Source organism: Uranotaenia lowii, chromosome 1, assembly GCF_029784155.1.
Source record: "Uranotaenia lowii strain MFRU-FL chromosome 1, ASM2978415v1, whole genome shotgun sequence".
Classification (NCBI taxonomy): Eukaryota; Metazoa; Arthropoda; class Insecta; order Diptera; family Culicidae; genus Uranotaenia; species Uranotaenia lowii.
Genome location: NC_073691.1, coordinates 85,163,952 through 85,308,130, shown reverse-complemented (window position 1 = coordinate 85,308,130; position 144,179 = coordinate 85,163,952). Strand labels below are relative to the sequence as shown.

The following is a 144,179-nucleotide window of genomic DNA, read 5'->3' as shown; positions in this document are numbered from 1 at the left end:
TTCAAACTTGAATATTTTTAAGAAGTTTACAATAAATTTCATAAAACATACAATTTGAAACAAAGACTAATCCTAAAAAGGATCATACAAAAGTGATGAAGATCTGATGGAACATCAGATAGAAATTTGTACGGTGATGGACTACGCGGGAGTAAGACGAACAAGACGTACAGAAATTGACAACATAAGTAAACAATACATATTATCCTAAGGATAAACTGTCCCTCCTTCTTTAAAAGATGCGTATGGGGTGGAGGAAGGACCCAAATGGGCCTGTGGGACCATCACGAAAAAAAAAAAGAATTTCCAGACACTTTTAGAGCTTCAATAACTCCAAATAGAGCAAGTCGAAAAATTTATCGTCGATTGCATTTCAAAGTTCATGTTATAATTTTTACAATATCAAAATACTGCACACAAAACTTTCGAGGCTCCACTTAGCAAAAATTCGCTGTTACTTTCCGTTAGCAAAAATATTTTTTTACTTTCGAGATAGCAAAAAGCAAAATTTACTTAATTTCAGTAATAAGAAATTTATTCATGCTTGATTTTAGTAAAAGTAAGGTTTTCTAGCCGCTTTGTTTATATGGATAACAGCCGCCGCCAGTTGGGAGGAAAACAACATCGAAGTGATCCAGTGCGGTTCCGGTAATTCGATGTTTGCGGTTCGTTTGGTGGCTAGTTCAAGGTAAAAATGGTTGTCAAATAGACACCGGATGCGTACATGTAAGGGCCGATCTTGAAGTGCACAGATTTTTCGATTTTAAAATTTTAAATTGTTTGTATTTCCTACCAGGTTGCAACTGCCGGCAAATACGACGGGTTTTTTTTTGCAACAGTTTGAAAAAAAGAGGGACCACAGTTGCGTGTCAGACGCCGTGCGGTTAAGTTCGTTTTTTTCTTCGCGCCGGGTGTGGTTCGTTTTTCTTTAAGCAACAAAAAGTTATCCCAAAAGTATGTCCGAAACGCTTGTCTTCTAGCAGTGATTATTAAAAGGGAATATGATTATTTCAGTGATTTAAGAAAAAAAAAGTCAGCATAAATGATTGGTGTTTATTTTTAAGAAGAATAGTGTTCGATAAGATTGGGCAAAATTGATTTGTTTTGTTCAAGTGGAGGAATGGAATTTATCTTGCTTGTGAGAAGAACTGGAGATAACAACCAATTTCAAAGTGTAATGGGGAATTTACTAAGTTTCGTTGTTATCATCTCGAGTAATCTGATGCTAAAAGTGGAAAACATTGTATCATCTTCCAGCGGCCAAGACATGTTCGAACATGTACATATATGTACCTCCCATCAGCAACAAGCGCTGTTGTACGTGTGCATTTCCAAAAGCATATTTATGGATCGAAGCAAGCGTTGCTTTTTGCGCACGGGAGATGACAAGTTTATGTGAAGGCTTGGTTTATGCGCGACTGAGATGGAGATAAAGTTTGCGACAGATTTTCAAAAAAAAAATCTATGGGTCGATAAAATGTTGGTGTTGGATAAATGGTTGGTGGTCAATCTTAGGGAAATATTTTCCTAAATAGTGGAATCAGTTCCGCCGGGGATGTGATTGGAATCTTTAAATATTCTCTCGAAAGTATGTGAAAGTGAATGCGTTGTAAATCGGAAGTGACAAGAATAAAAAAAGCCTTTTGAAGTCGGAGTAGGAAATGAAAAAAGGGTGACACACAGTGGTAAGAAGGTCATTGAATGGATGTGGAGATAGTCAGAGTGTAAAGTTCGAGACAATTTGGTAGGTTGTAGATTTAAATCCCAGTTATGATGGGTAGGTAAGATGTTATAATTGTTGTTAAATAACTGCATAATAACGAACGTTCAATCAGTTGCCAATCAGCCAGGTATATACACGGATGCCGGAATACCTGTAGTAAATGAATAACACTAAAAATGTTATCCATTTTCAACTGGTTGTGTACCTGATAGATTCGTTCACCCAAAATATACTAACAGAGACACGTAATACATTCACTACAGAACAGCTCACACGAAGCCATGGTACCGGGTATGATGCTCGTGACATTGGAGATTTGTCGAACTTTAATATCCAAAAAAATGTTAATGAGCACATACTTAGGCAAAACTGCGGTGAATCCGTGCACCCATGGTGGATTTGCAACATACAACATACAACATACAGTTTGAAAAAAAGAGGGACCACAACTGGCATGTCAACGCGCTGCATCCGCCACAACCCAGGTCGGCCCTTGGAATTTCGCTCGCCTGAAGGTGCGTTCCCAGGAACGGAACAAATTACTTCCAATTCAACGAAAAGTGGTAAATAAATTTCCAAAAAAAAAATGTGAAAAATAAATGAAAAGTGAAGTTATTCGTGTATTCTATTTAATGATCAAGCATTCCCTTCGAATTAGCAAAGAAAAAACAATAAATTTTGAAATTTCAGATGCGGGGCTCTTTTCTACCGGTTTTTGCTAAAAAGTGAGCAAAAATTGCGGCGGCTAAATTTTTCTATCGTTTGCTAAAATTTTAGTTCGAAAAATTTGCTAAATTGATTGCTAAGTTTCTAGCTGGTCAAATTTGAGCAAAACTTTGCTAATTTCTGGCCTCGAAAATTTTGTGTGTGGAGATATGTTCTTTTGATTAATGCGTTTAATCGTTGTATGAAATTTACTAAAAAATCGTCAAAATCTCTATACAAATAGAGAGAATTAGTACATTTGTTCTTAAAGAACTCAGAAACTACTGGACCGATTGATGTGAAATTCGGCATGGAGTAGTTTTTTCAATAAAAAAGGCTATCTGTGAAGTTTTGAGTCGGTCGCACTCAAGAGAGAGAGAACATCCATACAAAATTATCGTAAAATACGATAAAAAGCGGTAAAATTCAATCTATTGACAAGTGAATCTCAGCAGATGTTGTGAAAATGCTGACATTTACATTTTCAGATAAATTTTAGTACACAAAGGTCCCTCCTGCCAAAGAAAAGGAGGGTTCCCATCCAGTATAAAGAAAACACGAAACAATCACTATCAGAAAAAACACAGGGTGATTTGAATCGAGTAACAAACAAACAATATGCGAATATTTATAACAGGTTATGGTCCCTTCCACTGTATAAAATGGGGCTGTGCTTCACAAAACATTTTTTGTCAAAATTAATAAATTATTCCATTTAAAACCCAACGTTTTTCTTGATGATATTTTATCGTGTTTTTTTAAACTGGATGGGGATCCAGGGCATCCCCGGAAAAAGGATCAGATTTTCCGACTTCCGGGAACATAAAATGGCCTTGTAATGAACACCTGAAGCCGTGCTTACTAGCTTGAGGATCTTACTAACAATTAATTCATTAGCCATTCGAACCCCTAATCTTCTGTTAATTCTTAGATCTGCGTAGAAGCGTTTAATATCCAAACTGAGTACTTTTCTGAAGTTACCGCAGAATAAATTTGCACCAATCCTCTTTGAGTTACCCTATTTTTTCAACTTTTAAAATAAGGAAAAAATAAACAATACGTTGTGAATAATACAGTGAGCTAAATAAGAATAGCACCACTAAGTGTTTTGCTTGTTTAAATATGAATGATTGAAAATAACGAAAATTTTCTTCCACAGTTTGTTCTGAATTGCTTAACGGATAAATCAAGCATAAGTTTACTTTTTTTGGACGTAGCATTTGGCGTTGAGGACCAAAAATGTGAAAAAAGGTGCGAAAAAAGAATAGCACCACTTCAGTTTTTCAACAAAAACAAGATTATTTTTCAAAATTTACTGTGTAAAAGTGAATAATAATGCTTCTACGAATTATTTGAATAGATAACTGCATTTTAGGAGTTTTCCAGAATTCCAAAGGTTTTCAAAGGTTTTAAAAGGGGGTTTTAAGAGATGCTCCTCTAGCGTTAAGGAATTTGATATATGAGCCTCAAAACTTTATCAAACTGCTTGATTTCTTCATTCTTCATATGTTTGAATCCAAAAAGCAGATTGGAATTAAAAAATACAAAAATAGTCAAATACAATTTTTCGAGTTTTAAGTCATAGATGGCAGCACTATCTTGGCATTTAACCAAATTCATGCCCATTTTCGAATATCCGGGATTAATTAGGGAGTGCTGGATTATTTTGGTCAAGAAATAAATACCGTGTGAACGCTTTGGAAATTCTAAGATCACTAAATCCAAACGAAATTAGAATTGCATCAAGGTCGCTGAAAGTGAACTTTTTGGACCAATTATCAGAATAAAGTTATACTTTGCGATGGAGCTTGATGGAGCAGACGGAGAATTGAAAGTTTAGATAAGCAGGAATTTTTTCGGTTGTACATTTTTGTGCTGGTGATTCTTTTGCAAATCCGGAAAAGCTTTCTGCAGCGTGAACTTCCACTAAACTGTGATATGAAAATACCTCAAAATGATGAATATGGGCCTAAATAAACCTGGAAAATGAATATTGAGACTAAATTTGGTTTTAACTGCAAGATAGTGCTGCCATCTACGACTTGAAACTGGAAAAATGTGGTTTACTGAACAAAATCAAAGTTTTCGATTTCCAACCTATTTTTTCTGATTCAAAATTAATCCCGAATGTTTGTTTCATCATTTCACGTCGTTTTTATGAAGAAAGTAAGTAGTTTGATAAAGAATTACAGCTCAAATATCAAATTCCTTAACGCTAGAGGAGCATCTCTTAAAACCCCCTTTTAAAACCTTTGAAAACCTTTGGAATTCTGGAAAACTCCTTAAAATGCAGTTATCCATTCAAATTATTCGTAGAAGCATTATTATTCACTTTTACACAGTAAATTTTGAAAAATAATCTTGTTTTGACGTAGAATTACGTCTTACGGCAACACTATAGGGGGGCAAATTGAAATTCGCGAACCGATCTCGCGTCACGAAAAACGCCTCTTTCAAAGACATCTCTCTTAAAAGACATACCAAGCCTGCTCAACGTTGATTGGCTATTCGAAAATGGAAAAAAAATTAGACGCCCCGCCCCTTCATGAGTTTTGTTATTTCCAGCCTACGAAAGGTATAAAACAAGGGGTCAACTGACGGTTTGGTTCATTGTATCAGAGAAATTGAAACTAGTGACACGGGCAGTAGCAGAGCTGACTAACAGCGGCGGAAGCAAGTTGTGTGTGACAGCTCAGAACCTCACAAACCCATCACACACACACACACACACACACACACACACACACACACACACACACACACACACACACACACACACACACACACACACACACACACACACACACACACACACACACACACACACACACACACACACACACACAGCCGCAACCCCCTTACCACCTTCTCCCACCACACTCCCCATCCCCGCCCTTCGCTTAACACCTACCATCGCACACCACCCGCACGTAACATACCACCCGCCCATCAAATACCACCACCACCCACCCATCGCACACCACCCACCCATCACACACCACCCACCCATCACGCACCATCAACACAACGCACTCGGCATCCCATCCATCACACATCACAGACCCATCACACATCACCAACCAATCACACAACACCCACCCATCACGCACCACCACCACCCATCGCACACCACAGCTTATCACACACCAACCACCCATCACACACCACCCACCCATCACACACCACCCACCCATCACACACCACCCACCCATCACACACCACCCACCAATCACACACCACCCACCCATCACGCACCACCCACCCATCACACACCACCCACCCATCACGCACCACCAACACAACGCACTCGTCATCCACCTATAATAAAAGAAAAGTCAAGCGCAACTCTCTTTGAGATTTTGGCCCTGAAAAGGGCCTTTTGCCTTTCTTACAGAAAGGTATAGTTATCGGTCGATTTGGGAGATCCTTAATTTTGGGTCTTAGATATACCTTTATAGGTACCTATCGAATCAGCTCGACGAGTTCTGTCGATGTCAGTGTATTTGTATGTATTGGTGTGATTTTTTTATAAACTTTGTCACTACGTTTTTGCGAAACTGGGAAGTACAATAAAAATGATTTTTGTCTTAAAAAATTTGTTTTTTTTTCCTCTTCAATGTATAAAAGAAAGAAAAAAAAACAAAATAGTTTGAAAAATAAATTTTCATAGTAATTATCATCAAATCATCACTCCAAAAAACGTGTCAATTTGGCTGGCTAGCCACAACCAGCAATCACTAAAATCAAGATTATCGTATAAATGACGTCAAATTATAGATGACGTCATAGACACGATGGGCGCGCTCACTACCTTACACAAACGATGAAGTCAGGAACGACACCTTTCCCTCCCACTCAGAATTGCTGACTTATAAGCAACTGAGTGGGAGGAAAACAATGCTTTTGGAAGCCCAAATAATTTTATAAATTGTTTATGGTTCAGCTTTACGCCGAACCATTCCAAAAAATTTGGAGCCAAGCCCCAAATACTTAAATTTAATTATGGTTTTCACCAAGGGGTACAACCCCGAATTAAGAAGAATCAGTCATGAGTACTTGTGGCCAACATCGCTTGGTACGAAAGCGATTGTTACTTCGATGTTTCGCTAAACGCTATACTCGCAAGCAAAGGTTGCTCTGTGAAGGAGATAACGACGAAGGGACGCGTGCGGGCGGACGAAGCAAACCATCTCAATTTCTCTCACACGCTTACTTTCAATTAACCATTTTATAGCAATATTGTCAATTTTGATTTTTTTTTATTTAATATAATAAAAAAAATCAAATAATGAGATTTTGCATTGTTCTTTCAGTTCCAGTAACCGGTACAAAACATTGTTGTTGATTGCACCACGCATCATATTCATCATAAAATTATGATTATCTGCGGTAACTCAACATACTTAAGTAGTTTTCTTAGAAATACATTTTTCTTCTCTCCCTAGAATGAGCAATTTGCTCAAATTTTTATATATACCGTGCATATCGAGCTTTATTCGAGACGATTATTGAAACATTTTTTCTTACTAAATTTTATTTTCATGTTTTTTTTTTCGAACGCATTAAGACCGGAACAAAATTGAAATTCTTTATCTGTCACCCCCTTCAGTTTTCCCGAAAATCCCGAAGAGGGGAATAAATAAAGTGAATCGTATTGGAGTGAAAAAATTGAAAAATTCTTCGAAAATTAAAACAGTTGAAAGAGAGCAAGTCAAACTGTAGAAGATGAGAATTGTATCCCCTTGGGTAATGGAGATATTTTTTCAAATTTACAATCCCAAATAACCTAATTTTTAAATTTGGATCAATATAGATGGTACGCAAATACATGCAAGCTGTTGTTCAATTTATTCCTATTTGTTAACTTTTTGATTTTTCTTAATTATCTCCCCTAGTAAATATGTTTCAACTCCAAGTGACAACAACAGGATTTCAAATTTGTTTCTGCCTAATTGGACTAAAATTTCGCTTCAAATATACACGGACAAAACCAAACTACCCACTGAACTACGCACTACTGGGTTGAAGCCATTTAAGTCCCAAGTACGTAGTTTTTGGTGGGTAGTTTTGATCTACTTGGAGGTTTTTAGCAAAGTACCCAGTGGGTGGGTTCTATATTTTTTCCAGTGTCCGACATTTTTTTCTCAACTTAGCAGACGCGTGTGTTCATTTGCTGCAAACTCTCGGGCACAGCTTACCGGATGTTAAAAATATTTAGTCCTTGCACAGGAAGAAACCACTAGACAGAGCTTCCGGTAAGTTTACTTTAACTTTTTTGCACTAAACAGAAAACACCGGATTTGCCTCCTAATTGATTGCGTTTGCAGGTTCTGGTTCAAAGTTCCAGCAATCACCTGAAAAAAGCGGAAAACATTCCAGTATCTGTCGGATCTTGTGATAAGACGGGAAACGAACGCTTCGGATGCTTTGGTAAGCTATTTTTGTTAATAACAGAGTGATGGTTTACCATCAATTGTTTTCTAGAAATTGGTTTTCTAAAATTTAGAGGATAACTCAGAATTTTTTCACTGAGCGAACCACTAAAAATTGTTTTTTTTTTTCATTTACAGAAACAGACAAACTTCCAGAATTGCTTCGAAGGGCTTTGGCAGCTCGGTACATAATTATCTCACTGCTCTGGTCTAAGAAGAACTGCGTTCTGGTCTTTCCGGTGGTCATGAGCCAACATTATCGGGCAGTTTCATTTTTGACTACATTAAAAATTCTTCCTGAAGACTTCTTCCTGAAATCCTATGAGGATTTAAGAAATCTACTTGGTTAGTATTTCTTTAAAAAAATCTTTTGGTTTGATATGCATAGTTTCTAGTTTAATTAATATTCCGATTTTATCAATTTTCAGCACCAATAATTATGGCATTCTGCATAGCAAGCTGCCTGACGAATTGGTTTATGATTCAACATTACGGAAGTTTCCTACGTTTCCTCGATCAACGAGTAGAAAACTGTATCCGACATGTGAACTACATTCAATCAGCATCCTAAAAACACCCTCGGACGGACCTCAGCGACTTCAACATGCTAGAGGATAACATTTTGATCCTATGAATCATCTATATAGCTTTAGTTGTAGTACATTCTGAAATTTAGAGTTTTGAAATGCTTGTCTATCAGAAAGACATAAAAACACTCAATTGCCAACTCCGCTGGCTTAACATATTTTGATTTTTTTCATGATTAATCAGAAGGCAATTTAACCATCAAATAGTAGTAAAATTTAGATATGATTTTTCATCTTATCTCGTGTTTTGTATCAAAGTATTTAGTATAGGGTATAATGTATAGGGTTCATTCACGTTTTTGATGAAGAATGATTGATTTGTAAAGTATAGTTTTGATTAGAGCCATTGCAGAAGTTAAAATCAGAAGATTTTTCTTTGGAGAATGATAAGATATGTCATCATTATAATTTTAAAGCATGCATTCTGATAATGAATAAATTAACCATTATAATAAAATTTTATATTCATGTTCTTAATAGATTTTGAAGATATATTTTAACGATCATTGGACTCTATGTTAGAATCAATGATACTCTATTCTCGCTGTCTTCACTCCAACGTTTGGTCCCAGAGCAAACGTTGAATTATTTGAAACACATGGTTGGAGACCTTTTTTGCCTTTCTTACAGAAAGGTATAGTTATCGGTCGATTTGGGAGATCCTTAATTATGGGTCTTAGATATACCTTTATAGGTACCTATCGAATCAGCTCGACGAGTTCAGACGATGTCAGTGTATTTGTGTGTGCTGGTGTGATTTTTTGTTAACATTGTCCACACGTTTTTGCGAAACTGGGAAGTACAATAAAAATGATTTTTGTCTTAAAAAATTTGATTTTTTTCCCTCTTCAATGTATAAAAGAAAGAAAAAAAAACAAAATAGTTTGAAAAAAAAAATTTCATAGCAATTATCATCAAATCATCACTCCAAAAACGTGTCAATTTGGCTGGCTAGCCACAACCAGCAATCACTAAAATCAAGATTATCGTATATATGACGTCATATTTTACATGACGTCATTTACACGATGGGCGCGCTCACTACCTTACCCAATCGATGCGTTCAAGTGAGGAACGACACCTTTCACTCCCACTCAGAATTGCTACCTTCAAAATAACCTTGTAGAAGGAAGAAACCCTTTAGGAAGTCATTTTATTTTATATATAGTTTCTGGTTCAGCTTTACGCCGAACCATTTCAAAACATTTGAAGTCAAGCTCCAAATAATTATATTTGTCTATGGTTTTACCAAGGGGTACAATCCCGAATTAATAAGAATCAGTCATGAGTACTTCTGGCCAACATCGCATGGTACGAAAGCGATTGTTGGCCATCGATGTTTCGCTCAACGCTATATTCGCAAGCAAAGGTTGCTCTGTGAAGAAGATAACGACGAAGGGACGCGTGCGGGCGGACGAAGCAAACCATCTCAATTTCTCTCACACGCTTATTTTTTATTAACCATTTTATATGCTTTTTTAATTTATAATCTAAAATGTTTTGATATGGTTACTTTTGAACGATTTTTTCTCGTATAAATTTCAACCATGATGGTTATTCTCATGTTAAAATTTAAAAAAAAAGTTTAATATTGTATTCTTTTAATTTATATTCATGTTCTGATTGATTTTGGTCGGTATGTTTTTTTAAAGATCAATAATTAAGAAAGTGTACAGACCAGCCAGATATACCACCACAACATAGTATTGGGTAGGAAGAGTGAAATTCACTGCATCAATTTTACATCAAATTTATTACCTTTCCGCAGAAAACAGCCATTTTTGAAAATAATTGTAACCTTTTAAATAAAAACTTTCAAGAATAAATTTCATGTAACTATATAGTCAGTTTATTAGAAGATAAATTTAAGTTTTCTAAGTTAGTGGCACCATATTGAAAAGCATAAGCTTGGTTACCTTATGCCAGTCCACCAATATTTGTAAAAATAACGTCTTGAATTATATAAAAATGTAATTCCATGAGAACTATAACATATTTGATTCTGTCATTTTGACTATTTGAAAGTTTCCAACTAGTTCCACATGTAGGGTGAATTGGTGAACGATGGCTCTTTAGAGGTTACACAAAGCAAACGTTGAATTATTATTAACACATTGTTGGAGACCTTTGAGATATTCAAGCTTTGTTTCACGCGCAAAAATGCATTGTAATTATAACCAAATTTTGACCAACAACAAACCAAATTTTGGCTTATGAAAGACAACAAAATGTTTGGATGATTTGCACAAGTATTATTTTTATTTTCACATATCGGTTTAGTTCATCAAATTAAGTTAATTCATCAAACACCCATTTTTAAATGAATCGTAGTTGTTAGAATTTGGGTAAGATTAAATTATCAAAATTTGGTTCAAAATAAGAAAATGATTGTGGTTATAACGAGTTCGTAATGATATGATGGGTAATGATATATATGCCTTGAACGTCAGTATGATAGTGAATACCAGAAAGACCAACAGATTGATCCACATTTCAAACTGCGTTATTCAGATCTATCTGACCACAACGACCAGCTTGAAGGAGGTCTTAATTTCTTCATTATCGGACATTTTGCGTCTGCTGTTAGCCAACTTGTTAGCCCCCTCAATCGGGCTACTGCTACTGGTCACTTCATTTTAAAGGCCTTCCTGCTCGATGATCGTATCCGACATCCGTTCATTTGCTTCCGTTTTCCTAAAGTCTTCGACATCTTTGGTTGGAGATCGTCTGGAAAAGGGGTATCAAATGTTTTTCGACTAATTTCAAGCAAAAAAGTTTCAAACTTCTTACCGCTAACTGTTATGGTAAAAGTGTTTCGAATTCTAACGCACCCAGGTATTCCGCCTCTACCATGGTCGTCTGTTAACATCGTCGTCTGTCATTTTGTCGCTCAGAGAAAAAATGAACCTCTGTGACTTGCAAGTACATCTGGAAAGTCACTTCAGGTTTGGCTCCCACCTGTCATGCTGGGATTTCTTTCCGGTACAATATTCAAACTTTAGTAGTATCAAAAACTTAAGAAATTCTTGCTGAAAAAATAATTATCATACATGGTGCTGGTTGTGGATGAAATAGCCTACCAACATTTTTCTACCGGATTCAAATCAGTCGTCCCCGTTTGGTAATCTGCATTGGGCTGTTTTGTATATTCTGCCAACTGCTTAATAGGTTTTAGTTTTTACTTGGCTTTTGACGATACTTTTCTAGCCACAGAAATAAGCTCTTTGCTTTTTTTATTTGCGTGCTCACAAATTTGCGTTGTTGCCAAAAAATTTTATACTGCCAATCGTGTTACTCGTTCATTGTTAACTTTTTTTGATCGTGCATATTCGAGAGTAACGTTTAGCATTAATTTGTTTATTTTTAATGTTCACTTGGCTGAGCGTGCATATTCGAGAGTAACGCATGTAACGTGTTTACGTTTTGAAGAAAACATCAAAGTCCTGCATCACTAAACAGATTCATCTTTCGTCAAAATTGTCCGCGTTTGCCACAACAACCAGCAACCGGGAGAGCCACAGGAACAACTGAACTGAATGCCGACAAGATACTTGAAACTTTTGGGACAACGATCAATCAGAAGGCCCCCAACGAGCCCTGCAAAGCACTCACCGATCTATGGTTCCAGCAGCTCAGCAACTTCTGCCGTTAACGATCCAGTGGTCCTTCCCCTTGTGGGCGCAATAACAATCAACCGTGCATCACACTGGACTGCCGCTCCTCGCTCACACAGCACCTCAGGCATGTCACACACAGCGCGGAGTATGTCCAGTTTCTCCACAAAATCAGCAGACCTCTGTTCATCTGTACGCCAAACAACCACAAGGCGGCTGCACCGCACCTGTGCGAAGTATGACCAGGAAACTGAACTCAGCTGCACCACAATGTTTTTCCAATACGCAACCACTGTCGGTTCGTTCAGTATCCACATATTGGCATGCCCCAATCCAACAAAAAAACTTAACGGTCCCTGTAGTAAATTCCCAAGCACTCAACCCTCCAAGTTTACAACATCATTCCGTGCAGCACTGGATCACAAGGAGGCATGATAAACCAAGGTTCCCCCTGCTATTCCTGAATCGAAAAGGAATGCTCAATTCTGCGCTCGAAGGACTCGGCTGTAACAACTCTTCGAACTGCGCCATTCCGTGATGACAAGTGTAACAAACCCAGTTCTGCTATACACTTAACCTTCAACAGAACCAGATCAAGCTGCACTTGACTCCCAGTCATACCATGAAATTACAATGACATTTTTGGACAAAAGATACCACTGGTCAAATGATGAGTTCGAACTATCTATTCTTGAGTTAATTAATTGATGTTTTTATATTGTAATCTTTAATTTTATACTCATGTTCCTAATTGATTTTTAAAATATATTTTACTGATCATTGGACTCTATGCTAGAATTATTGATACTCTATTCTCGCTGTCTTCACTCCAACGTTTGTTCCCAGAGCAAACGTAAAATTATTTGAAACACATGGTTGGAGACCTTTTTTATACTGTAATCTTTAATAAAAAATTCATGTTTCTAATTGATTTTGAAAATATACAATATACGGCTGGGGCTGAGTAAATGGCCTGAGCTTTGTACAAACAGCACCATACACCATGCCGCAGAGGGTGGTTTGCACAAAATATTTCGATCTGGACGATTTTACTCAAACCGTTTGCGCGCTCATTCAAGCAGTGCCATACCTCCTGCTAGTCAGTTAATGGTCCTAGTAAATCATTTGCAGTGTTTCATGGTAAATTTATTTGTTCAAAAACGTTTTTGAGTATGTTGACACTAATCACCAAGCAACGAGTAATTTCAAGTAAACATATTTAGTTTCAATTACTCATACCAATACATTCGATTACCATTCGAATTTTGATTTCTCCAATTGTTCGCTTAATTTAACATTGTGAAACGAATTCAAATCCATACGCAGAATACAAATTCAATTTACATTTTATAATTCATAATTTGGATTCAAAAACCAGCATCTAAATAGAATTCAAATTTGAATGCAGACTCACAATTCAGAATCACAGTTCAATTTAAAAAAATCATCATTCAGTTCAAAATAATATTAATATAATAATATCAGATTCAAATCTGTATTTGGAATTGTAATTCACAGTTGTGAATTCAAGTTCTGGTTTAGGATTCAAATTGTACATATTTCTGATAAAAAATAGAATAATTGAGGCCCTCAGGATCAGAGGGGTGCAAGTGCCAAAAAAATCAGTTTTGAGTTGAGTATACCTAACGATTCCTTATGTTGCAATGTCCATCCGGTGCAAAACTCAGATTTTTTATAATTTTTTTAACACTTGTTTGATTGAATTAAAACTGCTCGAATTCGAAAAATATATGAAAACTCGAGCAACTTCACAACTTTGAAGCGCGTTTTCTCGAAACTTTCATTTAGGCACTTGTACCCCTCTGATCCCAAGCGCCTTAATTTGAATTTAGAATTTACCTCTACATATTATAATATCATGGGGCTAATTCATGAGATTTTATGATTTTATATTAAAATGAACGGGTTTCAAATTACATTTTCTGTTTTTAGAATTATATATTTGATTCCTATCTTTTCATGTTGTAGCTGCAGAAACAGATTCAAATGATTTTTAAATTGTGTAATCTAATCGAATCCGTTGATAATTTCAAAAGATCACTTGTTTTAATTTTGTGTCAATATCAGTTGCCCGACCTATAACGGGTTTCGACGAACGGAGCTTTAAGCTCGCGAGAATAAAGAGGCTACTTTGTACGTCCCGCAAGTCCAAATCAAGCTTTTCAGTCCGGATTTATAATGTTTCGGACAGATATCACATACTCGCGTATGTCGGCAAAGTTGCGGGCAGTAAACTGACACTGTACAGCTATCACTTATGCAACATGTTGTCATATTGTCTGTACATCTGTAAATCTCATGTCTCGTCGGGGTGAATGATGCTCGTTTGCCCCTGGTCCGCTGTATGGCCGTAAATTGCCACTGCTACCCCTTTCCCTGGTCAATATTTACTAGGCTTCGGGTGGCTGGTGGCAATGGTAGTTACAGTTGAGGCTCATTTTTGGTGCGGCTGACGACTGCGCAGTCAGAACAGGTGTGTCTGACTGTGTTGTTGTGGCTTGCTAATAACTCCTAACGGAGGCAAAATTAGAAAGAATTAGAATATTGTAACTGAATGAAGTTCTGGTGAATGCTCAATGGTGCCGTGAAGACGATTGATGGGTGATCACGTTGCCAGGGATCCTCAGGTTAATGAAAGTTCAGGATGCCGCGTCACGATTTGGCGTGGCTAGGCTGTCTGCTGGCAGTAAAGAAACGACTACATCTCTGATGAAATGCTGGACGACCAGTGTGTGGCGGGAGTTTGATATCATATCATGAGAGAATTATTCTCTAACATTATTACAACAAAAACAACTTTCTAAAAGCGCAATTTCAATTCAAAGTAACATTTCCATTAGTCGTTGAAATCGTATGTTTTTATAAACTGTTTTATATTTACATATACTTTAAAAATTTCTGTGTAGATTTCATACATCATAGAATTGGAAATTCAAAACCGTTTTGTTTATATAACCTTTCGAATTTTTTTCTGCGTGAACATAATTTTTTATCGGCAGTATGATAAGAGGGTTTGTAATCAGGAACAAAGATTCAGGTTCAAAATTTAAATTCAGATAACAGATTCAGGATTCAGATTTAGAATTCATGTTCAGAATCTAGATTCAGAATAAAATCGAACTTGGTTCCTGCAACTGTTTGCTTCTTACTCTGTTAAAGAATTTAATTCATATTTACAATTTAGAATCGGGATACAAAATTCAGAATTACCATTAGATGCAGACGCATAATTCAGAGTCACAGTCAAAATTCAAAAATCATCATCAATCCCGAATTTATATAAAAATGCATGAATTGAAATCCAAATGCATTTTAGTCATTTAGCATCAAAACTAAAATTTCGATTATCCAAATTTCCCCCCTATGGTAATATTTAAAATTTTAAAGTCGATTTTTGACAAAAACAGTTTTCGAAACAACATCACTTTGGTTGAATTTCATGAGCAAAAAGTGGTTTCTCGTATTTCTCGTTTCGAATCAACTACTAGATTTGCCATTTGGAAATGTTACGCGAGATTTGCAAACATATCAATCGCCCACTCTTTCAAGCAAAAGCATGAATACACGCTAGAGCGAAAGCTATTTTATTATCGGAAGCAAGAAGGAGAGAACACCGAAACAAACCAAGTTATAGAAAATCGTATCGACTTTGAGAAAACGAAGTCTGGCGTGCGGAAAGGAAAATAAAAACAACGAAACAAATCTGGTTAAGTTGGCAGCTTCACCTGCATAACCTAATTAAACAGTTGGTATTTTCTAGCCGTGCTCCACCGATTGGCCACCAGCAACGAGCTGTTCGAAATTGGAAAAAACATCAAAAAAGGGGTTGAAACCGTGAGTATTTATTGGAACCAAATTTATATTTATTCCTGAACGGAAACTCTTTCTCTGACAGGACCCCTTCTTTTGATCGGTCTATTTTGAGCTCTCGAGATTCACCTTGTGCACTTTCGGTTCCGATATCCAAGAGGGCAACTCGCCACTTCCCTGTTGACTGAAAGCACATTCAGACGCCGCTACCAAGGAAAGCAAGTTTCGGCGCCCTCTTCCGGAGCACCCATAGATCGGAACGCCAGCAGGACCCTGGTGCTTACATGTTTGTGCCGATCTAAAGGAGTGAGCCATTCGAAAACCTTCCAAGTCACCGGCCACCGCCTTTCATTCGCTGAGGGCACAACTGCCGGTTTTTTCGTATCTACTGGTGGTGGAACACGTTTTTTGAAGTCCCGTTTGTGGGATTAGCCAACTGCAGGAGGACAGTTTCGTTTCCCTAGGATCGATGCGGTGGTTCGAAGTACGAGAAGGGGTCACCGGTGCGGAAATACCCTCTCAATCGCTTGGCCAACAGATGACAAGGGAATGGAACACCAGAGATAGTCCACAGAATGGACAGGAACATCGAACGTCCTTCGGGCGCGCTGAAGTGCGCGGTATTGCAGCTGTTGTCAGCTGTATCACGCGTGCTAAAAGTGAATTGTGGTGTCCAATGTCAATGCCTGAAAGCAGTGTGGAGGACTGGATAGATCTGTCGTACTCAACGGCGGAAGTAACAGCCCACCCGATGTGGGGAGATGATACGGTGCGGCGAAGGGATTGGGCGAGACTCAAACAAGGTCTGCCAGCGCCTAATAAACGCCTGGAAGGTATGCAACCGGAGAACCGAAGCATCTAAGCAGAACCAACCGTAAGTCGTCGTAACTTTTATCAATATTTGGGGAAGAAATGAATGGGTTTGTTTCGCAGTTCGGAACCTATCGATTGAAGTTAATCAACACTTCTGCTCGCAAAAGTTTGTAGATATTTTTCTGTGGCACCGACCAAACCAACCGTTGTTACACATCATTTCTAATTTTTTCAACGTGAACATATATTTATGTCAGCAGTAAAATAAGATGATTTAAAATCGGAAGAAAAACATGAACTTAACATTTCATGTAATATTTAATTTGATGTAACACTCGGTATGATACATTGTAAAAGAATTTAGATTTGGGTTGTTAATAACATGAAACCATTTAACATTACATTACCATAACATCTTACCATAATGGCTTAAAATGGGTAATCACAAGAATTGTACACCGCATTCAATTTATTATTTATAAAAACAAAAATGTTCTGAATCTGTAAGAAAGGCTCTAATCCACTGTTAAGTGTATTAAATCGGGTTTTTTTGTTATTTGTAGATATGAAAACATGGTCAATCTAACGCTTCCTCGGGAATCTCGTGTTTAAGCAACAGTTTAAGCTAGTGATTGCTATGTGATCTTAAGGGAAATGAAAACATGATACTGATTCCAATCCAACGAGACGCATGAGACTAAAAACAGTTTGAGAGCTTTTGCCCTGAGTCAAGCGTTTAGATCAAAGCAGTCATTGTAGGCTTTTCTCGCAAGCGTTTGATACAAAGCTCATGTGTTTATCACATTATTTGCATAACTGCCGGGCGCATAATTTCGACGACATCGGCCTTGTTTCTGCTTATACTTATATTTAATTCGCCTTTTGTTATGCAGTTGAAAAAGCTGCATACTATCTTTATGGGTCGATTTAGACCATTAATAGTTATTAAAACGACAATTTATGGAAGAATGATTTTTTTCGAAGTTAAGTTCCTTTAAAAAATTCGACATACTTTATTCTAGAATGCTTATTTGAAACGAAAAACACATTGACTCGGGATAGGCTGTAGTAATTCTACGTGAACTTCTCGGTCGTTTCATATATACAACCACTGTAACTTTTTGTTGAAAAACTGAAGTGGTGCTATTCTTATTTCGCACCCTTTTTTCACATTTTTGGCCATCAACGCCAATTGCTACGTCCAAAAAAAGTAAACTTATGCTTGATTTATCCGTTAAGCAATTCAGAACAAACTGTGGAAGAAAATTTTCGTATTTTTCAAGCATTGAAATTTTAACAAGCAAAACACATAGTGGTGCTATTCTTATTTCGCTCTCTGTATATTTACGGCTAACTTTACGCAAATTTGAAGAAAGAATACCTGATGAGTAATTTTTCTGCAGCGTTTACAAAGTAATGCAAATTGGTGTGGGACACGCTTTATTAAAGTAATGTCCGAAATTACTAATATTAAAATAATTTTCACAATTTTCATTGATATTACAAGGGATAGTAAAGCACACCGGTTCAATCTCATTTTGAAATTCTAATTTCGAAAAATATTTCATTTATATATCTTTAAAATAAAACGACATTTCCGAACTGCAGCGCCATCTCTCGTGTGCGGCACAGTCTATTGCACACGGTATGCAAATACTATAAACCCAAAGCATGTACCAAGGTAACTTCCCAATACGAAAGCGCGCGGTGTTCTTTGGCTTCATTGTTGTTGACTGTGAATGTTGTCTGCCGTATTCCTGACGAAGACGGCGACGACCGAGCACGTGTAATCGCATGGAAAGAATTCCTGTCATGCACCGTGCCGTTTTATTCACGATAAGCTCGATGGGCTGGATGGCTGCATCAACTTCAATATGGTGGATGGTGAAACTTAAACTGGAGCTTGTGTACAAACCGCATTCTGACAACCAGTCCACTGGCAAGTCTTAAATACATCATTTGTCCTTATGACACATTTTAAATTGAAAGCGTACCAACTGAAATTCACTTTCGCTTCAAGATTGAAGTAGAGAAAAATTATCAGCCGCGCGCCGGTGGCTTCCATACGAGGCGGACATTGTGGCTCGGAGACGGGTTGTAACCGATAATGACTTGCTTCTTCTTCTTCTTCTTCTTCTTGCATCAACATGGCCAAAACATGTAGGCATCCTGGAAAATGGGAGACTTGCGTCTATCATTTTTCTTTTCAGCGTATTACCTGTTACATATTCCTATGCATTGCAGATATTACTACGGCCAGGCCAACCATGTGATGAAAACCGCGAAAGATACAGGATACAGGGGCGGAATGAAGCGTGGAGATCCCTACCAAACGCTTCATATAATATTTTGAATATGGAAAGACCTAAATATGAATTTATGTCATTTGGGAAAGTGTATATGGAATAATGATACATTAAATGCTGTTAAGGAATTATGAACTTACGATACTTACCAACATTATACTCACCGCAATAATAGTTAGAATATCAAATTTTAGTTTGGACTGTTCACACATATCTTATCAAAATTATCTCAAAATCTCAATGCATAGTTTTTGAAGCAACTTAAATGCTTATTTTAATTTTAATTATTTAAATCTCAATGCATAGTTTTTGAAGCAACTTAAATGCTTATTTTATAACTGCTAGATGACTGTTGCTCATTAACGCATTGATTTACTAAGAATAACAGCAATCAATACAGTGACCATACTCATGCGCACGCAGCCCTCACAAAAGAAATTAAAATGAAAAATTTTATATTTAAAAAAAAAGTGGTGTGAAATTATGATAAGCTCTAAAATACTTAACTATGTATGTATTTCGGATTTCTGCATCGAGTATTTTTAAGATCAAAGCAATCGATGGCTGTTACGACCACCTGCTGGAAAAAAAATCATTCAAAATTCCTCGATCGTGGAAACCGAACTTCTGACACATCTTGAATAAATTCATTCACCACAGAAAAAAAACAGTTACTTATCTTATTGTTCCGAATCAGTCCAGAGTTTCTGGGTGTCTTCTAAGAATGGTCCAGGACCGGTCCGGAAAGCGTAGTACCAGCCACTTTGATTCGGCCACTTTCAACAACTGGGATGTAACCGATAATGACTTGCATCGATTTATTCGGCGTCTGTCGTCCGTCTCTCGCTTCGGTGCCGTTTCGCTTGACGTGTGGACTGGTTTGGGCTTGGCCGGATCCTGCCTGATACCGAAAACAATCATCATGTGTTTGCTTGCTTACTAACATGATGGGCGAAGCAGAAAGGTATCAAGTTCGTCGCTTGTGATCCCAGCAGTAAATATGTTAGTGGCAGAACCCTGTAAGAGATCGGCATGTGTGAGCTGCCCCCAAACCTTACCAACCTTTCCGTTTCCTTGAGCAATCATTGGACGACGTGGTTGATTTGATTCGAGAGAGGACAGCAAAAAAGTCACCAGAGTATGAAATAAAATTCGGCGACCTTGAAATTTTCATTAACGAGCTGAACCATGAAACTGGATATTCAGTTCACAAATCGGGGAGGAGGCAAAAACTGATTCGCTTGCGTAAAACTACCTGTTCAAGAACTTATTTATCAGCAAGGATACCAACACAATGACTGTGATGGCTGGCACGCAAATGTCGAACCCCCTCAATGACATGAAACTTTGAGCATTTTTATGTCCAGTCAGATAACAACATTCCTTTTATAACCACCATGTGTCATAAATTGTTGCTCCATAAAATGAGGGTTTTCGATCGGTTAAATATCAACCTTTTTTTTCAATGGAAAGTTCATTCAGCCTTTTGTTTGAGGATTTTGGATTGAAAGCTATTTTCAGTTATAGCCACTCAACCTTTGCGGTGATGTATTAAACATTTCACTTTATTGCTAAAAGCCACGTTTAAAAAAGACAATTCAAGAATGTCTTCTAACAAAGTATTCGACATCTCAAGGGAAACTCACACGGCATATTTCAAGCACTTGCGTCCTGGGAGTCGGAATTTTCAAATAACTAATACTGCAAAAACTTTCCGGATTTTTGAAGAGGATAATCAAACGCGTGTGAAAAAGTATTGTTTTTACATTCAATGATTCATATAACCTATGAATTACGTGTCAAAAAATTGCAAAGCTCCTTTATTAACTGTACATTTTCCGTAAATAAACTTAAAACGACGTAAATTTCAAAATTTCAAATCAAATTCATAATTTTTCAATGTAGTTTTGTAGGTTATTGAACATACGAAAAAGTTGTCAAATATTGTATATAACAAATTTTTGACCCGATAAAGGAGCACGCTTTTTACGTCACGAAAAAAATACATTTGTTTAGCTATCTCTTAACTTACAGTTTGAAAAACTGCCAAACTTTGTGATCATCTAGATCAAGTATCAATTTTTGAAAAACGGTTCAGCGGTTCATGAGAAGCACTTGCACAAAGTTCCGTTGTCACGCTTTCCAAAAAATCAGTTCCGCAAAACGGAGTTACATTGATCACTGTAGAAGCTTTGTTCAACATGAAATTTGTCCACATAATCATCAATAACTAAGTTTAAAGTTAAAATATCTTAAAACTTCTTTCTACGATTAAAACCTACATGTTGAGTTTCAAATTGGGAAGAACTTGGTTTGTTTTTGAAAATTTCAAATGTATGTAAAATTGTAGGGGAGAGTGGGAAAACGTGGGCCACTTCAAATATCTCAGCTGTATGTTGAGATAAAAATCCCAATCCAACTGCCATCGTCGTCGCTTTGCGTAAGCATGTTTTTCTATATGTTGTTGACTTATGTACGTATCACATGCTTCTTTTATGAAAATAGCCTAGAAAAATGTAGGGGAGAGTGGGGTATCGTGGGCCATGGGGAAACGTGGGCCACTTTTAATATCTCAGATGTGTGTTGAGATAAAAATCTCAAACCAACTGCAATCGTCGTCGCTTTGCGTGAGCATATATTTCTATATGTTGTTAACTGAAATACACATCATATGCTTCTTTTATTTAACAAGCTAAAAAAAGTTAGGAAAATTTACTTACATAATTAAAAAAACACCCGCTTATTTCATCGATGGGGAACCTAAAGTGCATAACAAAAATATGCTCATACGCTTATGATCTTAGTTTTGTCATGATCTTTCACGTGAAAAAGGAATTTTTGATGAAACATCAATAAGTCACTCAAACGCAACCAATTTGCAAATCATAGCTTGTGGGGAATCGTGGGCCACACATCTTGAGCCACCTATATTTTTATATTTTTATACACATTCAGAACTTAAAAAACGTTTTACCTATCTGCAAAGTTTTCTTATGCCAAATGAAGAGTTATGAAAAATATTTCGTCAGTCCTACATAAGAAATTTTGCCAAAACGTTCGCGAGCCAGGTTTTCGAATCTATGCGGTCATACACAGCTCTCTTTTTTATTTCATCATCTTAAATTGCTTTAAAATAACGAAATGAATTAGGAAATCACAGTTTTGGGTCAACTCATTAACTTTGCATGTTATTTGGTCAATTTGGATCTGCTGGCCCACGATTCCCCACCATTTTTCAAAATCCAAAAAATATTGCTTTTTTAAACAGTCAGAATTTGGAGAAAAAAAAATTTATTAAAAATTATAAAAAAATACCTTATGATACCTTGAAAATGTAAAAAACCATACCATTTTTTATTTTAATTTTAACTTTTATAACAAAGAAGTTATGGAACAACGAAAAAAAGTGGCCCATGATTCCCCACTCTCCCATACTTATATAATTAAACCAGCACCCGCAAAATTGCATCCGTGCGAGACCTCAAGTACAAAACAAAAATATGCTCATACGCTTATGATCTTGGTTTTGTCATGTTCTTTCACGTGGAAAAGGAATTTTTGATAAAACATAAATAAGTCACACAAACGCAACCAATTTCCGAATCATTGCTTGTGAGGAATCGTGAGCCACATTTTGGGGGGTATCTCGGGCCACCTTTATTTTGGTGTTTTTATACACGTTCAGAACTTTAAATACGCTATTACTATTTGTAAAGTTTTCTTTTGCCAAATGAAGAATTATGAAAAATGTTTTGTCCACATTTTCTAATGTGATAGAGACGAACAAAAATCCTTTATATGGAATTTTGCCGAAGAGTTCGCGAGCCAGGTTTTAGGATCTATTCGATCATACACCACTTTCTTTTTAGTTTCCTCATCTGAAAACGCTTTAAAATAACTAAATGAATAATGAAATTTCAGTTTTGGGTCAACTCATAAACTTTACATGTTATCTAGTCAATTTGGATTTGGTAGCCCACGTTTCCCCACAGTTTTTCAAAATCCAAAAAAAAAATTACTTTTTTGAAAACGGTCAAAACTCGGGAAATTGATATATTTAAAAAATAACAAAAAATGCCTAATGATACCTAAAAAATGTAGAAATCATTTCCATTTATTTTTTTTAATTTTATCTTTTCTATTTAAGAAGTTATGAAACTAATTAAAAAGAAGTCCATGATACCCATCTCTCCCCTACTTTAAAAATCTTGTAATATTTATTTTTTCGAGGGCTCGCAAAAAACACCTTTCCTGATGAAATCAAAGCGTTTAGAAGCAGCAGGTTGATTTATGTGAGAGTTCAACTTTTTTCCTTGGTAAATGCATAGTTTTGGTCTAGTTTTTGTTGTATTTTTAGGTAATTTTTTTATATTTAAAAAATAGGGATGTTTTCCAAGAGTAAGCCAGTCTATGACAAAAGGCTAAAAACCCTTATCAAATGGTAAAGCTAGAAAGAAAAAATAAAGGGAAATAGTGTGAGGTCCTAGAGAATTGAATGAAGGCAAAATTTCTTTTTTTTTTTGTAGTTAAAATTGTATATGCATTGTTGAAAAATTTAGCCCCTTAATTTATGCAGCATCATTGTCCATCTTAAGATTTTAATTGTTGTTCGGCCTCAACACACGAACTGCCTTAGTTTATCAATTACTAGCTTTTATAAATATTATATAGGTGTTTTGTATTCTTCATTATCAAGAAAACTCGTTGAAAGCGTCAAAATAGAGACTGATCAATGTTATCCCAAAGCATCAATTTCTCAACAGAGACGAAATCGATTTTTTATTCAAATTTCAAGTAGTATAATAAATTTCTTCAACCATGTTTAATGTTCAAAGGTGTCCAAAACTGGTTTTAAAAATCTGCCACATTCCCTATAACAGAAAAAATAATCGAGAAATATTGTAAAAATTGACCAATCTTACCCTGTTTTACGGTATTTGTTCTTGTTATGGTTAATTGGCATTATTTACAAATAACGATTCTGTTTTGCCTTTGTGCCAAATTTTCGAAACAATTGAACGAAATAAATAGTGCAAGACTCATGAATTAAGATTTTGGTTCAAGCATCGTGGGTGGTTATCTTTCATGTACACATCTGAATAAGAATGGTATTGGCGTCCATGTAGGTAGATCTAATAAAATATGATTTTTGTCTCAATAATAAGATGTAACTGATCAAGCAAAATACTAATTTCCAATGTATCTGATCCAATAACAATAACCAATCATCATTAAAATCCTCCTACATGAGTACACTCGGAGAATAAAAAATTCCAAAGTTGATTGCCTTCATAAAAATATTTGTGAATAAAAAAATAATCATACTAGGTAGATTCATTCCCAGTCCGATTTTTTTTCTGTTCTTTTGCCGTACCTCTTGAAGGCATATCTCATACTTGCCGCATTTTAAGTTCCGTTTTAAAAATCAAGTTAAAATTTAAGGAACTTTAAAATTATTCAACTGCATAGCTAATCACACAACAATAGCAATTTAAATAATTCTTATCTTATATTTCCTCCGTTGCATATTCGGATATCTTACAAACGAAATCGATTTCACATCAAAACTTTTTCGTACTAATTTGTCGTAAAACAAAACTTTAAATTCACTGAGTATAATTTTACAAGGACGGGTTGTGATATGGCTCAGTTGGCAAGTCAGTTGCTTCCAGAGCAGATCTCCGTGATTTTGAGCCCAAGAGAAAACATCGATCACAGTTGTACCGGATAAGTATTTAATAACTGTCCGCCAACTGCATCGTTGATATAAGTCGCTAATGACATAAAGATGTTAAAGCGACTACAATCGAAAAAAAGAGTATAATTTTATATATTTTTTTGTGTGTACCCAATTGTGTATTATTTCTGTTACTCTTACATAAATAACCCAAATTTTTAAGTTCCAATGTAAAATTGAATTCTTCAAATCTGAAAAGAAATGCTACTGTTATTTTGAAGATAATTTAAAAAAATGCTAAGAACTGGATAAACATGGATTTCTGTCTGTTCCCTATAGCCACGGAAACTATTTAGCCTATTTACTCAAAACTTGGCAGGTGGGTGCTTTCGAAGCCTGGGCAGGTTCCTATTAAGGTTTGAGACCCCTCCCTCTCACTGGAAGGGGAAAGGGGGTCTCTCAAAGAAAAGACAAATGTTTGCATAGCTCGAGAACTGATCAAACAAATAAAACCAATTTTAGTATGGGAGGGTATTTTGGTACGTGGAATATTTCAAAGAATTATTTGTACCCCTTCTTCCCATAACTTTAGAACTATTCGAGAAAACGGAGCCAAATTTCCTCAAAAAGTATTTGGGTACGAAAAATGGTTCTATGAATGTTTGGTTCCATTGGAAAAATGAAAGAGGGAGGAGGCTCCTTTTCAATTTTTATCATAACAGGAAAACTAATCAAGCAAATGGAACCAAATTTGGTATGGGAAGGTATCTGAATACGAGAAATGTTATTATTATATTATGAGAACCCTCTGCTCTTCAAGTGGGCTGATTGTAAGGGGAGAGGATGCTCCCATACAATTTTTTATACTACTCGAGAACTTATCCAGTAAGTGGAACCAAATTTAGCTTGGGAAGGTATTGTAGTACGAGGAATGATTCTTTGAATTTTAAGTTCTATTGCTTCCTCCAGTGGGGTATTGGTAGGATTGGTGCATTGGTAGGAGGAATGGGTGGAGAATCCATAACAGTAAAACATACATTTTGGCATAGTTTAAGAATCAATATGAAGTGTATAAAAGCAGAGCGAAAATTGCAAATCTTTGAAAACTCATTTTGAGATCAAGTTTCAGTAAATAAGATTTAATCATATTTATAGTAAAATTCGAAACTTCTAGAAAACTTCGAAATTTGAAAAGTTGAATTATGTTGAAATTTGATTTAAAATGATTTCAACAAAAATTTCATGTATTTTTGGAAAGTCTAGCAACGCACACCGAGTCAGAGTATAAAAGTCAAAGATAAAAACCGTGGTACAAAATGAAGACAACAAATTTCACCAATACCAACAAAAAATATTGTAAAAATGTTTTTCCGGACAATCACCGTAATTTTTTTTATGTAGGCAAACATTTTTATAATTCAGTTACCAGTCTAGGCTAATTCACCTTTTAAATTAAAATTAAAACGGAGTCACGTGCACATCACATTTGTAAATTCTCTGGCTGGAGAAGTTGATAACAGTCTTCAGTCTAATCCAACTGCTATTAAAATGTTAATAAATACAAAAAAAACTCGTTTCCATATGCTGGAATATGAATATTTCGGATCACGCGATTGTAAATTTTAAAATTTCATTCATCCGAAAATTATTTTTGATGATTTCAGCTAGTAAACTTTTTTGTAGTATTTTTTACCCCTAAATGTATGCAGCATACTTATGCTTTTTCTTTAAAGACATTTTTGACATTCGATCATTCGAACAAAACCAAAAATTAGAGCAACATGTGCTTTATGCGTTATGATATCACAATTATATCAAAATATTGTTTTTTTTCATTTGATTTTTCATAGATGAATCAAAGTTTGTTACAACTCACCCTTTTTTAATAGGATGAAAATTGCATATTTATTTAAATTTGAAAAATTAACTGGTATAATCAATAATTCTTCTGACTACGTCAATTTGATGTGCCTTGAATCTTAATATGCAACAAACTCTTAAATATTTTTAATATTTGTAGGTCCCTTATCAAATTGTCGTTTTGAGAATATTTTGGAATATGCCAATTTTAGAAAATTAAATAATTTTTAAATTTGTTATTTTAATTGAATACTATTTTTACATTTTTTTTTCTCCCAAATAAAGTTTATAAGGTGCCGTAAAAACCTTTAATTTTTCACAAACATACCAATTACACAATTACAAAAAAAAGCATATTCTCTTTTAATATCGCACACATACTCAAAATGAGTAGGTATCTTATGAAAATTCTCTTAGTTAATTATAATCTCTTGAATAATTATTTGTTAGTTAAGGTTTTTAGCAGCTTGTATTTCAGCACTCGACGTAATTATCCAACTCGACAAGTCTCGTGGATCAATTCACGACTCGACCTGAATAAATGCACTCATTGCAACTTGATGCTAAACAGAATATTTAAAAATAAAATTGGTTTAAACGATACGATTCCGCAAACTTCTTTCTAAACATTGTTCATTAGGTGCAGGAAGATGTGATTGGTTAAGACTAATATTTTTTTTAGAATTTCCAAATTAAAAAAATAATAGCAATTTTAGAAAACTAGTTAGGGGTCGTTCACTAATTAATCTATTCAAAGACGTGAAAAGATAAATAACATAACATCAAAATAGCCCAAAAATAGGTGGTGAGTAGAAAAAAAAACCTGAGTAATATGGTTTCGTATGGCTGTGGTGAATTTTAAATGTAACATTTCTTACGTAAGATTTTCAGAAACCCCCCCTACCCCCCTAGTAAGAGATCGTAAGCAAATGTGAAACCCCCCCCCCCCCCTTGCCCCCTATGTCCTTACGTAATAAGTGAACGGCCCCTTAAAATCGAGAAATAGTAAATTCAATTTAAGTTATTTTTGCATACTTTCTCTAATATCTCACACATACATTTAATTAAAGTAATAAAAGTTATTATAAGTAATTTTTTTTCAACCACCTAAATGTTTTTCGTGAATATATAATTAAAAATATACACGCGTTTTGGAAATATTTAGACTTTAATAAGTGTAGTTTTCAACAACACTACGCATTAAAGGGTTAACTTAACTTCCTCTTTATTTGTGAAACTAAATTATGCTCTCATTGTCGATCGTTAGATCTAAAAATTATAAATAAAAACTTTTTGAAACCAACTAATTATGAGCACCCCTGGTTCTACACTTACCTAGATATGACTGAGGCTGTGCGCTTGAAAGCTTGAATAGGAGGGAAGCTTAAAGCGCTTGCCTTGACACCTGGTGGATAGTAGAGCAATCAGTATTAAAAGTGCCCACAGCAACTTTCAGGAAACTCGCACCCACTGGATGTTTTCGTGATACCTACCCACTAAATGAATGAGAAGAATCAAATCGTTTTTCGCTTTTCACCTGATAGCGTGAATGAGTTTAAACTCGATGAACATAGGGGAAAGGTTTCCTAAATGGGCCTATCGGGTTAAATGAACTTACGGCTGTTTGGCGAAATGGCTGACTAGACAGCTTATCTGACCAATGCATTTTGAGGGTGATACGCTTAGAACATAAGGCAAGAAAGAATTTTATGAATTTATAAACTCAAAAAAATGTAAAAAATCATACAAGGTTTTGATACATTTTGATGTAATATTTCGACTTTTAAAAATTATACGTAAAGAAGTTTAAAACAAAAACTAGGATGGTATTTGTTTCTTACTCAAATGAACTTAAGAAATTAAACATATTTCAGCTTTTGTGGACGTTTAATAATGATTATTTAGTGGAATAATAGAGTGTTTTTGTATGCCCTCATCATGTTTGTAAAATGCCTCCATCCTAAAATAAATAGGTTAAATAGAAGAAATAAATGATTTTTATCACTGAACCTTCAAATCTAAGCTCTGAATGACATCTTAAGAATGAATTGAAGATCTAAAGACAGATTTGATAAAGTTTTTCTCATGAATGAACTGCCTCCATAGTATGGCAACCCTAACTTTTGTTTTTTTCCACAAAATTATAATATATGTACATAGATTTTTATAAAACTTCAGCTTTGTCGTACGGAAATTATTACTTTCTAGCAGTTTCAATGAAATTATACGGAAATATTGCCCAAAAAACAGAAATTTTGTTCAAAACATAAATAGGCATTTTAGACAACACTTACAATAAAATCGTTTTCTTGGAAACAGAAGAAAATTTTAACATAAAAATTACTCCATTGTATAGAAAACAGATGCCTGCACACGTGTATATAGTTTTTGTACACATATTCGACGTGATATTTGATTAAATCAGTTTTCTGCTTAATAGGCGCATATAGCCCGCTCCTCCCCTACTGATGTTCTATTAAACAAAATACAACACTTTTAGAACCATTCAAATACAAATATGTAGTTTTTGGATTTGTTATTGCCAGTGTAGATGTTTATGTTGAGCACATCCTGCACATTAGTTTCCTTATTAGATCGTTTTGGATTTCTTTGCCGTTCTTAATGTGTTATTAAATAGATTGTTGTAGTGGTTGAACCAGTAGTTCCTACTCATTTTATAAATGTTTTTAATGTGTTTTTTCATTATTTTATTATTATTATTATAAATGCCTTTTATCTTAAATCTTTTTTTTAGCAATTATTTCGCTTATCAGAAAATATGCGTTTTTTAACGACTTTCTTTGTTTCAACCCTTGGCTGGTTCGTCTGACGTATTTATGACAGCCCAATTGAACATATTTATGACTAATGGACATTTTATATTGTAAGGATTAGACTTGTCTGTCTAGAGGATATTTCTATTGAAACCCGAATTCTGTTGACGGTTTGGATGTTCTGAAGCGCTATCTATCTGTAATGAAATTTTCAGCACTGATAGAGGAAACATTCCATAACAAAGTACTGTCAAAACATTGAAGATCCTTTAACTACACAGCTAGAAAAATTCGTGTAATTTAAGATTGAAAACGATGCACGAAAACGGAAACAAAAATGATGCACGAAAACGGAACAGCTTATTGTCGCGTAAAAATAAACAGCGATGTAAAATTTCATATTTTTAATTCAGGTTATTTGCAATTTTTATGAAAGATTCAAATATTATGAGTACAGACCCTGTTCGATTTTGGCAACAAGTACATTTTGTGTTGCCAAAATCGAACGGTTTTTTTCAGTTATTTTTACAAAATAACTATTATGATTATAAAAAAAACGTTATTTTTAATCAATTTCCGACCATTTGTAATCATTTTTAATTTTTTTCAGCATGCTTTTGTTGCTTTTTGCACTTTTTTTTGTTTTGCTTATAATGTTTGATTTCTTTTGTCATATTTGCTGTTTTTGTCATTCTTCATCATTTTTAGTTGTTTTTTTGTCATTTTAAGTCTTTTGTTTGAATTAGTTTTTTAACTTTTTTAATTTTTCATCTTTTTTTCATTTTTGAGTACTTTATAATTTTTTTTCAAAATTTTTGTTTTTATTGTTTCATTCTATCACCATTTCAGGACATAAAAACGTATTTATGGTGTTTGTCTAAATTAAATTGGCCCTGCCCTGTTAGAACAGAAACTAAAAGGTAATGTTTTTTTTTTTCTAAAAACCGTTTTCTAAAAACACATGTGCCAAAATCGGATGTTGCCAAAATCGAATAATGCCATAAACGAACGGGATCTGTATTATGAAAAGAAAAATACACGGTTTACAATAATTTGACATTTATTTTCAAAGGACTCCCTGATATTTTAACCAGTCTGCGTCACTGGGAGTTTCCAAAGGGAATTCCGCTCCGGATCCACAGGAGACTGCCGGGTCAGGATGGGTTTTTACTCACTCAGATTGTTCAGGCAAAATTCTCTCCAGGCAATCACATTCCGGATCCCTGCCACTGCAAAATCTTCGGTCGCTGTAATTGAGAAAGAACTGATAAATTTCAATAACATCATTCGTTTGGTTTTCACTTGAGAAACCTACCACTTTTAGGAAACTATAGAGATGCAGGAGCTGCGTCTTGAAACGAAGATACTCGGTTTTCACACAATGATTCCACTGGAAAATGGCACAGCCAAACAATGTCATTCAGTTTTAAATCAAACAGATACAATTTTACACTGTTTGTGATAGAAATTTCATTGACTGCTTAATTTTTAAATCACGGAATAAAAAATAATAGCAAAACAATTTATTTCTATTCGCTTTTTTCTAAAAGATTAAAATTACATCAAAACAAGTGGAAAGTACTTGCTGTGTAGGAGCGCTCGCTGTGGTATAATAAACAGTGTGTCAAGAATTAAGATGATCCATGCCTTATACCTCTATCGGCCGTCTTAATTTGACGTAAATCTGTGCTGTAATTTAAATCTACACTCGAAAAGTAATGTTCCAATTGAATGCTCCAAATCTTATCAATATTGTACAGGAAAAAAATCAAATCCAGATTTTAAAAGATGACCCTTTCAGCAGATGTCGAAAAGTTATCTTCAAGGAAATTTGTTCTTGATCTCTTCTCTTTGCTTTAGCGTATATTGCATAATCCACTAAAGTTTGAGGAGTTTGACGTGTCCTGGATAAATCTTTATGCAATGTACATGGGCATGTTCATACTCATCCTATGCATTGCTTTAGATATGCAATGCTGAAGAGATACTTCATATACACGAATAGCTTTAGATAAGCCCCTAAAAGCTTCACCCATCAGTTGAACGATTTGCAGTAGACAAGATTGAAGACTTAGACTAGCTATCGGCTTCATTAATCTCAAACTGGTAGAGGTGTTGAGTGATAATTTAAGACCGATCGGAATCGTCCTTCTACGCCCTCTCCGAGGGGCCGTTCTTGAAGAACGTACGTTATATTTGAGTTTAATCGAATGAATGTGGAAACTAAACCATAATTCATGAGCTTCTGGATGTAAAATCAGGGGAAGGTAAGATCGAAATCAATACGGTTCGTATGGAAGTTCCCTCCAGGAAAAATACCTCAAAGCTGTTCGCGAGAGTGCAATAAGCGGTACTTGTTGGTAAAAATTGCTACGCGAATCGTACACGCGAATCCCATGAAAGGGTCCGGATTTGTTTCTTCTACGAGCAACCTTGAACTTGTTGATTGGACCACTATTGGAGGATATAAAGTTTCGACCTGTTGAAGATCCACCGGAAAGGAAAAGATAGGATCAATATTGAAAGGATTCCTGTATGATGGCGTGCCTTGCATCTGCGAAGAATAAAATGATCACACACAATGGTACATTTCCTCAAGTGCCCATAATACATGGGGGATAATAAATTACTCCCAGCAATAATTAATAAAAGTGTCAAAATAAATTGAAGAAGGCGTCATTTATTGTCGTAAGTCAAACTCCAGCACAGAGCAGCATAGTAATATCATCATAAGCCAACGTCGTGAGGCGCCAGGCGTTGTTGGTTGGATCGAGCTTCAACTTTCGACCGGTTTTCCTACCAACTGCTGGACTGGACCTTTCAACTCTGATGGGCGGCCGACCTGGCGATCTGCTCATCGTCGATCGGGCGGTTCCTCGAGAAGTTGTAGTAAGGTTCCTCAGTCGATGATTGGCCGGAGCTAAAAATATAACAAGTTTACACAGTTGCTTTATCAATCATCGCTGCTAGTTTTGTGAGATCGCATCAACTGCGTTAAGATATAGCTCGAGGCGGTGGTTCGCGTTGTTGTTTTTAACAGTTCTCAGTTTGATGTGACATCATCGAGCTAATCGAGAAAACTCTAAAATTTGGCATACGAATGTTGAACATTAAAAAGCATTTGCTACTGTATATTTGTTCACAAAAATTTGGTCGTTAAAAAAATGAGGGCTCGGCATGGATAGTTAAGAGCAATGGATATGCTAGAGAGTTTGAGTCATGGTTTTGTATGAGTCATCTAAAATATTGCACCCAATTTTTAACTAATCTTACGGGTTTTTTTTCTCAAGTAGAGGAAGCATAGCTTACAGCAGCATAGCAGCACAGCAGCACAGCTCATTCTCCCCTAGGGAAGGATGAGGATACTTGATCCCTGGGGATCCTTAGCTTATCTCGAAACTGGAATGTCTTACAAAGATCAAATGTTCTAAAAAAATGTGCCAAATGGAGCAAAACAACAATACTTAAAGCTCGAAAAATTACAAAATAATTGTTTGAGTTATTGAAAAATTTCTTAAAATTTCTTCACTTTAAAATGCTCCTTACATGGAAAAATTATAACAAAACTATTTATTCCAATACATCAATCGTTTGATTGTGATATGAACTTCATAATACTATATTTTCAAAGCATTGGAAAACTCTAAACTTTTTTCAGGAAAAGTTTTCTGAAATGTTAATTATGGATACAATTGATCCCTAGGGTTCAAAACAGTATATTCTTATTCTGAATGGATTGTGATCATTGCTGATGACGAGATTTCTAATATTTATCCAATAACTATTATTTATTTAACAATTGTCTGAGGAAAAAGGCCAAAATAATTAATTTTCTCACAGTTATAGAAAATAGCGCCTTTAAGTATGCAATGTCATGAGGGTTAAGACAAAGTTATAGAATTTTCTTCTTCTGACACCTACCTGATCTACCTGATCCCATACGAACTCCGTTTCGCTTTCAACTTGGAATATGTCATGAACAGTTTGTATGAAAGTCAATTGCCAAGCATTTTCCAGATCTATTGTTAAGTAAAACTTGCAAAAATATTGGACGATCACTTCGTCTGTTGTCTGCTACTAAATATGAAATCAGGAATCAAAAACCACGTGTATAAATTTTGACTAAATCATTGCATAACAACGCAATTATTGCCAAAAAGCTAAACCCCTTTCGGGGGCTCTTATATAAACTTTGATATCTGGAATCGATTGCCCTTCCCTTTAAACTCCCGTGTGCAAATTTTCAAAGCCATCCATTGTATAATATCGTCAATATTGCTTAAAATAGTAAAAAATAATTTATATGGACGACCTCTTTCGTCGACCCCTGGCAAAATATTTGAAATCTAAGATCGATTGTCCGTCCCTGAAAACTACCGTGTGGAAATTTTCATCCCAATCCGATGTATAATAACGTCGATATTGCAATAATATTGAAAGGTTCATATGGACGACTCCCTTTGCCGGCCCCTTAAACTGAATTTAATACCTGAAATCCATTGCTCATCTCTCAAATCCCTCGTGTTCCAATTTTCGTCTGAATCCGATGTATAATAACGACAATATTGCATCAACAGTGAATAGTTAACATGGACGACCCCTTTTTCCGACCCCTGATTTTAGTTTGGATAAGTGGAATCAGTTATTTATCCCTAATAACTCCTATGTGCAAATTTTCATTCCAATCCGATGTATAAAAACGACAATATCACTAAGATACTGAAAATTTAATATGGACGACCCCTTTTGCCGGCCCTTCCACTAAATTGGATACCTCAAATCGATTGCACATCACTCAAAACTATCGTGTACCAATTTTCATCTGAATACAATTTATAATAACGTCAATATCGCAAGAACAGCGAACAGTTAATATGGACGACCCCTTTGGCTGTCCCCTTACACAAAATTTGACATCCGAAATCGATTGCTCGTCTTTCAACACACTCATGTGCAAATTTTCAACACAATCCGACGGAAAATAACGTCAATATCGTGAAAACAATATTTGTCTTGTATGGACGACCCCCTTCAGAAGGGGTCATCCAAAAATCTGAGAACATTTTTCATCCTTCCTGGTCCTAATGAGTATCCATGTCAAATTTCAGCTCTCTAGTTCTTAAAACGGCTGAGTCTATAGAGGACATACAAACAAACAAACATACAGAAATTGCTTTTTATATATAGGGGAGAATGAGGATACTTGATCCCTGGGGATACTTGATTCCTTAGCTATATCTCGAAACTGGAATGTCTTACAAAGATCAAATGTTCTAGAAAAATGTGCCAAAATGAGCAAAATAACAATGCTTGTAGTTTAAATTTTTTTAACAAAATAATTGTTTGAGTAATTGAACTTTGTTTGAAAAATTTCACAAAATGTAACTTGAAGATCTTTTTTCATCACTTTAAAATGTTCCTTACATGGGAAAATTATGAAAAAAATATTTGTTCCAATGTATCAATCGTTCGAGCGTAAAATGAACTTCATAATGCCATATTTTCAAAGCAATGGAAAACTCTCAACTTTTTTCAGAAAAAGTTTTCTAAAATGTTGATTATGGGTACAATTGATCCCCTAGAGTTGGGTACAATTGATCCCCTAGAGTTGGGTACAATTGATCCCCCTTCCAAACGGCATATTCTTCTTCTGAATTGATCATTATGATTGCTGATTACGAAATTAATAATATTTATCCAAAAACTAATATTTATCAAACAATTGTCTGAAGAAAAGAGCAAAAATAATTAATTTCTCTTAATTATAAAAAATAGCGCCTTTAAGTATGCAATGTTATTAGCGTTGAGACAAGGTTATAAAAATTTCTTCATATGTCTGCTATAAATTGTGAAAAGAGAACAAACATGACCAAAATAGTCAATTAACATTCTATCTTGGGGTTTTGTTTGATTTTTATACAAGGATTTGGGCTTCTTGAATAAAAGATAAAGTCTTCTTCAATAGGGGATCAAGTCTCCCTTAACTTCAGAAAAATCGCAATTTTTTTTACTCCCACGAGAATGCTTCTAGTTCATCAACGGGTTCAAGTATCGTTCTAAGTTTTGGAGCATAGAAACTTGAAGTTACAAGCTGTCAGAAAATGTCGAAGACGGCGAGTTGCTGAATTTTTCCAAAAAGATATGGTGAAAATAAGAAAAGGGGATCAAGTATCCTCACTCTCCCCGGAGAATGAGGATACTTGATCCCTGGGGATACTTGATTCCTTAGCTATATCTCGAAACTGGAATGTCTTACAAAGATCAAATGTTCTAGAAAAATGTGCCAAAATGAGCAAAATAACAATGTTTGTAGTTTAAATTTTTAACAAAATAATTGTTTGAGTAATTGAACTTTGTTTGAAAAATTTCACAAAATGTAAATTGAAGATCTTTTTTCATCACTTTAAAATGTTCCTTACTTGAAAAATTATGAAATAAATATTTGTTCCAATGTATCAATCACTCGAGCTTAAAATGAACTTCATAACGCCATATTTTCAAAGCAATGGAAAACTCTCAACTTTTTTCAGAAAAAGTTTTCTAAAATGTTGATTATGGGTACAATTGATCCCCTAGAGTTGGGTACAATTGATCCCCCTTCCAAACGGCATATTATTCTTCTGAATTTATCGTTATGATTGCTGATTACGAAATTACTAATATGTATCCAAAAACTAATATTTATCGAACAATTGTCTGAAGAAAAGAGTAAAAATATTTAATTTTCTCTTAATTATATAAAGTAGCGCCTTTAAGTATGCAATGTAATAAGCGTTGAGACCAAGTCAAAGAATTTTCTTCTTATGTCTGCTATAAATTCTGAAATGAGAACAAACATGACCAAAATAGTCAATTAACATTCCATCTTGGGGTTTTGTTTGATTTTTATACAAGGATTAGGGCTTCCTGAATAAAAGATCAAGTCTCCTTCAATAGGGGATCAAGTCTCCCCTAACTTCAAAAATTCGCAATTTTTTTACTCCCACGAAAATGCTTCTAGTTCTTCAACGGGTTCAAGTATCTTTCTAAGTTTTGGAGCATAGAAACTTGAAAATACAAGCTGTAAGAAAATGTCATAGACGGCGAGTTGCTAAATTTTTCCAAAAAGATATGGTGAAAATAAGAAAAGGGGATCAAGTATCCCCACTCTCCCCTATAGGTATAAAGTTTTACAATTTTTTAAAGCTTAAAATAAATATTTTCTAAACTTATTGAAGCATCGCAATGTTTAAAGGAACTTATTGGTTCTTGAAACAAACAATAAATAAATAATGCAACATGAAATGAGCTGCAAAATGTTGTTTCGCAGAATATTTTTTTATGCAGACGGTACTTTTAAACAATTTTCAAAAGCTTAGTTACGATTTAACGTGTAGAAGGTTACTGCACAAAAATTAAGCCTTAATCGTTCTACCCCTTTCATGTAAAGTAATGTTTTAAAATTACAATAAATTTAATCGAATTGTGTAGAAAAGTCGTGGTTATTTTTGAGTTGTACCCAGAGCTTAAAACTGTCGACAGCCTTGCGTGAATGTGAAATTTCTCTCCATTCAGAGTCTTCCGTTTTCGTTTCCTTCATTGCCTTCTCTCACTCAAAAAGCTCTCTCTGACTGACAGCGTTTACAATTTTCTTTCGCTCGTCTTCCCATTCGTTTTCTCCTACGATCACAGTCACTTCGAGGACATGACTGTGAGCTTCAATGCAAATTCAGTCATTTCGATTTTGAATGAATGGAATCCGTTTGAGAAAAGTTGAACTTACGCGTTGTTCCCGGCGCAAAGCTATCAAATTAATAGCGGCTAAACGGTAAACGATAGAATCTTGATGTCTTTGAGAGAATTTATAAACGCAACAAGATCTTTCAAGATTCTATTTAAAAATAAATAATTGATTCACATAGAAGGGAGATAAAAAATATTTTAAAAAATACTTCGTGTATACACCTGATTCATTTAATAGATCTGTAGATCGTGCAATAGAAAAAAATTGTCGATTACATCACAGAAATTGAATGAAAAAACAGAAAAAGTTACAAGCAATTTAAAAAATAAAATGAGAATTTTTCAGTTTTTGTTAACCCTCTAGAACCCAATTATTTTTTTTCTGAAAAATTCACAAAAGCCTTGTTTTATGATTACAAACAAGGTTGATTCTACGAAAAACTTTTAAGATGAGACAAAATTTTGACAATTGCATAGGAGCTGAAGAAATTCACTTTCAGTACTTTTTCGATTGTAGTTTCTAAAAATTCAACCAATTTCTCCTTAATTTTGAAATATATAAATCCTGACCAATAGTTAGATTCTAAAGTAATTTTTGTTGGAATTTTTCCACAAATAACTGAGATATATCAACTTATTCTAAAAGTAAATATTGTACATATTTTTCGAATTGTTGTCATACTTTTCCAACCCCACCTTTAAACGGGGTTCATCTCTCCTACCTAACTGTTTCATCTCTCCTACCTAACTTAGGAATTTGTCTTCTAAAAAAATCAATCCTCATTGACCAAGGATTTCTGAGGCTACCAAATTGTTCAATTTTCGAAAAATAGGTCATTTTTTTGTTTTCTCTTTTTTAAACTTTTCTTAGCTGTTGCTTTTAACAACTGCTTGTCAAACCATTTGCATTAGTATGGTTTGTTAGCTTACCATATTTAGAAAGATTCTGCGAAAAAAGTAATTGAAATTATTGTAGTAAAAAAAATGGTTTTATGGCGATTTAAGTAGACCCCGTCTAAAGGCGGGTTTGGCACTAGAGGGTTAAATAGTTTTTTTTTTTTTGAACAAGTTTCAGAAAATCAGTGTATTTATCAATACACATCAATATTCAAATTGCTAAAACACCCAACTTTGTTGAACATTATAGAGACAAGAAGAATTTATACCAATTCAATGCCCCCAATTATTACTTCAAGAGTATTTTTTTATTATTTGATTCAATTATTCAAGTTATCAGCTTTTCAATGATGTTAAAACGAAACATTAGATTGCATTAGTTTATTTGTATACATTCAATCACTATTGAGCTATTGCTGTTGTTGTGATTTATCATTCATTTATTGACTTTTTCTAGGTGAAAACGCCTCAGTTTGCAATTCATCTAATGAAAATCATTGTTTCGTGCGCTTACATCGTCCGAAAGCTAATAACTTTGAAAAATGAATTCATTAATAAAAATGTACGAACTCAGCCAAACTCTTATAAGTTGATTGAAAATAGGCATTTTTCCCTTCTAGATGATTTTTTATGATGTTTTTCCATAGAATACGAGAGTTTTTGTTGCGTAGATAAATTGTCTCGAAGACATCAAGTGTCTATCGTTTACCGTTTAGCCGCTATTAATTTTGATCACTTTTTTCGGTACATGCAAAGTAGCACAGGCGAATATGATTGGATCACACATTCAAAGAGGATCCAATTGAATGATTCTTGAATGTTTGATCCTGTCACGACTTTGTGAAACGAATGAGTGTGAAACGAATGGTGAAACAAAAGAGAAGACATTCACAGTCAACAAGAAGCTCACTCTCTCCAAACGGAGATTATTTCATCGACTGCCGGAGAAGATGAAAGGGAGAGCTTTTTCTCTCACATTCAACCCGTTTTCTGTCAATGAAGGTGACTGTTTCGAGCACTGGCCGTACCTATCTATACAAAAAAAAATTTACAGATTGAAAGCAATGGTATTTTGATAACTGTTCTTTTAGTTTTGTCTGAGATATAAGAGAATATACAGTCATAATTGTATAGAAATTGAAAACACGCGACCTGTCATTTCGACTTTGAACTTCCATAACTTTTAACTCTGATGATATTTTTTTATCATTTTTTTTTTTTGCGAAAGATAGATTAACTATCAAACTATTATATCACAAAATTTGAGCTTTCTAAAATCTCTGTGGCCAGAGAAACAGTTATTTTTTGAAAATCGGATTTTTTGGACTTCTATCATTTAAATCGCAATATCTGTATAAAAATACAGAAAATTTGGCAAATTCGTTTTTTAACAAAATAGTTTATGGTAAATTGCAGTTGTTTCAACAGCTTTAAAAAATCCCAAGAATTTTTTTAGTCTCAACCAATCAGAAACATTTCTCTGCATTTAATAAACAATGATTAAAAGAAATTTACCAAAAAGTATTGAAATGAATCAACACTTTCAAGAATGATTCTTCAATTTTCAAGAGCTTAAACTTTCATTAGACTCAAAATAAAGGCTTCAAACCTAGAATTTTTTTTATGATTCCTTTTCAACTTTCGGCACATGATTGTTTATATAAAAAATGTGATGGTATCAGTGAGTACGAGATCTTTATCTGTCAAATCAGATTTTCGCAAAAGTCTTAAAATTCATGCAATTGACAATCTTATTATTACCAACTATAACTATACAAAACTATACAAGAATTTTTAATTTCTTGTCAAGACACTAGTCCACCTAAAAGTGCTGCTCCAGAACCAGTTAGTTGGTGTAAATTCATTTGGAAAACGCGAAAATATCGGAATAAATCAAGCGCGGCTTGTTTCTATATCTTTTTTGTGATCGCCTACGTTCTTCTTGATCGCTATCATCCAATGGCTTTACCAACACAACCGTTCTCGAAAAAACATCGCAAAGGAAATGCTGAAACCGTTCCGGTACTACAGGCTGATGGGATCCGAAAAATTGTGTTGGAAGTTGTCAAGGAATCCATGGTAGTCGTAACCGATTTTACGATGTCCATCCAAAATGCTATGAAAGAGCTTCACCAAGACCTGATCCAGCTTAAAGAGTTCCAAACCGTTTTCGCAAATCAAATATCTAATTTGAAGAATCACACAAAAAGCATACATGAAAATGTTGAGAAGAACACTGTCAACGTGAATGAACTTCTCGAAACAAGTTCCAATTTGGAAGATCGTTTTTCTGCCGTCTCGCGCAAGTTCAATCGACTCGAGCAAATGAACATAGATCGCGATATCATCATCTCGAATATCGAAAATTCTAGTGGACAAGAGAACACTTTAACTTTGATCGAGGAGCTTGCTGAAAAGTATCATCTGCCGCTTGATGTTGCAAATATCTCACTTTGCACTCGGATGAGAGGTAAAAACACTAATGGAATTGCTCCCATATTGGTCCGCTTTAACGATACAACGAAGAAGGAAACTTTCATCGCTGCCGCACGGAGAACGAAGATGATCAACGAGCGGGCTTGTGACAATCACCGCCGGAGGATTTTTGTTAATCACCGTTGGACTGCTACATATCAGGAAATTCATCGTAGACTGAGGAAGTTTTCCACCGCTTATTATTCCTGGTATAGAAGAGGAAGTTTTTTTCTTAAAAGCCGCAATGAAACGACACCAATTGAGATCCAGGCATTGGGTGATATACCTTACTCGCTACAATAGTCGAACTTATTGTGAAACACTTATTCTCACTTCTCACATACTCATTACTCGCACCACCGACTACTACTCAACAAACAGAAAACCCAAAACAAAATCTCCAAAAATACCCTCTTTCCCTTTCCTCCTCAACCCTGTTTCCCCAAACCTAAACGCTACTATTCTTGCAGACACCAATGCTGTTGGTGTTGTTGTTGCTGCTGTTGCTGCTGTCGCTCTTGCTGCTGTTGCTCCTGCTGCCGTATGTTACATAACAAATTTCATTGTTAACCCTTTTCCATCACAACTAGAACGCAATAATTATGGTTGATCCAGAAAAAATAGCCAACGGAATCGTAACATACGGAAATAGCGTGAGTAATATCGTACCAAATGCTCTTAATATCATATATATGAACATTCGAAGCTGTCGACACAAACTGGACAACTTCGAATGTTTTTTGGTTTCTTTACATAAAAAGATCGATATAATTGTCTTTGTTGAGACATGGTTATACCAGAATGAGCTCTTTGATATAACAGGCTATAATTCATACCATTGCACCAGACCTGGAACTTGAGGTGGTGGTGTTTCAATCTTTATCAATGAAAATTTGTCCTCTCATGTACTTAACAATGCGCACATGGATGAATCGGACTTTCTGATTATAGCTTTACCAGAGTACTCTTTTAATATTTTTGCCGTCTACAATCCAGGAAGAAATTACCTACCATTCTTAGCTAGTTTTGAAACCCTTTTATCAAATTATCCAAAAACTATAGTTTTCGGAGATTTTAATATAAACCTCCTGAATAAGAAAGACAGTCTCACGGTAACATATCGGAGTACTGTTGAAGGAAATGGTTATGTTATTTTGAATCGCATTAATGCTGATTATGCCACTAGGCTCTCTAATAGCATAGCGACTCTAATTGACCATGTGATAACCGATCTGAATGAACAGACTTTTAATTTCACGCTGTTAGATAGTGATTCAGATTTATCTGATCACAGAACTATCGTATTATCAGTGAAAACTAACTCGAGAACATCTTCTAAACAAGTTCCAAAAACAGTTTTACGATATGATCAGATTCATGACAGTAGTCTTAATGTCAATCATGTTACAAACTTTGATCAATTTGTAGCCCACTACAAAGAAGTCGTTCTGCGAAACACAACAGTTTTACCAATTCGAAAAACACACAAAATAAGAAAACCTTAGGGGAAAGGTTTCCTAAATGGGCCTATCGGGTTAAATGACCCTACGGCTGTTTGATGAAACGGCTGACTAGACAGCTTATCCGACCAATGCATTTTGAGGGTGATACGCTTAGAACATAGGGCAAGAAAGAATTTTATGAATTTACAAACTCATAAAAATTTAAAAAATCATACAAGGTTTTGATACATTTTGATGTAATATTTCGACTTTTAAAAATTATACGTAACGAAGCTTAAAACAAAAACTAGGATGGTTTTTGTTTCTTACTCGAATTAACTTAAGAAATTAAACATATTTCAGCTTTTGTGGAGTTTTAATAATGATTATATAGTGGAATAATAGAGTGTTTTTGTATGCCCCCATCATGTTTCTAAAATGCCTCCATCCAAAAATAACAGGTTAAATACAATAAAAAAATGATTTTTATCATTGAACCTTCAAATCTAAGCTCTGAATAACATCTTAAGAGAGAATTGGAGATCTAAAAACAGATTTGATAAAGTTTTTCTCATGGATGAACTGCCTCCATAGTATGGCAACCCTAACTTTTGTTTTATTCCATAAAATTATAATACACATAGATTTTTATAAAACTTCAGCTTTGTCGTACGTAAATTATTACTTTCTAGCAGTTTCAATGAAATTATACGGAAATATTGCCCAAAAAACAGAAATTTTTTCAAAACATAAATAGGCGCATTTAGCCCGCACGGTTTGAGGTTCGGCATTTTAGACAACACTTACAATAAAATCGTTTTCTTGGAAACAGAAGAAAATTTTAACATAAAAATTACTCCATTGTATAGAAAACAGATGCCCGCACACGTGTATATAGTTTTTGTACACATATTCGATGTGATATTTGATTAAATCAGTGTTCAGCTTAATAGGCGCATATAGCCCGCTCCTCCCCTACATTACCTCGGAAATACTAAATCTTATAACTAAAAAAAGAAAATTGTACCACGCGTCAAGACAGGATGCTAAGTATGACTCGGAATACAAAAAAGTTAGAAATGAGATTAGAAATAAATCGAAACTGATGAAAAAGCAGTATTTCGACAATTTGATTACTAACAGCTTGCATAATCCTAAGAATTTGTGGAATAATATCAATGAAATTGTGTTCAACAAGCAATCATCTTATGATTCCTCTTTGGCTTTAAATATAAATGGTGTCATATCGAGTGACGAAATGACAATCGCTGAAATTTTTAACAATTTTTTTATCAACGTAAGTGGATCAATTATCACTAATTGGTTGGAGCCCGAAACTGATTTCGAAGTTCCTGATTTTGAGTTCTCTTTCACTGCCGCTTCAGAAGACTATTTGTCCGACAAAATTGACAGTCTTAATAATAAAAGTGCAACTGGAATTGATGGTATATCAACTAAGTTCTTGAAAAAATACAAAAACAAGTATATTCATAAATAGGGTAAATGTACCCGAACTTGGCCCCTAAGGCATGGTTGACTATATTTCCCATGATTGTAGTCTTCCTGTAATATGTACCTTCAAAAGTCCTTCGACAAATATGATTGCTTACTAGCCTGAAATGTAGTAAAAATATGTCCTTGCTTTAAAGCGGTGGATAATTTGATATAAACCTGATCAAACTATTGATTGAAATGCTCCTTATTGTGGCCCCCGTTCCGAATTGTGGCCCTTTATGAGTTCCTTAAATTGGCCGCCTCTAGAAGAAATTTGCCTCACTAAAGCCTAGTCCACACTAGGAGACGATTCGTCTCGAGACGGTCTCAGCGTCTCCCATTTTCTTCGGGAGACACTGAGACCGTCTCATGTTTCCAACAACAACAACAGACAACAAAGTTTGTCTCACAACAAAAATCGCAGTTCATGTTGCCTAGTGTGGACTAGGCTTAATACAACAACAGCCCCCACGAATTCGTAGATAATATCCTGGAAGGAAGCACAACAATGTTCTGTGTTGTTTTCAAAAAGTCGAAAGTACGAAATGTCAACCAATTTATAAAATTGATATTTGTGTGCTGAATTATAATCTTACGTAAAAAAGTTTCATTTGTTTGTTTCAGTTTTTGGTGTGTTTAAAATTTCTATTATCAGAATGACAATATAGAAAATAGGTTCCAAAATATTACATTGGTTAACATAAATATGTTTATTAACCGAGCAAACAAATCGTTTGTCAAATTTTTTTAAATGAAATCATGATAGATCTGTTTCCATTGAAGTTAACATACGATAGTGAATGTTCATATTTTTTTATTCCACTCCCATAGAAGGAGGAGAGTCATTTTAAAAACCATTATGACCGAGGCAAGAAGCAAGCTAAAGCTAAAACTCAATTAAGCGAACGATTCTTTGAATCATACATATTTAAAATGTCGCCCTTAGGAATTTTCTAGCAACCGTTTGCGTACACCCGGATAGCAAAACAAAACAAACTATCGCTCACTCCAGCCAGCCTGATAGAAATAGATTGCATCTCACTCGTTCGTTTGGGGACTATGGGCGATGGGCGCGCTCGCAACTCGGGTATACGATTTCTCGTGTGTTAGACAGAGAAAGCAATAGCCTCCACTCCAATTTCACTCCGATTAGCTGTCATTCTTATGGAAATCCGTGTAAGAGTAAAGAGCAAGCTTTATTCTTTTTAGCAGGCCCAATCCCAATAGCCAATGGAAGCGAACAACAAATTTACAAGCTGGGTGAAATTCAAGCTGCATCCCACTCGCACTCATGCAAAATCATCATCCAAACTCGGCAGCGCTTCCTTCGCATATGGGCGATGGGCGCGCTCGCGGTCCCGGTATACGATTTCTCGTGTGCTAAACAGAGAGAGAAATAGCCTTCACTCCAATTTCACTCCGATTAGCTGTCATTCTTATGGAAATCTGTGTAAGAGTAAAGAGCAGGCTTTATTCTTTTTAGCAGGCCCAATCCCAATTCCTTTCCTACGGAAAACAAACGTCGTCACCTCATGCACAGTGATCCATAATATAAAACAAACTTGGTCAAAACATTATTTTTGATTTCATATGAAATTGAAAACAATAAAATTTAGCTCTTTATAACATAATTTTTCAACATTGTAACCCAACTACTTTTTTTTAATAAACATAATATTTAGAATGTCATAATTTGAACTTTGTAACCAATCCTTTCAAAGCGACACATAAACAGCAAATGTTCAGCTCCAGCACAAATAAAATGAAATCAAAATACGTTGGACCTTATTTCCATTTGTAGATTTCTTTTTTGGGTATGGATAAAGTTACTTCAACGTTGAGATCCAAGATATCGATTCGGATCCGAATCCTGTTGATTTTGTGCTCAGAAGTTGATAATTTACCAAAAAAAAAGGCAGCTAAACTTTTAGTATTATAATTCCAACTAAGATGCCAAATACGCTTGAGAGATAAATAAATTGATTATAGTCCAAAATACATTTATGGTATTTTTAAGTTATTTCAATTCAATCATTCTTTTTACTTTCGACCGGTTTTAAATTTCCAGACCACTGTGCACTAACGGCCGACGATTCGGCTGCCGGCTACCGGCTACCGTCTGCCTGCTGATTTCGTTCTCACACATACATACAAACCTCAATTAGTGGAATTTCATGCCAAGATTAGGCGAAAAAAATTTTTATAATTTCTTCAATTTTAGATCAAATATGTACGTTGTTTGGAGTAGGTTATAATTTTATATTTTTTGCCACGTTTTACTGTGACCAACGGTATTTTTTAGTGATTTTTTCATAGGGAAGTGTGTTTTTTAAATCGATCCAAAGGTGGCAGATGCACTAGCAAGGTAGGTTCATTTCAGATTTTTCCCGAAAATCGTAATTTTACTTCCAGTTCGTCATGTGAAAAAAAATTATTACGCAGTTATTTGGACTCAATTGCGAACAAATGCTATGCAGAATGTAGACAAATGCGATTTTCTTTTATGTTTGATTTATTTTATATTTTTAGGCACATGTTTGACATACAAATTACCAAAATGCATTTTGGCATGCCAAGATAAGGAGCATGCCAAGTTAAGGCTCACCTACCCTACACGGATCTTGTTAATGAAAGCATAAATTCGAACTCGTTTCCAGATGTTCTTAAACGTGCAAAAGTTATTCCTGTCTTTAAAAGTGGCGATAAAACAAATAAAACTAATTATAGGCCGATTTCCGTTCTGAATGCTCTCTCTAAACCCTTTGAAAGATTGTTATTTGACCAAATAGAACAGCACTGTACGCAACATGAATTAATACATGCCAATCAATTTGGTTTCGTCCCCAAATCAAACACACTAAGTGCTTGTGCTAATCTTATAAGTACAATTGCAGAAAGCTTGGATGAGAGAAAAACTGTTGCATGTGTTTTTATAGATATTCGCAAAGCTTTTGACTGTGTTCATCACAAGATCTTAGTTAAAAAATTGAAATCTTTCGGTTTCTCCGAAAATGCCAGGCAGCTTATGGATTCTTATCTATCTAACAGACAACAAATTGTGAGAATTAACTCCAGCGATAGTCAAACTTTACCTATCAAATGTGGTATACCTCAAGGTTCCATCTTGGGGCCTTTGTTGTTCATCATGTATATAAATGATATTTTTACTCTTCCTCTGAAAGGTAAATTGCAGCTTTTTGCAGATGATGCAACTCTATTATACTTAGTGGAAAACCTCGACATGCTTAAAGAACATGACACAAATATTCTTATAACATTTTTCAATCAAAATCATATGGCATTGAACCTCCAAAAAACAAATTTTATCATTTTTAACTTGCAAAGACAATCAGAAAAAGTTCCGATTTTTGTGAACGGTATAGAAATTGAGCAGGTCTCTAAAGTTAAATACCTTGGACTCCTAATTGATGAAAATTTGCGATGGAATGAACATATACTCCGAGTAAGCTCTAAAGTCACCTCATATATTTTTGCATTGAAAAAAGTACGATGTTTTGTTTCCGAAAAAATTGCTTGGAAAGTTTATTACGCTTACATACACCCGCACTTTGCTTACATGAACAGTATATGGGGATGTGCTGCTTCTGTACATCTAAAACCTCTTTTAACACTACAAAAAAGAGCTTTGAAAATTGTTAAAAGTCTGCCAATTTTGTTTCCCACCGATCAACTTTACTCTGCAAATGTGCTTTCTCTACATACTTTGAATAAGTTTGAAAATTGTGTATTGATCTATAGGATCTTAAACAACTTAATAAAAACAAACTTTACCCCCACTTTTATTTCGGAAATCCATTCATACAACACTAGAGGCAATGTAAACTCGAATTTTTACATAAATAGAAGAAGAACAACAATGGTTTCTAATAGTTTTCTGAACAAAGGCTTAAATCTTTTTAATACATTACCTTCTAACATAAAAAATATTAGAAGTCTGACGCTTTTCAAGTCCACCCTTAAAAGATATCTTTTTAATGAAACTCAGCCTAGTAGCACCCGCCCACCTTGACGAAACCATACTGTACATAGCTGGTATGACTAGTCGGGGGGTGGAGCGTTACTAGGCTTCGCCAAAAACCAATGCAAACTTATAACGCCTAGCCCTCCCAAGAAATTCGTCATCCACCGAAGCAACGCGAATGCAAGCGCGGTAAATCTTGCGATAATATGGACTCTTAGGAGATTTGGAAACAGGAAATGGTTTCCTTGCTACGCACAACCTGGTGTGGGAATTATCTGAAATCCCTTCCCCTCCTCTCCCTATCCCATATTCCCATTTCCACATTTTCTATCCTTTATATCCTTTCCCTCATATCCTTTAAATGAGTAGTAGTAGTAGTCACTAAGCTTAGTTTTAAGATATACCTAGGACCTAAGCACTCTTGCACACACACTTCCTACTGAATACACAACTTAGAGACCGACAACAGTTTTCGAACTTATACGGTTTATGTTCACTTAATAAAGAAAAAAAAAAAAAACTAGTGTTAAAGTTTTTCTTCGGGGCTCCTCCGGATTTTTTTTTTTAATATTTCTTTATTTTTATCAATTCATCATTACATTTATATTACATTATTACATTAAATTAGGTGTTCAGCTCAATAATGAACTGTTCAGAGCCCTATATAGTTAACTAGATATTAAAAATGTATTTATAAGTATTAAATTTGCTTAGCGCAATTAAGTATTTAATGTAACATCCTGTAATGGCAAAAATATTTTAAACTTAAAACTAAACACTATCCTAAAATAAAACTAATTATAAAGAGAACGAATCTCTGCGATAGAAGACTGCATCGATTTTCCTCTGAAGTTGGAGATTATTTTGTTGGCCATCTCTTCGATCGATTCAATGCCCGCAATTCGATGAAGATCTTCGGTGCTGTGCCAAGGTGGAAGCCGCAAAATCATTTTCAGAACCTTGTTCTGAATCCTCTGGATGGCTTTCTTCCTCGTCGCGCAGCAGCTAGACCAAATCGGAACTGCATACATTATCGCTGGTCGCAATACCTGTTTGTAGATTAACATCTTATTTCGCAGACACAACCTGGATTTCCTGTTGATGAGAGAATAAAGAGATTAAGTATATTTATTACACTTAGATTGAATATCTTCAATGTGATTTTTAAAAGTAAGATTCCGATCAAGTGTGAGTCCCAAGTACTTAACGTGATCAGACCATTCTAATGAAGCCCCATTAAAAGTTATGGAATGATTTTCATTAGGTTTTAAAAATTGAGCTCCTGGCTTATGGGGAAATAAAATAAGTTGAATTTTGGAAGCGTTAGGAGAAATTTTCCACATTTTCAAGTAATTCAAAAAGGAATTTAAATTTTGTTGCAATCTACTGCGTACCACCCGTAAATTTCGACCTTTGGCTGAAAGCAAAGTATCATCAGCAAATAATCTTCTACCCCTTCCTTCTGGTACATCAGGAAGATCAGAAGTAAAAGTATTGTATAAAATTGGCCCAAGTATACTGCCCTGAGGGACCACAGCTCTAATGGGAGTCCTTTCAGAGCATGAATTTTGATAGCTTACTTGTAAGGTTCGGCTAGTCAAATAATTTTGAATAATTTTGGTGAGATATACAGGAAAATCAAATCGAGCTAATTTAGCTACTAAACCTTTGTGCCAAACACTGTCAAAAGCTTTTTCAATATCAAGAAGAGCAACACCAGTTGAACAACCTTCAGATTTGTTAGCGTTAATCATAATAGTTACACTCAAAAGTTGATGTGTAGTAGAATGTCCATGACGAAAACCAAATTGTTCATCAGGGAAAATAGAATTCTGATTAATGTGAATCATCATTCTATTCAAAATAACTCTCTCAAATAGTTTACTTAAACATGGAAGCAAACTAATTGGTCGATAACTTGAAGGCTCTGAAGCACTTTTTCCAGGTTTCAAAATTGGAGTTACTTTGGCATTTTTCCATTTATTTGGAAAATAAGCCAAGTGAAAACATTTATTGAAGATTTTAACTAAACTATTTAAAGTGCTTTCAGGCAACTTTTTAATAAGAATATAGAAAATCCCATCTTCCCCCGGGGCTTTCATATTTTTAAATTTTTTGAAAATCAATTTAAGTTCATCAATATTTGTCTCACAAGAACTTTCAAATACATTTTGATTAGAAAGAATATCATCAAATTCAAGGGAAATTGGAGCATCAATTGGACTTACAACGTTTAAATTAAAATCACGAGCAGACTCAAATTGTTAGGCTAATTTTTGAGCTTTTTCTGCATTAGTTAAAAGAAGTTTATACCCATCTTTCAAAGTAGGAATTGGCTTCTGGAGCTTTTTCAGAATTTTAGTTAATTTCCAAAATGGCTTTGAGTAGGGTTTCATGTCCTCTACTGCTTTTGCAAAATTTTCATTACGAATAAAGTTCAAACGACGTTTGATTTCATTTTGATGGTCGCAATAAATAAATTTCAAATAAGGATCCCTAGTCCGTTGATATTGGCGTCGACGAATGTTTTTCAGTCGTATCAAAAACTGAAGATCATCATCGATCAAAGGTTGATTAAATTTATGTTTAACTTTAGGTATTGAAGCGGCTTTAGCATTGACTATTGAAGTTGTCAAATTTTCTACAGCCAAATCAATATCTTCTATTGAATTCAGTGGAACGTTTACATCTAAATTACGTTCAATAAAATTCCTATATCGCTCTCAGTCAGCTTTTTGAAAGTTAAAAGTTGATTTTAAAGGGTTTTCAATGGGACTTTTTTTTTTTTTTTTTTTTTTTTTTTTTTTTTTTTTTTTTTTCATTAACAATACTTTTATTAATAAATCATTTAGACCAAGCCCACCGGGCGTTGCTATTTCGGTCGGTATTTTAGATGGTTTGATTGGTTGCGTTTTTATCTATTTACTGATTTTCGCACTCATTGTTGCCATCCAGGTTGATATTTGCGTTTGTTTATTTTTTGAAGGCGACGACCGGCTGCGTTGCTACCGGGTTGCTATATAAACGCATCCTGTAACAACCTACTGCTCGAATGCTATTTCTCGAATCAAGTTAGCGACTGTTGGTGCGATGATGGGTTGATAGATATGTTGCTGAATGTACTCGATTCGAGGTTTAGCAACCATTGGTGGGCTTGGTCTTACAACAAGATAACAAATTTTACATTTAAAACATTGCTTTGCACTATTTAATTCTTATTTCCATTTGTTCACTCGTTTCCTGACTGTAGCATCTCGTATATAGTGACAGAATTATTGATTTGTGAAATCAAAACAATATCTTCACTACTACGTACTGAAACGTTAGAATTCTAACCTGAGATTCACAAGTCATACATTTTCCTAACCTCAATTTTAAACACGTGATTTCTAAGCTTGTAAACTTGTTAACGTTTTCTTCATTGTCAACGAGCGCGATCGTCTCTCTTGCAGCCTTATTAAAGATGTAGTTTCCGGCACCACCATGGATTTTTTTTGCTTTTCCTTCTTCCGAGCTTTCTGATTCGGTTTTAGCCACTCGATTTCGTTTTGGTTTACCTGTCGGCTTCAAGGGTTCGGTACGTGTGAGCTGATGTTTAGTTCCACTTCCTCCAAGTTCTTGTTTGTTTTCCGTAGATTCTGTCAATTCTGGGAATGATGTCTTGTCTTCTGGCTTCTCGACTGTTTGTTGGTGCAATATTCCAGCTCTGTCACTTGTTGTCGGATGAGCGTATGACCCCAGTCTTCTATTCATCGTATTCCGGGCTGGACAATTAACCTTCAAATGTTCTTTTGATCCACATGTGAAACATTTGTTTACCATTCCTTCGTAGTAAACCCTGGATTTAAAACTCTGTACAAATACTTGGGTCGGAATTTCGCCACGCAGTTCAATGTGCAAACCACGGACACCATTCCAGATTGGAAACCCAAGCTCCGCCGGGTAACGCTCTCGCACTATCTGCTTAATATCTCCATACTGTGAAAATACTGCCGTAAGCTGTTTGTCGTCCACCTCTGGAGGTAAACCTAATACCCGGACATATTTAATTGATCCGTTTGCTTCAGTAACATCCACCTTAACATTTGTATTATCAGCATAAATAAAAGCCACAGACTGCCCTAGTTTCTTCAACGCATTTTCCATCAAATTCTTAGTTTCAAATTTGATAAAAAGACAAAACTCCTCTCGATACATCGCCGTAAGTTCGTCTGGATTCCAACCTTGTTGTCTAAAGAAACCAAATATTTCTTCATTTGAAGGATTTCTTGTAGTCGGTCCAAAATGCAGCCTCAAAGTATTTTCTCGAACAAAAATCGATTCCATTTTTTGCAAACAATCGAACACGTGTTCCTCTAACAGATACCAGTTTGTGGAGCCCTTATCAAGTGACCTTGAACTAGACTTCACAATACCGCACTAAGCACAATGCAAAAACACGTCCGCTCTATTCCAGGTCACACAATAAACTGAAAAAAAAGTTGATTTTAAAGGGTTTTCAATGGGACTTTGGGATAAAGAAAAAGTTACTGGAAGGTGGTCTGAATCGAGGTCCACATGAGTAACTAATTGACTACAATGCTCGCCTAAATCCGTTAGAACCAAATCAATTGTGGAAGGATTTCTAATCGAAGAGAAACAAGTATGCCCATTAGGATATTCAACAGTATAATAACCTGCAGAGCAGTCATTAAATAAAATATTTCCATTTGAATTTGATGAAATATTATTCCAAGATCGGTGTTTTGCATTAAAGTCACCAATAATAAAAAATTTAGATTTGTTTCTGGTGAGCTTTTCAAGTTATTGTCCGGCTTTAAAAAAGTTTCAGTGATGGCAGCAATATGTATGTTTTGGGTTTTCAAAAATAAAAAGAACTCATCTTGGTTAGCCAGCAAAGATCTAGCATTCCAATTCATAATATTTAAACATCTATTTGGATCCATGAGGGAATCGTAAAGTCATAATAATTTTGTTAGCATAATTAAAGAAGTTTGGAAAGCTTCAAACATTGAATTTGCTTCCAACATAAGTTGCATCATTTCCATTAAATTTTGATGCAAAAATTTTAATTTTTCCTCAGTAATCTCACCCAAATCAATAAAATTGTTAGGATCAGAAAATATAGGAGAAGGACAAGTATTTGAATCTCGGGGATTTTCCCAAGCCTTCGCTTGGTTTTTCCCATTTTTATTAGTTGTTTGCCGGCCTGACATGTGAAGACGAAAAAGAGGAAGGATGAGAAGAAACTTTCCTGACAACTTTGGGATTTTTTCTTGAAGCAATAATTTTTGCCCTGATGGGACAGTCTATCGAATTCGAGGAATGATTACCTGCGCAATTCGCACACTTGAAAAATTCTGTTTGTGGTTTATCACCACCAAAAAGGCATTTAGATTTTTCATGATCGAATGAGCCGCAAAGCATGCATCTGGCATTCATTCTACAAATTTTAGTGCCGTGACAAAAAGCTTGACAACGACGACATTGCGTATGAAACATGAGACGAGCCTTTTCAAGAATTTGCAAATTATTCACCTGATCCTTTTTAAAATGGATCAAATAAAGCTCAGGAGCAAAACCAACACTACTGATATTATTCGTGTTGGTTCTTTTCCTCATTTGAATTACTTGAATCGGAGAAAAACCTAACAAAGAATTTAATTCAGTTGTGATCTCATCCGGTGTCTGATTGCCAAAATGGCTTTGGGTAGGTGTAGGTGAGACCACGAAGTACAACTTTAAATGGACGATCACTTCTAGTGTCGTACGTAAAAAAATGGTGTTTTTTATTATTCAAATAATTTAAAAATTTTTGAAAATCATAAAAAGAGTCCGCCAAAATACGAGCAGTTCCCCTTCGAACGATTTGAAAAGAAATCTTCACATCCTTGACGGAAGTGACGATTTCTTTCCGAAAGGCATTGAAGTCCGGAATCGTGACCGTAATTGGTGGAACCTTTTCGTTTTTAAGAGTATAAGAAGAAGAAGGTTTCTTAGTACTCTTATCAGAATTAAATATGAATATTTCCTCATCACCGATGTTATGAAGGACATCGAATGAATTGGAAATTTCAACTTTTTTGGGCGATGGACCTAAATTAGTTTCGGCAATTCGCTTTCTACCGGCTCTTGAGCCGGCCGATGATGTCCCCATGCCGGAAAGAGAAGAGAAAAATATGAATAAAAGAAAATGAAAATAATTTTAGCACTAAAAAGTGCTGATTGAAAAACAGGTAAGGAAAATAAATAATGTAAAAATGTTCCTGCAGGTACACAGCAACGACACGATGCTCCGGCGTACGTGTTGACGGCTCAACGGTACAGATGGAAGTGACTCCACCGGATTAATTTCTAATAACAGACGAAAGGATTTTTGAAATATTAATATTGAAATTTAGAAGTTTTTACATATATTGCCCCTAACTTTCACAGTTATTGACCATTTCTTGCATTTTCTACTTCCTTTTTCAAACATTTCTTCATAACTTTGCTAAATAAAAGTGGGTTTCCATTATGTGTGACAATTGGCTGACTTTTCCGCATAAATTTGGCTGAAAAACATTTCAAAAGGGCGCAGTCAATAGCAGGAAAATGCTTAAATGCTGTTGGATGACATGACATGTACTCTTAGAGTTAAGAAAAAATGAATCTCTTCGAGGAAACATCAAGTTTCATTGAGATCCTGTATGTGTTTGTGTTCGTTTTTATTAAAAAAAAATGTTCGAGCATGTTGCCAAAATCGAACGGAGTTTGTATTAGGGGAGGAGCGGGCTATATACGCCTATTAAGCAGAACACTGATTTAACCAAGTATCATATCGAATATGTGTACAAAAACTATATTCACGTGTGCAGGCATCTGTTTTCTATACATTGGAGTAATTTTTATGTTAAAATTTTCTTCCGTTTCCGAGAAAACAATTTTATGATAAGTGTTGTCTAAAATGACGAACATCAAACCGTGCGGGCTAAATGCGCCTGTTTATGTTTTGAACAAAATTCCTGTTTTTTGGGCAATATTTCCTAATAATTTAACTGAAACTGATAGAAAGTAATAATTTCCGTACGACAAAGCTAAAGTTTTATAAAAATCTATGTATATTATAATTTTATGGAATAAAACAAAATTTGGGGTTTCCATACTATGGAGGCAGTTCATCCATGAGAAAAACTTTATCAAATCTGTTTTTAGATCTTCAATTCTCTCTTAAGATGTTATTCAGAGCATAGATTTGAAGGTTCATTGATGAAAATCATTTATTTATTCTATTTAACCTGTTATTTTTGGATGGAGGCATTTTACAAACATGATGGGGGCACACAAAAACACTCAATTATTCCGCTATATAATCATTATTAAACCTCCACAAAGGCTGAAATATGTATTTTTTTTTAAGTTCATTTGAATAAGAAACAAAAACCATCCTAGTTTTTGTTTTGAGCTTCTTTACGTATAATTTTATAAAGTCGAAATATTACATCAAAATGTAACAAAACCTTGTATGATTTTTTAAATTTTTTTGAGTTTGTAAATTCATAAAATTCTTTTTTGCCTTATGTTAAAAGCGTATCACCTTCAAAATGCATTGATTAGATATGCTGTCTAGTCAGCCATTTCGTCAAACAGCCGTAGGCGCATTTAACCCGATAGGCCCATTTAGGAAACCTTTCCCTTACGTAACACAATTCTCGAGCATTTTCACCCCCCTCACCCATACGAATTTCTATTCAAAATCTAAAAAACATAACAAGCAGTTCTATCCCTCCTCCTCTAAAGGCTTTACGTATTATTTGAATGACCCGTAAGCGAGAAACTGTGAAACTGACACATTCGGGCCGTGACACTGATTTGAATGATTCTCGTCAAAACTCAAAAAAGTAGGGGAGAATGAGGATACTTGATCCCTGAGGATACTTGATTCCTTAGCTATATCTCCAAACTGGAATGTCGTACAAAGATCAAATGTTCTAGAAAAATGTGCCAAATGGAACAAAACAGCAATGGTTGAAGCTCAAAAAATTTTAACAAAATAAGTTTTTGGGTTATTGAACTTTGTTTGAAAAATTTCACAAAATGTAACTAGAAGATCTTTTTTCATCATTTTAAAATGTTCCTAACATGGAAATATTACAACAAAAAAATGAACTTCAAAATACAATATTTTCAGAGCGATGGAAAACTCCCAACTTTTTTCAGAAAAAGTTTTCTAAAATGTTGATTTTGGGTACAATAGATCCCGGTATATTCTTCTTCTCAATGGACCGTGGTCATTGCTGATTACGAGATTACTTATATTTATCCAATAGCCAATATTCATCCATCAATTATCTGAAGAAAAGGGCTAAACTAATTGATTTTCTCTTGTTTAAAAAATTGCGCACGTAAGTATGCAATGTCAAAAGGGAGAGAATAAGCTATAGATTTTTTTTCTGACAAATAGATTGTGAAATGAGAACAACATGACCAAAATAGTCAATTAACATTCTATCTTGGGATTTTGTTTGATTTCCATGGATTAGGGCTTCCTGAATAAAGGATCAAGTCTCCCTTAACTTCAAAAATATCGCAATTTTTTTACTCCCACGAAAATGCTTCTAGTTCATCTACGAGTTCAAGTTTCGTTCTAATTTTAGGAGCATAGAAACTTGAAATTACACGCTGTCAGAAAATGTAAAAGAGTGCGAGTTGTTAAATTTTTCCAAAAATATATGGTGAAAATAAGAAAAGGGGATCAAGTATCCCCACTCTTCCCTATATCTCGTCCAGATTTGGAGTGCCTTTTAAAATCAATGATCGATTCAAAAATTTAATTGTTCCAGAGAAGCTGATGATAGTTTAATCTAAGAAAATGCGTTGTGTTTAGTTTTTGGACTTTCTTTCGACACAAAGCAAAAATATCAATGCAGCTTCTTAGATCTTTATTCAACATATACTATCGCATCGCTCCATTCGCAGTTTCATCAGTACAGTCATTGTGCATTGTTGACTGCTACCTAATATTTAGATCAGTATGGCAAGAACTTTGATCGAATCCGGTCATTTCTCGGGGTTTTTTGACAGATAACTTACTAACTTGAGCAGACATTCCTTGGGCTTTGTTTGTAGTGTACATGTATTTAGTGCTGGTACTACTTGAAACTTCCTCGATGATAGTTTTTGACTCTTACATCCGCAGATGACCTAACATAATAAATTATTTACCCTAAGCTATTATCACATTTTAAATATTTTCGATAATCCATTGTTTTTCCCTTTCGTTTAACACCAGCAACACTTTTGGATGTTACCGAGTTCGAATTAAATGGAGTTCGTTCGTCACTGTTTTGCTGAGTTGATGAATAAATACATTGTTCATAGCTATAGAATCAAGGAGAGAGGGGGAATAGTTTTGATTTATTTTGTCGTATGGCATCGGCTTTCTTGTTTCGCTCAGCTTTCAGGAAAGCTGAGCGATTGATCAATTCCGTCACGAATCGGTCTACGAATCTGTTTGTGCCAGCCGAATGGCACGGCGAGAAGTGAGTTTCGGAGTATTTCTTTGATTGGCAGCGTAGAGTTGTCTTCAGTTTACTCAAAGCGAAAGAAACTTCAGCAGAGCGTCGTAGATCAACCGTGGGTTGATGTCCGATTCTGCAGTGTAGCGAACGCCTCGTAGATTGCCATCGTTGTGGCTTAGCACGCCGTATTCGCCGACGATGAATCCATCCGGCGTTTTTTCTTCCACCCGATACTTGCGGTAGTTTCGTCCTTCGACGACGTAGCCGACTTTCGAGTCTTCGGGAGATCCAGCATTCGGAGCCAAGGTTTGTACTAGAACCGAAGGGGAGCTTCCGTTGCCGTTGACCTTTTTCTCGACGTAAGGATCGACGATTTCGGTAGGATCAGGCGTCGGTTTGGAGGAAATTTTCTTAACCTGCTGTTGTTGAGGCTGCTTGGGAATAAACTTGCCGATAGCGTTATGGATAGAACTAGGATTTCCTGCATCTGCGGGTGCATTCAATTCATCGTAAGGAATTTTGTCTAGCTCGTTGAAGACGATACGTTTCTGCGATGGTGATTCGGTGCTGGAAGGCGATGACTTGGGTGGATTGTCGTAAAGTGTCTGCCAATAGCTGGATGGTTTCGAATAGATCTTTGCCGGCTCCGAGTATATTCTTGCTGGTTCCGAATATATCTTGGCTGGTTCAGAGTAGAATTTAGCTGGCTCGGAGTAGATTCTTGCTGGTTGTGACCATACTTTTGCTGGTTCACTGTAATTTTTCTCGGGCTCAGACCAAAATTTTGCTGGTTCTTGATAATTTGGTACAACAGTTGTAGATATGGGGTTCTCTGCAGATGCATTCGATGGTTGCTTGGAGTTTGCTAGATACTCTTGATCAATGTCTTTCCAGGTTTTTAAATTTGGCGCCGTTTCTCCCATATAACTGTATGAAACTGAGTGATGCTGATCGTTGTCGGTTTTCTTATCATGGTAGATAACCGTTTGTCTAGGGACTGCGGTGTCCTGCTTTCTTTGCATTCTTCCGCGCAAAGGTTGCCCGGTATTACTATCTGGACTTTTTGTTCCTGTCTGTATACTTCCAGCGGATATTTTTGACCCGCCTACATCATCCAACCCAATAGAAGGAGAGCTTTCTTCTATCGTCAGACGACTTAGGAATGATTTAGAATCTACAGATCGCTCTTCGGTGTTCAAGTGAAGCAGTTCATCTGATATTGACGACTGTAGTTCTGTTGTAGCCTCCTGAGGCTGTTTGCTTATCGGTGAAGTAGTGCTCTCTGATACTGTTGATGCTTCCTCTAGCTCACTCATAGTGGTTGCTATCACCGTAGTGCTTCCTTGTAGCTCCTCATCTGTAACTTCTTCTACTTGAAAACTGATCTCACTGGCTGCCACCTCCAAGTCTTCTGTCACTGATGGAATCTCTGTAGTCGTGGTTGTAGTACTAGTTGTTGTGGTTGTCGTTGAAGAATATTTTCCATTTCTGGATCTATATCTCGTTCTGTGACCAAAAGTTCTGCTGAGACTTCGACCCAAATCCTGTCGTGAAGTGAAGAGTGCTTCAATTGGGAGGATGCTGTCTTCGTTGTCTTCATCTGCGTTCTGTTCCAGAAATATGTCCTGATATTTTCGCGACCCCCGAAATACTAACGGCCTTTGAACTTCTGAGCTGGAATAAAAGCTATCGATACTGCCTCCACTGTTTCGGCCTTCCGGTTGCATGAGAAGCGACAGGAATTCCGATCCTGATAGTATATCACTGGGCGCTGGATAACTGTAGGCTTGACCAATGGTTGAAATCTAAAAAAGAATAAAGAAAACGACGACTATTAGTATGTCTGCGTATTTCATTACAAACTTAATTGTCTAGCAAAAGATTCGCAATCATCGTAACTCAACCGTCTTCACCCAACCATGCAACGGGAAATGACCTATAATTTAGTTTTAATTCCATTTTCATACCACCATTTGTCTACACGAGCTGACCAATCAAAGTACATACAAGAAACCAGCTTTTTTTTATTCAGAATGACCACACCTTTTGTTTGAAGGAGGATCACCGACCGACCCAGACAAAGGTGATTCTCGTTAAATTGTTCTTGATACGTTTTCACACATCACACAGAGCAACCTCGCATGACTACCTTACTTTTTTTAGTCAGCGAAAAGTTGCGCTGAGCACTCCTCCCGAAAGGAAGCTTTTGAAATATACGACAGCCAGCTCTCAGCTCTCAGGATAACGATAATGGTGATGATGGCAAAACATGCGGAACAAGTTCAGAAAAAAAAGCCTCCGGGCAAGAACGTGCCCAGCCCTGGCCGGAAAGTGTGCACGCCACTGCTGACAATGCTGATCCAGGAAGGGTGCGATCGTCTGGTTCAAAGGTTTGCATACCATCGTAGAATTGAGTAGATCGGTTTACTGGAGCTGCAAAAATGCAATAGCTTTTCGGAAGAATTGCTGGAGATGCTGAGTGGTTGTTTTAAAATGCAAGCAGTAAATATCTGCATTTTATCTATTTACAATCCTATTGCCGCCATACGTTTTATTTCATAAACATAAAACTACCCGATAAAGAGCAGTCATGGATAACAGGGGCTTAATTTATGCTGTATTATTTTAAGAAAATATCAATAGTATCATCCCCAGAAGTTGAACATTCCTGCTCATCCCGAGTATATCATTCCAAAATAAGTTTCCTTGCATTGAAGTCTTGAAACATCATAAGATTTTCGAAACTCACTGTACATTGTACATAGAAAGTATCAAACATGATCGGGATAAAATCGTTAGAAGTTGTGATTCAAATATCAAGAAATGTATTTGACCTACCCGTAGCTGGTTGTGGGTTGCAATGTGGCTTGTTCGTCACTTACTACAAACAACCAGCTGGTACTTGGGCAAAGAATCACACAAATAGTTTAAAGTTCCCGATAACACAAAGCCCTAAGCTCTCACTTTCAACAACAATTCGTTTCTTCTACCCAAAGCGCTCTAGCTTTGCCGTTTCCACCTACCAATTCCATTTCTGTCTTAATTACTCTCTAATTAGAATTATTATTTGCCTATATGCCATAAACTTAAAAATAAGAATATATCCCAGCGCGAAATACGTTGTAAAATCTGTCGATGAGTTTTGATGAAAAAAATTTCAATTTTTATTCTTGATTTTTGTTGAGTAATTTCTGGGGATTGACCAAATTTGCCCGGATTTTTTATCGTCAATTTTGAAATCAAACGTCAATTTTGAAATCAAATCGAGATTAAAGGAAGGGTCACAAATTCCAACATCTCGTAATATGGTCTCTACTGCTTGATAAGAACTCGATTTATGCCAAAAAATTGTACAGAAGTCCCCCTTTCCCCTTCCCATTCGCAATTGCTGGAAGGAGGTAGGGATCCCATTTTTTCGCAATCAAAAATCCTTCCTTATCAAATTAGGTTCCATTGGTTTATACAACAACATTTATAAGGAACCCCCTTCGTCCCTTCCCCTTTCCACACTGCAAGGCAGATGGGTCTGTAACATTTCTAAAAACATTTATTGTACTCATATGCCTTCTCATGTCAAATTTGATTCTATTTGCTTTATTACTTCTCCAGTTATACCAACAAAATTGTATTGGGGACCTCTCCCCACTTCCTAAGTACCGTCAAACGGGGCATCATGCAAAAGCAGGGTTAGATGCAACATTTGTATACCACAACACTCATTCAATATTTATTTCAATATACTGTTATAAAGTTATCATTTAATGACAACAAATTGATGATGATATAGTTTTTAACATCGTGAAGGTGTTTTTTAAAGTTTCTGATTCTCATAAAAAATTTTAAAAATCGAGCAATAGATGTACAAATTTTAACATTTTTTGATGCCGTAAAAACTCGTATGACGGATTGGCTTCATGATCTCACCTACAAACTTTATATTGCTTTCATTATCCTATACCAACACTGTTGGTGTATAAATATTATTCGAACAATCACCAAATTTTTTTAACTAAATATTTTTATAATTCAGTTAGCTAGGGCAAATAGTTAGGGCAAAATGCTACAAAATGCAAATCAGGACTAAATCTCAAAAATCGCGTTTCCATATGCTGGGATATTATTGTTTTGCATTATGCGTTTGTTAATATTAAAATTTCATTCATCCTAAGATTTATTTACATGATTTAAGATAATATAATACCGTCAACTGGGGCAACATACAACAATTTTCAACTTCAATGGCTTCTAAAAAACTTATATTCACAGTTAATCGTATCCTTTATGCATCAAAAGTTTTAAGGATGCTGGGGCATCAAATTGACGTAGTTAAAAAAATTATTGGTTTCTTCAGTTATTTTTAATTTTCTAAAAACATGCGATTTTCATCCTCCTTAGAAAATGGGGTAACTTGCAACAAACTTTGTTTTTAATGAAAAATCTTATGAACACGTACGAAAATTCATAGTTTTTAATATATTTGCGATGCCTTAAAGACCAATACGCATGAAAACACCAATTGCAGTAGTTTTTGGGTCTGTAAAAACAAATTTGCACATTTTTTCTGAAAATAAGGATGCTGCATACATTTAGGGGTTAAATAATACTACGAAAAATTCTACAAGCTGAAATCATAAAAATAAATGTTTGGATGAATGAAATTTAAATGTTTACAAACGCGTGATGCAGAACATTCATATTCCAACACATGGAAACGAGATTTACAAGGTATTTCTTTGATTTGCATTTTGTTGCATTTTACCCCAGACACCTAACTGAATTTTAAAAATATTCATTTAAAAAAATTAGGTGATTGTTCGAAAAATATTTTTACACCAACAGTGTTGGTATAACATGAGGAAACCTGTAAAAAGTTTGTAGGTAATTTTATCAAGCCGATCCGTCATACTGGGTAAAGTTTTTTTCGGCATCAAAAAATGTTAAAATTTGTACATTTATTGCTCGATTTTCCAAATTTTACATAAAAATAAAAAACTTAAGACATCTAGCTTAAGATGCGAGAAATTATGTCATCATCATTTTGTTATCATTAAAAGATAACTCTATTACAATACATAAAATTAAAAATTGATTCAATGTAGTGTCATATAAATGTTGCATCGAACCCCGCTGTTGCATGATGCCCCGTTTGACGGTATTTTGTAGTATTTTTTACCCCTAAATGTATGCAGCAGTTTAACACTTTTTTTCTTAAAAACATTTTTGACAGAAAAATGTAAAATTTAATTCGAACAAAACCAAAAACTACTGCAATTGGTGCTTTATGCGTTATGACATTACAAATGTTTCAAAAACTTTAAATTTTCAATCGTTTTCATTTGATTTTTAATTAATTTCAGAGTTTGTTGCAACTTACCCCCTTTTCTTAGTAGGGTGAAAATCACATGTTTTAGTAAATTTAAAAATAATTGGTAAAACCAACAATTTTTCTGACTACGTCAGTTTGAAGTCCCGTCAACCTTAAAACTTTTGATGTACAAGAGGCATGATTATCTGTGGGCATTAAGATTTTAGAAGCCAATGAAGTTGAAAAGTGTTGCATGTTGCCCCAGTTGACGGTACTCCCTAGAAGACGGATGATGTTTCAAATAATCATAGAACCATTTCTCGTACTCAAATATTTTCCCATGTATTTTTGGTACTATTTCTTAGATAAGTTCTTGGATTATGCAAAACATTTGCATCGGAGCTCCCCTCTTCCCTAACTTTATCCTCAATTGAAGGTAAAATGAGCCTAAAATAAGCATATTACCATTTCTCGTATCCAAAAGCCCTACCATGCTAAATTTGGTTCCATTTGATCGATTAGTTCTCGAGTTATGTTAAAAATTGTCCTTATTTTTTGAATATAAAAAAAATATCTCTAAATGACTATAAAAATAGCACTTTAACTGTACACATAAAAAGAAAAAAAGTAGTTCTTGCACTTTCAACAACTCGTTTGCCTACAAATACTTTTTGGTATCATCAAGAAAGCTGTTTTTTGGTGGCCTTGGAAAAACTTGATATTTTAGGATTTTGAAATTACATTTTTACTAACAGAAAAAAAAGTCAAATAGAGACCAAATTTTGCCTATTTGATACTAAAAAGTAGGCTTTCAAATGAAGAAAACAGATTTCAAAAATTCAAACTATAGACTGAGTTCTTGATGAAAATGTGTAAAAATTTATTGTTGGTCAAGGTTACCCTGCTGATAAAAGCTACCCCGTTTTACGGTAATGAAAAAAATGTATGGGAACACCCTCCCCCTTGAAGTTTTCCCACTGGAAGAACAGAGGATTCTCAATATATCATAGAAACGTTTCTCGTATTCCAATACTTTCCTATGTCGGTTTTGATGCCATTTACTTCATTAGTTTTCCAGGTAAGCTGAAAATTGTAAAGAAGACCCCTCCCCTTTCTATCTGTCCTTTGGAAAAGGGAAGGGTACCAAATATTCATAGAAACATTCCTCATACTCAAATACTCTCCCATGCCAAATTTGCTTAATCAGTTCTCGAGTTATGCAAACATTTGTCTTTTCTTTGAGAGACCCCCTTTGGAAGAGGTCTTGGAAAACGTCCCAACTTTAAGCTAAGTTTAGGTAATATGAATTTAACAAATACTTTTGTCAAAAACACACAGCAAAAATTATTTCCTGTAAAATTACGCAAATGTCCTGTAACAAAAAGGAGCAGGACATTTTGCGTAATTTTAAAAGTCGAAAAAAAAATCACGTGACATTTAATTTTCAGTGTACAACTTTTTACAGGACATTCGCTGTAATAATAAATGAATCTTCGTTAACTTTTAAGGAAAACAATTTAAAATTACAGGTTTTGTTAATTACAGGATGATTTATTTTAAAGGTTGCAGTTTCAGTGACAGGTAATAGTCAAAATTTTTTTCTGTGCATACAAAAAAAGTTCTGCTCACTATCTCTTGAATGAGATAAACAAAAATTGCAATATGTATTGAGATGGTTGAGATAGGGCCGTTCAAAATATCCATGTTTTTGAAGAGGTGATAACAAACTTTTGGCCAGCAGTGTATGTATAGGGGAGAATGGTGATACTTGATCCCCTTTTCTTATTTTCATTATATATTTTTGGGAACATTTTGCAACACACCGTCTTTTGCATTTTCTGACAGCGTGTAATTTCAAGTTTATATGCTCCAAAAGATTGAACGATACATGAACCCATAGATAAACTAGAAGAATTTTCGTGAGACTAAAAAAAAGTGAAATTATTTAAGTTAAAGGAGACTTCATCCTTTACTTAAGGAGAATTGATCCTTAATGCAGGGTGCCCTGACCCTAGGCACTAGTAAAATCCGAAGATAAAAGGTCCGTCAACTATTTTTTTGTCATATAAGTTCTAACTTCACAGTTTGTAAGTTTCAGACAAAGAGAATTCCAAAAATTTGTCTACTTCCCTACAGTCATTGCGTACTTCGCAATTTTCTAGTTTTCAGATTAATACAATATTTTTAGTCCTTTTAACCAGAGAATTACTGGATTACATTAGTTATAGGACAAATGTTAGTAATTTCATGATAACCAATGTTCACGATCCATTTAGAAGAAAAATATCACTTTGGACTCTAGGGATCAATTGTATCCATAACATACATTTTGAAAAACTTCTTCTTAAAAAAATGATAGTTTCCTATTGCTTCGAAAATAAGGCAGAATGAAGTTCAAATTATTCTCTTACGATTGACATTTAAAAAAAAATATTATAATTTTCTCATGTGAGAAACATTTTAAAGTGATAAAAAATGTTCTTCAAATCACATTTTGTTAAATTTCTCCAACAAAGTTCTATGACTAGGAAAATAAAATTTTTAAAATTTACTGTAATAACAGCATTTTTGTTTTGTTCTATTTGGCATATTTTTCTAGGGTATTTGACATTTGTAAGACATTCCAGTTTCGAAATATATGCGAAGGAATCAAGTATCCCCAGGGATCAAGTATCCTCACTCTCCCCTATAGATAGATAGTGGGGTATATGGGCATTAAATAATTAAAAAATGTCACTGATTTGTTTATATTTTTACTGAATAGATCTTTAATTGTCATTAGGATTTTGAAAAGATGTTTTTCTGTTATCGACATAAGTATTTCATCGTCAAACTACGTGTTGCACCCTGCGTTATTTGTGCTCGGTTAATTATTCTTGTAAGGAGATTGGTTTTTATCTCAACAAAAATTTTGTTGATGATGATGAAATTCTATTTGCCTTGGTTTGAATATGAGATAGTGACTCCAGAACTTTTTTCTAAAACATATGGTAAAGAGGGGATGATCGATAAAAGATTATGAGAAGCTTTGGAAAACAAAAACTTCGTTTGAGAAAATACGACTTCAAAATTCTGAGTTGAGCTAATTCACACATTTTTTTAAAAAAAAAAAAAAGGTATACTTTTCGTATAGAATAAGAGAAGTTGGCATAAGATAGAACCACTGGTTTTCCATACAAATAATCATTAGACTCACTCAATGAGTTTAACTCTGATAAATATATATTTTATATGTATTGGCTTTGAGGAGAAATCGTAAGATTGCTATGGAAAAGAGTACTGAGAAGATGAACTTAAGTCGATTCTATATTGTTGAGAGTTTTGTAGTAATTTCACCGATAAGGTAATTTAACGATAACCTGATAATAATCTCTTTAACTTTTTGATTTAAAATGGTGATAAGACATAATTAAAATGAATTTTCACACGACAGATCAGGAAAAAATTCCACTAATTAAAAGATAAAAATCTAATGATTACTATCTTGAGAAAGTCCAATCCATTAATTTAAAGTCATTCCTATTTTAAATTTCCCACATATTGTTCTACAAACTATTAGGTGAATAGCGATACTAAAGAAATTAAAACGTATTTCAACCGAAACTTATTTTTGTTGCGCATTCTCAACTTCAACGCACGCACCAAGGCCGTTCAATGTCGACTCTTTGAGACAAAAAATTAAACTAGTCCGAGCTGCATGACGTTGCTTGATTTTTTTTTTGTTGCCTATTCGTTAATGGTAAGCTCAACTGGTCTCAAACCTCCTGACAACAAAATCCTAATGATTTTGTTATCATTGACAATATTTCGAGAAAACATCCTCTCTTTACTGTCCATATCAGATTTCGATCTATAAACCTAGTTCGTATGGTTTAGTAGCGATATAATCGACGGAGATGACCTCTCGTTGGGACACGCTTTCAATTAAGACAAATATAATTAACAACTTTGCAGCACGATTCAACAAATTAGTGTAGGTATGCACCATCTGATTTGAATAAAAGTCTGTAAACAGCCGTTCTGACAGCTCGAACAGACCGGATGGAAGTTTGCTGCATTCCATCCAAATTGACCGGCAGTCCTCATCTTTCAAAGTTCAGTCAATGTCGGATTCTCGTTCTCGAACACCCAGCCACGCACAGAACACAGGTAGGTACACTGACTGGTCAATGCAGTGCAGTGGTCAATCAAATGGGATCAGAACTGATTCGGTTGGGGGAAGTCATTGCTTGTGGAGGCAGGTAGTTCAAATACCGATCTTATCGGCTCTCTCAAGCATAAGCTTCACACCCCCGTTCGATCGACAGCGAGCAAGTTCTCTACAAATCGGCGCGGTCTCTTCATCGAAGCTTAACCACTTTCGACGAGCGAGATGCCGGGACTAAGTACCACCAACTAAAATAAAGTGGGTACCCACCACTAGCTCAAAATACATAGGTACTATTTATACGGTCTGGTTTTGATTCTGGGGCCACCAGCCGATCGACCGGCACGCTGCTAGTTGTAATTATTGGTTTCCTGAAACGGAACCATTAGATATCCATAGAGGTGCTCTTGTTCGTGCAATCGTTCATTCATTCATACACACTCAGGTAGATGCGGAGAACTAGTTCGAATTCCGTCACCACAGCTGTCGTTTCTATTGAGTCGCCTTTTAAATAGTACCATAGATCCTCAACGACTGAGTCTTGTAATTTATGATCTGTTTGCTCATGGGCGGATTGTGTCTCAGGTGATAAAACGTGAAAAACTATCCCAAGCGGTCTGTGATTATTGGACATATTATTTGTCGTCATTGGAGAACATTACAACCGGAAGGAAATTTGAAGTTTTGCTGGATTGATACTGAAAATTATCTTTATTCATAACAGATTATAAAAAAATTATCAGATTTCTCTCTGTGAAGATCTGAAACATACTTAATGAATGTTATTTAAAATTGTATTTAAATGCGAGAAAAAACATAGCTGAATTAAAACGAGTGATTGTTTTCGATGGACAACACGATTTGTTCAGATAGACTCCCAATTGATTTCTTCTTACGACACAGAAAGTAGGTATCAATGAATGGGATCACGACATTCTGACGTGATATTTTTTCGATAGGATTAAGTCGTGCAAGTTAAGTTTTGATTGATGCAGAAGTGTTGGTTTCAATAAACATTGATAAACATTCATGAATGAATTCGTTTGATTATATTGCTCGAATGTGCTCTTAACGTGTTATGCTTGGTACTTAATTGTAACGCTCAAATTTTTAAATTGAAAACCTAAAACTCAAGGTCAGATTCAAATTAAATTTCAATGGTAGAAAAGGTTATAAAATATGCGTGGATGGAACCAGAGCGACTTACTATGACTTTATAAGAACATCAGTGAGGGTGCTTGAATGTTTGAAAGAAACTTAAAATGCTTATGTTTAAGAAATGCTTTGATGGATGTTCAAGAACCCACATTAAAATTAAATTTTAAAAGTCTATTATTGGTTTCAATGATGACAAAATAATACGTAATGGCAATAAATGGGGCTTGTGATATAGCTCAGTTGGCAAGTCTGTTGCTTCCTTAGCCGATGTCCGTGAATTTGAGCCCAAGAGTAAACATCGAACACAGTAGTATCGGATAAGTTTTTCAATAACGATCCGCCAATTGCAACGGGGATAGAGTCGCGAATGCCAGGTTGGAAGTTCGAAATGAAAATAAAAAATGCACAATGAATAAGAAAATTTATTTCTAAAAGCTTACTTAAGACCTACTTTTACTTACTTTAGACCATCACACAAACTTAAAAAAATAACAAATTTATTCAACATTACTTAATCATAATCAAAATTTTAAACTAATGCTTTTTCCGGTAAGACATTGATTATTCGAAATGATTATTGATGAAGATAATCACTATGATTTTTAAGAAACATTTTCATCGCATACTCAACTTAGTTGGTCCGTGATTAACAAAAGTTAAGTATGTGATGAAAATGCTTCCTAAAAATTTCTACCCGTTCATTTAAAACACCTATAGTTTTCTTCTAATCTTCTTCTATTCATCTATAATTTTCAAAATCTTGAAATGTTCTCACTAAGAGAACATAAAAATTCACCGATATAGCCGTCAAATTAATTATCAATTATAAATGACATATCTTATTCTGAATTAGAGATTCTGCGCTAGAAAACAAAGTGACAGTTGACAGTTTACCACGATTAAAAATTATTTAGCAAAACGATTGAAAATGGTTAATTTTTAATCTTCCTTTTTTCGGAGAATATTTTTTGCTTGCAGTTTTGTTTTTTGCATAAAAAACGACGTATTGATTTACGTTTCAAACATTTTGATCCTCATTGGATCTTCTTCGAGGACTGAAAAAATGTTTATTTAGTTAATTCTACTAATGACCATTTATGTTTCCTTACAGAAAAAATGCCTTTTTCTTATAAGAGTCGACTTGGTTGGTCGTGTATAGCAGTCTTTTGATATGTTTTTCGAATGATTTAAGTTAATTTATGTTTTTAATTACAAGGCGTAACTCCTGGAAAAAACATATTTTCCGTCAAATTTTCGATCACAGAAAAATCTATGAGTAATATTTCTATTCATCATTTCTAATGAAAGGATTTGATAAAAAAAAACACCTGGTAGAACTAACTTGAATTTGAAAATAATATTTGCCACAGCCCGTGGCGTAGAGGTTAGCTTTCCAGTCTTCTAAGCCAACGGTCATGAGATCGAATCCCGGCCACGGCATACATAGTACACTTTCTGTGGGTTGGTGGTTTTAGCATTTGTAAGATGCTAGCCATCATATCCTAGAAAGATGTACGCTTAGAGTTAAGTAAAAAGAGTCTCTTCGAAGAAACATCAAGTTTCATCAAGATTCAAACCCTCAAATCCCTTTCATTTTTTCAAAAAGTTCAAAAAAACTATGACCGGGCTTGAAAATTTTGAACCAAACGAGACTTATCTTATGCATTTTTTTCCGAGGAATCCAGCGAATCAGTTTGAACCACCGCACGCTTTGAAATAGTGAGTTATGGTTGTTTTTACCCTCAATTCCCCTACATTCTTCTATTATCATTGAAAAATGTAGGATGGATCACTACAAATCTGGACGCATTAAAACGGGTCTATCTCGGAGCTATATAAACGAAATAAAAATGTTTTGTACTTGAAATGTAGGGTTTTTATTGCACTTTAAAAGAAAAATAATAAAAAAATATTCCGATGTTGTTTTGATGAATTTTCGAACTTTTGGTTGAGTATCACTCATTATAGTTTGAACACCCTATTCGCTGACCTCAGCGGCCATTTTGTTCCACAATCTCTTCATCTCTGTTGCTTCCCGAATCGTCCTACCATTCTTCTTCATCTTCTGCTTGACAATTGCCCAAAATTTTTCGATAGGACGGAATTGAGGGCAGTTGGGTGGGTTGATGTCCTTTTCGACAAAATCCACCCGTTGGCCCAATACCACTGTAGAACCTCCTAGCTGTAGTGGCAGCTTGCCAAATCTGGCGAAAACTTAACTAGTCCTTTGTGAGATCTAATGCACGAAAAAAAAAGTTTTTCAGGCATTCCTCCTTGTAAATTTCGGAGTCCATGGTCTTGTTTTTCACAAAAACCGGAATTTTTCGTCCGCAGATGCAAATACCTTGCCAGATCAAACACTTTCTTGCACACTTATCAGCAAAAACGAATTTGAAGTTGCCGGGGACATCACCATGACCAGTGCAGTGCACCACTGCAGTGGCTTTACATAATTTTTGGCCAGAAAGCTGCCCAAAATCCATCTTCACGTACGTTTCGTCATCCATGAGGATGCATCCGTCGAACTTCGTTGGAATCTTCTTGTATAACTTACGGGCACGTCCTTTGGCTACTAAATTCTGCTTCAATGTCCGGTTTGGTTGCTTACTGGTCCGATAGGATTGTATTCCTTCGTGTAGACGAATTCTGCTGACGGTGCACCAGTCGGCGTTGAGTTTCTTGGCAATGTCATAGTCCGACTACCCTGTGTTTTCCTTGATCGTTCTCAACACCTTCAAATGCAGTTTCTGATTCTTAGGTCCACTATAACGCTTGGTATGAACCTGCCGATCTATAGTACGCATCTCACGGAAACGTTTGAGAACGCTACACACGGTTGATTTGACAATTTTTAACGATTTCGCGATTTTTGAACCCAACCACGTCGGGGTTTTGACGTGGGTGTTCAAAATTTATTTTCATCTCGCGGCTTTCATCACGTGTAACTTTTTTGAAACAAAACGAATCGTAATGAAATTTTCAGCACTGGTAGAAGAAACATTCCTCTACAAAAAGCTGCCAAAACATTCCAGATCCGACAACTAGGAGCACTATGGTAAAATAAATAGTGCGTCCAGATTTGTAGTGATCCATGCTTTATTTCAAAGCGTGCGGTGGTTCAAACTGATTCGCTGGATTCCTCCATTGGATGCCTCGGAAAAAATTGCATAAGATAAGTCTCGTTTGGTTCAAGATTTTCCTGTACGATAAAGGTTTTTCAGAACTTTTTGAAAAATGAAAGGGAATTGAGGGTAAAACAGCCATAACTCCCTTTTCCGATGAGTGCGGTGTGTCAAATAGGCTTCGTTGCATTCCTCGAAAAAATCACACATGATACGTTCCATTTGGTTCAAAATTTTCAAGTCCGAACATGCTTTCTCTGAGCTATTTGAAAAATGTAGGGAAATTGAGGGTAAAACAGCCATAACTTCTGTTTCCAATCCGTGTGGTGGCTCAAATATGCTTCGTTGGATTCCTTGGAAAAAAATTACATAAGATACAACCCATTTGGTTCAAAATTTTCAAGTCCAAATATGCTTTTTTCTTAAATCATTGAAAAATGTGAGGGAGTTGAGGGTAAAATCAGCTATAACTCCATTTTCCAAAGCGTGCGGTGGCTCGAACAGCCTTCATTGGATTCCTCGGAAAAAATCACACAAGATACGTCCCAATAGACTAAAAATTTGCAAGTCCGAACATGCGTTTTCTTAACAATTTGAAAAATGGAGGAGAATTGAGGGTAAAACAGATATAACTTCATTTTCCGAAGCGTGCGGCGGCTCAAACAGCCTTCATTCGATTTCTCGGAAAAAACTCCACAAAATACAACCCATTTGGTTCAAAATTATCTGGTCCCAGCATGCTTTTTCTGAGCTATTTGAAAAATGTTGGGCAATTGAGGGTAAAACAGCCATAACTCCTGTTCCTAATCCGTGCGGTGGCTCAAATAGACTTCGTTGGGTTCCTCGGAAAAAAACACATTGGACACAACCCATTTGGTTCAATAATTTCAAGTCCGAACATGCTTTTTTTTAAATAATTGAAAAATATAGGGGAATTTAGGGTAAAAACAGCCATAACTCCATTTTTCGAAGCGTGCGGTAGCTCAAACCTTTATTGGATTCCTCGGAAAAAACTACACAAGATACGTCCCAAAAGATTCAAAATTTCTTTTCTTAACAATTTGAAAAATGTAGGGGAGTTGAAGGTAAAACAGCCATAACTCCCTTTTCCGAAGCGTGCGGGGCTCAAACAGCATTCATTCGATTTCTCGGAAAAATCCACACAAGATACAAACCATTTGGTTCAAAATTTTCAAGTCCGAATAAGCTTTTTTCTGAAATAATTGAAAAATATAGGGGAATTAAGGGAAAAACAGCCATAACTCCATTTTCTGAAGCGTGCGGTGGCCAAACCAGCCTTCATTCGATTCCTCAGAAAAAATTACACACGATAGGTCTGTTTTCGTTCAAAATTCTCTGGAAATTCTGGAATGTTTAAAAAATATAGGGGAATTAGGGGTTAAAAAGGCACTATATCTCAGTTCGTAAGCTTGTGCGGCGTTTGAAACTTTGTCCAATCGATTCTCCGGAAATTTTCACAAGAGGAAAGTATATTTTCATAGATTTGGGTCATGTAGGACGAAAGATATTGAATTTCTTCGCGGTTTGTATACTTTTTTCCGCATTGTGCGTTGGTACCACTAAATTTCAACTAATTAAGATTCACTAAATTGAAAAACGAAAATTATTGGAATTATTAGAAGAGCAAAAAAAAGGCTTGCGATATCAATTTGGCATCGCCTACTTCTCCACAAACCTTCGGGATTTATTTTGAATAAGAAAAAACAGGTTGGAATTCAAAAACTTGGATTTTTTTCAGTGAACCACACTTTTTCCAGTTTAAAGTCGTAGATGGCAGCACTATCTTGCAGTTTAAAACCAAATTAATTCTCAATATTGATTTTCCAGGTTTATTTAGGCTCATATCATATCATTTGAGGTATTTTCCTATCACAGTTTTATGACTTTAATTTCAATGGCATGTGCGGCGGAATGAAAACTAGAGAGAATTAATGTTATAGAAATTTGAAAGAAAGGTGGATAGACAGGCATTAGTGCGCCAATAGGAGAAAGCTTGATAGGTGTTGAAATTTTAGGCTAGAGGGCATGTTGATGAAAAGCTCCCATGAATTGCTCCAGCCTTTGCTTTGCACTAGCTAACTATACATGAGAAACTCAGAAAGAGAATTCCCATGTATAGCGAGCCCAGTGGTTTGAGAGCGTGTTTTAACGCATCATATAACATATCACAGTTTTGTGGAAGTTTACGCTGCAGAAAGTTTTTCCGGATTTGCAAAAGAATCACCAACACAAGAATGTACAACCGCCAAAATTCCTGCTCGTCTCAACTTCCCATTCAATTGCAAATCATACCAATAATACTGCTAGCCGTTTGGTCCATCAAGCTCCATCGCAGAGCACAAATTTGTTCTGATAATCGGTCGAAAAAATTCACTTTTAGTGACCTTGATACAATTCTTATTAAATTTAGTGATCTATGAATTTCCAAGGCGTTCACGCGTTGACCAAACTTATCCAGAACATCTGAATTAATCCCGGATATTCGAAAATGAACATGAATGTGGTTAAATTGAAAGATAGTGCTGCCATCTATGACTTAAAATTAGTGAAATAGTGTTTGACTATTAAAAAACATAAGTATTTTTGAATTCCTGTTTTTTTTATTCAAATTCAGACTCAAATCTATGTTTCATCATTTTGCATCATACTTATGAATGTTTATGAAGAAACAGAACAGTTTGATAAAGTTTTATAGCTCAAATATCAAATTCCTTAACGCTAGAGGAGCATCTCTTAGAGCCCCCTTTTAATACTATTGAAAACCTTTGGATTTCTGGAAAACTCCTTAAAATGCAGTTATCTATTCAAATAATTCGTAGAATTCGTGATTTTCAATCATTCATGTTTTAACAAACAAAACACATAGTGGTACTATCTTATTTCGCTCACTGTATATCAAAAGGCTTTGAAATCTGAAAATGATATAAAAACATCAATCTCGCTGACGGATTTAGCGACGCATCGTGTTTTTGGTCTGAGAAACACGATTTCAATTCCAGTCCTGTAATGATAAGATTATTAATGAGATGAATGCGCGTATGTAACACAATACTACCTTGCAAAGTAGGGGACTAAAAGATTTTTCTTGCTTCGAGAAGGATAATGACTCGTTAGATTTTTGAATACCCTACGTTAGGTTCATATGACAAAATTGGCAAATCTTATCGCTACACGCTCTTTTTTAACTCGAAATTAAGTTCTGAATCAAAACAGCATTTCAGTGGCAGCCGTCAACTTTGAGTTCGACTGAGCAATTACAAAACTAAGTCCTGATAGACACTTATGTTCAGCAGCCGAACTCAAATTCATTTATTTTTATTCGATATGAAGGTTCAAAGTGAACTCGCTAAGTATTATCAGTCCAACAAAGAAAGTTCAATTTTTGGTTCACAAGGTCGAATTCAGTTTTGCTTCCTCGCCGAAGGAAAAAAAGGGATTAGTTTTGAGTTCGCGGTTTGAACTTCGTCTTGAACCATCGCAAAGAGGAAAAAGGGAACATAACTTTAAGTTCATAGAATCGAAGCTAGAATTCTAGCATACGAAATGATAAATACTTATTTGCTGAAACTCGATTAGCAGATAAGTCGACCACATGGCGTGATCAGAATGGAAACTTAATATAAAGATTTATGAATTCCAATACCGGCCAGACAGGGAACTAATTGCATACGTTGTGCATGTGTGTAGAACTACGTTTTGCATTCGATTAACTGCCAGGATCCTGGAGCCACTAGAATCCCTAGAACGTTATCGATGCTCAAGCGCAGTACATAAAGTAGGTACATAAATTTGTCTCATATTTCCCCGCAAAACAACTACGAGCTAATGATGGTTTGTTATGTTTGCGCTTTTGACAACACCATTAAAAGGAACAAGATAGAAGCATCTCGGAATGCCCACTTCTTAGGTTAACAGTTGGCCAGATTGAGTCGTACGCACCCGGTAAATCCGGTTCGTAATCAGAGAGGTACGAGTGTGTGGAATCATATTTTACAGAATCAGATAAAATCCAATTAATTCCCGTGTCTGTCATGAACAAACTTTAGAGAAGATAATGCTTTACGAATGTTGGAAGTTTTTAAGGTGCAATCTATATCCTTACAATAAAAACCAACAGTACTAGCATGTTAAAAACTTCGTAAACTTTTTGCGAAAATAATTTTGCTTTTAATGGAAGTTTATTGTCAATTCTTGCATTTCAAGATGTCATAATAATTCACTTTTTCAATATAAATTCCGTTTCAAATTGATCCCGCATAAAATTTGGGTAGATCGATTATTTGTTGTTGTCCCAGAACAAAGGCGAGCAGATAAAAATACGACGCGTATCTAAAAATATCACACCCCAAGTGAGCCAAAAAAAGTTAGATGGAATCTGTGGAATTCGATATACGTAGCACCAATTTGAAAGGATCATATTTCATTCTGTCTCAATCTTCCAACCCAAGACGGAGGAGACGTGTTTTAGTTAATGCTTGACGTTTCAGGCAGCCAGGTTCTCAAATCCAACTAGTTTTTTTTCTGTTATTGTTCATACAAGCGAAATCGACAACTTTTACAAGAACCAGTTCAAGACTCGCATTTCCTAAGAAAGAAGTCATGAAGGAGCTACCCAAAGGCAATCAGAACGTAGTTTACGTTGTTTCACTATTTTATTGCGCCATCTTGCCGGTTGATCCCGACCTTCTCGAGAATATTTTTGTTTTTTATCGGTTCTATAACTTAACCCTTTCGGTGCCGCTGGGCATGGATTCCGCGGGAGCGTTTTATTGTACATTATTTATGAACGCCATGATTAGATACGACAGATTTAATGAAGAATGGTGTTTGTAAATGCAGTTTACAGCAACGGAAACCAGGTATAACTCAAAATGACTTTATTGCATAAATATCCGAACCTAGAACGACTGAATACTTTACAAATGCAGCAGTAAAACAATTTTAGAATATGCAATTTCAGCTTTAGCAGTGGACTAGGTTATTCGACGAACTGAAAAAACCTAACCTTAAAAGATATGGTTTTTAATTGATGCGTTTTTACTTACTGCTCGTTAAGGAGAAATAACCCATTTTACGTTATTTGTTTTTTTTTTAAATTGCACAAATTATATAACATTGGCTACTGGGCTTATTCTAGGGCCCTGTTGAAAGCGACATTTTCGTTGCAACCAGGACCGTCAACCAGAAAGTTTACGTGATAGAGTGTCTTCAAAAGCGTTTTCTGCCTTTCCTGAAGAAACATAAAAAGGCTATGCAGGGGCATGCTGCTAACTAAAGGTTGTGTCCAAGGATGAGACCCAGCCCAACAAACCAGAATTTCGCCCAATCGGAAAATATTGGGCGATAGTTAAGCAGAACCTTAAGGGGGGGGTAGGGTCTAACGGGTATAAAAAAACACCATTTTCCCGATTTTTTTCTAGAGCCATCGTTCAAACAAATGTATTCAAATTTTTTGCATTATACAAAGCATTGTTAAAAAAACATTTAGTAATTTTTTCGTAGAAAAATATTGGAAAATGAGCCGGTGACGGAGCATTTTCGAGGATGCCTTTTAGAAAACAGGATTTGCGGTGGACACTGTATCACTGATAAGCTGATATAATTCCCCCTGCGTAGGAGAAAAATTTTCATCGCCCAGAGCTCCTGGCGCCAACTAGCTCATCATTCCCTAAGCTTCGTTTCCCGATCATGTAATGTTACCAATAGCTAAATTTCGATTTTTTTGAACATTATTTAATTTTCTTAAACAATTCGAAAATATTTTTATGAAGAGTTTTGTTGTTTTAGTTTCAATTTATCGGATTAATTCCATTCTTATTGAAGAAGAGTGTATGACATTTTGAAAATTTTATCCTAAGGTTAAATTTAAAGAAATTTCATATGATCTAAAAAGTATATTCTCTAATAAAATGCCAAGGCTAAATCGTTCACCAGAAGATCCTTTTTTAAAGAACTGCGACTTTTTTCCTCGACAAGATAAAGAACATTTTCGCTTTGAAAGTCTTGAAATCTATAACTTTTATTCATTTGCTAAAATTAATTCTTAAAAACTGTTAAGCTTTAATTCAATTATATTGTGAAATTATTTTTTAAATTTTAGTATCCTATTAATTGGAATAGTTTTTTTTAATATGAAAAATTGCTTTTCATATGTAGGCACGTTTCAAATTTTGTTCCTCAAATTCAAAGCTCAATGAATCTAGTACATTTCAACCATCGGGACCTTTTTTCACTGGGAGGAAAACATAACAAAAATTTCACACCATAGCAACTTATACTATTGCACGCAGAAAAATTGAAGCAGGCTAAAAATGCTTGGTAGATAATAAAATATCTATATATTTTTCTACGTGTCATTAGAACACGTGAAGTAATTTTTGAATGCTAGCGCCCCATCACAACCAGTGTATTAATCACTTACTAAGCAGTTAAGACACGAACCTTTGGTTGATGGAAATGTGGTTCAGAGTTATATCAGTTTATCAGTGACTGTATCTCAGCACAGAATCATCTGAAGTCAAAAAATCAGAGCAAAATATTTTTTATAGATGATTTTCTGGACCCCAACGTTTTTATTTAGCTTAAAAATATTTTTATGAAATTTTTGTGGCTGTTTGAAGTAAAAACTACGATTTTTCACTTAAAAACCGCCATTTTCCACCTCTAAAATCTCCCCAAAGTAAAAAAAATCAAAAAAAGAAAAACGTTGGGGTCTGGTATTTGATATGTAGAATATATGTTCCAAATTTGAAAAGAATCGGATAAGTAGTTTTCATATGACGATGTCCACGGACTTTAAAAATGTGCTTTCGAGAAAAACGCCTTTGAAGTTTCTGCTCTTGCTTTCTTGCAGTATAAGATAGGAGGAGATAAAGGCCTATAATTTCTACAGTTTTGCTTCAATTGACTTGAAAATTTGACACAACATTCTTGAAATGTTTTACAATAAGAAAATAAAAAAATAAAAAAATCGATTTTTTGAAAGTGTTAGACCCTACCCCCCCCTTAAGAAGACACATACTTACAAACTGTGAAATGAGAACTAAGATGGCAAAAAATAGTCAACGGGCCTTTTATCTTCGAATTTTATTAGATTTTTGCCTAGGATCAGGGTACCCTGAATGAAGGATCAAGTTTCCTTTAGTTAAGGATCAAGTCTCCTGTAGCTTAAAAAATATCACAATTTTCTTAGTCTCACGAAAATGCTTCATGTTCATTTACGACTTCATGTATCGTTCTAGCTTTTGGAACATATAAACTTGAAATTTCATGCTCTGTCAGAAAATGCAAAAAACGGCGAGTTGCTAAATATTCCCAAAAAGATATGATGAAATAAGAAAAGGAGATCAAGTATCCCCATTCTTCCCTACACTTTTCAATTCAACCGACATACTGACATACACAAGTATAGTATATTTTAACTTTTTTCTAGCAAATTTTATAGCTACATTCGTAAATCGGAAGCATTGAGCTAAAACCGAATAGAAAATTTAATGAGGCATTCAGTTATATAATAGGGGTGATGGGGGCATAATGGCCACCTTAAGGAAAACGCTTATTTAACCATAGAAAATAGCTATAATATGGAGGTTACATTATTGTTTCGTGTTCAGACACTTGAAAAGCCTATTCCCTAACGGGCTGAAACGTGAAAAACTAAATGAAAACGTTAAAAAATGCATTTTAAAAAAATTTGCCAAAAGCTGAAAACCAGTCACTGTAGAGGCATAATGAGAACCCCCCGTGAGGCAGTATAAGCACCATTAATCAGTGCAAGATGTGCGTTTTCTGCCGGGGAATCTAGCAGCGAATTCAACTCGATGATCAGGTGAGTCGTAGATTCATCAAACAAAGCAATAACAAAAGAATCTAGGTCTGTTTGTAGAATACAAACAATTCACGCACGCTCATACATTATGTGCTTTGATTGGAGGATGATGCTACTAGCCGTATAATGTAACAATAAAAAAATCGATCATGAATTGTAAATGGAAAAAAAATCACGCCGAACAGAAATCAAACTCTAGTCTTTTGATTACCTCCCCGACACCTTACCAATAGGCTAAATCGTCGGATAAAAACTAGCCAAGGTGTGGTTCTATAAATCAATTTTAATTTGCTGCTAGATTCTACGGCAGAAAATGCTCATTATGCCTCGATAATATGGTGCTCTATATGCCCCTAGTCAACAAATTTAAGTAAAAACGTGTTTTAAAATTGATATAAGTGAAAAATCGAAAATTTTATGATGGTAAAAATTGAGAAACAATGTGTACATCATGTTGCAGTCCGTACATTATAGATCAAGGTGATTTTAAGATCATAAGAGCTTATTTCGTGATGCTCAAAAATTATAATATTATCGTTACTTGAGAACATCGCCCTTTTTGTCAAATATCTCTGTAAAGATGATAAGGATATTCCTGTTTTTGTGAAAAATTAATGCTATAGGAAGTACGAAACAAATCCTCATGACAATTTATTTAAGAAAATACGTACTTTCGTAGAAAAGTGAAGTGCTCATTATGCCCTGGGTGCTCATTATGCCCTCATCTCCCCTACGCTGGTTTATAATTCAAATCTTGATTCATTATATGAAATCTGACTTTCAGATTTTAAAAGGAAAAAGATTGAATAAGAGATTTCGATAAATATGCGACATTGAAAAACCATGATATGAAAAAATCGACGAATAATATTCCAACGATCAACTGAGCATAAGTTGTAATATCTTAGCTCAGTGCATGTGAGGGTCGCGACGCCAATTAATTATGGTTTCTAGACAATGTAGCAAGAGTTTACTCTCAGATCTACTTAAGTGCTATTTTCCAGTTCCCTATTTTTCCTAAAAAAATATGGTTTTTCAGAGGATTCTCATGTATACGTGTACAAAATTTGGTGACAATCTGTCAAGTGGTTTTTTGAGATAGTGTCCTATACTGAAGTTCATTGACAAAATTTTTTGGGAGGAATTGAGAAAAATCCAGAAATGTCCCAGTGGGAGACCCGCAAACGGCTGGAAATAAACTATTCAAACAAAGTTCACATGGTAAATCGTTTAGGAAGTCTTAGAGGACCCAATAGTGAGCTTAAATTTGTTTGAAAGTAAAGATTATTGATTCCATGAAGTGAGAGGAATGTGAGAAGTTTTTTTCAAGCTCAAACCGAAAATATGAATAGTGGAAGTGTTAAAAAAGTCAAATTTTTCTTCGTTCGTCTAGCTGACTAATCAATAGGCCTGACTTCATTTCTACAAGAAAGATAAGCTGGTAAAATCAGCAAAATATGGTGGTCAAATCATGCGCAAAATATTTGGACTGCTTTTGAGGAGAATTTTGAAAAAAAAATCGTAATGGACAGCAAAGCGAACTCTTTAGCGGTCAACTGGCAGGTTGACTTTTCGTTGACAAATCTTGCCTGTATTTCACGAAGATAAACAAGGAGAAAAAATTGACAAATTTAATGTGTAGCACTTGAGGAGGTAAACGATCTGTTGAAACTACAAATTACTCAGTCTTTCATAACGATTGACACTATGAATGGCTGAAAATACAAAGAAGACTGCCACCAAATGCGACCGTTTTCTCTGCAAAACACTTCAATAGATCCCATAAAGTTTATCCTCTGTTTAAGTTGGATCTGGAATCGTGTCATTAAGCAAAAACGACGGTGGAGTGATGCAAAGTCAGATATGTTGTTTTTGTGTCGAAGGAGGACAATCGGCTAAATTTGTTATAACTTCGACCAAATTCAAATTTTTTAGTTATTTTGCAGGTCAAGCTTCAGGAAACAGAAAACGCAATCAAAAAATCCTTGAATTAAAAAGGATGGTTAAAAGTATGCTTAATAGATGGCGATCGTGTTGCCCAAATATTAAAGTCGAAAAACTGCTTCATTGGACGCTATCTAAAAAACACTTAACAGAACATCACAAAAATTTGCACATATAAACATTACAATACCAGGTAGCTTCGCTGTAAATTTTATCAATTTATACATCCATGCATTCAAAAGTTATTCACAAAACAAAGTGTTGCAAGTTTTTCGATTACAATCCTTATTCTTGCCGTTGAAAGATGATGTCGACCACAGGTCATGTGTTCATGTCTTCAAGTTTTGGCAAAATTTCATTATATTAGATCATAATGGCTTTTTGGAATTAATTTCCTCACAAATGTTTGAAACTTGATATTTCCGCGATGATATTCCATAAAGATTTCTAAGACTTTAGACTGAATGTAGTTGGTTCAAAAAATTATAATTTTCGGAAAATAATAGCACGAGCTGGCGCAATCAACTTCAAATTTGTATGGAGATTTTCGACTAAATGTATGAAAAATCATCATATTTATACGATTTATGATCTAAAATATTCCTCCAGTATTTTATATGTGTAGCTCAGAATTGCAGAATTCATAGTTCAAAGAATAAGGAACAAGTTTGTAAAAGATTGTAACGCGATACTAGTTTACTGTAGTGGAATACTCGCAATCAAGTGTGTGATTTTATTTCGCAATTAGTCGATATATTGGGCCTGATTTTACATGAGAAACATGGGACAGTTAATAAATTAGCGATTATTTTTTTAAAATTTCGTAAACTAGTATAATGAACCCTCCAATTCTGAGCTATAGCATACTGAAGGCATATTTTTGAACATGAAGAGAATATCAGAATATCATTCGCGCTTGGTGCCTGGCAACTGGATCTCAAATGAAGAACGTAAGTGGAGATGGATTAGGTACACGATGCGAAAAAATGAGAATGAGATTTGTAGAGAGGCGCTTGAATGGAATCCAGAACCAACCATAAGTCACATATTTTACTTGAATGAAGGCATTGAAAGTTACGTATTGGCTGACAAAGAGAATCAACTGCCCAATTCCCTAAAGTGAACTTTATGTATCTACTCATTAATGAACTTGAAAGTTGCAAATGTGATTGATATGTACGTGGTATGTGACCTGTTTTGCCCAATTCCCATGAGTGAACTATATGTACTCATTAACGAACTTGAAAGTTGCAAAAGTGATTGAGACGTACGTTGTACGGGACTTAAGTCACATAAAGGGCACAAAAGTGCTCAAAACGGGATTTGGTTAGTCAAAAAGGTGCATTGAGGTGCTTTCAACGTCAAATCACCACTTCGAGTTTTAGTTTCATTTAGAACAACATCTAGGCGTGGTCTTGTGGTAGCGTGTTTGATTCTCACCACGAAGGTCGGGGTTGGATCCCCAAGCTGGGCACGTTTTTTTTTTAATAAGTAATTCGGTAATTGAGTGACCATTCTGATGCGATATATGTGGGAAATGTAGGAAAGAAGCAATTGAGCAATTTGTCTAGATTGGAATCCGGCGGTTGGCATCATGGTAGCACCACGTAGCACCATGTACAGAACATAGTAAATAATCAAGAGAAGGTGATATGAACCGATGCCAAGGGTGCAGTTGAAATAGAGAGAGATTTTGTGCTCGTTTTACGATTTTTGGAAGCTGAATTAAAAGGCCGCTGGAAGCTGAATTGACGATTATTAAGACTTGTTTTGGAACTTGAAAGTATCAATAAGAACTTAAATTTTGAACTGCATAGAACGTACTTCATATCAATGATGAGGCTAAGTAAGCGTTTTTGTACCTATTTTATTTACGGGACTTTTGGTAGCTTGGGAAGGACATAGAAGAAGAGGCAGACCCAGAAACTCGCGGCGGCGAAGCCTAGTCGTCGAAATAGAGGATCACCGCGGGACCATTAAGTAAGCAAGTAAGTCATTAAGTTCCTCATTCTTTGAACTAAAAGATAGATCAATCTAGATGCATTAAAAAGGGTCTATGTCGGAGCTATGTGAACTAAACAAAAATGGTTTTTACACAAGATGTAGCGTTTTTATTGCACTTTGAAGGAAAAATAATAAAAAAATATCCCTATGTGGTTTTGATGAAATTTCGAACTTTTCGTCGAATACCACTCATCATAATTTGGACACCCTGTTCGCTGACCTCAGCGGCTATTTTGTTCCACTATCTCTTCATCTCTGTTGCATCTCGAGTCGTCCTACCATTCTTCTTCATCTTCTGCTTGACAATTACCCTAAATTTTTCGATAGGGCGGAATTGAGGGCCCTTTTCGACAAAATCCACCCGTTGTCCCGATACCACTGTAGTACCTCTTTGCTGTAGTGGCAGCTTGCCAAATCTGGCGAAAACTTTACTGGTCCTTTGTGAGATCTAACGTACGAAAAAAAAAAACGTTTTTCAGGCACTCCTTATTGTATATTTTGGAGTTCATGGTCTTGTTTTTCACAAAAACCGGGATTTTTCGTCCGCAGCTGCAAAAACCTTGCCAGATCAAACGAATTCGAACTTGCCATGGACATCACCCCGACCAGTGCAGTGCACCACTGCAGTGGCTTTTTAAAAATTTTGGCCAGGAAGCTGCCCAAAATCCATCTTCTCGTACGTTTCGTCATCCACGAGGATGCATCCGTCGTACTTCGTTGGAATCTTGTTGTATAACTTCCGGGCATGTCCTTTGGCTTCTAAATTCTGCTTCAATGTCCAGTTCGGTTGTTTAATGGCCCGATAAGATCATATTCCTTCGCGCAGACGAATCCTTCAAACGGTGCATCGGTCGGCATTGAACTTCTTGGCGGTATCATAGTCCGACTGCCCTGGGTTTGCCTTGATCGTTCTCAACACCTTCCACTATGACGCTTGATATGAACCTGCCGATCGATAATATGTATGCATCTTACGGAAACGTTTGAGAACGCTGCACACGGTGGATTTAACCATTTTTTAACGATTTTGTGATTTTTGAACCCGACCCGACCGTCGGGTTTTTGACGTGGGTGTTCAAAATTAATTTTCGTATCGCGGCTTCCATCACGTGTAACTTTTCTGAAACAAAATTAATCAAATGAAATTTTCAGCACTGATAAAGAGAACATTCCAAAACAAAGTACTGTCAAAACATTTCAGATCCGACTACTAGGAGCGCTATGGTATAATAAACAGTGCGTCCAGATTTTAGATGATCCATGCTTTACGAATTATGCAGTTCTTAGCTAAAGGTAAAGCATAAAGAAGGAATATTTTAGAATAGAAAGAGTGGAAGAATGTTGATTTTCCATACATTTTGTCGAAAATTTCCATAAAAATTTTACTTCGATTGCGCCAGCTCGTGCTTCATTGTGCCAGCTCGTAAAATATGTCCACTTTATTTGTATCATTTCGTATCGTTAATCGAATATTGTTGCTACAATTTAACTGTTTTTGTTATTTTCTTGCTCAATCCGCACAGTAGTGCTCTCATGTCAGCAAGATAAACATCTCGAAGAGTGAGTGGCCGGGCCATCAAGGGTCAATCGTCTGTAAGAAAAAGGCGGCAAAAAAGTTCACCTCTTAACCATTCCGTCCGATGCCACTAACCAGGCGCCATAATCGATTCAATTAAAGTCCACATTAACCTCCCCCCGACCGAGCCGAGGTGAGATACGTGCTATCTTTGTTAACCAGCCGAAGTGAGTAGTGAAGATGTCTCTCGATTCTCGTCTTGTCGTCTGAGGTGCTGGAAAATTGACAGGATAATTGCAATCGGGCATTCAAGTGCGATCTTGGAGGTATAAACATATAATCGTCGGTCGTTTGCGGCGAGCAGCTATAAGAGATGAGGAGCGAACAACTCAATCTGAAGAGGTTAAAACAGTATTTTTCGTTCAATCTGTCACGCGTTGCATGTTTTAAAATGAAATCGGTTTTTCCATTCGACCATTTCTTTTCTAGGAAGCAATTGCAACTGAGGTTTATCTTGAAGATAATTTCTACATACTTAGTAACCATTGAACTCAGTATTATTTCTTTGTTTTCAAATATACAAAAAGAATTTAAATTGAACAATGAATGTTTTGGAAAAAAGGAAAGTAATTGTTTCAATTACTTGATCGCAAGGTTAACGTGAAGTAGGGGCTTGTGATATAGCTCAGTTGGCAAGTCTGTTGTCTCCTGAGCCGATGTCCGCGAGTTCGAGCCCAAGAGTAAACATCGAACACAGTTGTACCGGATAAGTTTTTCAATAACGATCCGCCAACTGTAACGGGAGGATCTAAGCAAGCCTTGGTCGAGTGCGGTCGTGTTTTCCTCGCTCGTAAATTTTTTTGCGCTTGAATTTTCGGGAAAAATGAAAATTTTTAATATCTAACAATTTCTTATTGTAGTGAAGTCCGGTTTATCCGAAAAGCTTTTCGTCTGATTGCAGAAATGAAGAAAATGTTTTCTCCCCGAGTTGAATTCCAAATCGGTGTCGTTCGTTATGGTTCTCCTGTTTCGATTATTTTAGTGCGGTTTCCGATTGGTTCAGCAGGATTTCATTTTTTTTTTTCGAAGTGCGTGGAGTGTAAAGCAAAGTCACTAGAGTGAAAAACTACAGATAATAATAATTGAGGGAACAACAGAAAACGACCGAAATCTGATTAAAGTGCGCCAAGTTCCCGTGTAGCCGGTTTACCGTTTAATTTTGAAGAACTATAGTATTCATTTGAAATTTTCAAAAGTAAACCACCTGCGCAACATGTTATCATAATCAATTGATGCGAACTTTTCAATGACTTTGTTTCTTTATCTTGCAAAAAGCACATAGATTTACCTCTCCGTAACTGAATCAATAGCTTAAAAATTGTCCCTCGTACATTTTCATTCGCTTCGTGCAGTCGTGTAGAAGTGTTTTGGTATGAACGTACCGTATCGCCTACTTCAACAATTTCACTGGGTGTGAATGGATAACGTATATGACAAACGGATCTAGACGGCTACAGAAATTGAAAGCTAAGTAACTTTTTCTTATTTTTTAATTTTTTTTCTATTTTTTTCTTTAAAAGATCACTTTATAGGGTGGCATGTTCGAAAATAATTTCAGAAAAATTAAAATTATCTACTTTAATAACCAAAAAGTATTAAACTACAAAAATATGAGGCAAAGATTGGCAACGAGCCGCAAAGTTTTTCAAGAGCAATTTCTGCAAAACATTCCTAAAATTCAACATATTTTCAAATTGTATCATCTATAACTTTTGAATTCTTCATTTCACGTTTTAGTGGTTATTTGTTATTTCAAGAGTGGTTTCGAGACACATTTATGAGTTAGAGATTATAATGAGGGAAACAGCTAGCTTGTAGAAAATTCGAATGGTTACTTTTCTAATTATTTGAGAATTCATAAATCTTTTTTAAATTTCCTAATCAAAACACCTCGTAGATACATATTATTAGGAGTTTCCTTAGGAAATGTCTAGGAGCATAGGAGGTGTAGGTCAACCAAAATCGCACCATTTTCCAAAAATGGCTTCTGATTAAAACCTTTCCCTTACTTAAACAACCCTTCCTGAGATACTTGAATATAGATTCGCAGACGTATAGACGGTTTCTATAGCTGGTGATACTGACTTATCATTGATTCAGAGTTTTTCAAAACAAGTTTTTGAAGAAAACTGGAATAACAGATAAATGGTTGATCCAAAAAAGTATCTTACTGACAATCCTTCCTTCATCCCTCTTTGACTACTAGGACGTGGCCGGCGCCGTTATTGATCATTTTTCAAAGGGAGAGCATGAGTTTTGTGCATTGAGAATGAGTTGCTAATCCCAAGCTGCATTCTTTTGGCCCTTGTACCAAATTGATGGCCTCGATCAATCACGGAGTAGCAACCATTGGCGATGTGGAACTCGTTCTACTTAGCCTCGCCAGCGATCATGAAATTCGAAATGCATTGAATGATTTATACAATATATAATTATAGTTTTATTAAAACCATGAGAAAAAGTGGTATTTTTGAAGACTAATTAAAGAATTTCGGGCTTAATGATTTAAGGTGGATATGAGTAGTCAAACAAGCTAAGCTAAGCTAAGCTAACGATCCGCCAACTGTAACGTTGATAAAGTCGCGAATGCCATAAAGATGGTAAAACGACTATAATCGAAACAAAAAAAAAAGGTTAACGTGAAATTATAACAATCTTTAAATTGATAAGTAAATATTTACAACATTTTGGCTGTTGCGTTGGATTTTGGAATAAATTTAACTTCAACCTTTCGTTTGCGGTACCTAAGTGTTTCGCCAAATAGGCCGATTATTTATTGTTAAAATCTATATATATATATAAATGAATGTTTGTCTGTCTGTCTGTTCCCTATAGACTCGGAGACTACTGAACCGATCATCGTCAAAATTGGCATTTGAGGGCTTTTGGGGCCGGAGATGGTTTCTATAATAGTTAAAACCCACCCGACTTAAGGAAGGGGGGGCTTCCATACAAAATTTGTAGTTTTTCGAAACAAATTAAAGTCATGACATCCATTTTCTCGAGATTTTTTTTCCTTTGGGCGGTTTGTTTTTCGTTTCCATGGTCGAGGCGTCGAGAACATACGTCGCGAGAGGATAGTAACCATGACATACATCAATGTGGTGGAAAGAGAGGTGATGAGGAAGAAACGTTGCAAAAGTAGAAGTAAAGTTTTTTCTTCGTAAACATAGTTACCATGACAGAAGTGACGTCACTACCGACCATTTTCGCGACGCATTTTGCCTAGGATAAATGAAGCTCTCTGACAACGACGCGTCGCGACGCAGGGTTTGTTTATGTTTATTTTATTTTTTTTTCTCTCCGACGTGCAATAGTGTGCGTTCCTTTGCGCCACCTAAGTAAAAGTGTACCTCATTGGACGTACATAGCATACTGATCAGTGGCAATTTTTTGGCGCGTATTTCTCAACCAAGCATATTTTCAAAGCAAGGGGTGGCTTGATTTTTTTCTACTTGATTCCTAGCTCATTTGTACAGAACATGGTGAATGACATGGAATGATGCCTAGATGTGATCCAGATAGACATTTATCATTGCCAAAATCTGAAACTGAAAAGTCATGGCATCCATTTTTAAGAGATTTCCTTTGTTTGTTTGTTTTTCGTCTCTATGGTCAAGCAAACGACGTCGCAAGTGGATAGTAACCAAAACATACTGTTCATTGATCGCTGAAAAAATTCAACAATTAGGCGCCTGTTTCTCAACCAAGTACCTATATTTCTTATGCACGTGAGGGCGACATGCAACCTAGATGTGTTTATTCTTGCTTATTTATACACAGCACGTGGAAATAAATGACGCCTAGATGTGACACGGATTGGTATGTATTTTATCAATCAAATCAAAAGCAATTGAAAGATTTGCAAAAATACTTCCATATTTGTTGTTCATATAGCATTTTTATTCAAGGAACACTAGAGCATGTTCAAACGTTCAACTTTCAAACTATGTTTTCGTCTAAAAATTGTTACTTCAGCCTAAATACACAACTGAAACGAGTTTAGAAATGAAAATGGGAGCTTTTCATTTTAAATAATTCTGAAAAAACATATTACATTTTGCAGGGCAAACGTCGAACTTTTAAGAAATTCAACTTCAAAATTATTCAATACGTTGGAAAGACCAGAAGGGGTATTCCGAATGTTGAAACTGAAGCGGATATTTAAAATTCTCAAATGTCTTTGTAAATGAAGATCATTTGCTTTGAACAGCATTCGTTAAAAGTGGAATATCAAACGTAAATTTATACTGCTGGAATACTGCAGATATATTAATGAAACTTGATTAAAAAAAACAAACAGATATACGTATTAAATCCATTTTGAAGCCATTACTCTGACGCATCTGAAAATAAGCTTTGCATTTAAATTTGCCCCAATATAAGGGACAAATGTTAACTTCGAAATTTGTTTTTGCCAACATTTTTGAATATTTGACTTTCAAAGAGAAAATAAAACACGCGGAGAAATTGTTTAGTGATGCAACTGATATTTTTTGCTTTAATAATGTATTAAAAAAAATAATTTGCACTGTATAAAATCGATAATTTAAATAATTTGAAGCTTTAAAATCAGAGTGCAAATTTCAGATCTTGAAAAACAAGTTTAGAGATCAAGCTTAAGTAAATAATATATACCATCTTTGAATTTCAATTCGGAATTCCAGCTGCAGCTCTCATTTCAAAGTTGTTGGTTCTAAACCATGATGAGGTTTGATTTAAAAAAATGCTTACAAAAATCTAAACTTGGATAAATAATTACAAATTACATTTATTTTCGCAAGGTGTAGCAATGCACACCGGGTCAGCTAGTTCATAATAAAACATTCTTGATAAGTTTTTCAAATGATGTTGAATAATTTAAAATTATTAAAAAAATATCTTGTAAAGACTTAAATAAAATGAAACATTGTAAAGACATTGGAAGCACGCACACTGTCACTTCGACTTTGAACTTCCATAACTTTTTACTTAGGTGATATTTTTTATCAAATTTTCTGCAATAGATAGATAAACTATCACCCTGTTATATCACAAAACTTGGGCTTTCTGGAATTTATGTGGCCTGAGATACAGTAATTCAACTAAAATCGGACTTTTTGGACTTCTACCATTGAAACTGCCATATCTCAGAAACTATGCGATATTTTTGTTTGAAATTTTGCAGAGTGATTGTTGAAATATAAAGCTAGCAATTGAGATTTGTACTAAACTGAGTCAAAAGGACTAGCGCTAAGCCTTCTGGACTGGATCAGGATCATCGTCCTAAGTGAAAGACGGTAACCTTTGGAGAACTCATTAAGATAAGTGTTGTTTTTTTTATTATCATTTTCTTTAGTTTACAATGGACATTTTGTTAATTTTCGGTAAGCTTACGTATGCTGTCATGTTTGAAATTGGTTCGAATCGAGATTATTTTCTGAAAAAAATTAATTGGAAGTGGTTAAAAATTACGTTAAATCAAAGTCTCAAGATAAATGTATTTGAGCCGGATGAGTTATTATCATTGAATATTTCAGTTTAAAATTATAGATATAAAGCGGGACTTCGGTTATTAGCTGAAGTTATAACGTTCAATATAGAAACTAAAGGAACTGGAGATTTGGAAAAGCTTAAACAAAATATAAGAAACGCGATAATTCCAAGCACTTGTTTGAAAAGCATTTCAGAAATCATTTGAATTTTTTCTAAGCTATTTGTAATTGAACTATAATTAACCATAAGCAAAAAAAACAAAAGCAAACATCTTATTGTAATTTGAAAAATAAAGTTGCAGTCCCAGAAATAACTGAAAGTTGATATTCCCTTGAAAACCAACAAATAATTTTCTTTATACATTAAATAAATAAAAGAATAAGCCTTTAAAAAAATGTTCATTAAATCAGAGAATTCAAACACAATCTAAAGACTTTTGATTATGTTCGAACAGTTTTTAGGAAGAAATTCAAATGAACAATAAATTATTGAACATAGATTATTTTTCCGAAGTTGGAACGTCTAAAAAAGAGCAAGCAAGTTTGGAAGAGAAGAAAAAAATAAGACAAATCTAAATGCCATTTTCCATCCAATGTCGCACTATTTTTGGCTACTGTGCTTGAAGAAGCAATACAATTTTATCAAAAAGTATTGAATTTGATACAATCAATCCAAGTCTCAAGAAGGTTTTTACTTTTCTTACCTAAAGTAAAAGAAATAGATGCAAAAAAGTATGTTAATCTAAATCCCTAATAAATTTGAATATGACCTCTTCAGAAGTACAGAAGTTTCAGTAGAGAGCTCAGAAGATTAAGAGATGAAATCTTATGAGACTTCATTCCCTGTCAGGACGATTTCCATGGTACACTACCTTTTCTCCAAACACTCGGCGTGGAGATTTCTGGATATGGATATGGATATGGATGGCGTTCAGCCTAATTTTAAATCTTACAATTGTTTTTTTTCTAAATGAGGCATATGTTAGTTACACGTCAACAAACTAAAAAAACAGAGAATTTAGTTACTCATGAAAAAATGAAGCACCTATTTATTATTAAAACAAATATCATTGCATTATTTCTTAAAAATATCATAACAGTGCCAATCACAATCTTTTTGGATTTAAAAAAAAAAAAAAAAAGATCCTTATAGTAAACAATAGAAGCATAGGGAAAAAGGTTTAGGAAATAAGATCTTTACACTTGTCAAAAGTGTTTCCTGCTCATATCCCTTTTCCCCACATCCGCACCAAAATTGTTTTGCTAGTATCCAGGTGACATCGGTCCTAAAGCATAAGTTCGTTTTCTTTCATCCCTTTCTCATATTTTCCTCTCTGTATATTGATTACTAGGACGTGGCCGGCGCCGTTATTGATGTATAAAGAGAGAGCATCAGATTTGTTCATTGAGAATAAGCTGTCAACCCCAGACACGATTCTTTTGACCTCTGGACAAATTTGATGGCCTCGGTCAATCACGGAGTAGCAACCATTGGCGATGTGGAATTCATTCTACTGCGGTAATGAAATCTGAAATGTTTGAGTATTAATGATGACGGAATAAAGTCGAACACAAAAGTATCAAATCAGTTTCAGTTATAGTTTAAAGTGGCATTTCGAGATCAATGACTTAAGGTGGATGTAAAGTAGGTATTAAAGCTTGATTTGATTTTGGTGAGAAGTGATATTAAAGTTTTGTCCGTCACTGTATATACATATTATGAATATAATTGACCCTTAGAAGAGCCCTAAAATATATTTTTCTTCTGAATGGGTCGTGACCATCGGTTAACATGAAATCACTCATATCTGTTCAATAACTAATGTTTATCCAGTAATTATCTGTTAAAAAGGACAAAAAATGCTGAATTTATCTAAAAACTAGAACATTGCGCCTAAAAGTATGCAATGACTGTTGGGTAGGAGAAAAACTTTTCTCTTTGTCTCATACTTACAAACTGTGAGATGAGAACTGAACTTTGGGATCCCTGATCTCCGATTTTGATTCCAATCTTTATTATGGACCTGTGATCCTGTATGCAATTCCTTAAATCTGTTCAGGGATCGTATTCCTGGATCCTCATTCTGGGTTAGATATTGATCACGGATTCTGATCTAGATCTTTACCATGATGCTGACCACCAATCTTGAACCTGGATTCTTATTCTGGTTCCTGGTTCTAATCAAAGATCCTGTTCCGGATTCAGATTCTAATCCCCCTAATCCTGTTCCTGAATTTTGAACTCGATTCTGGAGTCTGATGTTCAGATCTCATCCTGATCTTGTGTGAAATCGATTGAAGGCAGGTTTGTAAACCAAAAAAACCTGAAGAAATAGGAAAAAAAATGTGTACGCTTTGTTGGTTTAGAAATCATTTTTAAACGAACATTTCCTTTTTTTTTCTTTTCAATTATGTGTCCTTTACCATACTTATGGAAAAACATAGAAGATATGACAAAAGTCCGGAAGTCAAAAATCAAAAAAAAAATCGAAGATTTCAAAAAGCCTGGGATATCCAGAAAAATCTGGAAGGGCTACTTTATTGATTGAATGTTCAATTCATCATTCGTTTTTATTTTTTCACAAGTAAAAAATCTTAACGTTATGATTCGCTTTTTTTCATATTTGCTCAACCATATCAACTATGTGATGGGTTGCTGTCATATCTCTGTTCTGTCTTAATTGAACTGGTTCTTTGTTTTGAAATTTTTCTGAAGCTTATCGCATGGTTAGTTTTACGACATTCATAATGATAAAAAAAATCAACATGTCGCCAGACTTCTATCAACACTGGTAGCCGAGAAATACATAAAAAAAAATTAGGTATCGCATAGGCTTAGAAGAGAACTCCCGAATTGCGGCGCCGATTTGGATTTAACGAAAAAACTTGTTTCGGGGAAACTATTTCATCCATTCCATTACGGAGTGTTTATCGAATCAACAATTCCTTTTCTGATAATGTCAATCCGTTTGCGAGGTGCGAGTTTTGGATGGGCGATGATCGACGTCCCGCTCAAATAAATCTGGACGAGTTCTATGTGCCCGAAACTTGAATAGTTTTTACATGTGCGCGCAACTTCTCTTCTCCGCAGCACCATCTTGGTCATATGAGGGTACGTAATAATCACTGAGGCGTTGGTGGCTCATAAGAGCTCTAATTAAGGCACGACCTTGATCCGATTTTCCTTTTACTTTAGCCGGGCCGCCATCGCGAATCGGGTTCGAGACTCGTTCTAGAGATATGCCTGTTTAGCTGTGAAGCTCGAACTCCGGCTTTGTGTCGATCGGCTTACCTAAAGTAACTAAGATCATTTGCCTTGATTCTAGAAAGGCTATAAATTCTGATCCCGTACACATGCTGGAAGAACTAAGTATAAGCCATCCATCCTAGGAATCTGTATTGTTTCCTAAATATATGCCAATTTGGCGTCGAAAATAAAGCTTAGGTCACAGCCGAAAGAATGATCCGTATAGCCAGTAGCTCGAGGATCGCAAATTGATTTATGAATTCCGATACTCCCATCATGTTTCGATCGGTCATTATCGATCGGATTGATCGATACTCGCTATTAGCCAAAGATTGACTAGATCGGCGTTTCAGTTCGATTCGATGTGGTACAGATTCGCGCGTTTAGTACATTCAGATGTCCATCCGAGATCAATCAAGGCATTGAAAAGTTGCGACGAAACTAGCTCCCTGACTAATCCCTGAACAGGTAATCTACATACAAGTGTCTCCCGGGCGATAAGCGCAAATCAATCAAAATAAGAGTAGTGAGCGTGGACCCCACCCGAGTTATATGGAGCAGGTCTGCTGTGAACCTGCTACATACAAATGTAGCTCCAACGGAATCGATGACGACGTTTTTAGAACCGAATCTCTCAATCTGGCCCGTTCTCGGGGTTTGTCAGAACTGGATTTCAATTACGGTTGGCGGTGTATCGTGATATCACGTGATCAAGAATTGGTCCAGAATAAGCCGGGCCCCAGCAGCAGCAGCAGTGCCGAGAGGCCCCCTTGGCCCCACTAGAATTTCCCGTTTGCTTGAGGAGGAGGGAGCTCTCGATATGACTAACCTGTTCCTGAATACGTAATGATATGAGCGGACTGAGGTGTACCCAGATCTAATGACAAATACCTGTTGTTGTTTTTTTTTGTTCTTCAACGCACAAGAACAATTCTTTGTGTTGATTTCAGGTATGGATTTACACTTTTTGGTAATTTTTGAACCCTTACTTGTTTGAGACTATCAGTTGTGTCGCACTTTGGTTCTCTTTGTATACACGGATGTAATGTGTGCGCAAGGTTTCAACGAAACAAGAAAAAGTTTGTATGAGGCCAAGAAAATTTGTAGTAAGTGGAAAAAAGTTACCGTTATTGTGAAGAAATTTATCCAACTGTTTAAATTGAAATTTCAGGGAATAGATAAGATGAGAATTGATGTTGAAATACTGGTGAAAATCGCCCGGTCTCCCGGTAAGACTTGAACCCACTACGTTATACTGGTCGAGTGATCTAGTGTCTAATTCTATCGGTTTGAAGGAAAATGTTCTTCCATGTGATCATCGTCATTTTCGTTATTTATTTCTATTCCCATAATTTCATCTTAGGGGCCGTTCACTAATTACGTAAGCACGATTTAGGAAATTTTCAACCCTCCCTCCCCCCCTGGTAAGACCAAGTAAGATTTTTCGAAACCCCCCCCCCCCCCCTAATAAGATCTTACGTTTTTAATTCTAAATAAAAATTGACACGTTTTTTCAAAAACCAGCTTAAAAATATTAAAAATGTGTCATCCATGCTTCAAAGCAGAGCACTTTTTAAGTAAAACTTAATAACTGCATTTAAAAAGCATAATTTATACAAAACAACAGATGAAATGTCTTAAACGATTATAGAAAACATTAAGTTTTAAGGACATAGCATGTTCGGGGTTATAATAATCTTCAATAAATTTCCACAATCGAATAAACAATAAAAAATCTAAATTCCGATTTAAAACAAGTGAGAGATCAGGTTAGCACAAGGTACCATAAAAAATGTTTTGTTTTTGAACTTTAAATCATAAAAATCCTTTAAAAAATATTATTCTATACTACTAGAATTGGTGCGAAAATGTTAAACGGCAATTAAATTTTTATTTAACCTAAAATCTGAGATTCACTTCAGCGATAAGCGATAAAGTTTTACGATTTTTTTTTTGGGTAAATAGTTTGTAAAATTTAGAGTTGGTAGTGACTTGGTTGGTATCACTGAAAAAACTGTCCAGAAATTTATTATCTAAATACCCCCATATCGATTTTTTAAAACTTCTACTTGATGAATTCATTTTCGAAATAAAATGTTTTCAAGTCGTGGTGTCAGAACGCACGATTTCCCTTTTTGTTTCTCAAAATATCTCAATTTAAAAGATTGTTATGATGAAAAGCGAATAGCGATGATCTTTTTAAAAAATGTGATTCAGTGTTTCTGGTGACATGTTGGTTTGAATGGGTTCTCTATTAATATTAAAGAACCAGCAACTTTTTTTTTTATTAATTAAAAGAGATTAAAATATTAATAACATTACATCAAAAATTACCAACGAATAGGTAGTGAGAAATAAAGATAAAACCTGAGTTATATGGTTTCGTATGGCTGTGACGACTTATCAATGTAACATTTCCCCCTACCCCCCCTAGTAAGAGATCGTAAGCAAATGCGAAAACCCCCCACCCCCCTCCCCCCCTATGTGCTTACGTAATTAGTGAACGGCCCCTTACAGCGCAAGACGTGAGTTCCATTGGGAGACAAGGAGATTTTTTTCAGCATGTATTTCAACATAAATTTTCATCTTATCTAGGTGAATCTACAATAATTTACAATTTACACAATTGGATGCATTTCTCCACAAAACAATTTCGCTGACTGAATGTTTGAGTCAAGCCCCATCTCTGGGTTACAGTTTAAGATTTGTTTTCTGTATGAGTTTAAGGAACCTACCGTGAGAAAAAAAACTACCTTAAAAATAATCATCCAGATCGTTTGAAAAGATTCGACAGAATACAAAATTTTGAATGCAAATTTGGGGTCAGAAATTTACAAACAAAACGATGCAGAAGGATTACAATATGTTACAACGTGTTGAGAAGAAAAGCCACAGCTGAGTAAATACGAGCTTAAAAGGGAAGGGGAATCAGATTTCATTATGCAGTGATATGGAAAATAAGGAAAGAGTGGTAGTCCCTTCAGATATGGTTTCAGATGATCGTTAGGAATTCGAGACAATCTAGGAACGGGAACGGAACGGAAACTTAGTGATTAGATCTTTTATCGAGAAGTGGTCTTCTGGTGAAATGTTCAAATAATCAAAAACACAAACTGATTTAAAATCTTTGAATAGTTCCTACTAGTAGTACCTTTTTCCAGCCCCACCTCCCACACAAGTACACCTGGAGATCACCTTATTTACTAAACTTAATCACAGGTCGCCCACATTTTGATAGACAGCCGGCACTTCTCGGACATCATCGACGTCAGATCCTGTCGAGGCGCTAACATCGAGTCAGACCATTATCTGCTGAAGGCGAAGATGCGCCAAAAATCTCTGTAGTGAACAACATACGAAACCGACGCCCGCCTCGGTTAAATATCGCATGACTGAAGCAACCTGAGGTCGAAGCAGACTACGCGTAATCGCTCGAAGTAGCGCTGCCTGCAGTGGGCAAGCTTAACGAAGCCCCTCTCGAGGACTGTAGAGATACCATCAAGACAGCTATCAATAGCGTTGCAAAGAACGTCACCGGTCATCATCGGAAATCAAGACGGCGCACACAGGAACAGGGGTAAAACATGAAAAAGGCGATCAAAACTGTTTTCTGCCGAAACTGTTCGTTTTAGACCTATAGTGTCTTTGAGACAAATAATCAGCATTACAAGGGCTAAAAAATTAGTTTTTTGAAAAATTGATTAATCCACCTAGTAGTGAGTTAGAAAAACTAACTTTTTTAATATCCATTTTAGAGCTGTATTGTCTGAGAAAAGTTTTTTTTAGCTTGTACCAATTCTAGTAACTTTGCTAAAGAAGTCATAGCTGTAACATTAATCGTTTCAAAGTTATGACAATTTTTAGAAAAATAATACAAATTTTCAGTTTTTTGAACATAACTTTTTTGCGCGTGATTTTTCATATAAAATATGTTCTAGAGATTTTTGAAGACAGAAAAGTTGTACACTTTGCTGAATATACTGTATAGAAATTTTGAAGTTTAAACGAGATATCTTAAAAATACTTAACAAAAATAGTCATTTTGAGCTGGTTATATCTGCTGAGTTCGGACGAGTTCGGTTACATATTTTACAGTTTTGCAATAAAAAAAAGTATCGCCTTTCAAACAATATACAATTCAAAGTGGCCAATTGTGATCTTCATAGTGTAAATGTCAAAAGAAGTGATATAAAAATGAAGTTTTTATACTAATTTGAGCCCATCTACCATCTCAAGTCCAAGTGGTTCAAGTAGGCCTACTTTCAGGAATCCTACATGTAGCAGCCTAATAGTAATATAGTTATGCTCAAATTAGTATAAAAACTTCACTTTCGGCTCACTTCTTTTGACATTTACACTTTGAAGGTCTCAATTGGCCACTTTGAATTGTATATTGTTTGAAAGGCGATACTTTTCTAATTCTAAAACTGTAAAATATGTAACCGAACTCGTCCGAACTCAGCAGATGACTATTTTTGTTAAGTATTTTTAAGATATCGCGTTTAAACTTCAAAATTTCTATACAGTATACACCCATAGAAGAGGTTGCAAAAATCCAATGCCTATTTAGCAAATCTCTGTGCCGATAATGCGCTGAAATGTGCACTGTGCCGAAGACGTAATGTTTGAAAAACCGTAACTGGCATAAGGATTCGGCTCGCAACCAAAATGATGCATGACCACTACATTCAAGCAAAACAAGAAAAACATCTTATGGCATTTCCTTCCTATTGGATAATTAATCCCAGAAACAAGAAAAAAAGCCGTGTTTGCCGGTGGATTGAATTAGAAGGATGTTTTTGTTGTTGCTTTTGCTACATTCACACGCACAGTGCTCGGTTCGTTGGCTGCCTGGTATTGGCCGGTATTTATTTCCATCCTTCTTCGTCTTGTGATGCGATATGGAGGGACGTGAAATCGTTTTTATTTTGTTTCTTTCCGACATACGCAATTCGGTTAACTTGGGAGATTAATGCCGGTGGGAGCAAATCGAATCAGCACCGGTCGCGTTATCTTCTTGTACCAATGATGTTATGTAATTGACTACACGCCATTGGCACAGAGGCTGAGTTTTGGGTGTATTCAGCAAAAGTGTACAATTTTTCTGTCTTCAAAAATCTCTAGAACATATTTTATATAAAAAATCACGCGCAAAAAAGTTATGTTCAAAAAACTGAAAATTGGTGTTATTTTTCTAAAAATTGTCATAACTTTGAAACGATTAATGTTACAGCTATGACTTCTTTAGCAAAGTTGCTAGAATTGGTACAAGCTAAAAAAAACTTTTCTCAGACAATACAGCTCTAAAATGGATATTAAAAAAGTTAGTTTTTCTAACTCACTACAAGGTGGATTAATAAATTTTTCAAAAGACTAATTACCCCTGTGTGCGGTGGAGGAAGCTACATCGCCGGCGTAGCCAACGACGTAGAGGTGCCACTCGCAACGTTTGTGAAGTAGGAGGACCTACGTACACTCGGAGTATTCGAGCGACGAGTGTTAAGGGGGGGGTAGGGTCTAACACTTAAAAAAAATCGATTTTTTTATTTTTTTATTTTCTTATTGTAAAACATTTCAAGAATGTTGTGTCAAATTTTCAAGTCAATTGAAGCAAAACTGTAGAAGTTATAGGCCTTTATCTCCTCCTATCTAATACTGCAAGAAAGCAAGAGCAAAAACTTCAAACGCGTTTTTCTCGAAAGCACATTTTTAAAGTCCGTGGACATCGTCATTTGATAACTACTTATCCGATTCTTTTCAAATTTGGAACATATTTTCTACATATAAAATACCAGACCCCAACGTTTTTCTTTTTTGATTTTTTTTACTTTGGGGAGATTTAAGAGGTGAAAAATGGCGGATTTTTAAGTGAAAAATCGTAGTTTTTACTTCAAACAGCCACAAAAATTTCATAAAAATATTTTTAAGTTAAATAAAAACGTTGGGGTCCAGAAAAACATCTATTAAAAATATTTTGCTCTGATTTTTTGACTTCAGATGATTCTGTGCTGAGATACAGTGTCCACCGCAAATCCTGTTTTCTAAAAGGCATCCTCGAAAATGCTCCGTCACCGGCTCATTTTTCAATATTTTTCTACGAAAAAATTACTAAATGTTCTTTTAACAATGCTTTGTATAATGCAAAAAAATTGAATACATTTGTTTGAACGATAGCTCTAGAAAAAAATCGTGAAAATGGTGTTTTTTTTATACCCGTTAGACCCTACCCCCCCCTTAAGAACCTTTTGCGGCGTGCAGAATAACGGAGTGTGGAGACGAAGGATGATCCACGAGCTCGCGCGACTCTACGGCGAATTCAGTATCCAGAAAGTGGTGAAGGCTGGGCGGATACACTGGGCAGGACATTGTGCGAGAATGCCGGACGACTGTCCTGAAAAACAGGTGTCCGCTACGAATCCGGTAGGAACAAGACGAGCTAGGGCGCAACGAGCGAGGTGGTTAGACCAAGTGGAGCGTGATCTGGCGAATGTGAGATGTCCAAGAAATTGAAGAACATAATTCCTAAAATTCACTCGGTCAATGGCACCGAGTGAATTTTAGGAATTATGTTCGTCAAGTTATGTCGTGAGACGGAATACTACGACAAAAAAAAATAAATTAAAAAAACCCTTCCGCCATTTTCACGGTTAAAATTTTTTTGAGCGTGATAAAATCGGAAAACTACTGTATCTCTCTTGTTTGTCTTGTTGTCGATTTGTACAAAATTTATTGTTTTGAAAACTAGCTTTGTAATTCAAATATTGTTCTCTGACAATATTTTGTTACAACTATTCGATTTAACGTTACTCAAAGGTTAAAAAAGATACTAAAAATATGTTTCGGTGAAAAAAACCTAGATCAGCTACGAATGGTTAAAAGTTATTTCAATTACTGCCTGAGAAAACTGATGCTAGAAGCTATAAGTTGCGTACAAAATGCTAAATAAACTCGTGTATAAATCTTACTTTTCAACCCATGATCCGTCAATTTTTGTTTAGTCACAGTAGAATAATTTTGAAAAGTTGACGTATTTTTTCGCAAATTTAGATTCTCAAAATAATAAAAACAAAATTTTTGACAAATGTTCAAAGGTAGCTGTATTTCGAACATTTTATCAATTTGCAAATTCTCAGATTTACGAATTCATTAGAAATTTTAAGTTCTTAGCTCTTAGTTCTTAGTTCTTAGTTCTTAGTTCTTAGTTCTCAGTTCTCAGTTCTTAGTTCTTAGTTCTTAGTTCTTAGTTCTTAGTTCTTAGTTCTTAGTTCTTAGTTCTTAGTTCTTAGTTCTTAGTTCTTAGTTCTTAGTTCTTAGTTCTTAGTTCTTAGTTCTTAGTTCTTAGTTCTTAGTTCTTAGTTCTTAGTTCTTAGTTCTTAGTTCTTAGTTCTTAGTTCTTAGTTCTTAGTTCTTAGTTCTTAGTTCTTAGTTCTTAGTTCTTAGTTCTTAGTTCTTAGTTCTTAGTTCTTAGTTCTTAGTTCTTAGTTCTTAGTTCTTAGTTCTTAGTTCTTAGTTCTTAGTTTTTAGTTCTAAGTCCTTAGTTCTTAGTTCTTCCATGCAAAGACAACAATCCATAAAAAAAAACTCAATCATTAGGATCGCATTACCATCCTTATTAACAATCTGCGTCTTAAGATGTGATCCCATCTGGTAAATAAATTACTGTAAATTAGGAATGTTTCAAATTAAGATACCCATTAGCGTGCTTCGCGCTTCTATATCAAATCACACGGAAGGCTGCCGAGAAGTGGCCTAGATTATCTCGTGATCTTTATTACTTCGAGGGTTGATAGATAAATTATGGCTTCTTGGAATTTCACACGCGTCTCAAGCATGCAAAGTGGTTGCAATCCCATAGAATAACTCTCTCAGAATCAGGTTGTCCACAGCCAGAACTTGAATGAAAAAATAAAAAATAAACGCAAGGTGCTCCCATTCTCGACTGCTTAGAGGACACTCCTCAGCGGAATGAAATATAATATAATCCGTTAGCATCTTGAACAGTTGACCGGTAGTGTGATATGACAACAAGATTAGTAATTAGCATGCCATAAGTTTGATTATATTAAGCCCATAAACTGGACGGTAAGTATATACAAAGTACACGCTAACCTCTTTTAATGCGAAAAAAAAAAAATAAAAAATAAATCAGTAGCTCGGTCCGGTTTAGCAGAACAAACACGAGGCTTTAAGTTTTCACACTCTAGAGTTCAAAAGTAAAAAAAAAACAGAAGCAAAGAACCCAGTCGTCTTGAACAGATGGGCAGCAAATGGAACTTGGAAGGCTTGCCATCTCATGTGATGGTTTGTTCTTAGCAGGTGAGTGCAGCTCTGGTAATTAAATCTTTGAACAGCCAAAATTACATGCTTCATGACAGGCAGGTCGTTATAAAAAGCTGATGGTATTAGATTAAGATGAACAAACAGCTGGGCACACATTCGGAACAACTTCGTTGCGTCGATGTCGTTCAGCTTCAAGGTCGTTTCCTTATAAAACATTCCTGAATGAATTATGAACAGAGGGGCACACATTCTTAACTGAGGTTTGAAATTGATGATTTGTTGTAGAATTTTCTTTTGACTGTTTACTTACATTCACCAACCTAGTTAAAATGAAGTCTAGTCAAAATAGTCCATTTTAAGAATTGCTTCAGAATCTTAAGAATCATAACAAATGTGAAATTATTAGTGTTAAATATGTAAATCTTACATTATGATGATACTAGTCCGTGAACCCTCATCCTATATTCAAAATACTGATTGCGGATTTTGATCCTGAGCAAGTATTCCGGACCATGATCTCTGATTCTGGATTTCGCTCTCGAAATCTGATTTCGTTACTGATCATGCAAGTCGAATACTTGATCACGTTGCTGAATTCTAATCTTAAAACCACAATCTATCAAAAAATGCTGATTCTGAACCTTGACTTTAGATTGAGGTTGCCGACTTTTCTCGCGCACGTGTCCAGGTCATGCAAATCTGGACTTTTTTTTTATCTAAAACCCTGCAGAATTTCAAAATTTTCAATCTAAGAACCGGGCTAATTTGGTCAAAACCCTGGGAAGAAAATCACTTGAAATGTTTTTTTTCTCATCAAAACGCATCAGCAGATTTCAAATCGTAATATAGGCTTTCCAAAAAAAAACGGTCATTATTTCACATTTTCGTTGGTGATGGAAAGAATTAGAGAAACTTGAGGTATCAAAGAACGAAAAAACATAAGCCGTAAATATCATGAAAATTTCGAAAAAGATACAACGGCTCACCGACAGGACTTGAACCTACAACTTCCGCTTCAGTACAACGGCGCGTCAGCCAATTTCATTATTGTATTGACGAAACTCGCTCAAAAATTTCGTTTTAAAGACAAACATAAAAACATTACATAACATTTCTCTTCGATTTTTTTTTTAATTTCGACTTTGAGAATAAAGTGCATAAATCGAGGAAACATGCGGGCATTTTCCAACGAAATTTAGGCAACCGGCTGTGTAGTGAATAAGCCTAACGCAATGTTTCATACATGAGAATAATTTAAAGTTACTATTTAGATTACATGGTTCAGTTCTAGGAAAACAAAATACAGTTTGGTTTAGTGTACCAAACGCTTTGCACAAATAACCATTGAAAAAAACCTATAAAAATTGGTCTGTCCTGTTCACTCTGATAGACAAGATAAAAAAAGGAGAATGTAGTTGTAACCAATGTGTGTATGGATAGGAGGTGTTACCGAATATCAAATTCTCGATTCAGGCATTTGGGATATTTAGGCTATACAACTCGGAACTCATGGAGTTTGTTTACCAACAAACCACAGAAAAGCTGTGCAAATAATCTTATGTTTTTTTTTTTTTTTGTATGAGCAAATCCACTGCGACCAATTTATTTGATCTATTGTGGAGTAACCCAATTTACTATTTGTCTGATTACGTCGTACTGTCATCATTAATTGAGATGTCAGTTGTAGACGAAGTCAAGACATAATTCCAGTTTGGGATCTTATGTTTGTAAACAAACTCATTGAGAGCCCCGCTCACTCCTCGCCTACTTACTGTTAAAGTCGGAGAACCTCGTGTTTCAAAAAAACCTTCCCCCTTATTCTGCGCCGCGCGTGAGGTGACGATAGTCGATTCGAGTCGGAGTCACGTGAGACTTGTCACCTTATTCCCGAATCTGATGTGACAGAGCATACGATCTGTCACTCACGGTGGCTACTAGATTAGGATAAGAACTCTAAAAGTTTATTCTTAAAGACGTTTCTCACCTAAATCGACTACTGGAATCAGGTGACTCGACTATCGTCACCTCACGCGCGGCGCAGAATAAGGGGGCTTGGTTGTAACCGAAAGCTTTGGAACAGAGATTGAAAAAGAAAGAAAAGGAAATAGTTGGTTGAATGAGAGTGTTTAAAAGATGAGGAAGTCATTCTACTAGCGAATTTTGACGATAACGGATGCATTTCTGGAACGGCAGGCGAAACAAGTGACGCTTTTTGGCCAAGTGACCTGGCCTTTCCCAAATTTTGTATCAAATATCCGAGCAAATCCGGGCAATCTGACAAGCTTACTCTAGATCCAGATCCCGGATTCTGATCCTGCTCTTGGATTATGAATTCTTTATCCTGACCTTGGATTCTGAGTACATGAACCTTAGTTCAGATTCCAGACTTCGATATCGGATCCTTACTGAATCTATCTTTTTAAAATTGGGTAGGGGAAGTGTACCCACCTCCGTCGTATCCCTCCGATTCGTCTTAATTCATGATTGCATGTTTTAGAGCCAAAAAATCACTTTCTACTTTAATGGCTACTTCACATGATAAACTTACGCTTGTGAATTCATTTTCTATCACAAATTTATCACTTTTATATTATTGGCGCACTCCGCCACATTGATAGGCAAACTTAGTGATCCCCCAACGTTTTTCTTTATTTGAATGCTTGCTACTATCCAAATCATTAAATTCAACAGAAAAAATCGAAAAATGATTTCAAACTAATCTAATTTATATAAATTTGGCAATTTTCAATTGAAATCGAATCGCTCTGACCCAAGGCCGTGCGAACGGGGGGTTAGGAATTTAACCCCTCCTATGGAGATTTTTTCCAAGTAAAATTTTCAGTAGAAGAAATGAATTTACCGGAAATCACTTGATCCCGAAAGATGTTTGAAGATGAGTGTTGACAAACATGTCAGAAATTCGACTCGCCTCAGGCGGAATTTCGTCTTAAATCATTCTCTAGGCCAAAGACATTATGTTTTACGGATCTATATAAAGTTCACGAGTTGAAACTAATCAATTGTAGACGTGGATTTCGATTTGTAATTCAGTTAATACCTTTTGTATTGAAACTCAAATCTTTACACATAAAAGCTCTAAATAATTCGTGTTAAAAATGGGTTTTTACCAAGAAGTGTAACTGAACAAGTTTAACATTTGAAACCAACCATTTGAACTTCAAAATTCATTCAAAGAATACTTATTTTACACATCACAAATTGATAGCCATGTGAAAGGTGTTGAACTCGCACGAAAGTCAAAATCCTAGTATCGATGACTTTACAACCAACGACTTTGATTGTTAAAAAGGTAAATGTCATTCCAAATTTTATACTGATATGAAATATTCCTCAAGAAACCAATTTCAGCCTCAATTGTATTTTTTGTTTCTCATTCTTTTGAATCCTAAACTTCACATCCAAAGAGTTTTTGACATATTACTCACGACCTCAAATTTCACATTTTTCCTAGGAGCAAAGAATTTAAGAGATGATTTTGAATAATTTGGGTGCCCAAATCCGAATATGCAATCAGGTTTTTGTCTAACAGCTTTGTTTTTTAATTCACTTTTGAAAATAGGTGAAAATCATTTAAGAATTTCTTTTTTGAATTTTTGACAAATCTTTGAAACAAAAAAAAAAAGAAAAAAAGGGCTTCAAATCAATTATTCACTTTTCCCTAGATCACAACAAATTTTGATTTCTGCGAAAAAAGCTATAGCAGTCTTCTACTTGTTCACGTTACTCCATTTAAATCAAATTCAATTTCAGATGCTTTTCAGCGAAAAAATATGCAGGTTTCAAAAAATTGGTTAATTTAAATAATATCTTTTTAATTTAACATTTTCTTACTAGAGTCGGACATGCTTGTATGTTTATGATAAGTTTATAAAAACTGTCGAATTTAACTTTTTTAGATCATGCATCATAATCATCATCATTTTTTTCTAAATAAACTTAATATTATACACAAATAAGGAATCAGTTTTTTTCAATTACATGAAGATTTGTTAGAGCATCAGTTATCAATGATTGATTTCATTCAAAACTGACTAATTTTTAGACTTTTAACTCCATATCATCGATATTAGAAACGTATATTTTTCAACGTCTTTTTTTGTTTGGATATAAAATTCTATTGAAGTTACCGAATTCTATATTTATCTATTTTAAATTTTCATATGAATTTTCCGATTTTTGTAGTCAAAGATTTTTAATTTCTTTAGAAATAATTTAAATAAGTTCCTCATTGTTTTTCAAGACTGAATTTTTGTGCTCTGAAAACATAATAAGCCTCATAATCTATTTTTTTTTTAAGAAAAACCTAGTTTCTACCTTTTGTCCTTTCTAGGACCCAGTATTTCGATTGATGGCTTTAAAATATTCAGAGCTTAAAATTTTAAACTATAAAACTTGCGCTTGAAAATTCAAAAAGGTTTTACTTATTTTTGTTACTTTGAATAATCTGTTTTTAATCGTTAATGATTTTTTAATATATGAAAAGATTTTAATTTATTCGAAGCAGCAACTTTAAAGTTAAATTTTAACGGACAACATTTATTATCATATAAATCATGGCCGTAGGAACGGGGGGGGTTTTGGGGGTTAAACTTCCCCCATGAAGATCCAAAAAAGCAAGCAAAGTAGGGTAGCAAAGGGTAAGGTTAATTAAGGTAACAATCTTCACTAAAAACTAATGCCCAAACCTCAAAACCCATCCCAAGTTCAAAATTCTGCTTCACTCATTCCAAATTTTCTCATATGTTAATAGAAATTCAGGTCTGAATATTAAATTTTAAATTAAATTAAACCTATTTCGAAGGTTTTGATTCCATAAATTCCATCACCAAAATTGTATTCATATTTCGGAATTTCGTATTCTGTACCTAGTTCAGGATTCTTGATTTTCAGTTCGGATAATCATAAGAAATTAGAAATAAAAAGCTGCTTTGAAATCATGGTTTAAATTTTGTTTTGCATTTCATATCAAATTTGAATCATGTTTTTCGAGATCATATGTATTTTCAATATTTTGATAATAGTTTTCCGAATATGAAAAAAAGAAAAAAATTGTTTTATATTCAAATTCGAAGTTCTTAAACTTAATTCTAGACAAAATTAAAACATTTACAGCTTCGATATGACAATCCAAAATTGAAAAGTTAGATTCAGATCATTTGATATTCATATTTTAAATCAGATTCACAATACAGATTTAAAATAAATAATTTAAATAGTGAATTTAGATCAAACCTGAACAACAGAATTTAATTAATTGATTCATGAATTAGGGCTCAAAAACTTGGCTCATATAATTCTGATCTGTTATAAGATTCGGAAATTGTATTTTTTGTACGTTTCAGAAATCGTATGGAAATTCAGATACAGATTCAAAGCACAATTTTTGAACTCAGGTTCAGAAATCAGATTTAGAATTCAGTTTCAAATTCAGAAAAATATTAAGCTTGTAAATAAATTTTATAATCATCATAAAAGGTTGAGGAATTCAAGAGATCATGAACTTAAGATTGCTTGTCAATTCAATTTCCAGATTTCAAATTTTCAATCAAAATTAGATTTAAACACAATTCAGCTGAAAATCACAAATAAAATGTAGAATTTCACTTTTTTGTTTTAAGCGAAAAATACAAATTTTTATTATGCGATTTATTCTTTATGAAAAATATTTGCTGTTAAAGAAATATCCTACTTGATCTTAATAAAAACAAAAATCTGCTCAAAGTTCTATATTTTATCGGTATATTGTTTAACATTATTAACACATAAAGAACACCGAAATTCGGCATTTTATATTTTAGAAACCAATAGTCGAAAAACTGCTAGTTTAATTTATTTGATTAACGTGTTAAATTTGTAGAATGAGGTTTCATTATTCGCTTTATAACATTTGAATTTTCCATTTTAACGGAGCATATTAGCAGCATGCGAAAAAACGTGATATCTCTTTGGTCAGCAATGTGTTTATATTCAAGTTTTTGAAAGCCAAATTGCAAACTAAAAACCATTAATTTGGTTGAAGTTTTCCCCAAGCAAATTTGAACCGAAAATCTGATGATTTTTATCTTTCCCTTTTTTAATTCATTTATTTTTATATTTATTTTCATCGAAGATTAAAACCTTTGAATTTGTAAAATAAATTGGAAGATTGGGCTTGTTTGATTTGAGTATAGAACAAGCTTTTTTAAAAAAATGAAAGGCTCTCCTAAAAACTTGTCTTATGCTCATATCAATTTAGTATGTCCTATCAGACTCGTAAACAAATAACAAGATTTCAAACATCTATGAAAGGGAATTAAGTTCACCTTTTTGCTTAAGGACCAATTTTCTAATGTCACGATTTTATACGAAAACTATTAATGTTAAATTACTTAAAAATTATTAATCATATAGTTACAAACAGAATATATTTAAAATTTGTTTGTTTTCGTGCATTGTTGATCAAAAAATCATTGGTAAAAATCAGTCACCAAAACCCCCCCCATGAGTCGGTTCTTCCTACGGCCCTGATATAAATACGTATTTGCTTTGAACTTTGAATATTTATAACAAAACTTGAAATTTAACATTTTTACTTTTATAAGTTTCTTATTGTTTTTTTTTTCAGAAATCACTTCTTTTCCAACCTGTACTTTGGCAATAAAGCTTTCAATGATGAACTGAACATGTTGTTTTAAAAATATATGAAGTAATAATTGTAAACTTCAGAAATGAACTAAAATATTTCAGTCTTTTAGGTTGATAACTGGACGAAATAAAAAATGATGTTATCTCCAATTTTGATCACTGGTACTCTTGAAATAACATTTATATTCTTCTTTGTATCAAATTAAACTTTATCATCAATAAGTACATAGGTATTCTCTCTGGTTAAAAATGGATTTTTTTTCCTTATCAAGGTTTCACAAAAATGATGATAAAATATTTCTTCAAATTTAAAATATTACAGCGGAATTTTTCAATCAAGCCTTCGATTCGAGGAAAGAAATGTTAACTAAGACGATAAATAAACAAAAATTATTATAGTTTTGCTGTACAATTTTAAATCATGATAAATTTCATATCTTTTTTGAAATTTATTTTAGAATTCAGATTGAGTTTCTTTTTTATTCTTGGTTAAATTGATGAATTTTTATTTCTATTATTCTTATGCCCGAAGCTTTTATTCAATCGCATTCGTTTTCTGAAATATTGATGTTACATTTGAAAACTTGATTGCTTCGTATTTATTTTTAAGCAAATTTCTAGTTCAGAATAAGGAACATTATTTTCAATAATTTTTTGATGATATGCCGAAGAGAGCAATGATTCAAAACTTTGAAAAACTTAAATTTGAATTTTGAATTTTAAAACCGTTTAAGGTCAAAATGGATCATAAAAATTTTGAAATAAGAATTCATGAATCTCATGAAGTTTGGATTACAATACAAGTTTGGATAAAAAATTGGTTTAGTAAATATGATTTTTGTACATAAATTCGTTTGCCTAATTTCATGGAAAGACAATTTTATTACGACTTAGATCTCCTCCGAACTTTGCAGTTATCCTGCGCGGTTGATCCGGACGAAGTAAATAATGCCATTTGCATGAACCACAACCGCAAAATTTTAAATTGATTCCTGAAGTGTATGGAATAGTTTAAGACAATTTCGGTAGATCAGATATTCCACTACCTGCAAAAGCATTAGCCAAGCAATGGTAGACCTGTTTACGATAAAGCTATCCCAGTTTCTGGCTTATTGCGATTGGTTACTTAAAAGAACGTCTGCTGTCATCCTGTCATCGGTTAATCCGTTCGAAGCAAATTAATGCCTTTTGTATGAACCGCAAAAGCAAAACTTTAAATTTATCCCTGAAGAGGGTGGAATAATTTGAGACAATGTCGGTTTTCTTGTACGACGGAAGTAAGGACCTGGTACGACAATGAGGGAACTTGATTGTGAAAAATAATCAATACTAGGCTCAAAAGTACGTAATGGATTTATCTATGACCTGCAGAGTTTTATAAAACAATATTAGAAATATATTTCAATGAATAAATGTCAGTATTGAAACCAACATGGAAGGCAATTCTATTAAAGTAATGAAGCTTCCTTAAGCCGATGTCTCAGGCGCCTCTACTCAGCTTTGCAAAATACGGGCTTTTTACCACTTTTTTACATTTTTAGTGGCCATGATCTTAAACAAAAATAAAAAAAAACAATTTGCATTTTACAACAAACAGTTTCTAACTTCAGTTTACTTAGGAACTAAATGAAAAAAAAATTGAGCTCTAAAGAACTATTTTACAACCTTTGTCCCAAAGCATGTTTTTTGAAAAAAAAATTCTACTACTTTGAATAACTTTAAAATTAATTACCATAGCTGGAAATTGTCTGGAAATCATAATTGAGTCACACTACATGCTTTCAAAAACTATTTTTTTTAAATCGGTTAAGAAACAAGAGAGTTCTAGCGAAAAAAGTGTTTGCCGTCATTTCACCGCTCGTGGTATGAAGAGGAACACCACATGCATTATCCAAAAACCACAAAACTTTAAAAAAAAATATAATAAAAAAATATTAACATTTTAAAAATATTAATAGTCCTGTAGTAAAGCTTGCGAAAAAAAAATTACGCGTAATCATCATTTAAAGTTATAAAATGATTTGACTGCCTGCGATACGTTTAGTGATGTTTTTTTCTGAAGATGGCTGGAATAGTACAGTAGGCCGAAACGTCAAAAGAAATTGTCCTAATTTGAAATTTTCCGAATAGTATCAACTCAAAAAATTAACAATAAAAATACAAATACGTAAACGAACAAACATTTTGTTTCACAACACAGCTTTCATTGCGTCGCATAATTTCATTTTCTTGTTATAACTTCATTATTACTCAATCGATTTTAATTCTGTAAAAGGCATTGAACGTAGTTTCAAACCTTTGAATAGAATCCAAATTTTTATTACAATATACCTAAAGAGCGCTTACAATTATAATACCCTTTTTTTCTAAAATCTCTAAATACTAAATTATTTTAAAAAAAATGGCTACAAACGCTTTAACATCCTGATATCAGTTCATCAAAAAGTACATTTTTGTTATTCAAAGTAAACTTATTGCTTCATTATTATCTCGTTTTTTATAAGTTCAATTGGATTCTTTCAAATACAAAACAATACTGAAGCATTCACCTTTCAAATGGTGAATATTAATATCGATGAAAATAAAAAAAAAAGACTTTGTGTTGGAAAGACGCGAGAAATGGGTCCTATGGCGATTTTCAGCGAAGAATGTCAGATTGACACTCTTAAAACTCATAAGGGATTTTTTTTTGTCTGCGCTTTCAGAGAGCGTGAGAGAAATAGAAAGATTTGATGGTTTAAATCAGGTGATCAGGAGTTTTAAATTAACCCTCCCAAAAAAACTAACGGGTGAAAAAATCTGAGACTGATGAGTTCCAAAACTTTTGATAACACAATTTCTTATGCAAATTCATTATTAGACCAATAAAGTTATTTTTACCAACATATTTTTTTATTTCAGATTTTTCATAATTCATACAGGAGATTTCATCAAAATATTTTCGAAAGTAACAATTTTCGTATCAGGAAATTCGTTAGGGAATTAGAATTTCTACTTTCATAGTGATGTGTAAAACAGACCCGAATGACCCGGGTGGTTAAAAGGTCTTTAATAAATTATAATAATAGTGATGTGTAAAGTCTGTTTCACATAGAATCTGGTCGCATCTTTTCATTTACTGCAGTTGCCATTTACCCCTAGTTGTCACATCGCGAATCTATTGACAGTGTTTTGATTCGGATGGTCAGGACGCTGAAACAAAACCTGGTTGCCAAAACCTGGTTGCCAAGCTGACGAATGATTTTTATGTATTTTTTTCCTTGAAGTGCAATAAAAACCCTACAAAATGACATTTTTACTTTTGTTGTACGTTATTTCTTTGCGGAGAAATGATCTATTTTATCCGACCAGATTCTATGTGAAACAGACTTTATTGTCATAAGACGTAATTCTACGTCAATAATACAGATTCCAACATGCCTCAATTCATTTCAATTCAACACCAACACCAAATCTTCCTGAACAGTAGCACTTTGGCGTTTTACATGAACACTGTATCAGCTTACACGAGTTGCTTCATTTTACTAACGACAGTGTAATTCCACCTACGCGTCCTCAAGTAACTGTATGACAATAAATCACTAGATACGATGATTTATAGTCTACCGCGCTTATGATGAGCTTTCCACAACAGCTTTGAACAACTTAGTATAGCAGGAATAAGCATCTTGCAACGAGTCCCAGCAAAAACTTAGTTTAGAAACAGACAACAACCACTGTCAATAAACCACAGAAAACAGCTTAATAATTATTATATAGGCACCCTAGAGCTTTCCCATTATTCCTCTATTTACGTGATGTTCGAATGACCCCAGCGGAACGGTTTTCTGACTAACGTTGGACCGAGGTGCACCCTCAGCAGCGTCCTTAACATTGAATCGACTGAATGTTTAATGATGTTTTCATCTGAAGAGATCATATTTCATCCGACGACCGAAGCATTCATCTCAATGGGGGGAGATGCCTACATTATTGCATCGGACAGCTGATCTTCACAGTGATCTTGCACATCATCTAGAATAACACCCACGCCTATGCGGAACTGTTATTGCCATTGACACACATAAAAATTTTTCCAGCCGGGCGAAAACAAAAGCGATCTGGCCTGATCCTTTTGGACTCAACGTCGTCGTCGTCTTTCGTGTTAATTTTTCACATTTGACATTTAATGGGTGATCCTACATGTTTTACCACCGACTTCGGTCTTCTCTCAACTTGCGGTCAGTCACAATTCAATTAGAATCAGAAAACAAACCCCCCAGTTCCTGTTTCGGGGAGGTTGATCAAATCCATTCTAACGTTCTCAATACAGGCAGGTGATGAAGTCATAAACCCGACAGTTCCGATCCGATCAATCTTTCATGTCATTTGCTCTAATTGAAGTCAATGATTGTGTGCACCTACATATCTAAGTATGTATCTGGTATGAACCTCAACACATGGCGGCTGACGACCACGTGTGTGGTGGACCCCTCGTCGTCGTAGCCGGAATCGGTTTCAAGACCGCTTTGCTGCCAAGCATTGTCGTCACCTTTGGAAATGAATGGCCAATTGTTTGGCGCGATTAACTTCCAACCGCGAAAAATTGAGAGAAATCCCAATGTACCTACCTTCCAAACTACCTTCTGGCGAATGTGTATTGACAGTTGGTCGCACACAGGCTTTAGCCAGTAGTTAAGGTGGTTCAAACAATTTCATTGAGAAAACACACATTTTCTCTGGGTTTCCTTTATTTGAATCACCCTTACATAATAATGTGCGCGTTGCATTCAATTATATACATACCTACAGCCAAATTATTCCACCCCGTCAAATTTGTATTATATTTATAGGAAGCAAAACAAAACAATGACGGGTTCAAAGTGTAGGGGCAATGTCACTACACTCAGTGAGTCAGGTAATTGCACCGGAGAATTGGTATTGGGCATCAATCACCCACCGGTAACGACAGATTTTGATGAATAACAGGACAATGCGTTACTATTAAAAAACTGCCACTACGCTTAACCCTTTTTTTCTTTCAAAGTTTCTTAAGATTATATTTTGAAAATGACGGTCTTAACACTCAACATATCGAAACTTTGTATATAAATCATAGATCGTTCAAAATTTGGACGCATTAAATGGGTCTACCTCGGAGCTATGGAGACGGAAAAAAAAAATTTGGTGCTCAAAATGTAGGTTTTTTATTGTACTTTAAATTTTTTTTTAATTTCCAATGTGGTTTTGATGACCTCAGCGGCTGTTTTGTTCCACAATCTCTTCATCTCTGTTGCATCCCGAGTCGTCCTACCAATCCTCTTCATCTTCTGCTTGACAACTGCCAAATATTTTTCGAAAGAACGGAATTGAGGGCAGTTGGGTGGGTTGATGTCCTTTTTTACAAAATCCACCCCGTTCTCCCGATATCACTGTAGTACTTCATTGCTGTAGTGGCAGCTTGCCAAATCTAGCCAAAACTTCACTGGTCCTTTACGGGATCTAATGTACGGGAGAATACGTTTTCTCAGGCACTCCTCCTTGTACAAATTGGAGTCCATGGTCTTATTTGTCACAAAAACTGGGGTTTTTCGTCCGTGGATGCAAATACCTTGCCAGATAAAACTTTTTTTTTGCAAATTTATCGGCAAAAACGAATTTGAACTTGCCGGGGATATCACCCCAATCAGTGGCTTTAAAAAATTGCTGCCCAAAATCCATCGTCACGTACGTTTCGTCATCCATGAGGATAAGACAGCCCCAAAAGACCCGACTTTTGAGAAAGTTATGCGCTGCAGGCTAATATTGATTCTAGGCCTAGTACAAGGTTCCATGCCAAATTTGAGCCAGATCTTACCATAGGAAGGGATCGCTCAACGAGCCTGAAGTTTGTATGGGATTTTGAGACATTTTGTTCGAGAGAAACATGAAAACTCAGTTTTTTATCAATGACTCTGGTTCCCTTCGGCCGATTTTTTTTGAAAACGAGTTTTCTTAAAATCTGAATTATGACAAATATTTCATTCAAAAACTGCATTTTGATTAAAGTTAACATAAACAAAGTTATTATGCTTCAAAAATGGGATGACATTTTTAAGGATGATAAAGCATGGATCACGATGAATCTGAAGGCACTGTTTATTATACCATTGCGCTCCTTGTTGTTGGATCTGGAATGTTTTGACAGTACTTTTTTCGGAAATGTTTCCTCTATCAGTGCTGAAAATTTCATTGCGATTCGTTTTGTTCCAAAAAAGTTATACGTGGTGATAGCCGCGAGACGATAACAAATTTTGGACACCCACGTCAAAAACCCGTGGTCGTGTTCAAAAATCGCAAAATCCTGGCGCGAAATTCAAATCCTGACCAAAAATTTTATAAAGTCACTGCAGTGTTGCACTGAACTGGTCGAGGTGATGCCCCCGGCAAGTTTTTTTTTCTGCTTAAATTGTCTTTATTTCGCAAAATTTACAAAATTATACACTTATCTTTATTTAAAAACTAGCTGATTCTACCCGGCCTCGCTCGGGTTCGCATAAAATATAAATCAAAATGAGTCGTTGGACTTTTAGAAATTTTGGAAGCTTTGTATTCATCATTAGATATAAGAAACTTCGCCAATTTTAGGCCATGTGAGCTACGTAAGTTTTCTTAGTCTTTTTTTATGTTTTGATTGAGATTATTTATTGTTTTTCTCGTGTTCATAATTTTAAAAAAATGATTGTGTTTAAAGAAATTTAAAACTATTTCCCTAGAATGCTTGTTCATCCTATCATAACAAACATTTTTTTCACCCACCATTTCTAAGGAAGCTTGAATAGCATTTACCTGATATCTTCAGCTGATAAAACTGTTTTTTTACTTTCACATTCCCCATCTAATAAAAACTTCTTTTGGAAATCATTCCACTTTTCAAGTTACATGATCTCTCTGTACAATGGTATATTCAAGTTTTGGTTACTTAGAAATTTTCAAAAAAGACTATCGAATCTTGTTGAATTATGTTCGAAACTCACTTTGCATGTTTTTAATTTTATGTGTGCTTTTAAAATCACACTGCTTTATGAGTACTTGTTCTTAAACGTTAAAAGTTCCACTAATAGTTTTTTGAAGTTATCGAGAACAAACAATCTCTAAACCGAAGATACCATTATAATGCTATGAAATAGATTAAATTTGAGTTATATTTCAATGTTTCCATTGTTGGACACAATCATCCCATTAATTATTGTGAAAAGTGATCAATGTTGTCAAGTCACATTGATTACCAAAAATGACTCAAAAGTTAGAAATTTGCCAATGAAATAAAATTGTATAAAACTCAAAATCTTAGATTTAATTTCTTAATACATTTTCTAAACCCCCGTTTGAATTCCTCGAAGGCTATCTAAGAGGCTGAAAGCTGAATCTAATAAATTTTTCTTTCTCTATGAAAAATCCCATAAATATTAGAATGGTTGGCTCTTAAAAGCTGGAATTTATGAAAATCGGTTCATAAGTTTTTCAACACTCAGTCCAAATAGTTGTTCAGGTGAAAAAGTCAATTCATTGTTCACTGTATGTTTTTGAAGACCCTCAAAGCCCCCCAGCGGCGGTAAAGACCTTTGATATACACTATGTACAATTCTTGTCAATGTCTATCTTCCTGACAGGCTAGTTAGAATTTTCAATTCAAAATGTAGGCATATTATTGCATCCAAACATCTCGTACCGGTTTCACGTGCTTTGAAGTAGAATGACAAAAAACACCCGCCAAAATTTTCCCTTTCAAATTTTGAATGCTCAGCAAGCTTTGATTTGCTATCCAGTACACGTGAACTCTCTGGATGGTCGTTTCTAACGTCCAGCTCATGGGGGTGGTAAAAACAACCCCGCCAAAGGAAACGAAATTCGGTCGACAAAATGGTGCCATGACTTTTGATTCGTCGGAATAAAAACGAAAGTTGTATGGGAGGGTCCCTTTCCTTAAGTGGGCGGGGCTCAGAACTATTACTAAAACCTTACCCTGGTCCAACTACATCTCTGTACCAAATTTCAGGCTGATCGGTTAAGCGATGTGGATTTGTATAAGGTGCATACAAACATATATAGTCCAACTCATCTTTATATATTAGATAATAACATTTTTCATAATTATTTTAATCTTATTTCAGTTATATTTTAGAAGAAATACTAAAATAGCTGACATTATTTGGATTTGTATAACATTAATAACAATATTTATGTCATCTGCATAGAAAATAGCGCTGATAAATTTATTTCCTGAGAGACATGTAGACAATCAACAAACTATATAGCAAATTATTCAAAGAATAATCAAACGGAGAAACTTTAATGCTATAGTGGTCGGTAGTCTTTGATATATTTCTTTCCATCATCCATATTACGTGTGCCGATAGCGTCGATAGGACTCAGCGCAATTTTCTTCTCCTTCTTGCCTTTTCGTTTTTCTTTCGGCGAACTATCCAAGTCGGTGCTAGAGATAGTATCCGATGATCGTTTTAGCGCATGTTGATCTGCTTCCATCGCTGACAGCAACACTATCCAACGTTTTACTATTGGTGGGACAATCCACCTGAGAGCTCTGAGTGTTTTTTCCCAACACGTCAAGCTTGTCGTGTGTGTCAGGTTCGGAAAGTTCTTTTTCGGTTCGCTTCGTATTCGGGATCGGATGTGACGTCATGTTCGACTTCAGTACTGTTGCACTCGGCGATGCTTCGATAATTCCATTGGCAACTACTTGAATGTAGGCACCACTCGGAACTGTACTCAGTTTGGTCAGCTTGGGACAATTTGCCTTCAAATGACCCTCACCTTTACAATAGAAACACTTGTTCTTAAGTCCTTCATAATATAACTGTGCCTTAAAGTGTCCAATGAATAGGTTTGCGGGTAGGGCTAGTTGGGGTAATTATGAACAAAATTTCTTCATTTGGCACACTCACAGCCACCATATGTTTATTTCTTATCATAAATTCTGAAAACCTGCCAATATTGAATGTCTCCGTGCTCTTCATCATTCTGTAGAGCAACTTTTTTTTCTTGGTCGCAACCCACGTCCTTGAGACGTCTGTTCATAATTACCCCGTCTGTTCATATTTACCCCCCTGTCTAGGCGGTAATTATGAACACGGATTACGGACTTGGTATAAAATTTTTGAAAAGTAACAGTATTTATACGGTACATTTACCCATAGTAAGCAGTGTATGGTGATTTTTTACTTTAAAAATATGTTCATAATTACCCCAAAACCTGTTCATAATTACCCCGAACGCTGTTCAAATTTACCCCGAGACTTGTCCAATATGATTTATATGGTGTCAGAAAATCTCAATTCAACACCAAATAATGAAAATAATTAGCAGTAATAAGAAAATGGGTTGTTTTATAAAAACTCAATTCAATTCATGTATAAAACTCATAAAATAAAGAAATGTAATCAAAATTAAGAGGTAAAACAACGCAACTAAATAGCTATTTAGTGTTCTTTTGTATTGATTTTTTCTATCTTTTGTTTCGGTAGTTAAATTTTTTGTTGCATCCTTTACGTTTTGTTTGGTTTCTTTTTCTTTCGTATCTTTATGTCGTTGCAGATCATTTTTATTTAAAAGGACCTACGTGTGAAATTTTAGGCGAGTTAGGCTACTCGATAGTTTTTACATCCGTTTTAAATGTCCTGCACAGCAAACATCAAGTTTTCACCTAAATGTCGTAGGTTATGCTTTTCACGTACGTGCGCGATATCATGAAATTGAAGCCTATACATGTACAGAAAATTCTAATTTTTTTGAAAGATGATAGTTTCACAAAAACACCCATTAAAATCTTCTTGGATCAGTGAACAGTCATATTTTGCAAGGCTATATGATCGACTGTTTTGAAAAATATTTACACTTATTAATTTTTTTATCACCTGTACGAAATTTCACATTAGTAGCTCTATTTTTTAAAAACAAAATTATTACTGCAAAAATTTTCATCACCAAACTGAAAGAGAAAATCTTCAACCAAAAGATTTTCATTTTGTACTAAATTTTAGAAAATGTATTCGAACAAATAAAGATTGAAAAAAGTAACTAAGTAAAAAATAAGACTGCAAGAAAATATAATTTGGATCTTTGTTATCCGAATGTAACTCATAAACAATTATTCTTTGCCGTAATTCTAATGCTCTGAATAGCTACACGTTGTCCAAACCTACAGGAAAATTTATCTTTTTGATCTTTGTTTTGTGGTCTTATTCACCTATTAAATTTATAATGGTTTTTCATATATTTTACTGTTGACCACCGAGATTTAAGGTTTATAATAATGTTGAATTTAACGCGGTAATGAATAAAAGCTCGAGCTGCAAACCTTTTGTTAAGAAATTTTGAATTTTATTATTAGTAAAATTAAGAATTCCTTCAAGTCTAGTTTACAACCTTGGAATTTATCAATACCGGTAAAACTATCCGTGATTGGTGCCACTTAACCTGAGAAAACATTTGATTGCATTTTTTTCTATCAACATAAAGCAAGTTCCCCTCACTATTTTTTTTAAACAAAATTAATACTCGTTTAAATTCTGATTTAGCTTTTTTTCAAAATTTTTGTTTTTTAAACTTTTTTCACTTTTGAAGTTTTATTAAGTTTTGATAAAATTGTGTGCAAAACATTTTTTCAAAGACTGAAAAGAACTGGCATAGCTTTTTTTCTAAATCCGAATCTCATTTTTGGAAGAAAAAAAATCAATTTCCCAAAAATTCAAAACTAAACACATTGCGGACTTAATTTAATTATGAAATTTATTAAATTTGTTCCAGTAAGTTCCTGGGATATATAATGCCGAGTGTTGATGTATCCTGGCTAAGATTTCTTGACAGTCCTGTATTAAGATCATACTGAAGGGGGGGGGGGGGGGTATTTTTACAAGGGGAGGAGGGGGAAGGGGGTCTGGAAATGCTTGGGTAATAAATTAATTGCCCCCTAAGTTGATGAATAAAACATTTGACCATCAAAAAGCCAAAGAAATGTCAGGAAATGTGTGTTCATAATTACCCCATAGGACGAAAACTATGGGGTAAATATGAACAGTCATCTGTGAATCTGTACGAATAAAATTTTTCAAAATTCCTTCAAAATCCAGACAAAACATCACTATCCGGATGTAAAACAGTTGATAACAACATTCTAGCAGGATTTCCTGTGATCAGATATTCAAAACATTGAACATTGTCCAAAACGATTTCCGTTCCACGGGGTAATGATTTTTCAAAACATCTGAAATGATATCATTAGGATTTGAAAACAGATCGGAAACAGCTTAAAGCTATCAATCGAATGATAAACTACCACTGTTGGAACTTTTTGTGTTCATTCATCCCCCACACCAGCGCGTATGGCACTTGTTCGGAATTACCCCGTGTTCATAATTACCCCACTTGACCCTACCTCTTTAGCGATTTCCATGTGCACACCTCTGATGCCGCTGTACACTTGGAAACCGTATTCAGCCGGATACTTTTCACGCACGTGATTCCTGACTGTTCCAAAATGACCCAAAGCCAAAGCGATGTCTTCGTAATCGATTTCTGGGGGCCCTCTAAAGATTCGCACATAACGAAACATACTACTAGCAATCTCCATTTTGACCGGTGTAAACGTTCCATCGTCGTAAGTAAAGTCATATTGCTCCTGTAGGTTGCTGGAAAACGTGTTGAAAGCCGTTTCTTCCACAAATTTCAGATAAAAGCACCGATCATTCTCGTCCTTATATATCGAATGAACATCCGCGACCAATACTTTGAGCGTGTTTTCAACAAACCGTAGAACATCCAGATATGCAGGAGCAGAAAGCAATCTTCAACGTGTGTTTTCGAGTTTTATCCATTATTAGCGACGCAGTAAGTTCCGAAAAAACACAGTTCACACAATGTGAACAAACAAAAGCTGACCCGAGAGTAAAGCCAAAACACGTGTGTTCGTATCAACGTCCGAGTGTAAACTGAGTTCGAATTCGTTTTTGCCGATAAGTGTGTAAGAAAGTGTTTGATCTGGCAAGGTATTTGCAGCTGCGGACGAAAAACCCCGGTTTTTGTGAAAAAAGAGACCATGGACTCCGAAATGTACAAGGAGGGGTGCTTGAAAAACGTTTTTTTTTCGTACATTAGATCTCACAAAGGACCAGTAAAGTTTTCGCCAGATTTGGCAAGCTGCCACTACAGCAAATAATTACTACAGTGGTATCGAGCCACCGGGTGGATTTTATCGAAAAGGACATCAACCCACCAAACTGCCCTCAATTTCGCCCTATCGAAAAATTTTGGGCAATTGTCAAGCAGAAGAAGAATGGAAGGACGACTCGGGATGCAACAGAGATGAAGAGATTGTGGAACAAAATGGCCGCGGAGGTCAGTGAGTAGGGTTTTTTTTTTAGTTGGTAACCACAGGTGGTAAATTTCGGTTTACGGATTGTTTTCCAAGGCACGGCGAGCCACCGCGTCCCCCCAGTTTGCTACTCTGGGTCCATGGGTACAATGGGAAGACTTATGATATACTCCGTGTACACCCCCTACTCCCTAAACTCCACCTGGGGCCGCAGATCTGGTTCCCACCTCGAACTGTTTAGTACACTATGCTTCAATAGTGGGAGGTATATTCGCGCTAATGCGCTCCAAGGCAATACTCATTAACGAGACCCCTTTCAGCAAAACCTTGAAACGACTTGAAATCTGACCTCTCCTCGTAATGACTCGAGGTGACCACTTGTACCCCACCTCTTGTTGATAAGGGGCCTGATCCCTCCTCTTACGACTCGAGACCCGACCCCTTATCATAAAGACTCGGGGTTGACCACACAAACCTCTCCACCCGAAGGTTTGAGGCCTGACCTCTCCTCTAGCGACTCGAGGCCCGACCTCTTATCTTCACGGCACACGCGCGGGACTTAACGCAACGACTCGGATGATTCCCGACGAATACGTCATCCTACTCCGACTCGAATGGCTCACCCAGCGTCGAGAGCCACTCTACCCGTGGGTATTCCCCTAACGTGGAATAACCCTTTCCCAACGATTTCCACTGCTACGACTCGGATGTTTCCCGACGGTGACGACATCCTACACCGACTCGAGAGGCTCGTCCGGCAGCGAGAGCCTCTCTACCCGTGGGTATCCCCTCTTCCATCGAGATCCGCTACGAGGAAGGTAAAATCTTATCCCCGCAGTTTCCCTCTTAGGAAGCGGCACTACTCGGATACCCCCCGACATTGGGGGACACACGTTCGCGGCGCATCCCTGACCTCCGCTACGCAGAAGATGATGCCTTATCTTTGTAGCTTCGATCAAGGGATCGGACGCACTACTCAGATGCTCCCCGTCGATGGAGTCATCCTACACCGTGAGTAGGGTGTCCAAACTATGATGAGTGGTACTCGACGAAAAGTTCGAAAATTCATCAAAAGACTATCGGTATAATTTTGTTATTATTTTTCCTTTAAAGTGCACTAAAAACCCTACATTTTAAGTACAAAACATTTTAATTTCGTTTACATAGCTCCGAAATAGACCCGTTTTAAGGCGTCCAGATTAGATTCATCGTGATCCATGCTTTATTGACCACTGTTAATGAGGCGTCAAAATGTTCGACCACTCCGACCGAAACACTCAATTTAAAATGCATGCCATTTCGTCAAATCTTGACCGATTGTTTTTGTTGCGTTAGATAAGAAAATCTGAGATTTTTCAAATATTTGCTTGTGGATAATTTTCACGTTTAATTACTTGAACCTTATTTCTTGTTTTCATCATATTCTCAAATGAAAATTAGCCCCCAAAACCCCGTTTTTGTGTGACGATTATACATAATTATGCAAAACGAAAACTTCATCTTTGAGGATAAATCTTTGACCGTTTTTCTTAAATTGCATAACCACAGGGGCTAAGGAACATGACGATCAAAAATTTATCCTCAACGATGAAGTTTTTTGCTTAGCAAAAGTCGTTTATAATCATCACACTTAGCTTTTGCGCATTTTACAGCGAAGGCGGATTCTGGGGTGTAGTATTCGCTTGAAATTATGATAAAAACAAGAAATGGAGATAAAGTAATTCAATTCTCCCCTAAAGTTTCGCCTGGACTACTCCCAGAATTGTCACGTGAATATTGTCCACAACCAAATATTTGAAAAATCTGAGATTTTAAAACCTCACGCAACAAAAACAATGGACATATAAATAACTCTAAAATAATACCTTAACAGAGGAAAAAAATAAACTTTCATATAAAACAACTCATTCGCTTCTAAAAGCTATTATTTTATCAAGAAAAGTGTTTGTTTGTGAGCCTTCGAAAAAACAGTTATTTTAAAACTTTATTTAAAACTACATTTTAAGTAATATAAAGAAATCTTCAATTTCATACAAACCAAATTTAGCCTGTTTGAATCCCAATTTATTGGCTTTCAAACGTAGAAAACAGTTTCCAGATATTTTAATTTCATACTTATGTAGTTAATGATGATTGTCTGCAAAAATTTCATGTTGATCAAAGTAACTCCAGTTTTCGGTATACATAATACATACATAAGGTCTAGTTCCTTGATTCCATATTTTCGAACTTGTTTCGGTAAAATCTCTGGAATCGGTAATCTGATGAATGCCATAGTTATGTGCATTGTACAGAATAATAATATCTTTCATTGAGCGGTTTTTGAATGTAAATCAGATGAACTTATGTTGAGAAAATAATTTACAAATTTTTGGTGCCAGTCTTACCCCCACTAGTTCATGAATACTCTTTTTGTCACTAATATTATGTACTTATTGTATACTTATAAAATAATGGTTTGAAATCGTTGACAGCATAGATATCTTATTGGAGACAATCTAAGTAACCATTCTGTGAAGGAAATAGAACAAAATTTGCATTTAGTTCTTGCAAAATGATCATTTTCTTGCCAAAGTTTTAGTTTAGTCAGTTTAGTTTATTCATTCAAAAGTAGCGTAAGACAATTGTCTTTTCATGATGCCACAATGGTGTTATAGTAATGATGGAATGCACTTGAAAATTAATCTACATTTCTCTAACGATTTACCCTAATACGATTTACAATTTGATCATTTTTTAATTTAGTAGTTGATAGTTCGAATGTTTAAAAAAAATCCAATTTGGTCTGACCATAACTTAGTTGTCTTAAAAACTATTGCAGATCAAATTGGCTTATTGGGAAGCTCATAAATTGCACTCAATTTGGAAGGCTTAGCTAAAACAATAAATCATAGATTATTATTACCAGAACGTTAACTAAGATTAGAACAAAAGTTTTCAAATGAGTATGAAGATGTGATAACATAAATCATATGATTATAAAATTTATTCTTTCAAATACTATCTCATAAGTAAGTGCAGGTCATAAGCTATGAAAAAGCCGAACCGATCTTCAATAACTTATAAGACAACTTATTTATGGTCTAAACAAATTTACCTACATGTTTTTTTTTAACGGTCGGAATATTTGATGAAAATTATCAGCAAATGGTCAAACTTTACCTAATGGTTGAAAATGAAGTAAGTCTTCAAAAAATATTTCAACTAAATATCCATAAAGCAAGTTCAACTCATGAGCTTCCAAATCAGCTCACCAGATGGACAATACGTTATTTGATAACAGCGATACGCGTGAAATAAAATTGCATGTTTTAGCAGACTGATCCCAAACTTTTGGCCGTTACACCATACTGCGGGGTGATCCCAAATTTTTGGACGATAACTTATGTAGCTATTTTATTTATTTTAAGTACATTGCATATTTTCCATAAAATCTTATTAATGTGTTGTGATAAGTATAAGCATTCGAATGTAACTCGAGTTTTCAAATTTTGTTTACCCCTCCCTGATATGATCAGGTTTGAATTTTAAGTGCAGTTTTGGGAAAATATCCTAACTTTAAGCTAGGTTTAAGTAATATAAACTAAACATATTCTTTTAATCAAAAACAAGCAAAGAAGGTTTTTCTCAAGATCTTTCGAATGAGATCAAAAGAATTGCAATATGTAATAAGATGGCTGAGATATGGCTGATCAAAATTTTCATGTTTTTGAAGGGGTGATCCCAAACTTTTGGTCGGCAGTGTATGGTTGTAAAAAGGTCTACGGTCCAAATGATTATTGGATAAATGAATTTACAAACAAGTTTCCGATGCATCAATTATTTTTCCTTTAGTATGTAGATTCTAGTATTTTATGATATTTATGATGATTATTAATCAATAATCTATCGTAGGTAAAGATGGTGAAATAAATCAATTTGAAAAAAGCTTCGCGCCCCGCACAAAAATGTCTCGAGGGCCGTATGTGGTCCACGGGCCGCGGATTGGGAAAACTGACTGCTTCGATTTTTTTTGACTCTGAAAGTAGTTTAGTGTAGGTAAAGCATGTCTCAGTGATAATAATTGATTTACGGAACTTTGTTTTAAAGCATAGAGGAAGTCGCCATATTATTTCAAGTAGAGTGTTCGTTCCGGGATTTCCCGGGCGGGAATTCTCGGGAATTTGAAAAATTCGCGAGTTCCCGATTCCCGGTAATCGTAGTTACATCCCCGGGAATTCCCGACATGAAATTCTTTCTCTGGAAAGCCTGAAAGTGGTTCTTTTTGAAAATGTAGTCATACAAAACTCATTGAGAATATGCCCTGTGGCAGTAGACATTTTGCAGCCATTTGGTACATTTACTTATTCAAATAGATAAGTTTAAAAAGATTATATGTATTTAAACACCGTATTCTTTGAAGGAAAACCCACAACAGTTCGAACAATATATGAAAAATTGCGTAGCTGGTAGACAGATTCTCGAAAGTAACATTCATACACTTGTTTCCGTTTGGCTTTAAAAGCCAGATGGATTTCAAATCCTCAAAATTAAGAATAAATAGTTTTTTTTTTAAAGAAGAGCAAATATGTAAGGTGTTCAGAAAAACAAAAAAATTGTTGGATGAATCAAACAAACAAAAACATATTTTTTAACAATCCCTTATGGTATGGATGAATTCTTCTTTTGACTTATTTTATAGTTCGTTAGACTGTTTTTAATATATCGTTGTTGACATTATGGAGATAACATTTTGAACAAACTATGGGCACGTATGCACGAAAAGTTCGATAAGCTATGTATATTTGAATCGAAGTGCATATATTTTACATGTTTTTGAATATTTCCCGGGATTCCGGGAATTCTCTGGAAACAGGCCACCAGATTTCCGGATTCCCGGGAAAATGGCCGGGAAATGGACACTCTAATTTCAAGATGGCGATGATCTAGGGGTGTCATGCCACTGGTAATATCCGAATATTCCATAAAAAGGACTTAGAATATTCAAACCGTGCTAATGCCGGAAAACAGCTCTAAAAAAGATTGCGAAGGAAAAAACCATGAAAAAACACGTACAGTTGACTATGGTGTATCTTGATTGGTATTATAAATATTAAAACTTTTCCATCAATTGTTGAAATAAGTTAAAAATAAAATCTTTTATATTAAAAAAGTTCCTTGTGCCAAATGGCATTGAATTTTAATAAAAAAATTTATACGAAACATTCAAAATCAATTCAAAACCCGATTTTCTTTTTCAATGCATGTGAATCTCTTGACCAAAAAATATCAAAAAACAAATTATTTTTATTGCTCAACTTACCATTAAAAAGCAAACAATCAAATTAGCAAGTTGTTCCATCCTACTGAATAATTGGAATTGGCCCCTCGTTTCTGTTGCAGGTTGTAGGTTTAGAATGAATTTCAAGTTATGTGTGCTCTCGTTGAGTTGATTTCCGCTTCCCTATGGCAGCGCGACACGTTGATGACCGTAAGCACAGACTGTGCCGGATCTGCTGTTGAATCCTGCTAAATCTTTTGCTGTTGGGCGACGTTCGCAATTGTGCGTGACACAGCTCAATTGCACATTTCCTCGACCGACCGACCGACCGTTCAATGTTGTTGTTCCTCTTTACACTTCTTTTCGACTTAAAACGACGCGAAAAGACTTAAAAAGTAGCACTTAATTCGTTACAGATTATCGACTGCTTTCAGGCAGATTAACACTTAATTCTGGATTAATTTAGTAATAAAGGTAGACGGTACGCTTCTAAATTCTCGGTTATTCTTTTTTCTGAAGAAAGTGTTTCAAAACACCAAACACCTGGTAGCCATTGTAGATCGGAAGCTGGTTTGCGAGCGCTTGAGGGTACATTTTGAACTTTTGAGAACTTTCACCGACCACACGCAGCTTGCAGGTTGTTACGGAATCGAGCTGTAATAAGCCAAGTTCTCGGTAGCACACGACCTTGCCAACTGAACGCTTTCTTCCCTAGTCGGAACTGGCAAACCCGCAACTACTTAGTTACTCTCTTGGCTCGGTTCAGTTATGCGCGATTCGTTTGGCCAAATAGTTTCCGCTTGGCTGCATCACTCAGCCACCACTTCAAAAAGCCGGTAACTAGTTCAAGATCACTCTCTGGGTAGCCCTTTCGAGCAACGAACGGCCAGGCCAACCACCGGTTGCCACTTAGTTAGTCCGTTCGTTCGTTAGTTAGTCTTCTGGAACACCCGCGCACAAACACGCCAGGCAAAAAAAACGGACACAACTCGGAAACCTTTCTCTTCCAAATATCGAGCGAAGCCGTGGAGGAGGAAGCAAAGGAGATCAGCCGTGATCCCGAAACAAGTGCTCTAACTACTTCACGCCTGGTCAATTGTAACGGACGCGCGCACTCATACACACAACAACAACAACAAAAGAACGCACCAAACAAACACCGGCCGTGAGTCCGAAATTTCTTATCCCCGAAGACCTGGACGTCTTGCCAAAAAACGCCCAATGTGCTTCTGCCCGAGTCAGCTTGAGTCGTGAGTGGCCTAACCAGCAAGCAAGCGAAAACAGGCGAGCGAGTTCTTAAAGTTCTGCTGGCCTCTGCCTCTGCCGGGAGCTCCTAGGACATCTATTCTATAACACGGACGGTGCTGCACTGACAAATGCTATGTGAAACAGAAATTAAATTGGCGGCACTCGATATACATATTATATTCTACACACCGACGACGACCGGCTCTTTGCGTTCTTGAGGCGTGCGCCGTGTAAGAGATTTGCTGCAGCAGCCAGTCGCCGGCCAGGCCATACCTACTCCTACTAAGTGGTCGTCGGAATAAGTATTAGCTGGCTGGGAGGAGTTGGTACCTGTCCGGTTGCTTTATCCGGGATCTTGCTCGTTTCTGGAAACTTGGGACTTCCAGCGGACATATTCTGAGCTTTTAATCCCACTTCGATTTCGCTTCGCGTTTAACACGTGAGAGTTTGATCTTATCAGTGGTTTGATTACATCAATTATAATCATGTTCTAAGAGGATGGAGAAGGGCTAAGAAGGAAAGCTGTGATTATGTAACATATTATTGACAAACATTTGAGAATGTCACTTTTAAATTACTGTATGATAAATACAATGTTTAACGACGACGCAAAGACATTTTTAGCCAAGCTATTTCTTCATTAGTATTTTATCCCTTTTCGATCCAATCTGAATTACCTGCCGTGAGTAAGAAGCTTCAATTATAGATACGATTTAAGGTACACATAAGCAAAGGACTCAAAATCAACTTCCAAACAGGATCATGTTTTGGAAGTGAATTTGTTCCGGACAGACGTAAAACATGCACAGAGGGAAATTTGGACTGTGAAATTAAAAAAAAAAATTGAAACCGCAGGTTGAAAACCCAAAATTAAAAAAACGGGAAAAAACTGTTTGTAATATATGCAATGAAGACAATCAATGCAATGCACATTAGACTGGGTCGATTTGGGGTCATTTTTGAATTTCTCAAACCCTGTGGTCTAAAAAGCTTTGTCTAGCTCCAAAGCTCATCCATGATTTTTTGCAGAATTGTTTGGTAACGATTACATGAGTAAATTTGAACTTTTAAGTTTGTATGGGAAAATTGAATATTATGTACTGAAAAATCAACATCATTTTTGTTTCGTCTGTGGAACCAAGCCAGCTGATGGTTTTTGTGTCAATTTATAAAATTCCTGAAGGAAATCTTCCACTGAAAAACTTTATCGAAGACCGGAACTTCGTATCTTATTAGGTAAAAAAGTTATTAGCTGTTAAACAGGGGTATGTCTTTTCGCATTGATTAACAATAAATTCAATTGACATCACTGCTTGACCCTCGCAAAATGTTGCATGAAAAGTCACGCAATACCTCGCTAGGCACCCTGCAGGGATGTCAATTGAATTTATGGTTGATCAGTGCAAAAAACATCCCCCTATTAAACAGCCAATTACTTTTTTGTCTAATAAGATACGAAGTTACGATCTTGGACAAAGTTGTTCAGCAGAAAATTTCCTTGAATAAATTTATAAATTTACACAAAAACCATCAGCTGGCTCGGTTCCACAGTCGAATCAAAAATGATGTTGATTTTTCAGTATAAATTAATTAATTTTCCCATACAAACCTAAAAGTTCAAATTTACTCATGTAAACGTTAATTAAAAATTTTGCAAAAAATCATGGATGAGTTTTTGACCAAGACGGAGCTTTTTAGACCCCAGGGTTTGAGAACTCCAAAAATGACCCCAAATCGATTCAGTTTAATGCACATCCACAAAGCAACTGAATAGTTCTAGATTAAATTATCCAGAATTTTTAAGCACGTATCCGGGCCGGACAAGTCCTCGCTATTTTATCTAAAAACCTGTCAAAATCTAAGCATTTTTCAAAATTTCAAGATTTCAAAATTGCCGACCAAAATCCGAGCAATATCCGGTGCAATTTGGTCAAAACCTACTCATCAAAAATCAACAAAAAAGTGTTTTTTTGCATCAAAATCTAAGATTATAAATTGTAATTTAGGTTTTCAAAAAATCGTCAATATTTATTTTTATGAAACTTGCTCAAAATGTCGTTTTTTACGACAAAATTTAATTTTTTTGGTTTGATTTGAGAATGAGAACAAACCCTGGCAAAATCCGGGCTTTTCTTATGAAAACCGGGCCGCTTGGCTGGACCGGACTTTTCTCAAATTTGACAACCTTATTATAGATTGAGGTTGCCAGATTGCCGTGTTTTATCCGGGTTTACCCGGATATTTAAAACAAAATTTGGAAATTTCATTGAAAAAAGCCCGGATTTTGCCCAGATTTATTCACTTTATTTGACAAATCAAACAAAAAAAAACTAATTGAGTTGTAAAAAATTTCTATTTATGCTTCCAAAACGAGGTTTTTTGAAAAGTTTTACAAAAATAATCATAAAAAGTTTTTTGGAGCCTGAAATGCGATTTAAAATCTGTCGATAAATTTAGATGAAAAAATTTATTTTTCAATTTTTTTTTATTTTTGTTGAAGAATTTTTGGGTTTTGACAAAATTTTCCCGGATATTGCCAGGATTTTTGGTCATCAACAAATGCTCAGATTATGCCAGATTTATAAATAAAAATGCCGAGATTTGCCCGGCACGGCTATGTACGTCCTGAAAAAATTCTGGCAATTTTATTCTAGATAAGTTACACCGGGGTAGGGACGATGGCTATTAAAACAATACTGTGAACTTTTTTTTTCAAACTTTTAATACAGTATGTTAAATCTACTTGTAATCTATCCAATAACTGTAAAAGAGATACTTTGTCTGTGGAGATACAGTTCCGACAATAACGGATGTTTAAAATGACTTTTTGTTAATTTTGTATTTATAACTACGATGTGGAGTTAATGTGCATTTTTTTCAATCGCAAATCTCTCGTAAACTAGCTGGCTCTTAACGAAAAATTCTACATTGAAACAATCCTTACATTCGAAATAACCAGTTAAGAAAAGAAACGACGGTTAAAAATTATGGAAAAAGAGTTTTTTTGCAAAAATTTAAAATTTTGGTAAGTGAGGACGGCTTTATACATACTTGACGTTTACACATTTTTTTCAATTTTTTCTCCTTCATTCAATAGATTTTAGCTTTCTCTAGCATTCGGATCATGAAAAGTTGGGAAAAGTACTTTTTTTTCCTGGAATAAGTAGATATATATTTTCGATAAAATCGGATCTCGTGTGTTTCAACACACAATAATCACTGAAAGATGCCTTACTAATAGTACCATAAACTTTTTTCAAAATTTTGGACAGTTCGAGCAATGAAGTAACGTATTCAACCAAGAAAATACAAATATGTTGAAAATTTCCTGAAAAATCGATCGTCCCCACTTACCCTATAAAGCGGGGTAAGTGAAAACGCCTGCAGTCATGGCCGTAGGAATGGGGGGGGTTTTGGGGGTTAAACCCCCCCCATGAGGGTCCAGAAAAGCAAGCGAAATATTCTACACTAGACTCAAAATTTTAAAACTAATGCAAAAATTTCAAAAACCCATCCTAAGTTGAAAATTCTGCTATAGTTTTTCAAAATTTTCTCACTTCTTCATAGAATAAAGTTGTCAGATTTTTTCAGCACGTATCCGGGTCGGACAAATTCGGGCTGTTTTAAATAAAAACCTGGCAAGATCCGGATATTTGATATCAAAATTGTCGACCAAAATCCAGTTAATACTGGGCAATTTTGGTCAAAACCAAGGAAAAAAAAATTCAACTCAATATGTATTTTTAAGTTTGATTTAAGAATGAACATTAGAACAAACCCGGGTAAAATCCAGACTTTTCCAATGAAATCCGGGCAACCGGGTAGGATCGGACTTTTCCCAAATTTTCTATTGAATATCCGGATCAATGCGGTTAAAACCAAGCAATCTTGCAACCTTATCATAAAAATTCCGTTCTGAAAATTAAATTTTAAATTAAACCCATTTTGAAGGTTCTGGTTCCATATTATCATAACCAAAATTGAATTTCAACATATTTTCGTATTTCTGATTTTGTCCAGTTTAGGATTCTTGATTTTCAGTTCGAATAATCATAAAAAATTAGGAATGAAAAGCTGATTTGAAATCCTTGTTCAAATTCGGTTCTGCATTTCATATTAACATTGAATAATGTTTTTCGAAAATCACATGCATTTTCAATAGTTTTCAAAATGTAAAAAAAACAAGAATTTTGTTTAATATTCAAATTCGAAGTTCCCAAATTTTATTGCAACACAAAATTTTAGCATTTTAAACTTCTAAATGGCGATCCAAAAAATGAAAACTCAGATTCAGATTCATCATTTGAAATTCACATTTTATCAGATTCAAAAAACTGATTAAAGTCAAATAATTAAAATAATGAATTAAGCTTAAACCAGCAATACAAAATTTATGTAATAGATTCATGAATGAGGGCTCAAAGACTTGCCTCCTAAAATTCTAATCTGGAATTAAGATTCTCAAATCGTATTTTTGTACATTTCAGCAATCTTATAAAAAATCGGAACAAACTCAAAGTTCAATTTTTGAGCTCAGGTTTAGAATTCAGATTTAAATTCAGAAAAGGATTTTGCTTGTGGATGAGTTTTTCAGTCAACATAAAATTGTTGAAAAATTCAAAAGAACATAAACTTTAAAATTTGCTTGTCAACTCATTTTCCAGATTTCATTTTTTTAAATCAGAATTAATTTGTACATACAATTCAGCTGAAAATCACAAATATAAAGTAGAATTTGAGTAAATTTTCTAGGTTTTGATTCATGCCTAATATCCCAAATTATATTTAAAAAAAAACATCCGCAGGATTTTTATTATGTTATTGATTTTTCATGAAAAATGTTCCCTGTTAAAAAAACATGTATCTGATCTTCGCCTAAAAATCTGCACACAAGTCTTTATTTTCTCAGTGTTTGATTTAACATTATTAAAATTGCATTTTTTTTAAAGCCAAATTTCAAAAGAAAATCATAAGTTTAGTTCAAGTTTGTATCAAACAAATTTGATCCAAAATTTTTTTATCTCTAACTGTTTTTTTTGGTGGAAAATTTTATTTATTTTCATCAAAAGTTAGAATCTTGGAATTTGTGAAAGAGTTTAGAAGAAAAGGCTTGTTTGATTTGAGAAATTAATTTAAGAAATTCAAGGTAAGAGCTTATTTTATGCTCAAATCAAATAACTTTTATCTACCAGAGTTTTAAACAAGCTCAAAAATTTTGACCATCGATAGAAGCAAATTTTATATTTTGTTTCTAGAGGTTACTTTTTTTAAGGTTTTATTAATGACACTATACCATCCTTGTGGCATTTGTGCCTTCTCTAAAGTTACGATTTCATACGAAAACTATTAATGAGTACTTAAAAATGAATAATCATATAGTAACAAACATATTTTTTTCCGTGTGTTGTTGGGCAAAAATTCATAGATAAAAATTAGTCACCAAAACCCCCCCCATGAGTCGGTTCTTCCTACGGCCCTGCCTGCAGTCTATAACAATTTACACGTGATAACTTTTTTTGCTTTGTGTCTATCAAGCTCATCTCTTCACCATTTGTAAACAACATGTTCTGCAAACGCGTGTCGAACCCTGACCCCCTCGGGCACAACACTGTGCCTCCTCGTCTGACACTTCTTGTGTCTGACACATCTCTAAGTGTTGACGCAACATATTTAATGTCACCACTTTGCGCATCTACTCATTTTGCGAGTCGAGTCTAGGAGGCCCCGAAACGCAAAATGAGTTGGCGATCGCACATCCTCAGTTCAGAGACATGACACCCCGAACGCGTGTTGGACCCTCACCCTCACACCCTAGTACTGGTACCTAAATACCCGGCTGCACCATTTCTTCCGCGAGGATTTGGCAGTGATTTGGTTTAGTGATAGTTCTCTTAGCCGTACATCTGCAATCGCCGGATTTGCAGACCCGTTTCCGCCCTGGGCCACGAGGAGGTGGAACTACCAGCCCAGAGCAGCACGTTAGGATTTAACAGTGTTGAAATGTAAGGGTGTGTCGAAAATAACAGTATTCTGGCTCTAACTTTTTTGTATGAACTCATACGAGAAAGATTCGTATTAAGTATCTAGTTGTATGAAATCGAAATGCGCACATTTTTCTCACGGTGATGAAACTTATATCTTGAAGTTATTAAATGAATGAATTTCCTTTAATTACTCAACCAAATATCTGGTATCTGAACTAAACAGTTCCGTCTTTTTTTTTATCTGTACCAATCCAAGATAATACAGTTTGAAGAATACAAATTTTTGAAAGATAATCTCTTTAAAGTAACGAACGCTCCATGTAATACAAGTTCGTCAACTGAGAGTGCAAATGGAAATGCAAAGTTATGGGCAGAATACTGTTATTCCTACTGTCTGTCCGTCTGACTGTATGCGATACGAAACAAGGTGCACATATGCGGTGACAACCCGAAAACTGCAATTTTTGGTAAATCGCTGCCAGTGGAATCTGCCTTCAGAAATGCGAGGTGTTCTGATTTATCAGGATTTGTTCTTATTTTTTAGAGACCGTCCTGATTTTTCAAAAACGCTTGAATTGTCCTGATTTTGAATAAAATGGTCTGTAAAATGTCCTGATTTGATCTGATTTTTTTAAAACATCTAAATCAGTGGTTTTCAAAGTGATCCCTACCGCCCCCTTGGGGGCGTTGAATACTTCCAAGGGGGCGTTGAGCTAAATTTTGGAATTTGGGGGGCGTTAGAAGGGCTCAGGGGGGCAGTGAGGTATTTGCTCACATTTTCATAAATCACGAAACAGCGCAGATTTGAAATATCAACGAGAAAGTTCGATGCAAATCAATGAAATTAAGTCACAGAACAACAGGTTCAAGACTAAAATATCTATAATTTTACAAAGCAGCAAAAAATTTTTCGATCCTTTATCACAATAATTTTTTTTCTTAAAAATGTATCTCAAAGATTCTTTTTAAATTATCAAAGATTTTGTATACGCTCTACATGTTGATCTCGTTTTGTAAGCGTATTTTGAGTTATATCTAAATAGATTTATTTTAGATGGCAATGCATGATAATCTTTAAAATGAATTGTGTCTAAAAATGGCTCCGGATCGCCAGCAGTGGAGATCTTTTATCTCAGCCCTATGCGTCGGTCAAACGGCGCCGGACCCTTAGGTAGGTATTAGGTAAGTGTCAAACAATATGTTTAGCAGAAAAAACCTTCAAAAAATTCTGCGTGAAAAGGCGTCATCTGTGATTTAGTGATAGATTTTTTTTTGGAAATAAAATATGAAAGATTTTTTAAGGAAGTAATTTTAAGTAATTTTAATTTTAAGTGCTTATTTGTTCATCTTTACTATAATCCATTCAAAAATCAATGGTGAACATAGAATTTTTGATTACCAAAATTTAAGATATGTGATTTGATAATAAAAAGTTTTAGTAATTGCCCAGAAAAAGGGCATTAGTTAAGGTTTGCCAGATTGCCCGCATATTTCACAAAATAATTGAGGAAAGTCCGGTCCGGACCGGTTGCCCGATTTTTTCTTGGAATTATTAACTTTATTTGCAAAGTCTTACAAAATATCAAATTGTTTTATTAAGATTTTTCATTTTTACGTCCAATAAGAAGTTTTTTATGAAAATCATGACTTGTGTTTTGGAAGCCTGATATACGATTTAAAATTTTCCGATGTGGTTTGATGGGAAAAAAATATTTAGTGTTTTCTTGATTTTTACTAAATTAATCCGTCATTTTGACCAAAGTTGCCCAGACGTTGCCCTGATTTTGGGTTGAACATTTTGATATCAAATGCTTGGATTTGTCCGGTCCGAATACGTTCGAATCAAGTTCTGGCAACCTTAGTATAAGTGCATAAAAGCTTATTTCGAGAAAACACGCTTTTAAGTTGTTATGTTTGGTCATTTTCAATTTCCAAAATTTCTGAAATATCACGAAATATTATTTGAAATATAAGGAATCGTTTGACATTCATAAATTAAAATTAAAATCGACCATTTCTACAGTTATAATACCCCCTATACCTTTGGCTCGAGGGCCCATATAAATTTAAATGAATTTTTAGTTAAGTCTTAAAGTAATGTGAAGCCAAAAGCTAATGTTTTTTGGCATTCCATATTATCATTTTTTGTTTAATATTTTCTTAAAATTTTCCCAGGGGGCGTTGAGATCAAAATTTTTGCAAAAGGGGGCGGTGAGTGAAAAAAGTTTAAAAACCACTGATCTAAATTATGACTGAATTCATAGTTAAATAATGAGAACATCAAACAAATCTGTAATGAAATATTTAAACCGATGATTATCTATGATTCGTTGATGATATTTGAATGATGTTTCAGTTGCATGTTCGCTTCAGTTGCATAATTAAAGACGTCTTCACTGCCGTTGGAAGCATAGTTTTCACATGTTACATTCTGAAATTTCCTACTTTTTGGTGTCTAGAGGGCTTAATTCAAAATTTTGGTTTGCCGTTTTTTGATAGATACATCAAGTTCACTCATGTTTTATCTTCTATCTATCTATCTATATATATAAAAATGAATGTTTGTCTGTCTGTCTGTTCCCTATAGACTCGGAAACTACTGAACCAATCATCGTGAAACGTGGCATCTGAGGGTTTTTGGGGCCGGGGATGGTTTCTATAATAGTTACGAACCACTCCGACTTAAGGGAAGGGGAGCTCTCATACAAAATTTGTAGTTTTTTCAAACAATTTAAATTCATGACATCCATTTTCTCGAGATTTTTTTTCCTTTGGGCGGTTTGTTTTTCGTCTCCATGGTCGAGGCGTCGCGAGCCAACGTCGCGAGAGGATAGTAACCATGGCATAGCATAACTGATCAGTGGCAATATTTTGGCGCGTATTTTAAACCAAGCATATTTTTAATGCAAGGGGTGGCGCTATGAAGCCATGATGTGATTTTTTTTCTACTTGATTCCTAGCTCATTTGTAAGGCACATGGTTATGAATGACGCCTAGATGTGACCCAGATTGACATTTTGCCGATCGAATAAAACATATACATTTTTTTTGCCGAAATCTGAAATTGAAAAGTCATGGCATCCATTTTTAGAGATTTTCTTTTCTTTGAGGGGTTTGTTTTTCATCTCTATGGTCAAGAAAACGTCGTCGCAAGTGGATAGTAACTAAAGCATGCTGTTTATTGATCGCTGGAAAAATTTAACAATTAGACGCCTGTTTCTCAACCAAGTACCTATATTTCTTAGCACGTGGGGGCGATATGCAACCTAGATGTGTTTTTCTTGCTTAGTTGTACACAGCACGTGGAAATAAAAAATATAAATTTAGTTCTGATGCTAATTAAATAATGGTATGATACTTTGCGGACAATTGAAAGAAAAAATCTTGAAAGTAAAGAATTTACATACAATTTTTTAACCCATTTTGCCTACAAGGTTATTTTTGAATCATATTGATAACAGAAATATGAATAAGCTATCTACATAGGTAGATCGGAAACATTTTGTTGAACATGTAAAAATGTACTTAACTGAAAAAGAAGATAAAAAAAATCTTATCCGACACATGAGATCAAGAGCCTTTTCTTCAAATTAGATAAGATAGGACTGACGTGTTCATTAGTGAAAGGTATCAGTGAAATAAACTGATTTTTATTGACCAAAAGTGAGGGAATTCATTTTTCGAAAGAATTTTCATTAAAGAAACACTAGAGCATATTCAACCGTTCAACTTTTCTCTGTTCCAAAAAAAAAAAGTATATAAAATTATGTTTTCTTCTAAAAATTGTTACTTCGGCCCAAATACATAACTGAAACGAATTTAGAAATGAAAATGAAAGCTTTTTATCTATATATATATGAAAATGAATGTTTGTCTGTCTGTCTGTTCCCTATAGACTCGAAAACTACAGAACTGATCATCGTGAAACTTTGCATCTGAGGGTTTTTGGGGCCGGAGATGGTTTCTGTAATAGTTACAAACCACTCCGACTTAAGGGTGAGGGGGCTTCCATACAAAATTTGTATTTTTTCGAAACAAATGAAAGTCATGACATCCATTTTCTCGAGATTTTTTTTCCTTTGGGCGGTTTGTTTTTCGTCTCCATGGTCGAGGCGTCGCGAGCCAACGTCGAGAGAGGATAGTAACCATGGCATAGCAAACTGATCAGTGGGAATATTTTGGCGCCTATTTCCCAACCAAGCATATTTTCAATGCAAGGGGTGGCGATATGAAGCCTTGATGTGATTTTATTTCTACACATTTGTACAGCACATGGTTATGAATGACGCCTAGATGTGACCCAGATTGACATTTTGCCGATCGAATAAAACATATACCTACCTACATTTTTGCTAAAATCTGAAATTGAAAAGTCATGGCATCCATTTTTAGAGATTTTCTTTTCTTTGAGGGGTTTGTTTTTTTTTGTCTCTATGATCAAACAAAGGTCGTCGCAAGTGGATAGTAACTATAACATACGGTTCATTGAACGCTGGAAAAATTTAACAATTAGGCGCCTGTTTCTCAATCAACTACCTACCTAAATTTCTTATGCACGTGGGGGCGATATGCAACCTAGATGTGTTTTTTCTTGCTTTATTGTACACAGCACGTGGAAATAAATGACGCCTAGATGTGACACGGATTGGTATTTTATCAATCGAATCATAACCAATTGAAAGATTTGCAAAAATACTTCCATATTTAGTTCGTGTTAATGCAGGTGGTATTTGTTGTCTAAAAACTATAAATTTTGTTCTGATGCTAAATGACTTTGCGGACAATTGAAAAAAATAATACAGAAAGTAAAGAATTTACATTTCTTTAACCCATTTCGCCTACACTGTTATTTTTGAATCATATTGATAACGGAAATTTGAATAAGATGTTTTCTATTTAGGTCGATTGGAAACATTTTGTTGAACATGTAAAAATGCACTTAACTGAAGTTTTATCAAGCGCCATTTAAATTTAAAGAAAATAAAAAAATGCGATCCGACACATGAACTGATCAAGAGCCTTTTCTTTAAATTAGATAAGATAGGACTGACGTGTGCATAAGTGAAAGGTATCAGTGAAATAAACTGATTTTTATTGACCAAAAGTGAGGGAATTCATTCTCCGAAAGTATTTTCATTCTCGGAACACTAGAGCATGTTCAAACGTTCAATTTTTTCTCTGTTAAAAAAAAATTAAAAAATATGTTTTCTTCTAGAAATTGTTACTTCTGACACATCTGAAAATAAGCTTTGCGTTTACACTTGCCCCAATATACGGGACAAATGTTAACTTAGAAATTTGTTTTTGCCAACGTTTTTGAGTATTTGACTTTGAAAGAGAAAATAAAAAACGCTGAAAATTTATTTAGTGATGCAGATGATATTTTTTTTTAAATATTTATATTTTTTTTTGATTAAATTTATTCAAAAAAAAAAGAAATTGGCACTGTATAAAATCGATAATTTTCATACCATGTCAAGTGCTGCTTGGGAAAACTTCAAGCTGTAATGTCTCATGTCCACGAATTCGGCATATGGCAAATGATTTTTTTAACATAATTTTGGCGCAAAAAGGATAGATATTCAAACTGCTTCGAAGGGCGAGAATGGTGAAAAAAGCTGTTTGAAAAAGGTTTTTAAGAATCCTTTTCATCGTTTTTTTTCTTCAAATTTCTATAGCTTATTTTTTCAACACCAAAAAATCCACCATCTAAAGCAAATCAGGAGCTGGAAGTGCTCATAATACAGAATATTAGGAATGTACTCAAAAAACTGTCCCGATTCACGCTTTTGATCGGTTTTCAAAATTCTATCACCATAAAGTACAATATGCAATAAATTCCAATATGCGAATCTTTTTCTTTCAATTAGAAATTTATGTAAACTCGAGCCGGGTAAATCAGCCTACCTTCTTCAAGCAGTGGGGGACAAAATTGGAAAAGATAAGGGAGCTCCCATGTAAGTTTAAGATAAAGAGCTTTTCAAAGAAGGCACCATATTTTAAAAGAGGGTTTTTTGCGTACGGATATTTGGCATAACTCAAAAATAGATGTGACAAATGTTTTTATGGAAGTTCGTTAATTCCCACTTTGGGAAAAAAGGTGAAAATGAAGAGCCATGATGAGGTTTGATTTAAAAAATGCTTAGAAAATCTTAATTAGAATAAATTTTTACAACTTACATTTATTTTTGCAAGGTGTAGCAATGCACACCGGGTCAGCTAGTTTGATATAAAAATTGGTTTCGTCTTTGTTTAGAATTTGATGCTTTGGGGTAACAATGATCAGTCTCTGTTTTGACGGTTTTAACGAGTTTTCTTGATCATAAAGGTTACACATACACATACATACAAAACACCTTCATAATATTTACAACTGCTAGTTTATCAACTGCTAAGACAGATCGGAACATTTATGATATGTTAAACCAAATGAAACAAATAATATAGGTAAAGAAATATACAAATAAAACAAACAGCAGTTAGAGCAAAACTCGTGGAGAACCAGATTACCATTACTTATAATCGAAAACACTATTTGTTAACAAATTGAGGACCAAGTATGTGAATTCTCGTTCTTAAATTTCTGCGAATGAGCTACTCTTAGAGACAAAACACAAATGATATAAAATTAATCATGATACTCTACCAAATTGAACGCAACACTTTCGGTGGCTCAAAGTTACTAAATTTGTAACTTTTGGTACTGTGAATTCTGAAATATAGAATGCTGAATTTCGGTTTAGATTTCTTCGTGGTCAACAACGCGGTCCTTAATGTATTGAGGCCGAACAACATTTAAATTTTTTCGATTTTGAAGCAGAAATTGAGGGGCTAATTTTTTTATCATTATTAATCAAATTTTAACTGCAAAAACAAACTAAATTTTTAAAAGACATACACCGTCTTAGCCGATTTAGACTTTACAGAGTGAATAAATGACATGGACAACTTAAGATTAACATTAAACACCTAGTACCGAGATGAGAATCGAACCCATGTCATAAGTGGACCAGCGATTACCGTCTTAGCACGCTAACCATTCGACCACCGAGACGTACAATTTTGCCTTCATTCAATTCCCTGGGCCCTCGCACAATCCCCTTTTTATTTTTTTCCTTCAAACTTTACCATTTGATAAGGTTTATAGTCTTTGGCCCTAGTCTGGCCAAAAAAATAAAAACTTTACCTCAAACTGCAACAAAAACTACAGCAAAACTAAACATTTTCTAGGGAAAAAAGTTTAACTCTCACATGTTTAAATCCACCTGCTGCTTCTAAACGTCTGATTTCATCAGGGTGAATGGTGTTTGTACGCGAGCCTTTGAAAAAATAGATTCAATCACATTTTTACTTTTACGTGAAATTTTTAAAAACAAACTAAATTTTACTTCCAATTTTAAACACAACTTAAAGGTTTTTAAACGTAGAAAAAAGTATTAAGATATTTTAACTTAAGACTTAGTTATTGATGAAAATGTGGAGAAATTTCATGTTAACCCTTTCCTTCCCATGGTAGCACAGGTAACCCACAACTTCGCATAGCTCGCATTTGAACTGGGCGCTTCGGATCAACACTATTTCTCATCGAATATGCAGGCATGAATGAAGAATCATTGCATAAAATTTGAAGAAAATCGATTCACCAGTTTTTGCTCGGCAGACCAAAAGCTGCGCAAAAGTTGGATTTTTTTTTTAAATTTAAATCAAGTTGGCATTTGATGTTCAATAATTTAACAAGTTTTCATAATTTCCACTAAAACTTTTGGATTTTCTAATAAGTATAGTGGATCACAGGTTATACACTGGGAACAAAAGGTACTTTTCATCTTGCTAAGTTTTTTATCAATACTCATGAAAATCATTCCGTCAAAAGTTTTTTCTCTTCAGGATGGTATTTCATCTACTGAAATGACCACATATCTCAAAATATTTGAAAAAAAAACTCGAGATTTTTTTTTCTAAAAACGGCAGGTTTTGTTTCTCTGCAGGAACAGCAACATCGTTGAATGTGGCGAAATCAACCGTCACCAAAGTATTCAAAGTGTTCGGGGAACAAATTTCGACAACTAGGAATCCTGGATCTGGGGGAAATCGAAATCCTGCAGCCTTAGTGACGGACAGAAAAGTGGCTAGCACTTTCAAGTGAAACTTCAATCTCTTCGATCGAGATGTCGCCAATAGGTTTGGAATATCGTCTACAACCGTGCATGACGCTTAAAAACGATCCAAACTATCATTATTTGTTGTTTATTCGAATTGCGAAAGCGATTGAACGTTTTCAATAGGCCGATAAATGCGCTGTTCGCTCCATAGTTGTTGAGACGAATAGGAACATAGAACTGCAAAAGCTGGTTCCTCAATCCTCGGGGACGCACGCTGAGAGGAATGGCCTCCAGCAAAACGGGACAGTCAACTCTTGACGTTAAGAGATCAGCAACAACTAGAGCGCGCGTAGCGTTTTTGCGAGCTTGAAGCGTATCTAGGTCTAAAGGCGGCAGCGATTCTCATAACTTTGTAAACGGAACGGGCCTTGCCAGTTCAGATGACGTAGGGCATACCGCAAGAAGCGACGCTGGATAGCCTCGATTCGTTCAGCCCCATTCTGGTAGAAAGGGCACCAAACAGCTGAAGCATACTCGAGGATGGAACGAACTATACAGCAGTAAAGACTTTTCAGGCAATACACGTCTTTGAAGTCTTGGCCATGCGAAATAGGAATCCAAGGTTTCTGGATGCTTTGTCGACGATGTAGTTTGTGTGAGTCTTAAACTCCAGCCGTTGATCGAGAATAACGCCCAGATCATTGATGTGGTCCATCCGAGAAATGATTCCGTCTCCGAGAGCGTACTCCGCATAAAGAGGGTGTTGCTTACGTGGAAATGATACGACCGAGCATTTACTGCGATTCAGGGGCAGGCAATTCAAGTCACACCACTGAGCAAACACATTGAACTGCTGCTGCAGGAAATTGGTGTCCTCTTGGCTGTTTATGGTGTGAAAGTGTTTCAGGTCGTCGACATATGCAAGTTTTTTGCAGTCAAGGAGCGAGAGTACGTCATTAAAATGTATCACGAAAATTAGTGGTCCTAAATGACTTCCTTGAGGCACACCGGAGCAGGCAAGAAAATGATTTGAAAAGGAATTACCAATACGAAAGGTAACTTTCGACCTGTTGAGTAACTGCCCAAGTAACAATTTTAGCTTTATTATGGTCAGCAAAATTTCGTTTGGACTATAGCATTAATCTTCATAAAAAGTTAAAGCGCATTCTATAACACTCTGGACTCTAATAAAGCCAAAATTAGGCTATTTGGCCCTACCCTAGAAACGTCATCATTACATATCATTGTTGGTCATCAATGTTAATCACCAAAGCTTTTAAAAAGCCATTATTAAACATGTTAGGAATTTTTGTTTTTTTCGATTCTGAGAGTTCTCGGAGTTTTATTTTTAATTTTTCCAGCAACCATAATGGTTGATGAATGTTGATTGCATTATTGAGATATTTATGATCTGGTAAAATTAATAGCCAAAATACCAATGTTTTAAACATATTATGAGCCTCTTTTGTGCTGCCAGTCAAGATTTTAGGTAAAATGTGTATGACATAGTATCTTAAAATAAATGCGCCTCGTTAAATCTGATGGTCAATCATGATGGAATTGATGGAAAATGGGCCTGGAAAAATATTTTCCAATGCTTGCATTGTGAATCCATCAACATGGCGTCATTTTGTGCCCTTCGATTTTGCAACCAACATGGCGTTAGGCAATTCGATTTGACGTTTCTCTCGCAAGCCAACCAATTACACGCTTAGGATGAGTTCCTCATTTCTGAGTTGTTAATTCTTAGTACAGTAAATGAGGACAGACATTTTAAATAAAAACGGATTCGTTGTTAATCACCCGTGGAATAAATCATGAGTTGAAGTCAAATTTCGTTGTCTGACGTCATCTTGAATTCCAAGATAACGGCTTCCACTGAACATTAAAATGCTGTTAATCACTGAAAATCACATGAAACACCAACAATATGGGTATAAGTTGAAAAGGATCAACGAGTAGAATACAAATTTCGCTATCAGGCGTCATCTTAAAATCCAAAATTGCGGCTTCCACTGAACTATAAAATGATTGAAATCATTGAAAGTCACTAGAAATTCCCACAATATGGTCTTGGGTAAAATGGCTTAATCAGTTTAAGTGGAATTTCTTTATCAGATCATCTTGACATCCAAGATGGCGACTTTCGCTGAACCTTAAAATGCTGTAAATAACTAAAAATCGCATGAAACCCCCACAACATGGGTATTCTCTAAAAGGGCTAACCTATAAGAAGTCAAATTTCGCTATCAGGTGCATCTCGAAATCCAAGATGACGGCTTTCACTGAACTTTAAAATGCTGTTAAACACTTAAAATCGCATGAAACTCACACAATATAGGCATTGTGTGAAAGGACCAAACAAGTAGAAGTCGAAGTTTTCTATCAAACAACATCTTGAAATCCAAGATGGCGGCTTCCACTGAGCTTAAAAATTCTGCAAATGATTAGAAACCGCACGAAAGCTTTACAATATTGGTATTCGTTGAAAGGGATAAACTAGAAGAACCAGACCCCGATTGTTTTTGGCAACCCGTTAGAACATTTTGTGTTGTCAAAATCGAACGTTTTTTTTCCCAAATTTGTTTTTACTTAGTACTATTTTTTATAATGTTTTTGATGCATGTAGAACCCTTTTCGTGTTTTGTTGATAGTTTTTGTTTTTTGCAATATTTGCTATTTATGTCATTGTATTATGTCTTTCATGCTAATATGTCTAAATTGTATTGGTCCTATAAAAGCGAAAACTATAAGGTTATGTTGTTCCTGTTATTTGTTTGATTTAGGGACATATGCCAAAATAGGATGTTTCCAGAATCGAATGTGGTTAAAAACGATCGGGGTCTGTATTGTGGTTGCTTTGTGCGATTTTGGGTCACTTACAGCATTTCAGAGTAAAGCGAAAAGAGAAAATCGACTACTACTCGTTTAGCCCTTTAACCAAATACCAATATTGTTGGGGTTTCATACGATTATAAGTTATATACAACATTTTAAAGTTCAACGGAAACTGCCATCTTGAATTTGGATGGCGTCAAAAACGAACTTCGACTTTTACTGGTTCATCTCTTTCAACTAATTCCCATATTGTAAGGGTTTGAGGCGATTTTCAGTCATTTACAGTATTTTCAAGTTGAGTGGTAGCCGCCATCTTGGAATTTAAGATGGCGACGGACAACGAAATTCGACTTCTACTCGTTTATTACGTTCACCTAATAACAATATTAATAAGGTTTCATGATATTTTCAGTTATTTACAACTTTGAAAATAAAAGCGGAAGCCGCCATCTTGTATTAATGATGGCGTCAAGCAACGAATTTTGTTCCTCCTATTTGAACCCTTTCACTCAATACTCATATTGTAGAGTTATTCATTCCACTTCCGGTAATTCGAAGTTTTCATAGATTTTTATATTTTTTTTTATTATTTTAACTCAAAATCAACACACAGAACTTATCAAAAATGTGTAAAAATGGGAATTCCAATTCAAATATGTGCTATCTAATCTGAGCGTGTCCTGTTTTGACATCTTGATCGAGAACTGTCACTAAGTTTTATGGCGGTTTAATAATCAGGCACTAAGTGCTATTATAACATGCAAAAGAATAGCTTGGAGCAAATTTCTAAGTTTATGTTTTATTATAGTTTAA

General features: G+C 35.2%; 2 protein-coding genes across 2 annotated transcripts; both read right to left on the bottom strand.

The window, feature by feature from the left end:
• Positions 1–40,874: 40,874 nt before the first annotated feature.
• LOC129737582 (splicing factor 3B subunit 4-like) lies at positions 40,875–51,531 on the bottom strand. Its single transcript, XM_055728742.1, has 2 exons — positions 50,746–51,531; positions 40,875–40,952 (listed from the first exon to the last, which is right to left on the bottom strand). Exons 1-2 carry the CDS (start codon positions 51,529–51,531, stop codon positions 40,875–40,877), a joined length of 864 nt encoding a protein of 287 aa, XP_055584717.1.
• A 5,209-nt stretch (positions 51,532–56,740) lies between these two features.
• Positions 56,741–126,565, bottom strand: LOC129753130 (uncharacterized). Its single transcript, XM_055748930.1, has 2 exons — positions 125,237–126,565; positions 56,741–58,639 (listed from the first exon to the last, which is right to left on the bottom strand). The coding sequence occupies exons 1-2, from the start codon at positions 125,273–125,275 to the stop codon at positions 56,909–56,911; spliced, it is 1,770 nt and encodes a 589-aa protein (XP_055604905.1). The 5' UTR covers positions 125,276–126,565; the 3' UTR covers positions 56,741–56,908.
• Between the last annotated feature and the right edge of the window lie 17,614 nt (positions 126,566–144,179).

Bases quoted from the DNA above. Each gene is read 5' to 3' on its own strand.
- LOC129737582 (XM_055728742.1), bottom strand. From the start codon at position 51,531: ATGTATCGAGAGGAGTTTTGTCTTTTTATCAAATTTGAAACTAAGAAT. The intron at 40,953-50,745 runs GTTAACAAGTTT...AACATACGGCAG, and splicing joins TCGTTGACAATGAAGAAAAC to CAGGAGCAACAGCAGCAAGA.
- LOC129753130 (XM_055748930.1), bottom strand. From the start codon at position 125,275: ATGGAACAACTTGCTAATTTGATTGTTTGCTTTTTAATG. The intron at 58,640-125,236 runs GTAAGTTGAGCA...ATTCTTTTTTAG, and splicing joins TGATTGTTTGCTTTTTAATG to ATTTCAACCATTGGTCAAGC.